The following is a 144,179-nucleotide window of genomic DNA, read 5'->3' as shown; positions in this document are numbered from 1 at the left end:
AGCTGTAAAATCACTTGGCTCAGAGGATGAAAAGGTGTTCTGTAATATTTGAGGTTGGCAAGGAGCAAGAGAGATTTTTAAAAAAGGTAGACGGAGTTTTCTCTGTATTTGCAATGATAAAGAGTTGTAAGAAAACATGGAGCTCTTTTGGGGTTGCTGTGCCAGCTGGTCCCACTAACATTTTGAGTAAGGGTTAAATAATGACCACCTCAGAAACATCAGGGAAGGTTATCCTCCTCCTTAGCTTGTAACACGGGGTGTAGTAGAGTTTATCCTTCTGTAGTAAAGTCTCAGGGTCCCCGAAGAGCTCTGTTAACCTTGAAATCTGTGTAGTAGGTTACTTTCTACCTGCAAAGCAGAAAGCACCACCTATTCACAGGCATGAATGACACCAAATCTAGCCCAGAGGTAGACTTGAAAGGACATTCATCTGATGTTTGTAGGAATTTAGCTGAGAAGAAGCTTCTGAAATACCGAAAGAGAGAATAGTACAATTACTCCCAAAGCTCTGCCTGCCTGCTAATTGCTGGCCATCCCCTTTTGTAAAAAGAAGAGAGATAAAGAGTTCACGCAGGCGAAAATGATTGCCGACTTCTGGGGAAAACTGTTCTCTTTCTTCTCTTGATTTTGGATGCTTAAAATGAGGAAAGCAACATAGAGAGAGAGGAAAAACAGTCTGTGTTACCTTGGTATCTGATGATCAAAGGTATGACCCCCCCCGCAGTGCCCTGAGAGTGGCAGCGCTTGGTCCCTGCGGGAACTGCTCTTAGTTCAGGACAGGCGATGTCCCTTGGCTCCCTGTGCTGCCACTCAGATCAGGAGCTGCCTGCCTGCCTGCCTTGGGAGAGCAGGGTATTTAGCTTTTCCCAATAGAAACAGGGCATCATAACCAGTTATCCTCTGCCAGTGAGAAGAAGCAGGAAGATAAGTGTCAGAGAGTGATTATTCCCTGGGTGGTGACATGGCTGACATGTATTTTCTTGTGAAGATCCAGTGAGCTACAGCTATTAAGTAGCAGGAATTTATGAAATTCGTGGCCAGCTTTCCTATTCAGCCTCCTTTTGTCATTTTAAAAGTCTGTGATTTTGTTCTGACTACCGTAGTTTAAACGCAGAAAATAATAGTAGCTAAGAGAAAAATGGTTTGTTCTTTACATTCGGTTACCACTTTACTGTGCATTTTAACACTCAAAATGCACTGGCTCTGGCTGACATTTCCATCGTGTTGGAGTGTCTCTATGCCCCTCATGTTTCTAATGAGGCACAAAGTATAGAGAACATAAATGACAGGAAACAGGCTGCAGTTTTTTTAATTACCAAAATCATATATATTTTAATGCTCTAGCTTAAGGTTACAGCACAACAAAGCAGGCAAAGTCTCTTTCATCTGCAGCTTACTTGAAAACTAGGACCAAATTTCAGTCTCCCCAGGTGACAGAAAACAGCAGAGAGTCCCCAGTACAAAAGCAGATCCAGTCATGCTCCATCCAGCCCTGTAGAGCCCATTCTCCAAGAAGGCAGTGACACCTTTCTTTGTAGAAGCAAAGCAGATGAGGGCAGGACAGTCAAAGAGCTAATGAGACAAAGGAAAATGGAGAAAAAAATAAAATCAGTCAACACTGTGAAGGCATTAGGTGATGTGTTACCGTGTTACTGTGTTACAGTACCTGATCCTTAATCGGGACACACACATTTTCCCCCAGGCAAAGGGTTGCAATGACTTTGCCATCAGAAATTATGAAAGCATCAGCTCATCTGAGTTCATAATATACATCACACCTTTTGTATGATTTTTTCCCAGAACCATGGGTCAATTTTCTGGGATGAGAATTATTTTTGTCACCTGTAAATTGCACTTTTGTGAGGAGCCGTACTGAGGAAAAGGTAGGTGAGATGTTAGTGGGGTGAGCTCGTGCACCAAGGCTTCATGGCTGAAAAATGAGATTTCTGACCAGGAGAGATGCAGAGGGGGAAAAAAAAAAAATAAGCAACCAAGTTCAATTCCTGGTGGTTTGAACAGACTGCTGAAATTGCAGGGTGTCATTGGAAAAATCCTTTTTTTCAGGCACCAATGCACAGTGCACATTGACACAAAAATGCCAGTGTGAGTCAGTCTCTGAATTATGTTTTTAGGTGTAAATAGTCTTTAACTGGGTCTTGGCAACAGGCTAAGGCAGGGTTTTAGCAAGCTCATGGTTACTTCTTGCATTACAAGGCATGATCAGGACCCAGAATTCCAAGTGCAGTTTTCACAAGTGCTATGCATTGAAACTGTTGTGTAAGTACACACAAATACATGTATGTGTGGTTGAGCCCCCTGAGAACCATTAAATCTGTTTGGAGAGATTAATAGCAATTAAAAAACTTGCTCATATTCCACCTGCAGAGTTGAACGTGGGGAGGAAATAAACAAAAATAAACACTATCTAAAGCTCCAGATTTTTCATTCCTTACTTCCATGTCCTTTGTATTTTACGAGAAGGTGTTATTTGAAATCTTCAGTGGCAAAGAATAGAGTCCGTAGAGTATCAAGATTCTTTTTTTCTTTTGTTCTTTCTGTTGCATGACAGAGTTGCTGTATGATGATGGGGCAGAAGCAGCCTAAAGGCTTTTTTGTATAGTGTGGACACATGGTGTTGGCATATTTATCTGTTCCTTGGGCTTGAACTTCCATTAAGTCAACTCATGCTGTAATACTAAAATTGCAACAAAATTGAATTTGGGGAAGACGAAACTGATAAGAGATTTTCTGCTACTGGGAGTGTGAATCAGACCTTTTCTGCAGCAAAGTTGCAAACATTATCTGAATGTCGAGTACACAGAGACAGTGACCTTCTTTTCTTGGTTATAGCTCTGATCTAATAGTGGGGAGCATCTTTTTGTTTCTGTACTTCAGTGATTGTCTGCAAACTAGCAACAAAAAGAACTATCCAAGATGCTTTTGATAACTTTCAGGCAGGACAGCACAAAGAGCATAGCAGCTACAGATGTTTGCTCTGATATGAAGCAGTGAGTGCTTTTTGAGATAGTGAGGTGGATTTTGTTCATATTTAAGCAATGCCTTGGACTATAATTTCTGAGACATTTTCATGTCTACCTTTGATCTGAAACGTGTTGATCTAATGAGTGGGTAGAGAAAATGAGTTACTATGGGAACAATGTCTTTCTCTAACTTACTGGCCCAGCTGGTTGCTCTGGCAATCCAAGCACGCAGTGAGATGGAGCGAGGCCACCAGAGACAAACGTGTATTTCAACCTTAAAGGGAGCATTTGGGGTTGGGCTTGGGGTGTGAAGGATAACAGCAGACCTCTGGGAGCTGCATCATGTGCTCGAAGCAAAGTGAGAGGAGGGGGAGTGCGCTGGGATCTGACTGTGACAAGGAAACAGAAACTTATCTGGTGGGAAGGAAACAAAGGCTCTGTTTCTGGGTTTCTTGGGGTGTAACTGATAAATGATAAGGACAGCTGTTGAAGTTTAAAGCTTTTTGAATCTGTTCTGGTGGTCATTAGTAAGGCATTTCACCATTAAACAGCTCTATGAGCTGCTTTTGCTTCCTATTTCTTTCTGTAGGCTCACAGAAGAAGCCATGGGTATGAAAAGCATAGGTGTGTCTTCCCCTGACCTGGGGAGCAGTGGTACCTGCAGTGGTGGCTCCTGACCTCTGTGAAGGGGTTGTTGGCTGGGAAGCAGCATCCTGTATTGGTATTAAATTTCCTCTGGTTGCATCTTCCCAAAAAAAAAAAAATGCATGAGGAGAGGGAAAAGCTGAATTTCTTATTACTGCTCATTAAGGGGAGACCTTTTCTCTGAGTGGGAAAATCTTGAGCTTCTCTTATTTGATTCCTGTCTTTGGCCTATTGCCTGAACAAGGCAAAGAGAAAAACCCGTGGGCATTCTGCCTCCCTTCAGCTCACTGCCTCTCAGAGCATGTGAGCATTGGGTGAGTGCTCACCCCAACTTCAACACCTCCAGGTGAACAGAAATCGTTCCTCTGGGCAGTCTTTTCAATACCTATATTCTTCACTGAGTAATCTGTGTCCTTTTTCTTTGCCTACTTTCTCAGGAAATGTATGTGGTTAAATCAAATCAGGATCTCAGCATTTTGATCTGCTTTTTTTAATGAAAAGTAATTGAAGGACAACAAATAAAACACATTCAGGATCAATATCAACTATGAAATACAATACTAGACATGCAAATAGTATCAAACACCTAGGACTTGCTGGATTTCTAACTGGGTTTTGATCACCACTCTCCTATTCCAATGTTTCTCTCCACAGTCACAAATTTTTGTATCTTTTTTTTTTCAAGTAGATTCTTGCCCTCAAGGTACTTAGCAGAGACCTTGCTTGCTGTGTAACCAGGCTGACAATCAACCTAAGGCAGATTAATCATTGGTAATTTCCTCCCAGCACTGTGAGCTTTTGGGTGATGCCTTCTCAGACAGCTGCAGGTCTTACACACTGCCCCAAGTTATGGCAATGTTGCTCTCCTCCTGGCTGCTGCTGCTCAGGAATCACTGTGGGTCTATGTGGATCCCCCACACCTGCCCTCAGACTGGTCCCTGCCCTATTTGTGTCACTGGGGCCACGCTGCTCTGCCAGTGCCCCTGGTGCTTGTATTCTTCTGATTTCTGTGTTTACTGTGTTACTGCAATTAGAACTTCATCTCTCTCTGGTGCTGTTTCTGAAGTTTAATGTTCTGCTCCTTGCTTGACTCATTTATTTGCTAATTTTTTGTGTATGCATCTCTACTGGAAACCTCAGGGACTTGCCTAGCTTTGAGCTCACCTGCCCAAGAGCTCCTAGCTGGGATGGGCTAGGCTGCTTTTTCATGGGGTACGTGGCAAGGGAAGCATCTCACTGTCTTTTGTGACACAGGAACATCCCCAGGCCAGGTAGGGTCACACTACGGATTTGGACACAACCGAGGCTGCCTTTTTCCCTGCTTGAGCCCCACTGATGAAAACAACAGCAATAACTCAAGCACCCTGAGCTCAGTGCTGCAACACCTGCATTCCCAGTCTGCAGAAGTGCAGCTGCAGCATCTCCCTCCCTGTCTTCAGCAACTGTGCCTCCCCACCTCTGACTTGTTCCCAAGCTCCTCTCCAGAGAGCTTTCTACGATGCAAATAGGTCAATAATACAAATAATTAATGTCAAGGGGCTGTCAATAGATGCTAGGTCTGAAAACATAGCACGTGCAAGCCCATATTAAGTAATTGCATCCCACTCTGAAATTCAAACGTTAAGCAAACTAGGAGGGATGGTGCGGTGATAATGATCAATGCTTATTTTTTTCCTGGGAGATGTTGAGAAGCAGAGCAGCTTTGACACAGATAAGTCCTTACTGAGTTGGTTTATCCCTCCCTCCTTCTGAAACTGAATTTTTAATTATTTGGTAGTTAATGGTGTAACGCTTACTTTACCGAAAGTTGAGGTGCACAGCAGTAATATTAAAAATTTCTTTAATGTATTTATTTAAAATACAAAAATAATTACACGGGAATGTAGCAAATGAGAAATTAAATTTTTATCTTGACACACAGACTGCTTTTTCATGTGATCTGGTCCATGCTCTTGCTATTTATATTTCATACTTAGTCATTGCATCTGGTGCATTTAGCTCAACCCAATTCCCTGCTCTCAGAAGTATTTCATCAAGGTGTAGGAGCAGGGTTCTCATCCTGGCACACACAGACCTTGAAGAGGGTAATAGCAAACAAGGCATGTCAGACCAACACCACCATGTTAAAAAGAGCCCCCGTAAAGATCTTTCCCATACAGATATATTGATGTTTATATTGATTTGTGGGGCGGGAGCCGTTGGATTTTTTCTCTGATATGTCTAAAGCAGATGCCTGATAATGTCAACTTTTCTATGTTGTAAAACTTTTTTTTTGCAAATAGGAGAGAATGACCAACAGGAATAAAATCAGAAGCTTTATAAAGCCCCTGATTTTTAATACGCAAAATAATCTCACTAGAATGAGCAGAAGGGGATACATGGGGGAACAGAGTAGCATGTTATGACCTTCAGAATAATACAGATCTTTACTCAGGTGTAGAAACATTTCAATGTGATTTTTTTTTTTTCCCTTGCACGGTCAGTATGACACAAATCCAGGCTGCTGCCCACACCAGTCCCTGTCCCTTTCCTGCCACTTCCCTGCTAGAAGGTCTAGGTCACAGTGAGAGTGCAGTGAGCAGAACTCCTCTCCCAGGGCAGTTCCCAGGGCAAGGAGCAGTCACCACGGGGTGGCTGCAGGGGAGTGGGGTGGCTGAGGGCAGGGACAGCCTGGAACAAATCTCCAAGTGGTTAAGAGTCAAGGAGCCTGCCTGTTAGGTGCCACTGAACTGATATTACTCTGCTGCTATGAAAATAAGAAAAGTTCCCCAAACCGAGACCTTAACTTTGGTCATGCTGGATATTCTTCCAGCCAAGCAGCTGGAACTGTTGAGCACATGTTGAGCACATCAGTTTCTCAGAAGTTTCCCTGTGGTGTCCCTTTGGATGCTGAGTAACTGAGCAGTTGTTCTTCAGTCTCTGGTGGAGTAGCAGTGTTATCAAAACATGGTGAATTGCAGTAATTCCTGCAATTACTCCTGACTGATTTATCACTTGATTGCAGGAATTCAGGTTAAATAGATTTTTCCCCCCATCTCCCTTGCTCCCTAATTGATTATTTTTTGAACGCTGAATCTTGGATTTTCTCTCATAAAGTAGATTAAAGTCATTATAGCTGTGTGCTTTTTAATCATTCTGCTGTATAATTACTGTTGCTGCCACCGTCTTCTGGTTTACACTGCTTCTTTATTAGCGACTCTTATTGCCAGAAGCTTTAAACATTTAATAATCTGTCAAGGTGGTAATTTGTTGCATTTTCTTCTTTTTTTTCTTTCTTTCTTTTTTTTTTTTTTTTTTTTTTTACTGAAGACCTTGTCAGTGATATCTTCAAGCACCTGCCCTTCCCAGATGCTTTAATATTCACTTATCTCTGTCTGGTTGACCTCATGTTATTTTTAATTGCCCTTCTTCTGGATAACCAAAGTTACCCATCCGTCATAGAGAGAATGTAAATAAGTCATATGTGACTGCATCAGGCAGTAGGAAAATACAGCATCCAGAAACAGCAATGAGGCTGATGGCCAGAGATGATGCATAGGCTGTCTGTAGGCATTAGCAAAAGAGCAACACTGGAGCCTGATACAGCATTCATAGTAAATGCAGGCTGTAATGGTTTCCATACTATGGAAGCATTATACCCCAATTTCTTCTTTTTAATGCTTTTTGGGGTTTACATTGAGGGCCTCTACAGGAATATAGCCACACTTCTCCCTGAGCTCCCAGAGGCTGTATGGTGTATTTCATATTTTCCTATATGGTGCATATCAGCTCTGGAGTAGCTTTCTTTTCTGAAAAGCCAGGAAAAGCCAAACACTTCCTAGGTGGTATTTTCTGGCTGTAAGAAAACCTTAGACTTCAATTCTGGCCATGAGCTGAGCAGAAGTGGCTGGGCTGTGGCTCCCTGAGGAGCCTGAGGAGCCCTGTTCCTTGGCAGCTGCTGTGAGTCCATCAGCCTTCACTCATCACTGAGGAGCAGCTCTGCTGAGTGATGGCATTCTGCAACATCTGGCAGCAGCGTCCTCCGGGGTCACAGCCATGAGCTGCAGCACTGCCCAGCTCACATGCAGTGCACAGCCAGGACACCCCACGTCCCACTGGGACACAGTTCTGCTGCAGCAGCTGCTCTTTACCCAAAACATCCACTGGAGCTGGCAGCCTGGTCCCACCACAGGGATGGGACCTCAGAGGTGGGGCAGCACTCTCCAGAGCAGCTTCTCCTGTGTCTGTAAATTATGAACATTTTTCATCACATGACAGGCAGGAATAATTTAACCATGCTCCGATCTCATTTGAGAGTGAATAAATTATAAAGATTCCAGTGCACAACAACCCAAAAAAGTGTCTGAAGACAGACTTAGGGTCTACATTAGAATAGTTAGTATTGGTCCACCTTAAAAGGTCTTTCAATTCATCATCCTGAATATTAATATGAGGTTTAGTAGTAACAATTGTCTTTAGCTGGTGATAAACATCCCATTTCTCAATAGACAAATCTTGTCCCATGATTTTGTTTCCAGAGAGCTCAACTTGACTCCCCACAAGGTGTCTTCTTCAACTCAATCCTAGGATGGGTGTCCAGCAGCCAGGAAGAGACAAGAATAATATCCATTTATAACCCAAAAGGATTATTCAGCAGGTATAACTATCTGGAGATTCCAAGAGTTGTTTCATAAAATGAAACAAGGCAGCATCACTGCTGGTTCTGGGATATTTTTTCTCTTATCTTTGCATGTATATCTATATATATACAAACAATGAGATGGGACTGGTGAAGCATTTGACTCGAAGCCTTATTCCATCACAATCAATTTCATTTTACAGAGCCAAGCACGGGAGATGGAATAGCTTCAGCTATTGGCACAGCAGATGAAGTTCTCCTTGTTACAAAGTCTTTGAACAATTTTCTAGCCAATGGCATAATATTAAGAGCTTACAAGAGTTTGCTCAGGCCAATTGATAAAGCTGCACATGCATCTTGCTTTGAACAATGTTTGTTTGTAATAGCTTAAAACAATGGATAAAGCTTCATTATTAAGCTTACGTATTTCTACTATCTTGCTTAACATATTTTCCTGAGGCCTATCTCTACACAGCTCATAGCCCTATTGTTTCTTGTCCTTGCATCTTCAGCATTCTTGTATTTCTCCATCCTGAGATTTGCTTTCACACAGCTTTCTGATTGTTTTACACCTTTTCTATTTCCCATTTGTGAGGTGCTCAGAGATGGAAGGGCTGGAAGAAGTGAAGAGTTCAGTGTAGATCACTGGAAGTGGGGACATGGTGACCTGTGGGTAAGTAAAGGGCTGTGGTGGTGGGGAAAGTGTTCAATTCTCCCCATCCTCAGGGACAGGACAAAATGAAGTGGGTTCCTCTGGGCTGTAAGTAAGAATAAAATTCTTGGTGAGGGAAGAAGGTGGAGCTTGGGAAAAGAGCACCTGAGGACCTGGTGGCATTTCAGCTGCTGGTGGTTTCAGAGGAGTGCCTGAAACACGAGTCTGTCGGATCTGACACACTTATGGTGGGCTCCTCCCTTCCAGCAGGCACATGGGTCAGACTGGCTCTTGAGAGGAGTGATGGATTTGTCTTTACAAACAATCCGTGGGTCTGCTGGTAGATAAAACTAGTACTGAGAGATAAAAGAAACAATGGGAATAATTCCACTGATACAAACAAACTGTAGGTTTGCTGATAAATGAAACTGGATATTGATATTGAAATGGGGAAAACCCATTAATTCTATAAGAATTAAAAATTAAAAGGGAGGGTTATACATTAGAGGGGAATCTTAGGTTAATCAGGCGTTCTGGGAAATCTGTACCTCACAAGCACCTCAGCCCATGGGGAAAGAGAGAGGGAAATTAGGATAAAAAGGAGGCTGTGTCCTCCAAAAATTTGAGACATCCCAGGGAAAATGCCCCATGGCCTCTCCCTTTATTCGAATAAAGTACAAGGACTCCTCCGTCTCCTTTTTGGACATAAACCTCTGGTGTTTGTGGACTAGTTTTCCTGACACTCTTAATTCTCTTTCCCCTATGCTCTCTGTGGAAGTACAAGCCAGAGAGAACAGAGATGCTGGGATTTGCACATACATCTCCCCTAAAGATCAAAAAAAAGTCCCACAGAGTAAAGGTTTTGACACACAGAGAAAAGAATAAAATCCAAAGACATCAATCATTTATGACTGAAAAGAAGAAACAGTCAGTAATTGCTTGTGGAAAATAAGATATTTACTTATATTTTAAATGACATCTTACAGATTTCTATTTTCTTTGCTTTAGAGTGTTTGTTGGGGAAATTGCTACTTTATTTTTTCCTAGCATTCCTTCAACCATTTTGGGATAAGCTTTTTCATTAATGGCAATGACTGTCTCCATTCCTTTTAGCACCTTGTCTGTGCCTTATTTTATCTTGTCAGAGGAAACTAACAGATAGATAGCAATTCTTAGGGTTTTTCTTGTCTGTATGATTATCCAGACAGGATTTTGACAATTTCAGTACAATAACCTCCTCTTTGGAAGTCTTTGCACTAAAGCATACTCTGAAGTGCTTATTTCCTAGCCTTCTAGAGTTCATTATTTGGACAGATAAAAACTGAGTTTAAAATGACCTAATAGGTCACCTTGCCAAGGTATAACCTAGTTAAAAATTCCTAAAATTGAATTAAGTGTGATGTATACCATGTATTGATTTTAAAAACCTTCTTAATGCAGTCATATTATAAGACTCCTGACATGATTTTTTTTTCTGCTTTGACAGAGCTGTTTTTTTTACAGAATCTTCAGCATTTTGTTCTATAAAACTGTCACCATCTTGATGGCTTCTCAGTTGTATAAGACTTTGGCCTCTGGACCAATCCTGTGTTTGGAGAAAACACAACCGCAAAATTATCTACTCCTTTGCCACTTGTGAGTAAGTTTCTCATATTACATTGACATGAAGAAGCTGAAGGTTGCTTTGGATTATCTTCTGAAGAACAGATGTTGGGGCCTTAATTCGAATGCATCCTTTGCACTTTCAACATAGAAATTTCTGTAAGTTCTGCTTTCAAATGTTCTTTTTCCCCTGATAATTATAATTGTTAGCTCAGTTCTTTTTTAGCCTGGAACAAAACCGAAGAAAGAAATAGTTAAATACATGAGGAGACAACTTCAGCTATGATTCATACTTCTGGGAGGTGGGCAGAACTTAGACAAGTTGAATTCAAGAGCTACTCTGTACTGTCAGATAAGGAGGAGGATCCAAATTTTATCACTACCTTATCCATTTCCATGTATGGCTTTCCTCTACAAAACCTTTGTTTTGTGGATTTGGGAACTCTACAGCCATAGCCTCCTTTGTGTCCTCAGGCCTTTATGTCCCTGAGCTGTTCAGTGATTTCTCGTGGGAGAATAAGTAAAGGTCTGATGCCTCAGATCAACTAATTGCCAAAACATGTGGCAAAAGAGAAGCAAAAGGAAAGTGGACTCTGGATGTCCCTGCAGGGACAGTGTTTTAAGTCCTCCTGTGGACCTTAAAAAGAAATTTGAATGTCCACAAGCCTGGTGAGTATTTGAGCTTTAACCTCCTCCAGTTGTTTTGCTTTGAAAGAAGGTAATTTCAATAGAGATACTGGTTTTCTGATACTGGCCTTTGACTTTTCTACAAAAACTGCTCATCTGAGTTTGTTGAGGAGGAAGGGACGAGGTTGTTTGGGGGGCAGGGAGGGCTATTAAAAACCACAAAATATTATTTGGTTTTATATCTTAAGTGTTGAAAATACCATACAAAAAGGCTTTTCTGGTAAGCAGATCCTGGTCTTTTAAACAAGACAATTATTTGGTTTCAAAAAAAATAATAAAAATAAATAAATAATAAATAAAATTCCAGTTGTCCTTTCTTTAGAAAACGATATTTTGCAACAAACCTGAAATTGGTAGTATATGTTCTATTCACTGCAATTACCATAAATGCTTCATCTATTCAAAAGTTTTCATTACACCCTCAGGAACTGTTAGGACTTAATATAAACTGGTTTTGTCTCTAATTTTTCTCTCAGATGATTTCCCCTTTTGTTTTTTTCAGCATGTCTAGATTTCGTTATTATAGTGTTAATTTTTTCACTTGAAAAGGTAACAGCAAAGCAGTGGTATTTCACATCGTTTATCTAAGTTCCTAGGGTCCAGTTCTTAGGTAAGCTAAGCTATTTCTTGCTAAAACAATGTTGCAGGTTTGCTAGCAAACAAGCTCATTCAATCAATAGTTCCTGTTTGATAGACTAAATAAATGATGCTGTGCTATGTGATAATCTCTGAGTTTTCCCACCACCTGACAGAAGGCTCATACCGAAGTGGGAGTGCAGAAATGGAGGAATTGACAGGTCCAGACAAATGAACAATTAAGTTGGTGTGCTGAGGTCTGTGGCAAGGCAATGGAATAAGATAGAATACGTGCCTGGAATATCAAAATCTCACATGCTAGTTGAAAGTGTCCCAGGAGAGGTGCTGGACGGATACTGCATGAAGAGTGGATGATATTCCTGTTACAGCAGATGAGGTGGTTTATCAGAAGCTTAAAACTTGGAAATGTGGGAAAATGAGGCCAGAACACTTTGGAAAAAGCAACCTATGTATATCTATTTCTAAAGTAATAATCTGCTTATTTTCAGCAAATATGTTTTGAAGCAACTTCTGGTCAAAGAGGAAAAGGCCCGAGGTGTTGCACGGAGTGAAACGTGGGAGTTTTCAGCAGCAGGTCCCTTGTTCCCAGGTTGCAGCCTGGTTGGTGGTGCCAGCAATTACACAAGTCACAGATTACAAATGTCACCATTATCCAGCCACATCTGCAGTGTCAAAAGTGGCAAAGTGACAATGAGAAGTGTATATATTCAAGGTATCATTTCCTTCTGTCTTACATCCATACTGTAAAATGCTTGATTTCCCACTTCAGAAAAAGAAAATGTGTTATCAATAAATGCGCTGCCTCACACCTTTAGCTGGGACAGAAGAGATGCATCAGCAAATGCTTGAGCAGATGTAAAAGCATTGCTAAAGAAATGGGCCCTTATGAGGATCTCGTTTCAATTTGGGGATAAGTAAATGTGTTTACTTTGGCATTACTTCTTTTTCTTCTGGATGTATTTTTTCCCGTAACTGCCAATAAACTGCAAATAGGATGATAGAAAAGAAACTGCATTGTGAGTCATAAATAGGATTATTGACTAAATAGCGGTTGTAGGATCTACATTGCCAATGTGTAAGCCAGAAAGCATATCTCGACTGTAAAATTTTATTTCTATTTTCATAGAAGCAGCAGTTAAAAAAATCATTATTGCATGCGTCTCAGCTAATCATGTTTGATTTGGATGTTACTGGGACGCAATAAACAAAAAGCCCCAGGGTGCCATTTTACTAAGACAGTTTTCAGAGAGGAACCACAGTTTCTGCAGCAAAGCACCACTGATTTACATGGATTTTCTTGTCACATGTTTTGGCAAAATGTATCAGCTTGTGCTTCTTAGCATCAACAAATAATACTTGACTTGCAAACGAGCTCCTTGGCAAGTACCCAGCCACAGGAGGCTTGGAGACTCGACTGTACAAAAAAGACTTTGATTTCACCAGTTTCTGAACTGGCACTCTCCCTGCCATGGTTGTCTGCAGCCACTTGCTGATCCCTGCTCTTGACTCTTGGATATTGAAGCTATTCAGCCTGTTAGCTTTTACCAAATTCCAAGCAATGAAAATTAAACATTATTCTTTCAATTTCCATGTAAATGCCTTAAAGGGCTCTCAAGCTCATTTATGCCCTCATGTTTGAAATTAATCTTTTCTACCATGTGACATTGGTATCTTTACCCTCACAATGTAGGCCTTTCAAAATATTCACCTTTTAAAGAAAAGAGGCAGCTGACTTTGTATTTTTCTTGTGCAGCCTTTTTGTTCATAATGAGCTTAAATATAAGGAGCATAAACCCATCTGGAAATAAAATTATGCACTAGGTTCACTAAAAAAAGTAATTACATTATAATCAAGCTGTCACTTTATGAGATAGTGGGAGATGAAATACACTACATGCTGACAAAAGAAGAGGATGGCTTGCTCTTTTAAACATCATCCATGGCACAAAGCAGTGAAGAAAATCTGAATTATGTACCATGTAACCAGGAAAGCACTTGGAGCCAGGCAGGAAAACCTCAGCAGTAGGACCAGGGAGGCAGATGTTCTTGCATGCAGCCCAGTGCATGTGCAGGTTACTCCTGTCAACAGAGGGTGTTTGGACATACAGTGGGAAACACGGACCTGTGATTAGGAAATGCACTCTATTCCTGTGACATGTTTTGCTGCTCTTGCATTACCTTCCTTGTTTGCCTCACCCGAAGCAGTTGTGCCCCACCAAGCAGCCTGTACCCAGCAGAGGCTGACCCCTGTCTCAGGTTAAACACCTGGGGGAATCTGGGCAATCTGAATGTGTGAGGAGTTGTCTTTGTTCACGTTTTTTTCTGTATCTTATGGCCCTCTCAACCTGCCCTACTGTGACTGGGAAAGCCTTGGTTTAGATGAAATCCAAGGTCCTGTGTAGCCCCTAGGCAGACATCAGCATTCAGGAGTGATTTTCTTCAGTCCTTCAGACCCTTGTCATATGAGCTGTTGTGGAATTAAGTTCTTTTTCCGTTCTGCCTTAATTTCTTTGAGATCTGGACCTGTTCCCTGCTTTCTGTTCCCTGTCAGCAATGGATCCTTTTCACGGGCAGACCCGTGCTCTGACTCTTGACAAGGGGTTGGTGACAAGAGGTGGGCATGAGAGTGGGGCACAGGGAGAGGGAGAGGAGCTGGTGATGGGGGCCTTGATGCCAGCCTTGTCCTTCCGTCAGGAACCAGGGAGGGGACAGGTGGGTGGCTGCAAGTTTGTCCTCCTGGATGGACCAAAGCTGGTGGAAGATTGGTGCCCAGGAGAACTGCTCTTGCTGACAGTAATGCATCTATCTAATGAAAGAGAAATTTGTTCTCAGATAGGGGCTTTCTTCTGGTAACTGGAAAAATGCTTCAGAAATTTGAACGGGTTGAAATTGGTGTTTTGTAGGCTGGGGTTTTTTTCTGTTCTAGAGATAGAAATGGTGACATACTGAGAGGTCTGTGCTGTGTAAGTGGCACAGCTGATACCTTTATTCAGTGTCTTGCTTGCTTTCCATGCTATGAATACAGTGACAGAGCAGCACAGCTTGCTGTGCTGGCTGAGTATGGGATCACTTTTTCTACACAGTGGATAAGACCCACTTTGTACATTCATGACACATCTATCTGGCAGGGTCCTGAGAGCCTCAGAAAAATAGAAGGTGGGGGTTCACTGGAGACTTCCTGATACCTACACCTTGCTTTTTCAAATTTAAATCTCTAAATTGTTTAAGTACAATTAATTTTAATTTCTTTTCTAAGAAAACTGAAAATATTTCAGTTCCAAGAACAGGAACATGAAATAAAGCTTCATCAAAGAGAAATAATAACAAAACCTTGTCCTCATGTCTATGTAAGTGTGTAGCCTACCTTTTGACAGAAATAGTAGCTTTTGTCAGAAACAGCTTTTGACAGCAGCTCTCCCCAGATAAAAGCAACCATTTTATAGCTACTGTTGTTGAACCAGGGCACCAAATCTCAGCACAGGCAGCCCCACTCACGATCTGCCAACAGTGGTTTACTGATAAGCTGCTAACTTGTGTGCTGAAGGCCTCATGGATTCAAATTTAGCATCCTCATTCCACATTTTGCTGCTGTTCCTGGCAAGAGACTTGGTTAAATTGCCATAGTCTTCATTAAATTAATGTTTGTATAGCCACCTTTATCATGCAAGACATGTAAGAGATTTTTAATTAGGAAAAAACAAAACAAAACAAAAAAAACCAAAAGAACTCTAACAAGCCTCAAACCAACCAAACAAAACAATCACTGTTCTCAAGACAGAAGACACGGGTAAAGTTTTCTCTGTCTGTGCAGATGCGTCCATCAGGCTACTGTGGCCCCTTGGGCTTAACAAGGCTTTTTGGAGCAGAAACTGCACTCATCCCAACCTCAACTTTCCTTGTTTCTTGTTTCTGTTCTGCTGCAAGGATGAAGGCAGGGATGCTGATTCATCCCTGCGCCCGTCTTGCTGCACACAGCAAGGCTCACTGTTCACCCCAAATTCACAAGAGAGCCAAGGGCGGAATTTGTGCTCTCTGGGGGATTTTAGTCCTTAAGAAAGTCAGAGGATTAACACACACCACACATATTCACTATCCTTGGGAGTCATTGCCTTTCTGGCTCTTTCTGCTCATATTTAAATTGATATCAAGTTGCAACAAATGCTGCTAAAAAGGCTTCCAAATAGATTAGATGGTGCTCTTATTTTGTTGTTGTTATTGTTGTTGTTATTTTGGGGATATTTAGTTGCTTGTTTGAGGTTTTTTTTTCTATAAAGCTCTTTAAACATATAGAAGCTGCATTAATAGCTGGGGCTTGAGTTAAGCTGTAGGGGTCTGTTTGTGGTACAGGTAAACCTCATTGCTTCTAAAGAGAAAGCTGAGTGGAAGAAGGGGTATAACGTTTTGGAAAACAAGCACAACCTCTGGATCTAATCTCACTTAGCTCTAGCACAGAAATATGTAAGGCTTTTCCTTTTGCTCCTAGTCAGACACAGAAGGTATGTTGTTCAAGGCTAACAAGCAGCCCGGGAAGAAGAATTAGCAATACACTGTACTCACTGGCCTTTGATTTAACCTGAACTGGTCATCCTTAGAGTCCCATTTCTGTTACTGGATCTCCTTACCCTGTGAAGATCATAGCAATGCAATAATTTAACTCAGGTAGATGTGACACTGTAAGGCTAAGCTCTTTGATCTACCTGCCTTCAGTAGCTTCTGCCTAGCAATGTAAACACCATGCATGATAAAGAAGAAAATTCAGTTTTAGTAAAAAATTAAGGCTTTGGGGTTTTTTGTAAGTGAAGGCAGGAAGGAAGACAAAATTAGCCATTTGGGCCTGGAGTGATGTTCTTGATCTGGATGATAACAGGTGACATTGCTGACTCTTCTTAGCCTGAAAAAATAGTGTCAAAATTGCTGCAGTAGGTTCATGACTCTGCTGGTATTTAAGGATTCTGTGCAAAAGTTATGAATTCAATGAGCTTGGTGTTAGATCTTGAAATTGTTATTAGTTTCTTTTCTTTCTCTTTTTGATCCCCCTCTGTGTTCCTTCCTTCAGCTACTTTTCTGAGTGTAAAATAGACACCTATGTATGAGCTGGTCTGTTAAGGTCTTTTCAGGGGCTGATGATTTTTCCTGATCCTGAAAGGACAAGAGATATTAGACCTATTTATTCCTTCTCTGCAGGGGCCAGGGCTCAAAGTCTCTGGCACAGCTTGGCCCTGAGGTATAGGGGACTAGACATGCTTAAAAGGTACTAACAGAGCAGGAGTTTCTTTCTAGTATCTGGGTGCATTTTATCCATATTTTTGTTGGAGGTGCTATAGGTCCCTCAACTGTCACCAAAGGTCTGTGCTTTTCCTTGTAACCAGGTTTTCATGCACTAGTCCTTTTAAGAGCTGAAACCTGCATCCTCATTGCTGAAATGGCTGAGCATCTCTCTCTCCTGAGATTATTTATGTTGCTCTTCCCTTCCCTCCCACCCCAGTGCTGAGGTGGCTCTTGTGGGCAGGTCAATATGGCTCTGAAACTGTTTCACCATTCTCTTTACCAGAGCCCATGTGAAGAGTGGTGATGCTGATAACTCACATCGCTTCTTTTTGGTTTTTCCTTCTTCAGGCATGCTGAGACTGAGGAAAATTAGTATCACACTTGTTATAAACCTGTGTTTGTGGCAGATGCAGACCCTCCTAAAAGCATGCCAAAACAACTTACTTAAGTGTGGCAATTTGCTAAAAAGTAATAGAATGGAAAACGGGACAAAATCACATGAGGACTTTGCAATTTCAAGATTTTAAATAGGATGTCAGCTCAGAGGTGTGTGATGAGTTTTGATTACAGAGAAAGCAAGGATGTAGGTTTTAGGAATCAATCCCTGATGCATTTTTAAAATCCATCTGTGCAGTGTCTGCCTGCAGGAAAGCAGCCTTCCATGTGTTCCCTGCTCTTCAAGAAAAGGCAGCAAGGATTGTTGACCTGGATGAAAGAAATCACTTGTCTTAGTACAATATTGGAATGAAACATCCTCTAAAATCTAACCTGCTTAGACCTAAAACTGCTTTCACTTGCTCAAGTGAGAAGTTGCTGACCTGCCTGCTTAGTTTTATACTGTAATTATCCTTGTCTTCGTAAAAATACTTTACTTCAGCTTTTACTCTGCAGACTGAAAAAAGAATTGCTAATTTTAGTAAGTCAGGATTTTATCCTGATTTCTGTCTCATTATAAAATGCACATGGCTTCATTAGAAACATTGTGGGCTGCTTACACTTCTGATCTGACTTAAAGTGTGTGTGAAGATAAACAAGAACAAGGGAAGGATTCTTCTCACTTAATGTGTTTAATAAAGAAGGAAAACTCCTTCTTTGTGGCACCTAATAATAAGTTCAAGCCTCTAAATAGAGGCTTGGAAAAAACCCTTCTTTACATGACTGCAAACTTTCTTGGTCCTTTGGGCCAGCATTGGCACCAAGTTCCCTCTAATCTAAATTCTGTAAATTACACAGCATTTCAGTTCTGGCCTTAGAGGTAAGTGGAAAGGTGACCTCAAAAACATTTAATCAAATTTGGTTGGTTGGTTGGTTGGTTGGTTGGTTGGTTGGTTTATGGGGGCTTTTTGTTAGGACTAAACATATTTTTCCAATGGAGATATTGCACTGCATGCAGGACCTAAATTCCCTAGTAGAAAGAGGCATTGTCCCAGAGTTTGGCTTATGTTTCCAACTCTATTCAGAGTCCCGTGTTTACCCTGTAGTTATTGCTGTGCAAACTTCAGTTCTTTGTCTCCACAACCATCTGACCAAGGTGTGCAATTAGTTATCCATAGCAATGCAAAGGTGAGAAATAAGTTCAAAATCAGAGATAGATGTAATGGCTATGTAGGTTGGGGGGGGGTGGGGGTGGAGAGGGGAGAGGGGAGTTGTTTCAGGTTTTCCTTCACTTCAGTGCTATTAATTTATTTGATTAGCCTCACTGCTCAGTCTTGCCAAACTTCTTATTTCAGTGCATGACACCCGCTTGTTACAAGCCTGATTTGCACTTGCACGTCCCAAGTGCAACCATCCCAAAAGGGGAAATAAGATAAATAGAAAGAGAAAATTCAGAAGTCAAAAATAAGAGTTTATTCAGAGGCTAAGCGTCCCAAGGGAAATTCTTTTGTACAGTACACAAATCTAGCAAGTCAAAGTTGCTAAGTCACATGGACATCAAGGCTCAGGAGCAGTGACTACCTAGGCCATTAATAACAGAAGTAAATTGCACCCAGATACGAAACTGTTACACAGTAAGTGTTTATCCCTTAAAAATGCTTTGCACATTAGCACCATAACCTTGAAATTAATCTGTCTTCCTTTAGCATTCCCTATTGCAAGTAAAGTAGCTATATCTGCTGAAGCCTCTTCATGCCAATGCTCTGTGGCAGCCATGCTGCAAAGATGCTGATGAAAGAAGAGAGTTCATTTTACGTGGAGCTGGTGTTCCACATGAGTCTTGCTCTTATCACATCCAAAGGCTTGGTTTTATGGAAGCTGCCAACAGACCTGGTTGGAAAAACACAGTGATCTGAAAGCCAGCCTCATCTTTCTCATGGTCTATCTAATTAAAAAGCTAATTGAGTATCAGCTCAGTAAGAGCTTTCTCCTTGCAGACATGATCTTTGCTCAGACATCAAGTGATGCTTTTGAAGCATCACTATATGTAGGCAGTGGTCAGGGACTAAGTCTGAGAACACACAGCACCCATTTGAAGCCTCAGCAGGACAGATTTGAGAATGAAAGCCTGGACTGATTCAGTCCTTATGTTTTCTAAAGGCAACTTGGAAACACAGAGCAGTTTATGGCTTTTCCATCACTGAGAGAGATCTGGAAGCCATTGATGTGGAAATGAAATTTCAGGTTACAATCATGAGACATATATCATGACGACATGGTAAGTACCTAGCAAAATTCATGAGCTTTTGAATGGGCCTCTGTAGGAAAGAAGCTGTTTTAAGCAAGCCATTGTGTCCTCAAGGCTCTGTACCAGTGAATGTTCAAACAGCAGCCAGAGAAAGGCGAGGTCAGATGGTACCGCCAACATTTTTTATTGTAAAAGAGTGACAGGAGACAACCTATAAGGAAAGCAGTGTGGCTGTTGTTGCACAGATTTCCAAATTAATAACTGTAATGAAAACCAACCAAAGCCATGTCAGGCCACTTTCTGAAAGTTTCCCCAGGTTAGCAGCCTGAAGTCTGCAGTATTTCCTATGAGCAATCTACTTTTTTTAGTCAGAGCTGCACCTACAGGCAAAGTCTGTTTCAGAGCCACAAAACGGGTTGGGTCAAGGGTGGGGTTGACCAAAATATCCATCTCTGTTAAAAGTTGTTGCCTATGCAGTAGGACCACGTATTTTTTCTCCCAGCACACAGCAGTGCTGCAGAATCTCCCTCACTTTTGTTCAGGATTTGAACCCTCCATGACAGACCCCACTTCAGGCAGGAGGCTGGACTGGAAACACCTGGGCTCCCCTCCAGCTTGAATTATCCTGTCTCTCTGTGTCAGATCCCACAGCCTGAAGCCTTTGGAATTGGCACTTTTACTTGGCGTAGCTTAAACATGAAGCTTGTGTGGGATATCAGTAGCTAGAATAACCCAGGCTTGGTGGGTAAGATGAAGGGATCCTGTCCTGAACGACAGTGGAGGGGAAATAGCAACTCAGTTTTATGTGTGGAAAGCTGAAGGATGAAGAGGCAAAGCTGGTTCACTAGGCTTACCAAGCCTGTAGGAGCTGAGAACAGAATTGGTGTGTTTGGAGTCTGAAAAGTATCTCTGTGTTTCTTCTTACATACACAGAAAACCAAACTTCTTTCAGGAGTACAAGCTCCCTGGCTTGCTTGTGACAGGACAAACTGTTTTCAGAAGAGTGGAAAATACAACAATGATTTGCAGCTGAACTTGTTAAAGACTGAGCTTGTTATTTGTTAGTTACCTAATTTAACATATTTTAGAAGTACTGTCGTAATATCTATGGAAGGAGTGATGCATAACAATCACTCTGATTTATGCAAATTAGACGTCGGAAAATGGGCTTAGGTAATGGGGATGTCATAAATGTCTCTGAGTTATGAAGTGGTGTGTTATCAGAAAGGTCAGGAGCAGGACACAGTGATTGCTCACGACCTCATATCCATCATAAGTCCCTTCAATATTACCTTTGCACTGTTCCTTTTGTACCTTTGAAAAATACACTGATAAGCAGATGGCAGGAAATGCTGTCTAGAGAGGATCACACCACAAGCTAAATTAGCTCCACCAGAGGTGGATAACCTCCAGTGGTAATTCTTCCCTATGTGCTGGTGTTGTGGTGTCAGGTACAGTGTACATTCAAATGCATTTCTCCAACGAGAAATGAGGCCAATGAGTGATTATTGTATCAGATAATCAAATAACTTATTTTTCAGCAAGCTGCAGATTGGTTGCCAGGGGGCACTTGCATAGGGAAAGCAGCAGTGTGTGCACGAGAACCACCACAGCAAACCTGAGAGCTTACCCCAGGGTGGGGGATAAGGAGGAGGGGCTCTGTGAGCAGCCCCAGCAATAACTTAGCACTGTAGCTTGCTTTAAAGGATTTTTGGGTTAGTCTTCTTGAGATGCTGGTCTGAGATCATGCTCTGCCTCTCTCAGGAAAGCCTGTGGTGATGGCTGTGCTCCCTTCACTGTGTTTGGGTTAAGGTGATGGCTCCAAGGAACCAGTTATTAAAGGAGTAATTCTCACTTAAGGTGTCCCTGTAGAGGGGGAGTTCAGATGGGGAAGGTAAAGGGCAGAGATTCTGGCTGCATTTCACAGAAGGGAAGCTGGGTCAGCAGAACCCATCAGGATGTGTGCTTGCACACATTCCTATCTTGAGAATGCATCTGGTATGTAAGTGCAATAGATTTAGATACTCATAATGCTTATCACAGATGTCCAGTGGTATCTGGCAAGTGTCTTGGAGTGAGTATACATTTCTAATGTTTACAGCACAGACTGCAGAACTGGGGGAAAAAAAATGAAATTATTACACACATTTAGAAGTAAAAATGGCATATGATGTTTAATTGCCAATTGCATTATCAGTTTTTCCTGCAATGTGTTAATTAGTAGAATCTTTAATTGGAAATTCTTATATGCAAAAAATATCTGTTTATTTCTTTTGAATTTTCCTTATTGGCTTTTCCCAATTATTTTACAGCATTAAGTACTCAGAGAACATCAAGTAAATAAAAAAAATTAAAACAGCATGTGGATGGGCACATATATAAATAGCTTGGTATTTGAGAATGCATTTTTTGGACAAAATTGTTGAACTATTTAACCATAATTTCTGAATAACTTTGTTGTATTTGTACTTTATTTTGCTCAGTTAAAATTTATCATAATTGAAAGTTGTGCCTCAGATCTCACTGAGGGGCATAATGTTAATTATTAACTTTGTCTCAATGAGAACTTAATCACTTCAGGAACCTTGAAGTTTATTTTAGTGTTAAGAAAGGTAACAGTGTTCAGCTCTACAGGGATCATTCTTTTCAATGTCAGTTATTAAACTGTTAGGAAAGTGTGGATTGTCTTTGAAAAGACTATTCTCTGGGCTTCTACTCAAGAAGCTGATCATGAAGATCTGGTGCCTAATGCTTAGCAGCTGATTCAATGTCAAGAGTCAATGATCAATTTTAGACTATGGAGATTTTGTTTTAAGTTTAAATTAATAGGAAAGATCAACTCTCCAGGAAAGTTTCTATTTGTGACTTTTGTCATTGCCATGTTGACCATAGCTTTCTCTGGAGTATGGTTTATGATATGTAGATGTTGAGGATACACAAGCCGTGAAATAAAGGACCTTTCTGGGATGTTCCACTCCAACAAGCACATTGCTTCACATTTCTCAGTTTTATTTTCTTAAAAAGCTCTGTTTTTCATGATCTGTTGACCTTGTCTGACAAATAGAAAACTCTGCTTGACATAAGAGTTGTAGCATATGCACAGGCTTTCTGATCCAGTGGAGGAGCCACCCAGAGGAGAGCAGTATGTTCAATCCATTTGCACTCAGGTGATGCATATGTGGACAGACTGCTTAAAAAAACAGATCAAAATGAAACTAATTTTGAGAACTTATCGCATTGATAGGTGTGAGTATCCTTTGAGTAAACGTAATGGCTGTGGGGGACTCAAATTTCGTGAACAGGATGGTTGTTTGTAGTCTGGATGGCAACAGGACTCTCCACTGGAGAGCCTTTGTATCAACATTTTATCCATTGCTATTGAGTATCGAAAGTACATTCAGAGCACCAAACTGTTTAAGCAATGGTGACCATTTCTGCACGAGCAGAAAATATTTCTGCTATATCCAAGAGTCTTGCCTATGGAGGAATTGTTCAATTATGCACCAGGAGCTGCCTGGGGAGTCCCTGGGACAGCCAGATTCCCACCTTGGGTGCTCATCAGCACACCCAAGCACAGACATTGCTCTACCCATACCCACAGCAGGGATCTTTCTGGGGAAATCTAACATTTTCCAAAATTCCATCCTGAATAGTTCCTGAGACAGTTAATTGTGTTGCTGTGATACAGACTATGAGCTCTGTCAACACCTTACCACAGATCCACTCTTCTTTTACCAGTCCACTGATTCTTCTTTGCAGAAACTAACCTGTTCTGTTAACCCAAATCTGTTAAAATCCTGAAACCCAAGGAATTATGGACATAAAGACACAGGATATACAATCAAGTACAGATTTGATTACACCACGGTTATAATTATAGAACAAACCTGAGTTTCTTTCTCATCACTCACAAATATTGCCACACAATACATATAACAGTAATTTTCAAGGTGTATTTCCATTCTTGCTGGTGCCCCAGGATGTGGTAGATACTTGCCTCCAAGCTCACACATCAGAGACTCCCTCATTTCTATCATCACTAGCTAAAATAAGTTATTTACACCACCAAACTGAAGCTCAGTCTATCTGCATGCAAAATATTGTTGCACAAAGCACTGGTTTCATACCCTTTGTAAATTCAAAAGACAGCTCCTTCTTAAGCTGTGGGTTGAATTTGAAGATGAATTAAGTAATAGCAGGAACATATTCCAGTTATAAGCTTATAAACTTAATAGTAGCTACTTCACCTTTCACATCTTTTTACTTGGGACAGGTGAACTTTTGAAACATTGGTAGTTGTTTATTATAGTTAGGTTGGCGTATAAAAATAAAGTTAATAGGGCTTTTTTCTGATAAGAAAACATCAGAAGAAATTATTGGAAATGCCGTGACAGTTAAAGCATCCAACTTAAGATGCTTTGTAAAATGTGAGCAATTGTTAAGTACTCTTGGTCTGCACCTTCATGTGGCAAAAGGAGTAAAAAGCCAAGCTAATGTTAAGCAGCCTTTGGCAAACATAAATGAATGCGTAGAAGCCACACAATTCAAACTGACATTTTCTACAAACAAAGGCAACTCTGCACTGTTCAATAATTGAAAAATCCCTGTGGCATGAACATACATAATGATGGGCAGCAAAAATGCTTCATCTTCCGTGCAGTGCTTGCTGTGGGTTTCATGGCTAGAGCTTGCTGAATTATTCATTGGAAATAGTTAATAGTTCTTATTGTGGATATGGCTCCTTTTTGCATTCAGGAGTCAGGGATGCTATGGTTCACTTAGAAGAGGATGTGATATGACACTCGCTGGGTCATCTCCAGTGCTCAGATGGATAACATGGGCATGAGAGAATGAAAATATCCTTTTGTGGAATCACAACTGAGCTTTTCAAAATCCTGTCTCCTCCCTGTTTGTATTTAGACAGTAGTTTATCACACAATTAGGTGCCATTCTTTTCATCCTGTGTACTGCACAGCTTCCTACCTGGATTTATTGCTCCCTGGACACGTGCTGTGTCTGGATACATACTCATGGATCTTCATGCGCACATTAGTGGTGTGAAAAGACAGAAAGGACTGAACCCAAGGTGTGAAACTTCATCATCATCACCGTGCTTTCCCAGGCATGCCCCTGACTGTCGGTGATTACCAGAGACCACCGGGTCTCCATGGCTTGCATACATGAAGCTGGTTTATTGATTCTACAAATCAGTTTCTGTACTCTTCCACCCATACCTAAAAATAGCAACAATCACACAATTGGGGTTTCTAAGTAACATTACTTAATCAGAGCCCTGCACAGAATTTTGCACAGACCTGCACAGGCACGTACAGTCTTGCATGATTTATCTTAAACAAAGCATACCTAGCACACCTTTTGCTTCCTCATTTAGGGTTCTGCCTTGACTTGCCAGGGCTTGTGGCCCACAGACTTAGACTTAGACTTAGCACATCCACTTCAGTCATGAGTTGAGCAGTGCTCTGAGTCTTGTTCTCCAGCTGTGTTCCCATACCTGACCAACTCAAGGCTTTCTTTGATAACCTGAAAGACAGTCAAATAGTTCTTTCAAGTGTATGAGAAACCTGGTCTCACATAACCAGTCTCTACCATGCCTGTTCCAGCTAGTCATTGAGGACTTTTGTTCTATCAGCTCACAGTTTTGCTCAGGTCAGCAGCTTTAGAGCTGTAGCATCACTGAGGATGGAAATGCCTCTACATCCCTCCAGTCCAACCAGTAACCCAGGGCTGTTCTGTTCACTACTAAAGCATGTCCCTGTGTGCCACGTCCTGACATTTTTCTGAATGCTTGCAGGGGTAGAAATTCCACCACATCCATGGACAGCTTATTCCAATGTCTCACCATATTTAAGTGAAGAAATTTTTCCTCCTATCCAATCTAAATCTTTCCTACCACAGCTTGAGTCCTTTTTCTACTGTTCTGTGACTTCATCCAGGAGAAGACACCCTCCTCCCAGGTAGTTGTAGAGAGTGATAAGGTCACCCCCAAACCTCCTTTTCTCCAAGCTGAACAAGCCCAGTTCTTTCGGATGGTCCTTACACAACCTGTGCTCCAGACCCTTCCCCAGCTCCATTGCCATTCTCTGGACTCACTCCAGCCCCTCAATGCCCTTCTTCTAGTGATGGACCCAGAGTTGGAGACAGCACACAAGATGTGGCCTCACCAGTGCCAAATGCAGGGGGCAATCACTGCCCTGGTCCTGCTGGCCACACTACTGATGATACAGGCCAGGTCCCATTTTCCTTCTTGGACACCTGGGCAGATGCAGGCTCACATTCAGCTGGATGTCAGCCAGCACCCCCAGGTCAGTGCTTTGGAGCACAAGTTCCTTGTGTCAAGGGAAAAGTTGTAGAAATTCCTTTAAAAAATATTGGCAGTGCTCTGCTGGTCATCAGGCAAAGTATCCATGTCAACTACTACACAGTCTCCAAAGCAAAAAATCATCCAAAAACCTAGTTCCTTGTGGCTGTCATCATCTTTGATGAAGTATGTCTACTTTGGGGCCATCTCATTTCTGAATAGCACATTCAGTCAGTCAGCATTGTTACAGGGAAGTGGAGGAAGGTCCATAATTTTTGGTTATGATGCCAGCAAAGAGCTTAAATATGTGCATCTCTTCCATTTTAATTTGTAAATAAATGGCCTACAAAAGCCAGATTCTTGTTCTGAGTAGGGTCTTGTAAATCATGATCAAACTTGACAGAGACAAGCTTACCCACTGCATTTTAATAATTCTTGTGTGTAACTACTTATCTTTTCCTAGCGAAACATTTCTAAAAAGCGCATAAAATCTTCTATCATTAAACTTCACCGATCCCTCTCTGCAACTTGTCTTTTTAAAATTGAAAATGCTTTTTTATTTTGACACATGATTGAAAGCAGGATTTTTATTTTTTTTTAGTACATGCTAGAGTGTCTTGAGAACTTCATGCTAAATTACAGCAGTCTGTAAGGTACCTGAATTTTCAGAAGGGTTTTTGTGTTATTCACACGGTGTCAATTATTGTTTTCAATTTTTTGGATGTGGGGAGGGAGAACTCTCCATTTCTTCCAATTCTTTTCTTACAGTTTGGTAAGCCATTTGAGGCTTGCTCTGTATTACAAGCAACAATGTTTGATAGTTAAGGAGGCAAAGGAAGGTCAACACTAACAAATCTATGTGCTTTAATTTTAAATGACAATTGTAAAAAATTATTTATATTCTCTAGAGGGGGAAGGAGACCACATCCTAGGAAAAAACATTCCCAGTCCAAGGTATCTCTTTTTAAGCCCCAAACATTCAAGTACATTCTTCACTGGTTGTCCTAAAATTTGTTGTGCTCGGTTTCTCAGCGCCCTGTGTTGTGGGCTATTATTTTCCTTTTGCCAAAAATCACAGCTAGCTGCTCTTGTACACATCGGTCAGTGAAGCTGGCAGGTACAAGATGTAAGGATTCAAAAGAGGATATCAAATAAGACATAGGAAAGGGAAGGAGATTTACAGCATTGGGACGTAAAAGAAATTTTTTTTAATCATTAAATGTTAGCAAAAAGATTAATGTGGAGTTTCAAATAAATGTTTGAATGGACCTAGTAATTTAAAGATGACCAAAGTAAATGAGAAATCCAGATTTTAGTTTGATGTGAGGAAGGGAAATATTTGTACAACAGAATGATACTTTTCAAGATATTAATAAGAAAATTACCATATACTAGTTCAAGCTCAAGCTTCTTTTAATATTTTAAACCATCCTAAATATAAAGTTTTCTTTACATGAAGCAAAATTAGTTCCTTTTTTCCCCGCCATGTGTGGTTGAGATGGATGAAAAGGGGAACCATTGTTTTCCAGACTTTACTAGCTAGCAAAAAAATGGTCTGACTCAGCCTCAGTTCTGACACCTCATGTACCAAATCCAACTGAAACATAACTCTAGTCATGGTGGAGCAAATCTATAGGTATTTGCTGGTGCTTGTGTCATCTTGTCACTGTGAGAGGAACCACCAGGGCACAGCTCTGTCCCTGAAAAATTGTTCTGTAGCATATTTTTAATTTTTCCATGTGGCCATCCCTTCAAGCTCCTTCTGTCATGACCCGTGACCAAGGAGTGGGGAGTGGCTGCTTGCTAGGGCTGCTTTTAAGAGCAGGTTATCCTGGATGCTGTCTTGTCTCTGGACTTTTTGTCTTGGCATCCAGCGCTCAAATGTCTGTGAACTTTCCCTGTCCTCAGAGTATCACTGCTGGCATGGAGGGATGTCCTGGGACCATCTTTCTGAAGTCAAAACACCACCAAAAACCCAGTAGGAAAGCCCATGAGAGAGACCTGGTATCTAAAAACAGTGGTGTGGTACCCTACTGCATCAATCAGACCCCCATGTACCTCCTAAATCTTTTGTTCATTGGCAAGAAATGAAAGGTAAATAAGCAAATAGCACAGTTCATATACACTTGTGAGTGTAGCAGCTGAAATTGCCTCATAGGGAACCATAAATCCAACGTTTACCACCGACATTTAAAAGAGCAAAATTAGCAAGTTCCATTTGAAATAGCACTGTGTGCCAATACCAATGACTCTATGTATGTCGAGAATGACATTTGAAAACCATAAATCAATCCTCTAGACTGCTAGAAGGAGAGGAGGCTTGGTCACAAGATGTCAAGAGATACCAGGCTGTGTCTTGGTTTAGTTTTTAGTTTGCTGGTTTGTTTCAGGGGAAATGCTTTCATTTGTTTTGTCCCCAAGGAGCAGTAAAAGAGAGATGCTGCCTCTCATGCTGCAGCCTGCTGTAAAGGCAAACGTTGGCATTCAGTGCTTCAAACACTTCTGAGCAGTAAGTTTAGTTGCTACGAAAAGGAGAATCTCCTCTCCTCTCCCTCCACTACCACCACCACCCCAGGAATTGTGGGCACTCAGTAATCAAAAAGACTTTCTTTACCATGCCCTTGCAGCACGTTTCAGCACAGGTTTTAGGCACCAAAGGCATCAGTTCCCATCAGAGTCATTTATCAAGAGGCAGAATACATGGAAAGGTGTCAATGCAGATTCCAGTGTTAGGACACAGTGCAGGGGGTTGCCAAGCTTAAATGCTGGCCTTAGGCATCTCCAAAAGAGTTCCAGTTGAAGCCAAGGAGTAAAAAGTGATAAACTGTCTTTTCCACCACAGATTAAAACCTACTGACACCTTCATGTGGTAAATCAAGGATCTGGTGCAGTAAAATGCCACATTTTCAAAAGCAGGGCTTCGAAAGTACCCAGCACAATTCAGACCTAAATTAAAGTGATGACCTTTCAGTGACTTAGATTTGGCTGTTATGAAATAAGTTTTTTTGGAGACAGGCACATCCCTTATATAAAGAGACGTGTTATTGGATTCTCATTGTACAGGAAATTCTATTGATCCTTTCAAGCACTCCCAGAGAGGTGTCATGAACTGGAGCAGGCTCTCGAGACTGTGTGTGCTCTGAACAGTCTGCAGAAGCAGTTCATTCAGGGTTAGGATGAAGGCACGTTATTCCTTTTTTCCTGGTTTCTTGTAGGATAAAGAATACTTCTTCACTTCAAAGCTGTCAATCTAATGACCCCCGCCAGAATGAATACATCTTTTATGGAAAATATGATTTTGTTTAATTGCATCATGAGGAAAATGGGACAATAGAGAAAAGCAGAATGGTAAAATGATGCCTTCAGAAATAAAAATATAACACATAGCATTTCTAGAAAAAAAAGGGGGGGTGGGGGAAGCACATGAAATTTTTGCTGACATTAGGATTAAAACACCTGATTACATTTGTGCAAGAGGCAGTTGTGGTTTGTCGAGTGAGGCTTCAATTATTTTTAAAAAGTTCATACAGGAAATGTCTCAGAAAAATGATATTTCAATGTTCTTTTCCCTGATAGGGTGAAAATTTACCATCAGAAAAATGGTTGGAGATGCTTTCCTGCTGTGGGAGAAAGCAGGCTGTCTGAAACATCAGGTCAGCTGTTGAATTTACTTACTACTCAGATTTTTCATGCGTATTAATTCAAGTCTTGAAATCTTCACTTTTTACCACAGCCTTTTTTTTTTTTTTTTTTTTTGGTAAGATTAATGGTGCTTTATAGGGACATTTTGGGCCTTAAAGCAGAAGGTGGTGGGAATAAACAGGTTTTACATAGATCTACAAATTTCAACCATGGAAAGCATACATGGAACAAGAAAATGAAGGTAGCATGTTTCTTTTTCCCAACACTGCTGCAAATAAAATGATGGTTTATCAATAAATACATAAAGTGCTTTATGACTGCATTACAAACAGTGGGAGATGAATGAATTTCAATTACGCAGACCAACGATATTGTGCCATTCATTACATAAATCAAACCTAGGCAGGGGCCTATGAGCTTTTGCTGCTTCACTGATTTTTACTGCCATACAAAATGATAACTGGAAACCGTATAGAACAAGGCAAATTAAGAATCTATTGGGGGGAAAATGCAATTGGAAATTAACATCTTCCTGGAAGCTACATTCACGAGTCAAATTCCTCATGAGGTTTTATTGTCCATGCAAAATGTGATGATATTCCTGGGCATATATGGTTAAATTAATTTTCCATTATCAGCATAAAAATGTAGCTGGGCAAAATAGATTAGAACTGCGTAATATGTTGGATCACATTTTATTTAGGTGGAGAAGAAAAAAATATTTAATTTCAGCCTGGAATGAGATTGAGCAGAATAAATGATTGAGTTCAAACAAAGAGATCATGCTTCCCGGGTATTTTTTCTTTTGTTGCATGAATGAAATGATCAGTAAATTCATGACAAGATGATGATTTTCTCAGTTGTAGAATATTGACAAGAAAATAAAATTATTTCTCTGTGGTCAAACAGAAACTTCTGAACCTGCTGCAGTCTAATCTCACTCTTTGAACAATTATTCAGTTAGTTCAGGAATTATTATTCAGGAATTCAGGGTTTCAGGCAGTCAGGTTGTGCATTTTTAGGCTAAGCTGGGATGAGGTGACCTGTGAACTGTGTCCTGCAGGATTTTCCTGTAAATGAGCTCATCTTCTAAGCAGCTCACCTGTAACCAGTCTGATCAAGTGGCATCAGGGCCATTGGCCCAGGGGTGTCAGGTTTGTCCCTCTGCTAAACACATCCAGCAGCCCCTGAGGCTGCCCTTGCACACAACCCCACATAATCCTGAAATGGAAGACCATGTTGTTACAAGTTAGAAAAAAGTGTAGGAGGAGGGTGGTATTTTGGAGTGGGGGGTCGTGGTTTTTTTTTTTTTTCCTTATTCTACTGTTTTACTTCTCCTTGCCATCTAAATGTTTCTTGACTTTGGTCAGGGGATTTTTTTTGTGTGTGTGCGTGTGGTTTGGTTTTTTGGGTTTTTTTTTCCACAGACACAATGCTGTGGAGAATTATTCAGCCTTCAGCTATTTTTTATAAACTTTTGAAGAAGATATCTAGCACGTCTTAGATTCACGTTTCAATGACAAAAGCACCTTCAAACACAACAGGCAAATACCTGCCCTAGAAGATTTATTTTGATGGCTACTTCATGTTTCAGCCACATAGATATTATTTAATCCTGTATTCACACATTATTGAACTGGTGATTGCTTAACCCTAAGATGAGATTTAATTGCTTTTTTAAAAATGTTTTTGAATGTAATTTCTGGTTTTTGGTGTTAGATGTTTACACCTCAACTCTTCAGTAGGCCAGATTTAATTTATACCTCTTTCTATTCAATCACTGAGTAGACAATGCTTTGTCTGCTTTGGCCAATTTGCCCTTCTGTGGCCACAACTGAGTTTTCTCTCTATCCTGTGTGGAGGAAACATCCCAACATCATTCTGCATTTAGTCCCTCAGAGGCTGATGGCACAGCCCCCATGTGCCTGGCTTCCCACAGACTAGAATAGATAGCTGAGGGAGCCTGGGAGCCAATTCCTGCTCACACTACCTCATGAGGATGGAAAATAACCTTTTGAAACTGCACTTAATAAGACAGGTTTAGCCTGAAAGTGCATTGAATAACTCCTGTTCATTGTGCAGGAGTTCATGTAGTGAGTACTTGGAGTGAGTGGAGCCTCCTGAAGAAATGCACACCCCACCATAAACATGATGAAAAAGAGAGGCATTTTCTCAAGATGCTTCATCTCTGTGCAAGACCATCAAAGCAGTGGCAAGAAGGTTTCTGAGCCGTGAAAGGGCTGCCATGCCTGTTGATATGCAGGGAGATGGATGTCAAATGGCTTAACAAAAGAAAAATTATTCCTTCCGATTAATGGGATTTTGCTGAAACCATAGAGAGAATAGATACTGCCTTGTTAGACTAGACTGTGTTTGTTAAACAACAGATCAATTTGGCTGAATAAAATAAACTAAGAATTATGAAACAGTGGCTTGTCCACTGTAATTTCATTCTGAGGTGTTTTGTTCATCATCATAATTAAAGCTTTTTGTGCTCCATACCACTCGTCTCAGGTGCTGAGCTGTGTGCCTGGTTCTTGTGGGGTTTTTTATTGTTTTATCATCTGTTTTTGTGAAAGAGATTCCTTTTCCTTGCAGGTCTCACTTATATCTATGGAACACAGTGCTTCTAAGAAACAGTAGTGCCTTCCTAATTCATCCTGTTTAGGTACATCCTATTTGGGCAACCAGATGCAACAAGAGACATTGGAACAGAGAGTAAACAATAGTAGTTCACCTAATTTTGCCAGTAACAGCAATGTCTTAGGGTAAGTTTAGTAAGTTAAATCTGGTCAAAATCATTGACAAAATAAGTTTTTCAGTTTGAGTTCTTTGTGATATAAAGCAGGTACTTAAACAGCCAATGCTTATTTTAGCAAAATTCTAAATGTCAGTTTAAAGTGCACGATTCCTGTATTTGAGGGACAAAAACAAAAAAACTCTTCAGAGCAGTAAGGATGTAGTATATAAAAGTAGAATTAATTTGAAAATTAAATTAAAAATTCATGGACAAAATCCCCACTGTTCTCCCTTCAGCCCCCCATCTTATGCTCAAGTGGAAAGTGGAGGTGGCAGCTATTGTGGTAAAACATTTCTTGGTCCATCTATGTTGGAGTAAATGAAAAACCATTAAATGGATAATAGAAAAACAGTGCAACGAGATGCTCTGAGAATCCATCAATAAAAGGATGGCAAGCAATTGCTAAAGACAGCCCTTTCTAAATGTAGCTTTATTGCCAGAGGATGGAAAATTGAGAGAGAATGTGCGAACAATTGAATTTATGGTAATGGCATATCAGCACATTGTGTCACCAAAGCAAAGCTCAGAGCAAACGTAAAAGACAAAATACACCAATGTCTTATGGAAACCCTGTGCTTCCCCCATTATCTCTTGGTGCTGTTAAACTGTAATATTCTGATATTAAAACCTAGTTCATTGCAAAGTGCTTTAGGAGGCAGTGAGGGTGATATTCTGCTCTGTGCCTGCTTTAAGGTGAATTGTTTGACTAAAAGCGATCCAAAGCATGAGCTACGAACAGCTCCTATGCACTCAAAACAGCTTTATTCCTTTAGCTTCAGTGATACCTGGACAGTCTGATGCTCTTACCTTGGCAGTTTATGGGTAAATTACGTTGAGATAATCTGAGTCCGTTTGAATTTTAAGCCTGTTTGAAAATGCGCTGTCACTGTTGAACCAGCAGATGTGACTGCTAGATGACAGGCAGGAAGAAAACAATTCACTGGCGGGCTCAGAGATGGAGCCTCCCAACAGCCAGATAAACTGGAAAGGGGAAAACCAACTTCTGCTGCAGGTCACAGATACTTTCTCTGGACAAAACCCCAGACAAAGACTGAATAAGCTAACCCTGTGGCTGGAAAACCACAGGCACCAGCAAACTTTAGCTTTGAGACAGACTGCACTCAGCAGCCGGGCCGGCGTTGAGGGAGGGGTAGGGAAGGCTTTCCCGTAAGGCTGTATTTTGATTTTTATGTGCAAAGAAATTACTGGCGCATTTCCAGAGGTTATTTATGTTTGAGTTTTGGTTTCTTTTACTCCACGTCCCCACCTCGTGGTGCCAACAGACTGTTTCAGGAGCTACGCCTCCCTGGATGGCCAAGAGAGTTCCAGCTGTCCCTGCTTCTGCCCTCTCCACCCTGCTGCTCCCATACAACACTCCAACCGTGCACAGTACTGCTGGCTGGACCAGAGAAATGCCCCAGCATTAAAGGAAGTCTCGGATTTTTTTTAATATATATATATATATATTTTAATGTGTAGAGAACAATCACAGTGTGTTTGAATGTACTCTGGAGAGAGCAGTGAGCATGGATGGGGTTACCTGACAGAGTTCCTACTAATCCTTGATGAGTTGAAAGTCTAAAGATAACTCTCTGCAAAGCACTGAGGGTAATGCAGCATTTGCTAGGTTTATCTTCTGTAGATTTTGGGTCAAGAATAGTGCTTGGAAACAGAACAAATGGGAATAAAATATCCCAGGTCAGTACAGGTTATTCAGGAGCACCTGCTCTCCCTAAATGGGCGCAGGCACTGCTGAGCCAAAGTTCAGCTAAACTGTTTGCTGTATAAGACTCCGTGCAAAGACTGAACCTGCAGACAAGTTTCCTATACTAAAAAGTCCTAGATTAGATGAACAGAGCAAATCCATCTTTCTAAAATAATAATAAAAAAACTAATTTCTGGGGGTTACTCCCCAGATTTCAATAGCAAACACTAAGAATGGAAGATGGAGAGCTTTGAAAATGGTAGAAGGTTGCTATGAGGTAACCAGCAGTGAGAAAATTGCGATTTCAAAGCAGTATGGGCCCAAGGAGACCCCAAAGATCTTTACTGGAGAAATGAAAGTAAGAAGCAGCAGCTGGTCTCAGCCTAGATTCATGAAGAGCTGAGCTCAGAGAATGTCGCAAAGTGCAAACAAAAATCCAAGAGTGTCCAGCTGATGGCCCTGCTGAGGTGGTGGGAGAAATTACCGCCAGGCAAAATAGCTGTAAACCAAGCCTCTGTTTCAAAGGTAAAACCTTGAATGTTAGTGGCTTGCCTCATGTCACTTTCCTGGAAAACATTCACTAAACATGTCATTAGCAAATATTACAGGGTTGCTGCTATTAATGACTCTACTCTTCTTGAAGGAAAATACTTCTGATTTATGAATAAGTTAGGTTTTTGTTTTTCATGGCTTTGCCCGAAGCATAAAAATTACTATATCTCTGAAAAGCCCATAAATGACAGAGGCACAGCAACATGATCTCTCCTGAAAGATTTAAGCCTGTCATTCAAAGAAGTGTAGTTGTCTTGGCAGCAAACAAGGATTTAAGTAGCTTTGAGACATTTGCCTTTAATCGTAGAGGAATGGCATCGCCAGCTGCAAAAATGTTTAACCTTCAGAATTGCTTGTCTTACTCATCAGCATCTTGTTGAGGCACTGATTGCAAATATGAGGGCTGGGAGAGAGACCTGTAGGATTGCTGCCTTGGCTGGGGGGCAGGCAGATCCATGGGGTTCAGCTGATTCTGGCCTCAGGGGACCTCCAAGGAGTCGATTTCTTTGAATAGCCAAAAGTCTGAGCATGATAGCATAATGTTATAGGCAGCAGATACTTGTACCTTCAGCTGAGATGGGGAAAAGTCACAAGTCTGATAAAGCTGGGGAGCGCCTGTGGGGATGTTGAGGTCTGGGATGGTGTCTGGTCACATCCCTTTTTAGGGCACAATGTGACTGAGTCACGTTGGTTGCTCCATCTTCACCTTGGGCATGCAGGAGTTGGATGCGTCTGATGCCTCAGGTAAATATGTCAGAGCCCGTGGGGAGGAGGCACTTTGGTTTCAGCCAGAGCAGCTCAAGATCCTTCTGTACCCTTTTTCTGTACCACCAGAACTCTTGTGATAAAAGGTATATTCCTGGAAATTATTTTTTTTTATTTTAAATTCCGTTTTCCCAGACTATTTTCTATACTAAGAGCAAAAGATTGGGTAGCCTGTCTACATTTTTTTTAAATCACCAACAGAAATTAAAGTGGATAAAAGCTTTATGATGCCACAGCCTCTGTAATAATGAATGCTTCAAACCTTGCTTGTCAGGAAGCTGTGCTGGACTTTGCAAGTGCTGCTATGCAGCCTCAGCTGCTGTTTCTCCCCAGAAGCCACCTCCCCACAGTCACCACCAGCGGGGTGGTGATTTGATGAGCTCTGCCAGGCTGCCTATGTGAAGTCACAGGCTGGTCATAAGGAGTGCTCAGCAGGCTGTCCTTGCCCCTTCTGCCCCCTCCAGTTCCCCAGCCAGGATTCCTAATTTACTCAGCTGTCTTTTAGCACAGGTCTGATTCAGTATTGTATTTGTCATCCCCAGCTTTCTTGATTCACTGGCTGCAAAGCAGCAAACACAACACTGCACCTGGCGGGGTCCAACACTGTAGAAATGCCTGTCTAAAGACTGGAGCTGGGCTTCCCTTTTATATAAATTGAGTAAGTTACTTACAGGGAATCTCTTCTTACAAAGAACACACAGAGTGTGTCTTGTGTGACAAGAACACACATTCTGTTTCCTCATCAATCCCTGACTTCTGCTGAGTGCTCAGCTTTCATTCCAGGCCTGTTCACCATCAGCCCTGTCTTCAACTTATTCCATGTGAGTTGAGATGCTGTAATTGGACTTCTCCAAGTCTACACAGCCTTGTCTTAAAGTACACCAAATCAAAGTCTTATCCAGGCTTTGATTACATTTCTGATGGACTACAGGCATCCTGTTTCCTTGTTTGTTTATTAGGCAGCTTCTTATCTCCATTGTATTCTTAGGAAACTCCATCATTTCAGTTGCACAGCTCCAGCAATTAGGGTTCCTGATTTTCTGGTCTGGCTGGTGCTACCTTACCCTGCAAAAAGATCAGAAGAAAGAGGTGTAAAAAAGAAAGCCTCGCTACTGGAGCAGTCAGCAGTGTAAGGTAAGAACCCTGGTCATACACAACCTGTGCTGAGTCCTATCAAGCTGGGGTGTTAAGCAGAACAGAAAGGTGCTAACAAAAGGCCAGCAAACAAAATGATCAATAACATAGATTACCATTTCACACATTAAAAAAAAAATAGAAAGAAAAGAAAATTGTAAATTAGAATGAAAGACCTTTTCCAGATTTTTTTTTCTTTTTCCTAGCAAGACAGGCTGAAGAGTAGCAGAATGCCCCATTTCCTGGGAAGTAAGTCTGGTCAGGTGGGGCTTTGAACAACCTGGCCTAGTAAAAAAATGTCCCTGCCCATGGCAGGGGTTTTGACTAGATGATCTTTGAAGGTCTCTCTCAACCCAGACCAGCCTGTGATTCTGTAAAAACTGCTCATTGCCTTTTCCCATTTTCAACCCATACCAATTACATATTCACTGGAAGATGAGTTTGGCCTGGGGTTGCAGATGTACATCTGAGTCTTCATCAAATGGCAACGTACACCTAACAGGCTGCTAAAGTACAAATATCCTGATTTTTCACCTGCAATGATACCAGAACTTAGAAAAATATTGAGGATTTATAAACGCCATTTATCCCCTGGAGAAGGGAGCCTGACTTGAATGCATTTGAAGGCACTGCAAATTAGAAATGTTTTAATCATGTATTCCCATTGGTGAGCACACTTAACATCAGCAAATATTTATCCAGATGGATGAATGCAAGAATCAGTGTTGGCCTCAAGCTGTCACTGCTCATAGCCAGTCACATATGTCACTGGTGGCTCTTCTGACATGTCATCTTCCTTGCTGAGAGCATCTGGGTGTCTTCAGCTGCTTGCCAGCCTTTCCTTCCCCTCACTGGGCTGCTCCCAGTCACTCTTCAGGCTGCGCCAAGTACATCAGCCACTGGAGAAGGTCCATCTGCCAGCCTTTCACAGGGGAATTATTTGGGGCTCTTTTTCTGGAGGTCAGCAGTACTGCCAGGATCTTGTATGATTTTAACAGGCTACAGGAACCTGACAAAAAGGTTAAATCAGACACTTGCCTGGCACAGTTTTAATCACCCAACTGGACAGTGCAGGGTACTGCCTGCCAGTGCTGCTGTTCATTTAGCTGTCCTTAAATGTTTTTCAGGCAGTAAGGAGTTTTAATAAATTATTGCTGAGCAAGGAGCATGGATATAGTGCTGTATCATAGAAAAAGACTTTTTTTTTAATCAATGTCAGCCTTTCTGGGCCACAGTTCAGCTTCTCTCCTTTGAACTCTTGAAGGTGAATCCAATCTACACCCAGTGTTAAGTACTCAGTTTTCTGAGCCCATCTGACAGAGCCATGAATGCCTTAATTTTTCATATAGAGAGCCTGATCCCATGAAGATCAAATGAGGAAGCTACCTCTTAGGCATGGCATGAATCAGCAGGGGAAACTGGCCTTTATGTGCAGTGTCTGAGATCCAAAGAGTGTGACTTCCATATGTGACTTCCATCCTCTTGGTAAGTTTCTGTAGTAAGATTAACGATAGCTGATATAATTATAAGACTAAATCCTGAAGAATTCTGGAACAAGGCAGGTAAAGTTCTATTGTTAAAATTGCAACAGGCTATTATGGAAGGACATTTTGAGAATGATGATCATAATGGCAGCAAAAATGCACCAGGACTAAGATGTCAGACCAATTTCAGGGCAAGTTTTGTTCCTGTTTCCAGTAGAAAAAAAATTCCTGTGTTCTGGCAAGCTTAGTCAGGCCAGAAAACTGGGCATTTAAAATTCCTTGCGAGCTATGTAGTTATGGATTAAACTACACAGGCACAAAATGTTTCCTTCAGCTGATGCTCCATGCAGAGGGTGGGAGCTTTCTCACTTGAGATTTGAGTAACCAGCCCTTCTCCCCACACCACAGCAGGAACACAGCTGTGGCATGAAACGCAGTCACTGTAAAACCCCCCGCCAACACCAGCTGCCTAAGTCAGAATTCTCTCCAAAAATGACATCTCTTTAATGCACTCAGGAAAGATAGGCAGGGCACAGAGTCCCAAATGCATGGGAACCAAGGAGACTGGGAGAAGCCCTGGTGTTGCTGGCCAGAGCAGGTGGCTGTTTGCACATGGCAGGGGCCAAATGTGCTCCTGCAAAGCTTGCTCCCAGTGACCTGGCAGGCAGGGCAGTGGCCCTGCTTCTTAGCCTTTCTTTCCAGGTTTGCTGCTTTGGGCTTGAAATTAATATAAGTTGTCATAAAAAATATGCACACTGACCATGCGTGGTAATAATTGACTTAATGAGGATCTAACCGCCTCTAGCCCATCCCAGAGAAGTTAATTGAGGGGATTGTGTTTATAATCTGCCTTGAGAGTCCTAATCTTCTCTTCCGAGTCCGCCAAGTCACGGATTGATTGATTGATTGATTGATTGATTGATTGATTTTGGTCTCTTGGAGCAAAATAACAACCTCCTGAGAGAGACTTTGGCAGTTTCCCAAAAAGAAAGTACACAGCATGGGGAACCAGGAAAAAAAAATACAGGCTTCTCTGTGGTGTTTAAATGAGGGTTGCTAAATCCTGCTTCCTCGAAAATGCAGAGCAGTAAATGTCAAGCTTTTAGGTGCACTTCAGTCCTATGGAAAAGTTGTTGCCTTTGGCAAGGAACTTGTGTTGTTTTGTACAGGTTCTGGATGGTGACTTTTTTTCCTGAGAATTGATGTGGGGGATTAAATAAAACAAAACAGAAGGTCATCCCTGCATGTTGGGGGATGGTGGGTAAGGTCTTGCAGAGGGTAGCTCCTAAGCCTGGGAACCTCCTCTCCAGAGGAATGGCCTGGCTGCTGGAGCTGCTCTACACAGAGCAAGTCAGGGGCTGACAAAACATGATTCTGGTGAGGGAAGGAAAGGTCATCCATAGAGAAGTACTGCTGAAAATGACAACTGAAAATGCAACATTGCAGGAAAATATGCTGAAGAGCCTGTCAAGAGATCTAGTTCTTCATGCTTTGCCAAATTCAGGCTCACGGCACCTAAGCTATTTTTGGTCAATATTTGTTAGAGGTAATAATTCTGATAATAAGATAGCTAATATACTTGCTCTGTTCAATATTTTGTCCTTTTTGAAACAGCTGATTACTTCCCTGAAAAAAAAAAAATCCTAGGTCTTTCCTGTGGACAAGCGGTGTACCAATGCCATAAAGCTAAGCATGTACTTTTTCTGCTCAGGAAAAGTAAGCAATCCTCCCCAGGATCCCAAGGCATACACTTGTTGCACCCAGTGTTTTCAGATCTAGGCAGCATCCACACCAGTATAATAAAACTTCCCTTCTGGGTGAACGGACCACATTCATAGACTGCTTCTTTCCCTTTTTGTTTCGTATATGGGTTGTTAAAGGCTTCTATTGTACAAGCCACTGAACCATATATGAATTTTCTTTGAACTTACATTTCTTTCATTATTCACTTCACTCTCTTCAGCTTCTTGGGAATGAGAGCCAGTGCAAAGCAGGAAGCCTGTCAGGGAAGTCCAATATCTGAGGATGTTATGAGATTACAGTCCCAATCTAATAAGGATAGATTAGTTTTATTTCCAATTTAGCCACGAGCATTTCTGTTTGAAGCAGATATTAAATCAGACTTCTAAAATTGTACCTGTACTCAGAGCAACTGGTCAGGTGTACTGATCTCCAGGCTCAGTACTTGCTCTTGCATCTTGAAAGACCACAGCCAAGACGTGGCAGAAGCACTGCGAGCCAAATGTGTCTCTGGTGTTTTCAGGTAAATCACCAAAAGGAGCCTCAAGCAATTTTGACCCAGCCTCCTGCAAACAGATCTATGGCTTCTAAACTTGTGTTTTTCATGCAATTCTGGGATGGCTGGTTTTTTATTCCTCCTTGGCATGCTCTTTTCTTCACCACGTGAGTCAGTGCAATTTTATAGGGAGAAAGGATGACCAGTAATGACCACAGCTACCATAGTTTGAATGATGTTTGGTGCTGCAGCTGCCATGCAGCTAAGCAGTGGACAGGGGAGGAAAGAGTTCTCTAGAGAGTCTGATTCACACAAGTCAACTTTGTTTAGTTTTGTAATGAATTAATTTTTTTCTTTTTTTGCAATTAAAATGTCAAACAGACTATTTGATTTGTGCTCAGTCACAGTGCAATTCTCCAGCTTACTGATGCTCTTAAGTCTTGCAAGATGCTGCTTTATTTTTTTTTTTTAATCTAATTACAGTAACAGACTGAAATTCATTTACTGAAATCATTGATTTTCCAAGTGGCAAAAGGTGGCTTCAGCCTTTTGGGGAAGAAGGCTTGGGTAACATGAATGGCTTTCCTTGCCTTCACAGTTGTGCTCTTTTTGGGATACAGTCTGGAAGCACCCAGGAACCACCCATCAACTTGGGCAGTTAAACCCACCGAGCCACTACATATTCATTTTGAAAATTGAGGCAATCATGCAAAATAGAAGTTAACTGCTCTGCTTGAGGTCTCAAATGATTCCATTGCCATTAGCAGCATGGCTAAGCTTAATCAGCTGTGGAGAAGTTAAAGCATAACCTCATTTCAGGCAGAGGAAGAGCGGCGTTCAGTCAAGTGGTGCCTGTGTGTCAGTGGGTCACAAGCAGGCTCCTGGGAATGGTTAGGTAACACATCAGTGACTGGGATGGAAATTGTATTGAGGACAAGGGGTCAGACTGGGAGCAGGGCTCGAGGAGATGACTACTAACCTATTCTTTGTTCACAACCAAAACTCCAGTTCAGGTGGCACTCAGGGATGATTTTCATTACTCGGTTGTCCTTTCTCTGTTTTATGAAAAAAAAAAATGTGTGAACAGTGGCTATTAAAATTCCCATTAGCTGAGATATGAAGTATCATTGAAAGAAGCAGTAGCAGTGCAGACCTTGGCTATTATTGTTTTGGGAGGTGACAGATTGAGCTAGAAACTGAACATGTATTTTATATGGACAATGACCCTTACAAATCAACCTAAAAGTGTAAGTCTTTCTTAGTTTGTGTTGAAACTTTAGTAAGTCATATCAAATGTTGAAGGAAGGGGTTACAGTTAAAAACCATCTTAATTCTCCATCCTTTTCTTCAGCTACTTGGCCAGGAGCACTCTGGAAGGACTCTGGTGTTCAGTGCACGTTGCCACACTAAAAACTCCTCAGGGTACATTCACGTTATGCCTTTGAGCACAGAGTGAACCAAAAGGATTCACATCTGCAGTAGCTACATGTTACTTTGCTTCTGGTGTGGAAAATAACATTATGCAGAAATATCCAAGAAGCTTCCTACTCTCCATTTTGCCTTCTATCCGCTGCTGTGCTGTGTTTATCCTGCCTGATTGCAGGCTGCTAACTCTGTTGAGATACCAGGATTCAGGAATGCTTGGTCCCACTTTGTGCTCATACAAGGAGCACTCAGCTCTGCACTGCCTCCTGGAGATGACCCTGTGCTTCCCAGGACCTGGGTGAGGTGTCCTGCTATGCAAGGCTCCAGGCTAAGGCACCTCAAGAATCCAAACACAGGCTCCACCGAGATGCACTTTCCTCTCTGCAGAGTCAGGCTCAACCTCTGCTTTGTTATTTTGGTTGTACTCCACCACGTTTTCTAAAGAGACAAGGAATTATGGTTTAGTGGACAATTTAATAGATGATGGATGTGATGGGAGTAATACCTCATTTTCCTGTGGTTGCTTCTGACATGCTGATAATGTGAAAGGTATTTATAGGCTACAAAGATACTGCATGCAAATTCATTAACATCTGATGCTTTCAAAATATTCTGTCAAAAAAAAAATCCAAGTTATGGTTCTCAGTGTCACTGTAAACTTGGCCTTTTATTGTTGTAAATTATTTTATTTCTTTTCTAATAAAGACAGCTGTGCTGCCCTCAGATTGTCACTGCCACTGTGTCTGAAGTTAACTTTCACACCTTTAATCTTTCTATTTGTTCACAGCTTTAATCTTTTCTATTTGGTGTGTTTCCTCTGTGGTGAATTCTAACCAATGTGCCACATTGTACCCTGGCCAGGTGGCTGTGTGCCTTCAAGAAGGTATTTGCATACAGTAGTATGGATGAATTTAAATTAGTTGTGGAACACCATCCACTGGAGACAGTCTGCATGGTAAAATGAGCTGTACAGCCCATCTAGGTTTATGCCACTTCAGGAGTGAACTTAAACTTTTCAGTTCTGACCAAGGTGTCAGAACTCCCTCTGTCATGCACCACCCAAAAGAAAGCCCCACAAGCTGTGTCTGAGAAAAGTTCTTTTACAAGCAGACTCCTCTTGCTGGAGTGATTCACAAAAGCTGCTCCAAGTCTCTGAAGCTGCTGCCAAAGTGACCAGGGGATGACATGGCCCTTCTGGGAGGCTTCAGTGGAATCTTAACCTTGTAGTCTCACACGAGCAGCTGTTTCCCAGCGCTGGCTGTGAGTTATCCTTTCCAAACAAATGCCTTTTTCAAAGCTATGGGTGCCATTACATTTTGTTGCACAGTTCTTAATTTCTTTGAAACATTTTCTTACAAACATTTTTCTTACAAAACCTGGAAGACAAGATGTGCAAGAGAAAAGCCTTTAGCTGATATTGTTGAAGACGGTGGGGAAGCACTAGCTAGAAAAGAGAAAATACCAAAGAAACCAGGGCTGGTCTCATGTGTGCCTTCCTTACCATTTTAAAAGTAATGCCTGTGTAGGGTTTTTAATTTTGATGGAAATACCCGGCTGGTTTGCACACGGTGGTATTTAATTCGTGTTGAATTGTTGGGTCAATAATGTGCCTGTCATTTGTTTTGTTTTGCTCATTGGTTGCATTTTTTATACTCTGCTTCTTCAGCGGCTTGCACTTTGCACAACAAAATGCTCAACAGCTTACCCCAACAAAATATCCATAGTCAGAAATGGCATTAAACGGGAGCAAAGGACCACTGGGACCTGTAGCTGGAATGGCAGAGAAGGTGAGGGATCTCATTCTCTTCCATTTGTCCCCAAATAAATGCTCTCTTTCTCTGAAACATGACCTGTAAGTTAGCCCTTCTAATTAGAAAAAGTAATTAGAAAGTTGAAGCAGGAAGGCACCTAGGGCTGAGCTGTTCTTGGTCTTCTCCCCCACTCTGACCTGTCATTGAGGTACAAAAAGGAACAAAAAATTCACAAAAAATTCAGAGTATTAAACATCTTTCAGATGGAGAAACTGCTGGTGAGAGAGAAGCGCGTGTGCCTCGCCAGGCTGCCTCCAGACCCTGGTGGAACTGGGGCTGGATTGTGTGCACAAGGTGTGGGCGTGCACATGCAGCTGTGAGGGAGGAGGAGGAGTACAAGGAGGAAGCAGAGGAAGAAACCCTCTTCCCTCTTGTCCCCCACATGCATAAGAGGCAGTGCTGCGAGCAGGAGAGAGGCAGCAGAGCTAGGGGTGGGAAGGGGCGACAGGAAAAGCGGGGGGGTGGTGTCCACTGGAAAAGCCCAGTGGATGTCCCACTGCCAATTCAGTGCCCTGTCCCCTGCAAAGCTGCCCCCCCAGCCCATGCCACCCACCCATCTGACCCCCTGTGAGGTGCTGTGGTCAAAGGGGCCCACTGGCTGTGGAGTCATTAGTGCAGGTTTCAAAGAAGTTCAAAACCAAAGCACAGTGATGAAGTGGGAGTTTCTGTGCCAAGCGCCAAGCGAACCTGAAAGGTTAGGTTAGTCTTTAATGAAATTCCTGCTTCAAAGTCTCCCTCTCTTTTCCACTGGGGACCTGTGCTTTCTTTAAGCAATGTTTAGAGGACACCAGTCTGCAAGGGTAATCATCCTCGCCTCCGGCAGGAACGGCTCATGCACTAGCATTTCTAAAAAGGCTCTCTTTGTGAATAATTGAATTTGTCTCCAGAGTTCAAGATTTCTTTTTCTGTGGGACTGACTGTAGCTGTGCTTCCTTCTTAGGTACAGCTGACTGTAATTGAGGCAGAAGAAATGTATTCCAGTGGAGGGTTTTTTGAGCATGACACGTAATAGGGTGATTGCCGTGGAAAGTCATTTGTAGCATTTAAAATACTTCCTCCAGTGGTGAACAGATCTACAGAAAATAAAGGATCTCCAATCACTATCCTCTACTCCCACAGAAATGGAAAAAAAAATAGCACTCTATGAGATGTCCCTGTGCAGTGGGCACAGCCCCTTGCTGCAGTGCACTGTCAAGGACCCATCCTCGATGATATTCAGATCCCATCTATTCCTGGGTCACCAGGGACTAACAAGCAGATCAAATACTTGTCCAGCCTAAAAGAAAACACTGTGGTTCACACATCTACTGACAAGCTGTGTCACTTTCTTGGGCACAGTTCATTTTCCTCAGAAACCTCCCAGCCTTGCAGCGATTTCTGGGTGTCTCTGGAATGGCAGGAAAAACCTGTGCATCCCAGCTCTGAGACAATCATCCCTGTAGCTTCCCCACAAAGGAAAATCCAAATACAGGTGAGTCCTCCCTCCAGCTACCGATGAGGTCCACAGTCCCTGGACATGTTTCAGGACCTCCTCGCATCCTCACCGTCCGTAACCTGCTGCGTAACATCCAACCGTGGCGTTTGCAAAGCTGCCTGTAAGTAACTTTCCAGGGAAGGGGCAGTGGGGGAAGAAACTCTTCAAGTAATTTGCTGTGAGCAGGACCACAAGTCTGGCTCCAGGGAAGAGAGGACTCCCTGCCAGTAGGTGAGATATGCGGCGTGTCTCAGGATGGGGTTTGCTGTCATTTGCAGAGCCAGGACTATGCTGCTCACACACATGAATGTCAGCAGCAGAGTGACTATTTCAGGACCGGAGTTTAAGGTAGGAATTGGGGCAAAAACACAGCTCTGAATGGAACAAAACTCCATCATGCTGGGAGGTTTCTTTCTTGTCTGCCTTTAATCACCAAGCACAGCAACAGAGCTGGGTGGCTGCATTCAGCCAATACAATGAAACATGGCAGCAGTTTATTTTTAGGATGTTATTTTAGAGGGGGAAACAAATTCTAAGGACAAGATACAGTGATCTAGTAACTCAAACAAGCTGCTCAGGGATTTCTTTGTCTCTTGAATATGCCACACAGCACTTGGGCTGTCTTGTCAATTTGTGATGAGTGTTTCAGATCAATAAAAAAGCTCATTTATGACAAAATGGTACATTCTCTCATGGTACAAAACTTACATGACCTGATCAGCAAGAGAAGCTAAAGTAACTGCAATCATAAATGAAAATCCAAATTTTAGACTGAAGTCAGATTTTCTTGGACTCTAGTATCTGCAGGTAATCTCTGTGTTCTTTGTGGTCTTTGCTCTGAAGTGAAATCCAGAACATATCTCTTTAGTATTTTTACTCCCTCCTGTGACTGTCAATTATGATGGCTTGAATCCTCAGCTTCAGGACTTCTTGATCCTCTGGGACAGATCCTTCTCCGTCAGGTTTCTGAATGACAAGCAGAGATTTCATCCCCAGGGAAAATTCCTTTAGCAGTAACCTCGGCATCCAGTGCATTCCCTACAAGTGCTCTTAGTGCATTTCCTCAGGTAGAAGAGCAATGATAAAAAAAAAAAAGAAAACCAAAAAAAAACCAAACAAAACAAAAAATAAAAGTGTGGAGCCCTGAAGTGGCCCAGCCAGCACAAGTAGCTCCAGCTGGAACCTTTTTAAATGTGACACCAAAAGTTTGCATATGCACGAATTAGGGAAGTTGTAGAGATGTTGTTAACACCTGGCAGGTCACAAAATAGGAAAATGATCAGAGAGTCTTTCTTTTTCACCTTTAATTTGTACCTTGCATGCTGGAGGTATGGGGAGCTCCATGGTTAGCAAAAGTTGGCAGTCAGGGAAAGACACATCAGGACTCAGCTCAGTCAAGGACTCCCTCCTGAGGGAGGACACTGCTGGGAGAGAGAGGTGCCTGTTGGAGGGTCTGTGGCACTTGCTTTCTCTTCCCTGAGGAATGGGCTGTAATAGGCTCTGTCCCAAAGTCCAAATGGTGGGTTGTTGTCCTTGGGCCCCCAAGGATGGAGATATCAGGGCAACAATTGTCCTGCCTGTCAGTACTGCCAAACATCCACACTGTGAAGAGCCAGCACGTGGCACATATCCAGGCTGTGTATGTGAGGTGTCCTGCCCTGCTCCTTTTGCCTTGGGGGAAAGAAGCATGATAAGCAAGACCTCAAACCTGTTTCTTTCTGAGAAGCTGCCAACAGCAGCAAATTTGCGTGGCTTGCCTGCAATGAGATGCTTTGCTGGCAAGTGTGTGCCTAGCTCATGGAAATGCAGGGTGCTTCCAGGACGGCTGGGAAGGATGTACAGGTGACCTGCAACAAGGACAGATGGCAGGACTGCCAGGAACCACTGTCCTCCACCTGAGGGTGCTGCCATTAAAAAAAATTAACAGCTGAAGCATAGAGATTAATCACACCAAGGGATATTGTCACATGTGATACTGGAATTCATGAAACTGTGCAAAATAATTATGTTCTTCTTAGGAAGAAAAAGGAGGGGGGAAAGTGAATGTAGAAACTCTTAGTTCAATCTTTTTAATTTCTGGAGATTGTTTTTGATGTTTTGCTGTGTTTTTTAAAGATACTGAGTAGAGAGTACAGAAATAGTACATGTGAGACTAGCGCAGGAAGGAAACGAAGGAATAAGAAAATCAGCTTTTTTCTATGCTATCTACCATATAGTACACAGAACACACAGAATCATCAGGGCTGAAAGAGACCTTCGAGAACAATTCCAACAGCTAATCTGGCACCACTATAATCACCCTTAAACCATATCCCCAAAAATCATATATTCAAACTTAGGTACTTGTCATGTTTTTGCAAGTGTATAAACCAGTAAACTGCTTACTCTGAGTTAATCTGAAAACACAAAGGAAAAATAATTGGTCTTCAACGTGGGCTAAAATGTAGGTAATGGTTTTGTCTTAAAGCTTTCACAAGATGTGCTTATTTTATCACTCTGACAGGAAACTGATGCTTTCAGTTTAATGAAGCATTTCTTTGAAGTGATGCTGAGTGACTTTGCTGCACATCTGCCTGTCTGCATAGGGCAGGCCACTTCAACTTCCTTTTCTGAGGGAGCACCAAGAGAGCTACATATTCACCAGAACTTCATCAGGTGAAGATGGAAGCAAGGTGGCTCTTCTCTCTCTTTTTTTTGCTCTCAGTGCCCAGTGTCACAGGTAAGAGTGTCAGGGGGACACCTTGACTCAGTTTATGGTGGAGGGTGGTGAGGGGCAGGCTGGGATTGGTGGGTCTCACTCGGATGAGCTGTAGCTACTGGCAGTGATTTTCTATTTCCTGACAACTTTGTAATAACTTTAGTTAGTTAGAATGTGCAGCTAGTGAGAAGTAAATGGCTTGTGCTGAGTAGCAGACTACTTATTTCAATAAGCCTAACCTGCCAGAATAATCACTGAGATGAGCTCACTTGAAGTTAGGGCAATGTGTGGGCCAAAAGGAGAACTGCTTTCAGTGGGAAAATAAAAAATACCTCTCTGTCATACATACCCGTGTATGCAGAGAGAGGAAGAATTGAAACACTTCAAGGCAAGAGCAAATTGTGAGGGGTGCAAACCCTTAAACAAAATCTTCCCTCCCTCTTCACCTAACCTCATGTGCTAATATCTGGAGAAACAAGTTTGTTATTCAAGTAAAACACTCAGAAAAGTTGACTAAGGAGGGTTGCATCTTTGTCAGAGGGAATTTAAGACAAAAGCAATCTGAGGAAAACCAAGAAAAAGTATGATGTTCACAAGCCCCCGCTGCCACCCCTCCAAAATTCCGACCATGATAAATGTAGGAATAATTATTACCAGCTAGGAAGAACAATATTGTAGGGTATGCAATTTTCCAGTTAAGAAGGGGAAAAAATCTATGTATTTGACTAGCATGGAAGGATGGATCTCACAATCTGCAATAGGCTGTTCTTTTTTTTACATCACTGAGGCAAACTGGTTCTTAAAATAAAAATAATTCATATGTGTATTCATAGAAAATAGGAAATCTTAAGTGCAAAGAAAGGAAGAGAAGCTTCAAAACATGCACATGTAAGAAATAAATAGCAATTACAGAAAAATAGGAACTTGAGGTTTTTTTTAACCCTGAGGATGAAATCCTCTCTGAAGTCACTCAAAGGTGAAAGTGGAGGCCTCTGTGCCCTTTGTGAAGATCAGACACCTAAATGTCTGAGAGTTACTCTAAGAAATTTCAGTTGGAGCACAGGTATGCACTAATGGACACTATTTGATTTTGAAAACGAAGTTGACATAAAATGAGATTACTTATATTGAGATGCTAGCAAAAAGAACACTTTTGCACAAAATGTTTTCAGTTAAAATAATCTAATGTGCTATGCTACTAAGAAATAATGCTAATTAAAATGTTGTTTCTACATATATATTTTAACTCAATATAAATCATTCAAGTGATTCTTCATAGGCATTCTCTATATGATCCTTAGACCTAAGGCAGCAACAGCGTGAATATAAGAGAAAAAATGCTGTGTCTTTAGCTTGATAGTCTTGATTGCAAGATTCCTAATTGCTTTTTCCCTAACTTTTACTGGTGCAAAACTTGTGATGAAATCAGAGAGCATTTCCTATAATAAGCTCCTTAGACTGACAAAAATAGTTTTAGTAATTTTTCTTTCAGCACAAGGCTGTGAGACTTGTCATTCAGGCTTATTTTTATTTACCCTCTTACATCATCACATCTTTTAGAATAAAAGTAAAAAGATGAGCAGAACACACGCAACAATGAAACAGCAGAGGTTAATGTTGGCCGTGGCCATTCAGTAGCTTTGTTCTCCACACATCTAGTCTCCAAGTGTCCATGTCACCCTTCAATGGACAGGTACCAAATAGGAGATGTGGGGATGTGTCACTCTGCCCTAGTGCCTTTTCCCCATCAAGCCACAGCTGAGGGGGCACATGGTCCCTGCCTGGCTCCTTCCTGGCTGAGCTGGAGGAGTGTGGGGCACACTGCAGCACAACTGAGGATGCCTGAGCCCTGGCAGGGCTCCTCCTGGTCCAGGAGCCCCAGAGCCATGTACCACCCAGCAGAGCAAATGTCAAAGCAAAGGAATTGGTACCAAGTAAACTTCCAAGTAAAGAAGGTGAGCAGTGGGCGCTTGCAGCTGGCAGGACTTCAGGTCAAATTCCCAAAGCAAATATACAGGGATGTTATGATACACAGGGAGGATAAGATGGAATGTAAATGGGGGGCAACAAGTTGTCAACCTAAGGACAATTGCACAACTCGTATTTTTTCTGTGGACCTGCATGTCCTTTTGGAAAAGGGACTTTTTGTGTATAGCTCTCTGGGAGTGATTGATTACTCTTCTCACTGCAACAACCCCCTCCATAAATTCTTCATCTCCTTGAGTTTGTCAGTGCGTTGCATTCAGGGGTTTGGGGACTACAAGGCTCTTACTCATAGGAGGGAGAAAAGGATATAAATCAATTCTACTACAACAGCAGCTAAACCAAGTGGTACAGGCTCCTGCTGAAAGCCCCTTCATTTCATCGATCCATTACTCCTTTATATAGCACACTAAGGACTGCCACCTGCTTTATGAAATTAATTGAGGAAGAAGCCACACACACCAGAGCAGCTCTCTCTGACACTGAGACAGACACTCCTTTAGGACATGCAGGAGCTGTTAAGTAACATGGAGAATGGCTTTCTCTGCTGAAGCCACAAAGGCAATGGACTGGGGGATGGTGCAGGGAATTAGCCAGCAGGGATAGCTCATTTGTTCTTGCAAAAAGAACTGGGGAATAACTTCACCCAGCTTCTGCTTTATTTATATTACTTGAAAGATTTTCATTTTCACAGAGGCCCTCAGAGCTCTCATTTCTTTCCCACAAATGTGACAGGACCTCCCTGGCCTCTTCCAAACACACATGCATTTGCCCTCCCAGTTTCTCTTTGCAGTCTGTACTGGTGGAGATTTGCTGCAAAGCTTCTTGCTGGCCAAGGCACCAAATCATGTCAAAGATGGACTAGGAAAAGCTTTGTTTAAACATTACTTGCACCGAAAATGATCCTGTTTGTTTTTAAGGCCAGACTGCAGATGTCATTACCCAGACAGAAGCGGTCCATGCGCTGCCAGGTACTGACGTGACCTTGACATGCATGTTGCCAAAACTGCACACCACCCACGTCATCCAGACACAGTGGTCCAAGACTGATGGCAGCCCGTCTACCAAAATAGCTGTACATCACTCCACCTATGGCACCCATTACTTCACATTTTCTGAGGCTCCTTACAACTTCTCAGTGTCCTTCAGCACAAGGAGGTGCTGCGGTGGGGATGACACAGGGTCCTTGTGTTCCACCAATCCAAATGCCACGTCTGAATGCAGCTGGTGGGCTCTGCATCTGGAAAATGTTACCGTGTCCCTTACTGGGCAGTACGAATGCATTTTTGCTACTTACCCATACGGGACAAAGGCTGCGAAAATTCAACTTACTGTCAAGGCAGAAGGTAAGAGATTGTGAATGAGAATTTGGGGTGGGGGGAAATATCAGGACAGATTAACATTTCTTCGTCATGGTGACTTGTTTGGGATTTACAGTGGTGCCACTGAATGTTGTTCATACAGCTTCCTATTTACCAGGAACTCTTTAGCTGTTTTATCCAACTCGTGATTAAGAAACCTTATATGTTTGGTGGAATAAAAAGTTAGACAGTGAAGCAAAAAAAAGCTGGTGAGGTGGGCAGTTGCTGCATTTTCATTTTGGAGAAACCTTGTGGAGGAGACTGGGTGAGCAGCTCAGGATATGGTGGGACGTTGGATATAAGGATGGTATAAGGATGTTGGATCTTCAAACCATGTTGTGCTGCTGCTGTGGGTGTGCAGCACTGGGCACCAGAAAGAGAAAACCCCCTTGTCTGATGGAGGCTGAGGCCTGGCATCTGCAGGGCATGCTGGGTGCTAGCCTCATGGAAGGATGTGTATCTCCACCACCAAAAACACACTGGAGCAAAGCAGGTAATTGCTTAGGAGAATCACAGGAATGGAGATTTGGCTGCTTCTGTCAGGCAAAAGAAAGCTGGAGAGCAGCATGACTGCTCTTGGTAAGTAAGCCTCAGGGGAGAGTGTGAACTTCAGGGAGGATATTTAAATTATCCTGGTAAAGGAACAAATTTATTTAAATCAGATGAGAATGGATTTGACAACAAATTAAACAACAGTGGCAACTGTCAGCGTGGGAGCTTTGGGAACAGCTATTTAGTGTCAGCAGTGAGGGGGAAAGCCCAAGCTGCTGTGAGGATGGAACTTGGCAGGGGTGTTGAGCAAGCTTCTTGTTGTGCACATGGGGAACTGGATTTGATGACCCCAGAAACATCTTTCTGACTCAGGTTTCTGCTAACAGCTCAAGGAGGAGTAAAGTAAATGCAACAAACCTGGCACTGTGTCAGTTCAGAGCTGCAAGGCCAACCTGTTCACTCTGCTTGTGCCCAGGGCTGTAGACACAGCAGACATTCAAGAGTCAGGAGCAGGGTGGGTGCAGGTTATTTTGGGGGTATTTGGGTGTGCTCCCACTGCCCTTTTCCCTCCATCACAAGGCCAGACTGGTAGTCCCCTCGCTGGAGCATGCTGCTCCTGCAGCAAGAGGAGGTCCTGTGCAAGACTCATACTCAGGGATGTTTAACACTGATGGCCCCTGCACGGCAGTGGCTCCAAGCATTTTGGTGCTGTTACCCTGGAGACGCATCTGGGGCAACCCTGCAGCACCTGCCTGCCCTGGTGAACTCACAGAGGCAGAGTGAGAGTGGGCACCTCTGCCCAACTCCCAGAGGATGGGTGTGTTTAAACAGTGCACACTGAATAATTGTGCCAAAGCTGAAGCTGCCACTCCACCCACTGTATGGGAGTGTGTTGTGGTAGGCTACCCTTTTGGAATTTCTCTGTGCTCCTCAGGGCAGAGGGATCAAAGGGAGTGCAGTGAGGTACAAACCGTGCTGGTAACCCTGTGAAACCCTCCCGCATTTTCTGCTCTTCATGCAAAGTGTCTCTGTCTCTTCCTTAGTACAGTAACTGTGCTAATCAGGCATTGCTTCTTTTCTCTGGCCTTGGTTGATACAGACAGGTTTCAATTCTGTTATTGCTGTCTACAGTGTAAGCAGTCCTTGTTCATATCAGCGTAATTGTGTTTTTTTCAGTAACTACAAGATATAGCAAAGCTGTGCTACTGATGACTGCTTGGTAGAGAGAACTAAAAAATTGACTTTGCTACCTTTAGCAGGTTTGTATTTTAAGGTAACCAGATCTTTTGCAATGAACCACTTTGACTCAAAAGAAGGTAAAAAACCTTAGTCCAGACTATGAGTGGGATGGATAAAGGTGATAGTCTATAATGAAATACAGTTTTCATTTACATTTCAGATGCACTCAACTTGTAAAAAGCTCACAGAGCAGCAGGCCTTCATAGGACAGACAGACAGACACAGAGAACTTTAGCCAACAGGCTGTTAATGGAGATGGGAGTCAGAGATGGGAGGAGGAAGCAAGCAGCTGGGACATGTGACTGTGAGAGTCGGCAGAAGAGGTTTCCAGGCTGAACTCCTGGGGTGACTACTTATCTCCACACTTGTATTCTGCACAACATTTTTGCATGGTGGTTTGTCCCAGCAACATCTTCTGTACAGTTTTGTTCTTGGAGAAACTATAGATTTACTTGCTTTATCCTTTCATTATCCTCTCTGCGCTGTCCAGTCCTGTCAGGGGTTCTGCACTCTGTGTCCTTCTGCAAGAGCTGGCTTCTGAAGTTCTTCACTCTCAGGGACACTGGAGGGAAGCTGCTTCTGCTGCTGGCTCTCCCGGGCACAGCTCAGGGCACTGCCTTTCTTCCCATCTCTGTGCCACAGGCTGAGTGCTGGCACCATTGCTCTGTGCTCAGGTGCCAGGTACAAAGGAAGTTACAGTCACCAGAAAGTCCCCACTGACAAATAACATGGCAGTCTGGGACTGCTGGATATTCTCACTCCCCTCAAGATAAGAAATAAATGAAATACATATCTGTTCTAGCTCAACATGCAAGCCAGAGCTACCAGGGGAGCAGGGCTGAGGGGTGTCCCTGTGGTGTGTGCTGGTGCCTTGCCTCCAGGGAAGAGGGAAGGCAGGTCTGAGGGCAGGGAGGATGGCAGGACGTGCCCCACCCCGGCCTGCCCCGTGGCCAGGGATCAGGGAGGTCAGTGCTGAGCATGGCGCTCACAGCATCTCCCACCCACCACCACTGCTCTTCCTGCTCAAATACAAACGTGCACACTCACAGACCCAACATCTGGGCCGCAGAAGTGCACTGTTCACTGCACCACTCTGCCCATCCTCCACAGCTGGATGGAGCCCTGGATTGACAATGGGTAGGGTAGGAGGTGGTGAAATGGCTTTTGAGATGGATGAGAAAGGAAAGAGTGACAAGTTTTGTGGCAGTGGGAAGGTTGGAAAATAACAAAAGAAGCACTTACACTGAAAAACAGGGTTAATCTTACCCTAACTGACGTGCTGAATAGCTTGCTTAGTGAAAAGGTCTGCAGATATCTTCAGAGAAAAGGAAATAGAGGTTTCTAAAATTGATGTGAAGGTTTATTGCCACAGAAAAAAAAAATTGTAAGATAAAAATTGAAGCTTGAAATTATTCTCAGCTCCAAAAGCAGACATCGTGATCCTTCAGTTAAGAAAATCAAAAAATTCAGGTAATTCTGTGAATTGAGTCATGAAACTGCAACTAGAATCAGATGCAGGACTTTCACTTTAAAAATGTGTCTAGGGCTAATGGTCAAAAAATTACAGTTACCTTCTAAACCAAAAAAGTGCCTGTTCCTTGAATAGAAGACTAGTCAGCATTGGTTTTCAAAGCACAGTGAACATCATGTTTCTGATTTTCCCTCTTGGGTTTTGTTGTTGGTGTCGTTCCAATGGTAAAAGAGGAGAGGCACTACCTGAAGAAAGTGTGGTTAAAGCAGACTTTAGAAATTCCATGCCTTGAGGACGCGACCTCAGAAAATTTGTCCACTTATCCTTTGAAATGGCTAGTGGTAAGTATTTTTCATCTCAGATAGAAAGTTCAGAAAGAACTATAGAGTATTTCTGCGGATTGAAATGAAAATGTTCTACTCTACTGTGTCCTGCCTGCAGAATCTGCTAAAAAACTTATCAGTCATATGAGACTGTAATAATAAAGGGGAAAAGTACAACCATAAGGTTGCAAAATAAATAATAGCTGTTAAGGAAACAAAGAGGAAAAATGCCATCTTAATTGCTTTGAATTTTTCAGGGGCACATACAGAGGGGGTCTAGGGAAAGTGGCTCATATAACAAAACTAAAATATTTCTTGTGTTGGATTTCCAGTGAGTTTTTCTGTAGTGAAGCTTTAGTATGTGAAAAATACATGGCAACTGTGAAGGATAGTGAGATATCAGGCTGCTTTGACATAGAAAAGAAAGGTACTGGCTAATGTTTTTGGTTTTGTGACCCTCTGCATCACAGACGCCACTGAAGATGTGCAAACCCAGTTATCAAACTAACCACATGAAAAAACTATTTTTAAGCAGTTTTCTGTCAGATATGAAGCTTCCTGTATTTTTGTACTTTATCTGACTTTCTGTATAAATATTTATATGCATGTTTTAATGTAACCTTTTAGCATTAATTTCAGTGTGTACAGATAAGTATCAGTGAGCAGTGTCCTTGAGCTTTGCCTGGTCATTTATATATGTTGCCACTGTGAATCTGTAACTGTTGAGAATTTCCTTAAAGGTGACTTCAAATAGTTTAGGTTTTTCAACCTTCTCTCCTGGTTCATTATCCATTTAGATCTCCCTTATGCAGGTCATTCTTAACATTAAAATTTTAAATACTTTTGTAGGGAACGCCCTTCTTTTACTTTGCAAGTTCTCTCTACAAAGTAGCCGAGGAAAGAGAAAAAAAACAGAGGTCAGCACAATGATAAATGTGGGTTGCCATGCATCATACAAAGCTTGCAAATAGGTACTGAGGCACAGATGTCCAGGACATGCTGGCTGTACTTATAGCCAAGGCTGGCTGCCACACACACAATAAGAGAGACAAATTTTAGTTGTTATTATTATCAGGCTTCTTTCTACTTAACATTCTAAAAGAGCAAAGTCTTCCTTGAAAATTCAGCAGTATTTAATATGTATGGGATGTTCAGCATAACTTAAAGACTGGTACAGTGAGAAGGCACCTCTGTTGCTCTCTCTGCAGGCTACAGAGATCAGGACTCACAAGACACAGCTATTTATTCCATATTTTATTGTCAAGATGATGACTGCTCTTGGTACTGAAGTTCTGACAGAGAATATATTTGGAAAAAAAAATACCAGATGTTGCAAATGTCCACTTACTACAAAATGTGCAAGGGAAGATTTTCATAGTGGGAATAGAGCTAGCTAACAAAGATATTTCTGTGTGTGTGTGTCCAGACTTCACAACTTTGTGGATTTTTCTGTACACAGGGTGAAAATGGAAGGAAAGAGGAACTTGTGACCAAGGAGCCCTCCTGTCCTGCTGTGTACAGGAACAGCAGCTTGCTATATGGGCAAAGAGTCCTCCTAGGTTTCAACTACACCCTAAAGGTTTTCCCCACCAAAATCACTGATGATGGCAGAGTCTTTTCCTGCCACGTGCTGTACCACCCAGAGAGAGTCCAGAAGAGCAGCACCACTGTGAGAGTATTTGGTAAGGGGTTGGCTTATGCCAACTGCCTGCTGCCTTGCACTTGGAAAGGAGACACTCCTGTCTCATTCTGAAACCAATAACTTTTGACAGATACTGGGTTGGTTGTTTTTTTTAAAATAGAAACATATTTACCTTGTCATTTTTTTATCTGCAATGACATAAAATGTTAGTAAATAACCCTGGAGTTCTTAGAAGAATTTGAGCTCATTCCTTCAATTTCTGGCAGGAAAAAAATAGCAGATTCATTGCACATATATCAGTCTTACTGTCATGCACATGACAAGAATCTCACCCTGATGTGTAGGTTTGTGTTGGGAAGTTCTGGGTTACAGGGAACCATACTGGTCATCAAGATCTCTGTGTCCCAATGACCATGCTGTCTGCCATTAGGAAATCATGGCCAAAATTTAGTAAGCAGTTTGGGACTGCAGCTGTAGCAAAATCACATCCTCAAAGGCATGTGACATTCAACTGCTGCCAAAGGCTCTGGCTCTGGGAATGAGGGTCCTGGTGGGGGTTTCAAATTGGTGGTCTGGCATTTTATTTTGTAAGCCTTCTCCATCTTTTGTTACTTGCTTTGTTCCATTTCAAGTGGCTGAGAAACTGCTCTACTATCACTAAGGTACAACTGAATCAGAAAATTGCTACCCACTTGAAAGCCAGGCTTTATTTTCTCTTTAGAGATCTGTTGGTCTGGAAAACATATTTCCAAAGCTCTGAAAGTAAATAAGTATTAAATACTGGGATTGTCAAAAGCCCCTTGACTGTAGCTGACCTGTCCAAGGAAGCCCACATCTTGAGGGTGGCATGGCCATTCAAGGCTGATGCTGCAAATTCAAAGAAAGGTTCAACAGGGAGCTGAAAAAAAAGCTGAAAAAAAAGCAAAATGTGTCTGGGGGCTGTTGGTCACTGATGTAAAAGAAATAAAAATAGAAGTTAATGATCTGAAACCTCCTCTTGCGTTTGCATGATTCAGACACTTTTTCAAATCAACATTTCTCAAATAGCAATAGTGTTACCTGGGTAATCATTCAAGGATACCAATGTACTTGAATTCTCTCCCTTTCATCACTGCTGATGCTCTTGCCTAGATTTGCGTGTCTCTTACTAAGAGGATGCTTTATTTGGCTTTTTCTCTGAATTACTGCGAGATGTGTGCTTAGCTGTGCATAAACCCACATCAGAATATCAGTACAGCAAGGTAGAGAGGCAAACCAGAGAGAGCAGCTGTGTCCCTTGGTGGTGAACAGTCTGCATTTCCCAGTAAGTGCTGGCTGGCTTTGGACCAGGGTGTTGTGCCACCAGCCTCTCTCACAGGGGTCCCAAGGGCAGAGCTGGGTGCAGGGGCACCCTGAGAGCCCCGAGGTTTGCAGTAGGTGCTGAGGAAACTCTCTCAGACCTCAGGTAAGTTAAGTCCACCACTCGGAGAAAGTGTGCTTTTCTGCTCCTAGCCCTTTCATGTCTGAATTTCACAAGTGAAATAACTCTTTTGCACCCTGTCTCTCTTTCCTGTTACCATTTGCTGACGTCATGCCATGTATGATTGCACTACCCCAGCCTTTCTCCATTTACTCTCTTGTGCTGCAGCAGCAGGAGAGATCAAGAGCAGAGGGCTTAGAGCCTGCCCTGAGCCAGCCCACATCCCTGTGCAGCACTGGTACAGACACTGCCCAGAATAATCCAGCCCTCTCTTGGTGACATCTGGGGGACAAAGAACCCTTTCAGATGGCAGCACCTGTCTTGTTCCTTGTGCTGACCAGAGAATAAAGAAATGAGAATTTGTGTTCTGGTAGTAAGACCCAGCCTCAAATGGGTGGAACAGAACCTGAAAGTGGTATATGCCTACAAAGTCAGCAGCACCTTATGGTGGTTGTATCTGTCATCCACTAGCAAGGACACAGCAGGGAAAAAAGGCCAGTTAAAACCTGGGGAGGTTTTACCATCTTGGCAAGCCAGTATCTCCCCTGTCACCCAAACACTTATGCAATCAAACCCCTCAGGCTGGGTGGCTTTAAAGTAGGGCAGGGAGGGCAGGCAGCTCCTGCAGCACAGAGCTGTGTAGGACAGGAGAGGGAAACTCCTCGTGCAGGATCCCTCTGAAAAATACTTCAGGCAGGGCTAAATACCACAGGGTCAGGCCAAGTCTGAGGAGTTCCAAGTAGTGTTCCCTCAGTCTCTTGAGGTGACCCAAGTGGGGCTGAGAATTGGACCAGAGAGGATGGAGAAGGCATGGAAAGATCTCTCAAGGAAGCTGAGAGTCTTGGTACATTGGGTTAAAACAGACATTCAATCAAGATAGCCTTTTTTAAGAGGGTGTTTTTGGATTAAAATACTTTAAAGTATTTCTCTTCCAGAGCAGAGTTCTTTTAGATACAAACTTCTGTGAAAAGGTATGGCCTTTTCATGTCTAACTCTGCCAAATAGTGATTTCCCCTTTTTGTAAGAGTAAAGCTCAGCAGCATAAACTACTGAACTAAATATTGAATTTCTGCTAGATCCAAAACATTGGTAAATATCCTAGCAAGATGAATGAATGTCAAAGTGTTAACAGGGGCTGAGATGTTAATTGGAAAAGATCTATTACAGCTATGCATGAGAGCTGCCTGCCAGAACAGCTGCCCAGCAAACACATCTTCTGAGAAAGCAGAGGACAGCGCTCAATACAGGTGTGGAAAACATACCCATTCCCATTAAAAAAAAAAACCAAAAAAACAAAAGGAAGAGCATGCACTAGATCACACATCATTTAACCTCCCTGCCAACTTCTGCAGTGATTAGAGGATACTAGACTTTCCCCTGTATCTGAAAAAGTCTGCCTGTCTTCTGCCAGCTTCACTGCCATCTGTATAGTTTTGGCAGAGAAGAAAGAATGAAGTCTTAGGACACTCATTTCCTGATAGGAAGAATCTATAACCCCCACCCCAGTCCACCCTCAAAAAAAGCAAAAAAAAACCCTCCAAAACCCAAAAGAGATTTTTAAAAAAGAGGAAATTCCACTAAAAAAAAAAAAAGTATCGTAAGTCCAGAAAACCATAAGCCCATGATAATTAAATGTAAGTCATGCCTAGACAGAATCCATTAGTAACATCAGGCAGAAAAAAATGGAAATTAAAAATAAAGTCAGGAGAGTCCTTGGTGGATTAGCTGTATAAAACAACAGGAAAACCTGAATAGTTCACCTCAGGGGAGAATATAATTAACTGAGGTGGTCCTATATCAATTAACACGGTAAGAAAAAGAGAAAATTATATTAATGGTAGAGATTAAAGTTCAGTTTATGTTGGAAAGACGAATATTTTTGGGTCTCCTAAGTAATTCAGGGAGAGCACTTGTTTCCAGTCCAGTTTCAGGGCTCAGAAAGAGCCAGGAGCCAATTTATCTGAGGCTTTTGAGACTTGTTATATATTAACTGTTTCAATAGTCCTTACTTAACAAGTCAGTCAATATTGCTCCAAACCAGTCATCCCAATGGCCAGTTTAGAAACGTAGTTTAGAGAGGCTTAAGGTACCTTACAGCTTTAATTTATACAACTATAAATATAAATATACAGCTGTACCCAGAACCAGAATGCTGCAATACCAGAAGAAAACAGTTTTTTGCTTCATATGGTTGTGGTCAGCAGTGCCCTGCTGCTCTGCTATGGGGGCAGGCTCTGGGCTTCCTGGCAAGGCACGAAGCATCTGTGGGGGACACTGTCACAGGTCTGCCCAGGCAACAGCATGTGGGTAGCTGGCACCCAAAATCCATCAACATTTTGGGGGATGGCTAAAGCCTTTGGAGACACCTTTGGAAGGCACACAGAGGAGCCAGCAGCTGGGCTGTGTTCGATTTTGTGGGAAGGGTGGCTCTGCTGCTGGAGCTGTGTCTGCAGGATGGTTTCAGACTGTTTCCCCAGCAAAGCCACCCAAGCCTAGCTGGGGTAGATGGTGTAATGCATCCTGGATTCTGTGGCAACAGCTGCTGATACATTCTTGTAAACCACTTCCTTCACCTCTAATTGCAGCTGTGCACGCTTTTATCTTGCTTGATGTGTGGCTGGAGGTAGGATTTAATTTCCACTCTTCTTATGAAACAAGGCTGTTAAGTGCTTTTAGAAGCTGTTACTGTGATTTGCAGTGTCCATTTCACTAATACATTTATGTTTGCTTTCCAGCTCATCCCGAGATCTTCATTAGCCTGCAGGAGGGCTCAGCCAACACCTCGCAGAAGGTGAGCAATTTTGGAGCAAAGAGTGAAGCCTGTGACTGCCACCATGCCACCCCAGCAGGGCCAGGCAAGCTGAGTTGAACGAGGCACAGGAGGGACTTCTGAAGTGACTTGGCTCACTGGGCAGCAGGCAAGGCACGGAGTTAACAGGAGGTGCTTAAGCCCTCTCCTGAGCCACTCCCAGCCCCACAGCAGTGAGCACAAACCAGAGCTAGCTAAGGACTTCTTTGTTGTGCAGGCCTCTGTTTTAGTTTTGGTAATGGCAAAACCTAAAAGACTGCTGAGTTGCACTGGTCATGCTTGGCATAAAACCTTTCTGTGTCTCAAATGACTGACTAGCAAGCATCTCTGGCTATTAGCAATGGTGCTCTGCTTCCTGTTCCATCTCTCCAAGTCAAAGCTTCTGATCTGCAAGTATCTCAGATCAAACAGGCTTTCCTTGGGAACAGAGCTCATGGGCAGGCAGAACCTTGTACTATCCATAACCACCCACTTCACACAATCCATGAGTCAGTGGGTTCTGCAAACTGGTGTAACTTTCCTGGCGACCTATTTCTGGGGGTGGTGTTGGACATTGCAGGCTTTTGTCTGCACTGGACTACAGGACTGGGAAATAGAAACTCCCCCAAGAGCCTCTGTCTGTTCCTCACCTCCAAACAAATGCCGACTTCTTTACTTCTCCTTTCTGCTTTCTTTTTCTTTTTTTTTCTTTTTCTTTTTCTTTTTCTTTTTCTTTTTCTTTTTCTTTTTCTTTTTCTTTTTCTTTTTCTTGCAGGGGTTGAATCTAGGGAGGATGTCAGATTTTCATTTCTTCATAGGAAGAATTTAGAAAGTATTATGACCTAAAAGTGCCTGAAAAGTAAGGGAATAATGAAGACGAAAATAGGAGAAAGCAATTACACTACAAGCTCAGGTGCTGTTTACCATGGCAAGCAAAGAGTTTCAGCTGGATACTTTCAGTCTTTCTACTGAATGATTGACTTCTGCTGCCTTCAATATATCAAGCTTGCTTTCAACTAAATGTGGGAACCACTTTCTTTGAATGAGGGAGCAAGAGAGGTTTGTGTTGCATGAGTAGCATATGCCTTTTTCTTTTGCTGAAAAGAACAAGGCCATTTCTCTTAAAACAATGTTTAGTACTTAGCAGTGTCATAACCTGCTAAATAAACATACTTGGGGACGTCTGGGCAGCATGAGGATGAAACCTCTCACCCTGCTAGTGTTCAACCCTTCATCTAGCCTTGATTTTGAGGTCCTGCCCATCTATTGTTTGCTGAGAAATCAAACTGAGCACAAACACACAAATTATTGTTCTTTGGAACAATTGGCATAGAACCAGGACTACTGCGTCTAAAGTATCCAATTCCTTGCGACTTCTGGAAATCTCTCACATACTGTGTCTGCTAGAAAGGTATCCAGTTTTGTATATTCAACATATCATTGGGTTAGGCAGTCTTTTTGATGGGAAATGACTCTTCATCTGCCTAATGAAGAAAGGATTTACACGGCAATCAGAAAGTGTCTCGTTCTCCTCACACACACTGTGCCCATTACCAGTTCAGTGTTTTTCCATGTGAGTGTTTGCCACTGGGAGCAGGAGAGTGGGAGGGGTCACTCTACATCTCTCCAGCCACAGCACAGGACTGCAGGGGTTTGGAGTCCTGACACCCAAGGAAACGGGGGTGTCCCTGGGCTCTCATTCAACAGTGTCTGCAATCAGAAAAATGAGGAGAGTGTGTGAGCAACACAATAAAGAGGAAGCAAGTGCTTCCTTCCAGAGTAGGACTGTGAGTAAGCAAGCACTGTCCATACAGGAGTTTGGCAGCCAGGAGGGAAATGTCAGGAGCACACCTAAGATACATACATGTATGTGCGTGTGTGTTTGTGTATAAATATATGTATATATGTAACCTAACAAGTGCCTTGTGCTGCCCCACAGCCTAATGTGAGCTGTGTCGTGAGGAAGGCATTTCCCAAGCCAAGGCTCCTGTGGTACATGGACAGAGCGAGCCTGACGGAGCAGCCTGGAGGTAAAACAACCTGTCCACAGGGAAACAGCACAGCTGCAGGAGTGGTTCCCGGGGAAAGTCATGACTGCTACCCACTCCTGCCCCAGGGAACCTGCAGGTGTCTGGCTGGCTGAAGGGGAGAGCACCAGGCCTCCTCAAAGGAAAGAGCTGGCAGATGGCTGTGACCAGAGCCCCCTGCCAGGGATGGGAACTCTGGTTTGGCATGACCCCACCATTCTTGCCAAATTTTTCACAGTGTCTCAGCAAAGAAACCTGCAGCTATATGAGCCTGCTTTCCAGTACCAGTATTTTGCACAGCTCTGACTTATAGTTTGGAGTGTAACAAGAGGGTCTTTTTTTTTTCTCTCCCCAAGAAATTTCTGTGGTACAAGAAGACTTGCAAGACAGTGAAGGTTTCTATGAGTTGAAATCAACACTGATGTTGCAAAGGACCCATGAGACACATAAGGCATTCTCATGTGTGTGTCTGTTTCCCTTCCTGGGAAATGAAACAAGGAATATTTCATCAGAAGAAATATTTGTTTCCTTCGGTAGGTTTTTCATAGATAAGACACATCTAGAAGGTTAAGAACACCAAACACTCTCTAACATTCTCTTGTTATTTAAAATACTGAAGAAATAACAGCAGCATAGAAGCTTTTTTGTACAAGTTCATCATGCAGCTTGAACTGTCTGGCAGGTTTTTGGTTCAAATCTTTGCTCAAGCCTCTGAATGAGCTAAGAAACTCCTGCACAAACAGAAGACACAGTTTGTTTGGGCAGAATCCTCCTGTACTTCCCATACCCAAAAATACTCTAGCATAGCCACATAGCACCAGTGAACTATTATAATCCTGTGTTTCTCACGGAGCACTTGTGGTTCCCTGGGAAATCAAGTCCTCAGACTCAGGGCTATGTTAACACACCTTCAATAAAACATGCAAAAGGCTGCACCTCTGTGGATAGTGGAGAAACTCCCCTATAACCTGTGCTGTAGGAATTAGCCACATGATTAGGTAAGTGGGGAGAAATACTGTCCTGCTTTTTTGGTGAAAGCAGGAGACTTGGCAGTGCAGCACCTCTGAGGATGCAGGGTGACTGATGACAAGGGCACGCAGATTTCCTTTAACACCCTCTTGTGCATGTCTCCTCTTCAGGTGCAAATGCATATTTATACCTTTCTAAATTTTTTAAATTATGTATGCTCCCTGCTGACAGACAATACAGCTGAGCTGCTGACCCCTTAGCAGCATCTAGGGGCACATCACCTACCGTGGCAACTACTTGCAGCTTAGCTGGGTTCTCCTGTGGCTCTGTATATTCCTATTGATATGTTTTTCCACAAAGTAAGACTGCAGAAGCCACAGCTTACTCCTCTGGAAACGCAGCTTCAGAGGGGAGGGAGATAAATCATAATTTTTTCTCTAAAATTACTAATTTCCCCCAATTTGCAGTTTTCTAGAAATGTATTCACATCGAAGAGCTGTCAGTTAAAGCAGTCTGTTTTCTTGCCTGCGGACTATGCTAATGCTAAGATACATCCACTCTGTGTAAAAATTGTGAAGTATTTAGATGTGACAGAAAGGAAAGAATTACATTAACTCTCAGCCATATCTTCTGCAAAGTTTCACAGTATGACACAAGCCCAAACTAAATTTTCAACCTTTAAAACAACTTTCAAGAACTGCTTTTATCTTTCTCTTTTTTTTTTTTTTCTTTTCCTTTATGGACAATAAGTCTAATGAAGCCTCAGCTGAAGTTTTTACTACCACAGTTTCAGATGGTAGGATAAATTAGAAAATAAAATAACTTGGGTTATGTTTGAGGTGTGTTTATAATGTCCTAAAGCTGTTGTAGTATTTACTACTCTAAATGGGTAATAATGAACCCATTTCTGCAGTTTTGACTTCAGAGAAAATACGATAAAACAATATTTTGGTGATGTAATCTATTCTAATTAAAATCAAGCATAATTAAACTCTAGCCTTGAGGGGCACTTAATGTTATTTCTAATGTTTCAGCTGGCATTTGAATATAGCTCTTTCAGTACTGAACCAATAATTAAAAATAACAGCCCTTATAAAGGTTCTACCTTTTGCTTAAATACAAAGCCAAGACCCTCAACAGTTTTGCCATGGTAAAGAACTGAAAGGATGTTTCTTAATTTATGTAAACTTGGTAAATCCCTGCTCTTCCCCTGCAAGTTTGTCTTATTATTAGCTTACTGCAGATGGTTAAATGGTCTCTCCACACCTCTGCTGAAGCCCTATGGAAACATCTCTCCTGGAGCAGTTTGCTTTGCTCTGCCCTGCATGGGAGGCAGCTGCACTTTAGCAGGGGGTTACACGAGTGTGTCAGAGAAATGCTGTAAGTAGATGGCATGAAAAAGTATGGGTTTTGTGGGAAAATATTCTGCAAGTGCAGGTTGAGGCAGGCCCTGGGGGCTCAGCCAATACCCCACTAGGCACCAGAAAATCATCCCAGATACTGGGGGGCCCTGAGAGAGGGACACTTTTCCTCTGGTGGCCTCTGCAAGGTGCACTCTCAAGGGAAACCTAGCAGCTTGCATCAGTTCACCACCCTGCTTCACCTTGCACTCTCTGCAGAGCCCTCTGGGAGCCAGGCACATCTCAAAGAGCCTCACTGCTCTGGTTTTCAGACCTGTTGCATCTTTGGTAAGGAGCCCTTTATGTCAGCCAGCTACTGTGAAATCCCTGTTAGTGCAGGCAAGGCTGAGCTGAAATGCAAATGGAAGAACAGCAGCCAAAGGAGGTGCAAGGAAAGCACAGGAAAGCAGCTGCAGAGTGGATGATTACCTGTCTGTGCTAAGATCCAGTACCACCCAGTGCCCTCCACACATGCCTGACCAGACAGAGGTACTTTCTGGCTGCCTTCCCAGATATGTTTTTCTAATGCAGTTTATGAGGTTAGTAGATCACTTGCATCATGGACCTCTTTGGGGAGATAGAATCCATCCTCATGGCCTACTCAGGGAGTACTTTGCCTCTCCTGCGGGGGAAAAAAAAAGGAAAAGAAAAAAAAAAAGGAAAGAAAACAGACATCTCAGGACATATATGCTGCTTGGGCAGGATGGTGTCTCTGCTGAGCTTGCCTGTGTGGTTAACAGTTTTTAATAAGCAGGAGTAATTCCCCCTCCTCTTCTCTGAGGACTCAGTAAGCATTTTTCAGTGCAGTGTCTCTGAAATTTCCTCTCAGAGTTGCAGCCTCTGAAGTGCCTTATGGATGAAACTGTGCAGGTGCCACCACCAGGTCATAATTGTTATCTCAGCATCTGTGCTAATATGGTGCACCTCTTTGCATGGAATAAACCCATGTGATTCATTTCTGTTTTTTAAGCTGAGGTGCCAGGGACTCCAAAGTTTTTTCCCCAAAACTTTTGTTTCCCTAGGGATTTCTCAGTACAGTTACCTTAGGTGCTTCATGTTTCCTTCTGGACTACTTGGCTGAGTTGTGTATGGAAAACTTATTTGGAAATTAGGTGTGATACACTTTCTTGCCCCTGAATCTTTCAACCACCCATTTTCCTAAAGCAGAATAAACACCTTTCTCATGCTGAATGTTTGCTTTGATTTCTTATAGACTTTGGTAACTCAACACTTACATCAGCTGTCATGACAGCCTCAGGTAAGGGGGAAAAATACTTTATTACTTAATATATGTAGGATCTCTACTTGACCACTGCCCAAATGTCATGCACACAGAATCAGAGCTGTAACAGGCAAAGGTCAGTGTGCTCTGGCACAGACAGCACCAATGTGATGATGCTTGGGAATTTGTGAGCCAAGAAGAGATCTGACAGAAATCTTGCTGACACTGCCATGTTAGGACAGCACATAAAATGGCATGCTGAATATTAGAGATCATTCTTACGTATTTGTATAAAATTGAATCATATGCCTATAAAACTGTAAATAAATCTGTCCTGTGGTGACAGTGAGGTGCATGTGATAGAAAAGCCATCACTTTCCCTCGACCCAACAGCAGGGCATCATTCCCGTTCATTAATTACATAACTAACTCTGTTTTACCAGAGCATGGATATGGATAATTGCATAAAACTATTTTCAGCAATTGAGAGGAAAACTCTCAAGAGCAGGTGATCTTCTGGGCTGATACAGTTGTGGCCCCTTGTCAAGGACTATTTCTGGCAAGGCCCTGGCTTAACTGGGGAGCACCACATTCAAGTGCACAATCCACCCCACAGCAGTCAAAATTAACCCTGTGCATAAAAGCACAAATAAGCAATGCCTGCAGTCAGCCAGCAGGAAAGAGTCAGCACTGATAATATCAGCTGCCTACAAGTGCCCGCTGGAGTTGTGAAATGCATTTTGAGCATTTAGCCTTAACTCCCACAGCAGGATTTCTGCTGCACAGTCTGCATTTACCCAGCAGCTACTGCAAGCTCTTTGATCTAGGTTGTTTTGTGATTTATTAACATTATTTTCTAGAGAACCTATCGACTAAATGTGATACCATGTAAACTGTCTTTAGAGCACCAGTCAACATCTGTGGCCTCTCTGGATTTCACAAGTCAAGCAAATATGGCTCCTGCTTCCACAACACAAGGTAATCAATTGAATTAAACTGTTTCCTCTATTGCTTCAACAATGTACAAGAAAGACGTGTAAACACAATAACCATCTTATTTTTTTTGAAGCAAGAAATTTAATGTCCATTGAAGTTCTTTTCCTAGTGCTATATGCACGAGGAAGTACACTAACCCCTGTCAGCATAACCACAGTTCAGGAAGAAATATATGAGAAAATACTGTCTTGATTTTATCTTTTTTTAATGCTCTGTTTAGGGCACAGTCATTAATTTTGGCAACCAAACAGACATTGAGTGTTATCAGTGTTTACAAAGTGTTATTATAGTGTTTATGAAGAATACCTATTGTCTTTGGTTAAATATCATACCTAAATAGAGTACTGGAGGCAGATGCTAAACACAAGGCTTTGGCCTGCCCCAAAAGAGCTCTCCTTGGGAGCTGAATCACTCAACATAAAGCCCAGGGGCTTGCAGAGGCTTGACTGAGATATACCAAGGCAGGAACACAGATTGAAATGAAAGTTTGCTGCTTCTCACGCTGCCTTTTCCATCCCAAAAACAGAGACACTTGCCTGGCTGACAGCAGAACAGCAGAGTTGCTTGTCCAAGTGGACTGAAAGCCCTTCTGTCTCAACAAAAAAATTCACAACAAACGCCATAAATATTCAATATGAAGAGAGAGGACTCTCCTCACTGAATCATACATATTCCCTGGCTCAGGTGGTATGAGGTCAAACTCATAATGTAAGATGGATCTGAGCCATTTTTCTTCTGCAAGTATCCCAGGAAGCAATTTTCTTTTAACCACTGGTCCCAACGTGTGCCAGTCATGGCATGACAGCCCTGGGTTAGTGCTTATCCTCTCCGGCTCACTGCTGGTCCTCACACTGGTGCCCCCATCAGCTCTTGAGCAAATCCTCTGGGCTACAGCCAAGACTTGACACCAAGCCCAAGCCTTCTGTTTTAGTCTACTGGTTTGGATTAGTTCCTGTTATTTTACAAGTTTTCAATGAAAATCTAAAAGACATGAGAATGGATATGAGAGAAGAGTTCATTTTTTATAGGCAAGAGGAGGAAGAGGGGAAGCAAAACCAAGGCTGCTAAAACTGTATCCTGGTCTTGCTTAGCTTCCACAACCACTCCATCACTGAGCCAGAGATGTTTTAGGCTTTGAGTGATCAGTTACACCTGCAGTTCACCTTTGCAAGTTTGTTCAGATAGCTTGATATTTTTCCAAAAAAGTTGTTAAGAAATATGGACTCATTTTAGTAAATGTGAAATAGTTCTCTTGGGAAAATGAAGGTCTATGTGCAACACACCATCTCTCTATGTTTGAATACCAGATAAATAGCTAGCTGAGCTCTAGAAATCTTAGCACATAAAAAAATGCTTAAAGGAAAATATTAAATAAGCTGCGTTTTGGCATCAAACATTGCAGGTGTGACTCCTGTATTCTTTTTCAAAACTTCGTTTTGTTAGTTTGGAAACCAGTTTTGTTTCACTGGAGCTGGTCTAAATTCTTATTTATGTATGTTCATTGCTCTACTGGTTTCAGGTAGAAACAAGCCAGTGCACTCAAGCTCCTGACGTTCACCTGAAACTAAGCTGAAATATAAAAATGCTTCAAATGTTTTGTCTATTTACCTACGCCAGCAAAACTCCTCTTGAGTTTCTAGCTTGTGATAGGCTTTCAAACCAGACACAACATTGTGTAGTGCCTGTCTGAGGGTAGACAGCATCTCGAGTAGTGGGCTACACCCACTTGACCTCATTAGCCGGAAAACAGGGAAGAAAGAGGGGGGAGGGGAATGAAAAACAAGTGATACAGTTCCCTAAAGCAGTTTTTACAAATTGTGTGGTTTTCTAGCAGGAGCACTGACTTCTACCACAGATGCAAAAGTCTATACAAGTGCCACAGCATTCAGTGAGATTTTGGCAACAAGCACAAGAGGAGACAGCACGTCTCCTGTGCTTCACAGGACTGCAACAGAGGAGTTACGAAGCCAGAGTGGAAATGTTGCACCAGTTTAGTGAATGATGGGTTGCAAAGCTACAGTAATCTGGAGCATCTTGCAAAAAACACAGCAGCAGGTCCTCGGGTCCTCAATTTTGATGGGTTTTCTCAGAGCATTAGCTCTGTCATGTTTATTTTCAGCTGCTAGTTGAGAGTCACCACATTTCCATGCAAAAATTATTACTAAGCATGGAAAAGTTGTGTCTGAGCAGAGGCCAAAGTCATGTGGAGTAATGTGTACCAGATTTTTCAATACTTCACAGGAGCAATTTCCCTGTTGAGTCCCACTGAGTTAGAAGATAAAGGCTTGGGTCTCCAAGCTGTCAAGGATTTGCAGTGGCAAAAGAGGAATGAAAAAAATATTTGAGTATCTCGGTTTCATTAGACATATTTATTTTAATAATATTACAATTGAGATAGTTGCTAGGCAAATGCAGTGAGTGCTGAAGGTAGTTTATAGATGAAATAAATTGCTGGAGAAGCTAAATAAAATCACAGAGCAGCAGTGAAATAATGAGATAATGTGGAGTAATAAAGGCTGGCTAATAGAACATTGAAAGACAGCCTCATTAAAGATCAATAAATCAATAATAAAAAAGAAACCCTAGGGTGAATATTTTTTCACTAGTCTTTCTCTTTAGAAAAATCTCTGCTCAGCAGTATAAAGCCCAAAGTGACCTTCTTTTTTAACATCTTGGTTTGCCTTTGTGCTTTTGGAACAGGCAGGACCTGTCAATGTGCTTTTGTATTTGCATGGGAGCTGTCTTTTGGCTGCAGCACAAATCTATCAGCTGCTTTCCAAGTTGTGAATGTATTTTTGGTAGCAGTCTGGTGCTCATCTAGCCTCGTACAACCCAGAGCCATGCATTTATGCCACAACCTTGTGACAGCTTATAATGCTTCACAGTTCTCCTCTTGCACAGCTTTCTGGTTGGGATTTTTGCTAAAAACCTGCTGAATTACTCTGCTATTTGCAGGGGATACCATGTGTTGCTCCACTCATCCCCACATCCCTGCCACTGCTTCCCTACATCTGTGCCTGCCTGAACACCAGATAAGAGATAATGGCCCCGAAGGGTCCTCGGTGCAGCAGCTGTAATTGAGGGCAGTTTCAGACCACACAGGCACCACGGAGCCTGCTGAGGCACACACATCTATCCATGTGGCTTCCTGGGGCCACTGGGCTCCTACAACAGTGACTGCCATTATTTTGGTCCTGGGATGCTCTAGCACAAGCCATTATGTAAATAAGAATAAGTAGTGCTCATCAATGTGCTGTATAGAACACAGTGCTATCAGATCTCTAAGTGTATGTCCTTTTTATTTTTTTGTATATAACTTTGTAAAATGCCATGCATTTTACAAAGGTGAGATGTGTCATGCCTGTTCACATAAAATCAAACTCCTAATAAGCAAGTAGAAAAGAACTGAATTAATATCCAAAAATTTCAGTGAATTTTTAGAGTGCCCTAAAATTGGACTGATTTTCATACATCTTTTTAGTACTCACATACATACATACACACACACACAAACACACACACACTCTTGAACTCTCAATTTCAGTCAAAGTCAGTAAGCATCCACAATAAAGAGATTTTCTTGGTTCTGCCTGGTTAGTCATTAACATCATTTAAAGCTGGGTTTTTGTCTTGGATTTATAAATCAGCAGTTATATCAGGGACTGTCAGGTTCCTCTGTTTCCATCTGTTGTTTGTATCAGAGAAAGTCAAGGATTACACAATAGCCACAGTAGAGCCTAATGAAGTAGATATGTTCAGGCTTGTAAGATAATTGAAGGTCATTATTTCTTTTTGTACAAAGTTGAATTATTCCACCACTGAATCCCCACATCAGAAGTGCCATGGGAGCTCTGGAAATGTTGTGACATTGTCTAGTTGAGTATTTTAGCTATTATTTCAGAAGCTGTGAATGTGGAGGTGGCTAGGAAAAACAGAAAGGTATCCTTATGGAGCACTGATCTTAAACATCAGTAGCTTAACTGTATTGGAGAGGGGAAAAAACCTGTCTATAGACAGATGATAGATCATTTTCATGGTTCAGACAGTACTTGACAGAGGAGACTGAGGTTTTGCTCAGTCATGACAAAGGCAGACTCTTTATGTTGCTGCTAAGCCACTTAATATCTTTATGTTTCTCATTACCATCAAAGAGGTAGAAAGCTTATCATTCTCCCAGACAATAGCTGTGCAGCTCAAAGCCAGCTCAATGCTGTCTTACTGGAACATCTAAACAGGTTTTCTTTTCTTTCTTTCTTTCTTTCTTTCTTTCTTTCTTTCTTTCTTTCTTTCTTTCTTTCTTTCTTTCTTTCTTTCTTTCTTTCTTTCTTTCTTTCTTTCTTTCTTTCTTTCTTCTCTCTCTTTTCCTTTTTTTTTCCCTTCCCTTCCCTTCCCTTCCCTTCCCTTCCCTTCCCTTCCCTTCCCTTCCCTTCCCTTCCCTTCCCTTCCCTTCCCTTCCCTTCCCTTCCCTTCCCTTCCCTTCCCTTCTTATAATATTTAATTTGATAAAAGCACATTTTTTTATCCAACACCAGGTTGTAGGTACCTTGCCAAGTGAATTTGTACACCCTGATCCTGGAATTTGATTTCCTGTTTTCAGTGGGGTGAATAACAGAGGGTTCAAAAGACAACCTTCATTCTTTAAAAGCAAGTAACTTACTAAAAATGTTCTGTGCCCATATCTTTGTAGGTAACCTGTCCTACAGCATCACAGACCAGACAATTTCAGTTTCCAGAGAAAAAGATTTCTTTCCTACCAGCAGCCTGCCGAACAGTACTGGTGAGACATTAGCCTACAAGTCCTCTTCTTTTAGCATGCCACTGCAGAAGCACAAAACCTGGAGCATCATGTCCATTTGACCAGGGGATTTCAAAAAAAGGGACAAGAGATGAAAGGAGTCACAGCTGTTGTGTCCTCATACCACAGGCTGTCACGGGCTTTTGGCATTCCAGCCTTCTCCCTCCATCTGAAAGCAAAGCTCCAGTGCATGCTTTCTTCCAGCAGCAAAATTTGGCCAGTGACCCTCTTGCTCCCCAGGGAAATCTCACGGCTCATGCAGCGTGGTGGACTGGCCACAGTGCTGGTTGCCACGGTGGGATAGACCCAGCCTGGGTGACACACCAGTGTGGCCAGCCTTGCACAGGGTGCTGATGCCAGCACAGCGGGAGGTGACAGTGAGGCACATCACCCATGGAAGTCTCTGGCACCCTCTGGCAGCTGGAGGAGGACTGTGCTCCACCTTTTCTGCTCCATACCCCTGACCTGAGGGCACCTCTGTCAGCACCCCCAAGGATGGCTGCACAGAAGGGGGAAGGGGAGGGAATCCCAGCACTGCAGTGGGGAGGGGCAGCTGGAATGGGACTGGGATGCTGTGCTGCTGACAAGAGCTCACCTCAAAAGGCAGCTGAGCCCTTGGCCAGACGTTCTGGCAGCGTCTGGTATCAGTGGTGTGAAAAATGAACCACTGGGAAGGAGCGCTGGGGTGGGCAGATGTACCCGTCTGCACTGTGACTTGCAGCTTCTCAAAGAGCAGCTCACAGGGGAACAGAGAAAGCCCACGGGTTTTGGACAAAATGCTCTCTGGGCTGTGCCTAAATAATCTTGTCGAGCGAACCAGTGGGTGGCTGAAATCAGCTCACACACCCAGTCAGAACAAAAGTGGGCTAAGTTCATAAACCAGAGCCGCAATGCTCCGAGTTTGGGATCCTCAGCCTGGGGACGAGGGGCTGCACCAACACCAGCACTGGGCAGGGCAGGGAGCAGCGAGCCACAGGCAGCAAGCCTGGATCTCCCTCTTCTCTCAGGAAACAGGTGAGCTCTGTGTGTCCCTTACAGGTGACAGGAGGAACACCAAAGCCAGTCACTTCCCCTGGCCAACAGTGGTGGCTGTCCTGCTCCTCTTCTGCAGCTTTCTGGTAGCTTTAGGCATCAGGAAATGGTGTCAGTACCAAAAAGAGATGTAAGTACCAGTCAATGGAGCCACAGGGGTGGGAGGGGTGGCACAGAGGGCAGAGCCAACCCAGCTGTTAGGGTTTGCACCTCTTCATTTGAGACAACGGTCAGCACACAAGGCCTTTAAGTACATGGATCACTAATGCTATTTTTTTTTTTCATACAGCACTATGTAAAGTGGAGTGTTCTCAGTCCTTTCATCTGTTTTGTGGGTTATATTTAAAATAAACTATAAGAAAAGAGCTGCAGTGCAGCTTCAGGTTGTCAGGGAAGAATAACAGTCAATTTTTGTCCCCAGAGCCCCCCCTTTCTATTAGCCTCCCTGCCAGCTGCTTTTTGCTCTCTCATTTTCTATGGTTACTTGGGGACATGTTTTAATGAAATTGTACTTCTAGGGCAGCTCTATTTGAGTTTTGAATAATATATGTGAAAGTAGGCTACCCAAAACTGAATCCCAGTCAAAGAAGCATTGAGTTTATAATTATTACCAAAGTTAGATTCCCTATTAAAGCACTCCAAGATCTACTGGTGAAAGCAATATCTAAGAGACAATTATTTTAAATCTTACTAACATTACTAAAATACTCCAAAAATCATAGTTATAATTAATCACCTATGATTCTAGAAAACCCTCTGAAAACACAACTGCAAATCCTGTATATCAAAGGTAAAAACAAGATTTATTTTTTTTAACTGATTTGAGATGGGACTTTTATTTATAAATTGACCCTCAAAAATGTGCAAGTCTTTAAATATACTTTCAGAGATCAGTGTGAGCAAAAGGCCTGTGCAAGGGTTTTGAATGGTTCATCAGGACCATGTTCTATTCTTTTAAAACATGAATGAAGTAAAACGGTGAGGTGGGAGCTAAGAAAGCCAAATTAATAGCAGGACGTGTGTTGGAGTTTTGAAACACTCAGGGAAGTCACAGTATGTAAGAGCTAATGTCAGGTGAGTTTATAATGACTTAGTACCAATTCACCTCCTCCTTTGAACATTTTACAACTATCTTTTATGCTACTTTTGTGTGATAGAGCATTTTCTCTCTTCTATTTCAGTATGAACAGACCTCCATCTTTCAAGCCACCACCACCTCCAATAAAGTACACGTCCATGGTAGAGTCTGATGGGACTCCTCCATCCTGCCACGAACTGGAAAACCTGTAACATCACCTGCACCCCTTGTGTAGCACACAGAAGACTGACACATAAAAAGGCTCTGCCTTTAGAACAGGAGCTTGGTGTTTATGACCCATATTAAAATTCAGAGCTCCTACATGACATTAATTTTGGAAGCTGAGCACTCCTTGGGACACTCCTTTCATCCTGTCTATCTCTATGTATGCACCACGTTACCAGCACAGTGAGTGTCACTGTGAGATTACATGTGCTTAATTTGAATTGGGTGATCCGCTGGGGAATTGCCATCTTGTCCATGGTAGCAGATTAACACATCACTCTGCCAGCCTGACTGAAGAGTGTTGAAGCTTGTCCATCTATTAAATGTATAGAGATGACAGCTCTGCCATACGGACACCACAGTTACACAGGAAATGGTGGATGAACACAAGATTTTGAGACCTACATGAGTTGTTCTTGCAATTTTATTTTTTTTTTACTGTGAACTAACATAACCCAGCATATCATTTTCTATCACTGTGAAATCAAAAGAAAAAATCAGCACCATACACAGAAAGAAAATAGCCTGCTCTTGGCATGGGATTGCAGTACTGGATCATGGAGGGTGGTTGGTGAGGTGAAAGATCATGGTGCAGGCCTGGTGCAAGTGTATGCAAAAAAAGTCCCAGTTTTCATTGGTGAAGTCACAAGAAAGTCAGTTTTGGGCCAGAGGCTTAAGGAATGATGCAAGCCTAAAGATTATGGAAAATAATAGTCCTTTTGGAAGTGCTATGCTTTTGAAATAATACTTACTTTAAAGTCTGCTTTTCAGGAATTATATTTACAGTATACATGAAAAAAAAAGTAAAAATTTTCATTTTCTTTGGACTTAATGAGCTTCTGTCATTTGCTATCTCCACATTTTTCAAGACCTCAGGGGTAGTTTCTCAGGTGGCTTTAGCCTGTGAAGGAGATCATCCAGTCTTCCCCCTGTCTTGCTCAAGCTACAGATTTCCTTATACTGACACTAATCAATAAATGATGGTGCAGAGGGTGGGCTGGGTTTGGCCCCCTGGACAGTTCTCAGCTGGGTCAGCAGCTGTGTGATCACCAATGCAAGGCACCAGAGCTGCAGGAGGAGCACTGCTTTTGGCAGCAATTACAGTACCTTCAGGCAGCCAAGAAACCATCCCTCTAAACTCGTTTGGAAATGTATTGTTACCACAATGGTATTTCCGTAATTAATGCAAATCAGCTAAAATTCGATCATGTCAGGCTTAAAATTGATATTCTGATTTAGGAATGGGATTTACTTTATTTACTGCTAAACACTAGTCGATGAGTGTCAGGGTTCAGAGCACTGTATTTCCCAGGACTTTAGATTAAATGAATGGCTTACTGGAAAGAATGATGTAACAGACCTTTTTAGAGTATTTTGTTGTATTATTTATGTTATAGCACAAGCAGTTCTAAATCCATCATCTGTGCTGACCAGAAAACACTTTGTTTCCTACAAAACTATACCGACCTTCAGTGCATGGAAGGGTCAATGTTAATTTGAGCCTTTCTTGTCTGTGTTGTAGAAGCACAGTAGTTTAACTTCTGTCATACTATCCATCGCTGCAAAAAAAAAAAAAAAAAAAAAAAAAAAAAGACAGATTGTCGTCTTTAAAAAGTAAATTTAAAAGCCCACAAACAAACAAACAACAAAAAACCAAACAGACGGATAACAATATTCCAAGGGGTGTGGAGGTATTCTACAATAATACGCACCAAGGAGTGCGGATTATTCTACCATCCAGACCTTCTCCTTGTCATTAGACGAGGATGATTGTCCGTAGCATGCATGCCGAAGGGGGCTATTTTATTATCTCGGGTATCCTGGTCCCCACGGCTGGTTCTGGCTGGAGATGTTCCCTCTGACCGTGAGCAGCGCTCACGGGTGTCCCCGCTTCCAGCTGGGAACGCCGCTCCCCGACCGCTCATCCCCGAATAGCTGCTGCCGCTGCTGTCTCAGCAAGAGCTGCTCCGCAGGACAGCGATGCCCAGAAGAGTCCTCCTGGCTGGGCGCTTCCAGCCTCTCCCGAGGGTTTTCCTCTCGCATCCCTGCGCCGGGACCCAGAGGCGGGCACAGCGCCCGCGCTCCCGCCGCTCCCCAGCAGATGGCGCCGCAGCACCGCGAGCGGGACCGCTCCCGCCTCTCGTCCCGCCCCGTCCCTTCCCCCTTCCCGCCCGTCCCTTCCCCCTTCCCGCCCCGTCCCTTCCCCCTTCCCGCCCCGTCCCTTCCCCCTTCCCCCTTCCCGCCCCGTCCCTTCCCCCTTCCCCCTTCCCGCCCGGCCCCTTCCCCCTTCCCCCTTCCCGCCCCGTCCCTTCCCCCTTCCCCCTTCCCCCTTCCCGCCCCGTCCCTTCCCCCTTCCCGCCCCGTCCCTTCCCCCTTCCCCCTTCCCGCCCGGCCCCTTCCCCCTTCCCGCCCCGTCCCTTCCCCCTTCCCCCTTCCCGCCCGGCCCCTTCCCCCTTCCCGCCCCGTCCCTTCCCCCTTCCCGCCCAGTCCCTTCCCCCTTCCCACTCAACTGCAGCAACTTCAGCTGCCCCATCCCTGGAAGTGCTCAGGGCCAGACTGGATGAAGCATTGAGCAGCCTTGCCTAGTGGAAGGTGTCCGTGCCCGTGGCAAAGGGGTCGGAGCTGGATGATAAGTTCGAGATTTCTTTAAATCCAAACCATTCAGTAATTCAGAGATTATTTTTGGCAGCTGCTGTTGCCCCACTATGTAAACTGGAATCATTGGCTTGGACTTGGGTTCTGTCAGTTCTGGAATTATTTGGCCCAGATCAAGTTACCAGATGCTTGAAGGTGGCTATGGGAATATTAGATAAAAGCTTTTCTGTAAGTGGAAAATGTTCAAAGGTTGCTGTGTGAGTATAGTAAAGATTTTTTTTTAAGAGACTCTTAAATGTTTATTGTGGTTTAACCCCAGCTGGCAGATCACTTCCGCCAGCAGGATGGAGAGAGAACTGGGAGAGTAATAGTGAGAAAAATCATGGGCTGAGATAAAGACAGTCTAATGGGAAAAGCAAAAGCTGCACACTGTCAGAGAAACAAGGAATTTTTTCACTGCTTCCTATGGGCAGGCATGTGTTCAGTCAATGTCAGGAAAGGCAGATTCCATCAAGTGTAATGGTGAATTGGGAAGGCAAAACACCATTGCTCTGAACATCCCCCTCTTCCTTCTTCTTCCCCAGCTTTATGTGCTGAACATGCTGAACATACTGAATATGGTGTGGGACAGCACTGTGGTCATTTGGGGCCAGCTGTCCTAGCTGTGTCCCCTCACAATTCCTTGTGCAAACACTCAGTGGTGCAGTGAGAGGCAGAAAAGGCTTTGACATTGTGTAAGCACTGCTCAACAGTAATGGAAATATCTCTGCATTATCAACATTTTCTATCACAAATCCAAAACACCAGCTCATAAATCCTCATACCAGATACTATGAAGAGAATGAACTCTACCCCAGCCAAAACCACATTGCTAAATGCAAATCCATGACACATTAAAACCTGTAACACAGACTCAAGTCAGAATCTGAGGTCACATACTAACACATAATGTCATATTGTGAAATTAGCTGGGCCTACTGTATATGGTCTTTAAAGCCTGCATTACACAGCTGTAAAAGCAACACACTGGAAAGCTAAGCAGCTAGGTGGTTTTATGCACAAGTGGTTTTCATCTGCTCCTGAAAAGATAGTGAATGCTGCAGGGTGAGAGAAAAAAAAAATGACAGAAGGAATTTGTTCTCAGTATTTGTTTGCAGTTGCTAATGTGCCTTGTGAAGTCAGTGGCAAGGCCTGGGGATTTCAGTGGAGTGAGTGACCCTTCCCAGCACTCTGTGGTTTGTATTCCTGCCTGTTGCATCCAGGTGGTGCTGGGCCCTGCTGATGTAGGACCAGGAAAGGCTGCCAGCCCCAAGACTGTAGGGTGTGTGGAGCAGACAGGTGTCCTCAGCCTGAGAAAGGACATCTCTGACCTTAGAGGATACCCTGCTCCTAGCACACCTGACAGCCATCCCAAGCCTTAATCCTCCTGAATTACCTTTTGCCTCACTCTGAATCACACATCCTTTTTAAGCAGTATTGCAGCGGCTTCTCTTACAAGGCACCTTTTGGTCCTGTAAATTAATTAAGCTTGGCTTGTTTATTTAAGAAGCACCTCCGTAGTTTGCACTGTGTGCTTCAGAAATTGGAATGCAGTCAGAGGTGTGGCAGTGCCTGGGAGCAGGCTGTGGGAGAGTACAGGCTCCCTGGCTATCCCAGTGCCAGACTTATTAGATAACAGCGGCTGATAATAGACTTTGCACTTGGCATTTCCTGGCATGATGGGCTGTTTCACCCATCTTAATACAAATGTATGGAGTTTTTTCAGGAATGTTCTCCTCCTTGCAGCTCTGTTGAAAGCCTTGAGAAGTGCTCCAGCTTAATTTCAGTGACTACGTTTGCTTTACAAAGCTGTGCCCACAAATTATACCAGTTAACCAGCACAGGATACTGGTTACTTTGCATGGTCTTTGCTGGATTTAAAGCCATTGTGTGTTAGAAGTGGCAAACATTAGAAAGATCTGTGTATACTTTGACTCCAGAAGAAGCAGGATACAAAGGAGAAATTCTGTTTTATTTATTGTTTACGTTAGTAAGCAATTCTTCCTGATTTTGCAATTAACGTTTGAGCAATAAATCAATGGAAAGCTCCTGAAAAGCTCTGTAGCGGAATAATGATTGCTTAAACTTGTCTAAGGAGATTTTAATAGAAATAATATGAAATCATATTATATTTGAAATTATTCATTAAGGACAAGACAAAGCTCAGGGAAGTCCATAGTAAAGAATATTTTATTTCAGGGACCATCTGATTATGTCTTTAAAATTCCTCTTCTATCTGTTTTCTAGTTTATGATGTTTCATCTTTTTCCTTTCAAAGTCTCCTGTACCAGTTTGCTCTGATAAAACTTTTAGTAAGTGGAAAAATAATGTATGCTTGCCCCTTGATTCCTTTCCAAACGGGACGACTTCCAGATTGATTCTGGCTTCCTGCACAGCCTGAAACACCCTCGTGTGGTGTAAACGAGGAATTGAATAGTTCGCTCTTGTCAAACATATGGATCGCAGATGCCAGGGCTTGGCTTACAGCAAACAAAGGGAAAGAGAGAAGCAGGCAATATATTGACAGAACTGACACTGAGGCTATGAGTGGTGGGCAGAAAAGGGAGGAGAAGTCACTATGACACAGGGTATATTGTATGATAGAAATGTAAATGTTTGCAATGGGCTTAGGAAGTGCAAAAACTGCCGTGATAGTAGTAAACGGTGGATTTCTGACTTGATGTAAAATGGAAAATGAGCACCACTACTTGTGGTGCACTTGAAAGAAATGGTGTTTTAAATGCAGTAATGTCTGCAGAGCTTTGTGATTGAGTGTGTCTGATGGTTAGAAATGTTAAATCATTCAATTGCAGTCAGGGTAAAAATGGTAATGAACAGCTTGAAAGAGCCTGAGTATACTTACATGAAATGTTGAGTAATTAGCTTCTCTCTCTGCGAATGAATCCTGCAGTTTTCTCCTCATCAGCAGCAAAGTGACCTTTCAAATACAGGGAAGACACAGAAACCGTTCCAATAACTTATTTGATCTCTTGCCCTCTGATAAATTCCATTATAAGGATCTGGAATTTACATGGCACTGTAGTCTTTGGGCTGAAAAGGAAGATTTTTAAAACATTAACAGAAAGCTTTCTAACAGAGGAAATGCAGCCTGTTTAAGAATGGGATGTGTTATCAGGGTATTCGATGTGGTAAGAAGAAAGAGGCTAAGCTGCTCCGTATAGCACCTGATATTATCAGCTTTTTTTCAGTTCCTTTAAAGCTCTTTAAAAAGTTCATTGTTCTGGATTTATATTCTGTATGTGGCAGCCCACGTGTTAAAATTGAAATAAACCACATTTTTGTGTTTGGCGTGGGCTAACAGTGAAAACCATATGCCTCTTGGTGCTTAAATAGCATCCGCCTGATCTGCACAGCTAATCTTTTTACTATGCATTTGAAATAGGGTGGTTAGGAGGATGGAAATGGGATTTGAGCTGCTAGATTGTCTGGGCTGCCTGTGACATTGGCTTGTACTCTGCACCTAGGCAAAAAGGGATAGCTGAGCTTTCAGTAAATCCACATAAGGCATAAATGTGACTATATAAACTGTGAGGAAAAATTGATAGTAAAGTTTTAGTCAGGCTATCCTCATTGCTGAATGTGATTCATATGGGAATGTTCCAGCAACATGGAAAAATACAACAACCTACTGACCTTGATACAGAATTTAAAATGTCAATAATGTGACATTATTTTCTCTGTCTGCTTAGGCATTCATTTTTGCAGGCACTTAAATGCTTGCTTGAAGTGGAGCATTTGAATGGTCTCAAGCGACAAGACCCTACATAATTTGTGAGTCTAGTCTGTGGAAAATAAAACTGTATTATTAATGCAATTTGTTCCCTCTGGCTATCTCAATTAATGATCATGACTGCAAGGTTTGATACTGATTACAGAAAAAAAATTACAAAGTTTTGTGTCAGTGGAAAGAGGTTGAAGTTTTGTGGAGGCAACAGGTAGTTTAATACTCTTTTTTCTTAGAAAAGGAAGGATATTTTTGGACCACAAGAAAGTTTTGCTAGTGGTTACTGCTGGCGAGTGTCTGTATATCCCATCTGATGCTCACAGCTGAAGTCTCACCCCCACAGTGCTGAATGGATGTATGTCCTCCTTCCCTTACCATTCTGGCTGTGAGCTGGTGGTGTCCCATGCAGTCTAAATGTCCTTTGCAGGTTGGAGATCAAGCCACCATCTTAACCACAAGAGCCAGGGTGTGCTCATCCTGCACATCATAGCCCAGGGGTGCTGAAACTACCTGTGCGCAAGGGAGAAAGTCAATGTGCTCTGGAAGCACGAAGTACTCAATACTTTCACATTCTCCAGTACCATGAAAGAGCAATGGCAAATGCCCAGAGGTTTTGGGGAGGCTGTGAAGGGAGAGGGTTTGAGACTCTTCTTGCTTCAGCTGTAGCCCCCTCTTTTCTGGCTGATCTGATGGCAGAGGACAGCTAAAACCTGCTCTCATGGTAGATGTGATTAGATTCCTTCTCCCATGTCAGAGCACACCCTACTGTTCTTCTTCAGACTCTGTTGCCTGTCATACACACCCCACCTTTATGTCCTTTGAGAGACTGGAAATGCAGGATGGGGGCCTGGCAAGGACACCCAGCAGTTCTGTGTCAGTAGTCAGCATTAATAGTTTTGGTTCCAGACTTCAGTGTTTACAGTTTCCCTGCCCAAAGGCACAAAGATGTCCCTGGGAACATACCAACCTCTGTGAAGTGGCTACTTCTGAACTGCAAGGCTTTCTCATTCTGGAAAGCTACACTTGGCACAGCCATGGTTGCCAGCTGCATTCAAGGTGTTCACAAGTGCTCTTTTCCTGGAGAGCCACAAGTTGCAAAGGTGGGAGCATGAGAGATTGAATAACAGATATTTAAAGGAGATAAACTTGCAAGGGTAGGGATTGTTTGGAGCTCCTACATAACATAATATAACCGCTCTCTTAGTTGAAGACACAAATTTATTTAGAAGAGAAGGTGTTCATGTTCTCACACACATGGCTTTGAAGAGCGTATCCTGCTGTCTCCTATATCCAGGCAAGTGTGGAAGGGGAAGCAGGGCTGCAGGACGATGGAATGCATGTCAAACCTACCCACCATGTTTCTTCCTCAAGTGTGAGCGTCAGGAGTGCCTTGTGAAAATTTATAATACAAATTACACTGGGTTTAAGATTCTTCAATATCAAAGATCTGAAAGCAAAATGTCTTTGTTGGCTTCCTTGAGAAGGAAAATGCTGACCCATGGAAGGAGATAGATCTGGTTGTATTCTATGAAAATATAGTTAATGTGCATTTATAAATATGTTAAGTTTACGTATACTTTAAATAGACACTTCAATCAGCAGTTTCACTGTATATCAGTTAAGGCTTTCTGTGACTAATGTGCAAACTGTAATACACTAAATGAAACATTCCCACTTAATTAAAAGATTCTTCCTTAACTGAAAAAAAGACAGGACTTCCAAAATACATACTTTTGGTATTTTTGTATTCAGCCTTTAGTAATTTGACAGTGAAAAAATCTTTCAGAATTATATTTGTGGGTTTGGCTTTTTTTTTTTTCCACTAACGTAATGGAGTAGGTCTCAGTGTTGTATACCTGGTCATCTCTATATCCTATGGGAAGAGAATGGAAATAGTATGTGTATATTTTTAGGGAACAGTTAAGAGAACTTGCTCACAAAGCATTATCCTTCAAAGACACATAATAACACAAGGGAGGAAAAGTGTACCTTAGAGGATCAATTTTGTGTGTCGTAGAAAATCCAGAAATTATTTTGGAGACAATTCTTTCCCCAACAACCAAATGCAGTGAAAGGTCAAGTGTGAGACTGTCATGGAAAGGGACTTGTGGAAGAGCAGGTGGGGGGGATTGAGCCTGTGCTGTCTTGCTCCCTAAACCTTCTGCTGCCGTGTTGGCTCTTGCCTGGCACAGCGTGTAAATCCCTCCAGACAATACACTTAACTCACCAGCCAGCACCAAAACAAGGAGCTGGCCCTCTGCCGGGAGTGCTTCTCTGGTGCTATGGTAGAAGGAATGGAGGAATTTTAGGGGACTGGAGTCTCTGATGTGGGACGGTGGAAGGAGCTGGGCCTGTTTGGTCTGGAGAAGCCTGAGGGGACTCGTCTATGTCCATCAGGATCTGAGGGAAGGGGTCACCAGGATGGAGCCAGGTTCTGCTCCGTGGTGCCCAGCAATGGGACAAGAGGCAGAAACTGAGTCCCAGGAAGTTCCACGTGAACATGAGGAAGAAGTTCTTTCCTGTGCAGTGACCGGGCACTGGAACACTGGAACCCCCGCGCACACGCGGTGTGGGGTCTCCCCCGCTGGAGGCATACCAGACCCGTGCGGACGCAATTCTGTGCCAAGTGCCGCGGGCTGACCCTGCTGGAGCGGGGCGATGGCCGCAGGGCCCGTAGTGCCCTCACGGCCGCCATGTCCCGCTGGGATCCGGGGACCCCCGCAATCCCGGGGACCCCGCAATCCCAGCCCGCCGACCCCACCGGGGGTGCGCGGGGCTGGGGCGGGGCCCGGAGAGGCGGCCAATGGTGAGCCGCCGTGCCCCGTGACGTCACGCCGGTTACATAAGGGTCGGCGGGTGCCAGCGCCGGCCCGGCGGTGCCGGCCCGGCAGCCCGCCCGCCATGAGGGAGCGACGGCGCGGCGGCGCCGTGGGCGCCATGGCCGACGGCAACGCCGACTGGATGGGCTCGCTGCCCCCCGCACTGCGCTCCCTGCCGCTCTCCAACCTCGCCATCCCGGGTAGGGCGGCGGGACGGGGTGTGCGGGGCCGGGGCTGCCCGGGCGGTGGTGGGGGAGCCGCCTCGGCGTCGCGTCCCCGGTAGCGAAGTGCTGAGGCGGGTGCTGGGGCTGAGAGGAGCCCCTGTCCATGGCAGCAGAGAATGGAGGGCTTAATCTCCCGTAAATACCCCTGTAAGACTCCAACCACTGACCTGTTGCTTTCCCTGCCTGTAGAAAAGGTCGCTGTGACCGCTGGCGGCCCTCCGGGGCGTTTGCAGGTACTTCAGGCAAGGCTGAAGTCGGGTAGGGAGGAAGGCTCAGGGCTGCGCGGTCCCAGCAGCTGGAGGTTTGTCTGGAAGGGGAAGGTCTGCCGAGATGGGGCTCTGAGCGGCCTCCTCTGCTGAAAAGTGTTCTGCTCACGTCAGGGGCCTTGGAACTCGGTGATCTTCAGGCTCCCTGCCAACCCAGACCATTATATCGTATGTCTTTTATAGCCTGGTTTACGGATTGATAAACTTATGACGACAGTAGATGACCTGAAATTTACTTAGGCTGATTTTCTGTCTGTAAAGGGCGAAAAATACTCTTCTTGCAAATGTCAATAGAGAAGGATTTAGGGGTGGTTTCTGTAGCTCCTTCTGATGCTGGATGTTACGCTCTGGTAGAGGCTTGGTTCCCATTTCGGTGCTTTGGCTTGTCGCTAGAGTTTTGGATATGTGTTGTAGCACACATACGGTCTCAAGCCGTGCCTGGGGAGGTTCAGGATGGGCTTTAGGAGGAGTTTCTTCACAGGAAGGGTGGTTGGACATTGTATGGGGCTGCCCAGGGAGGTGGTGGAGTCACGGTCCCTGGAGATCTTTAGGGAAAGACTGGATGTAGTGCTCAGTGCCGCTGTCCAGCTGGCAAGGGGGTGTTAGGGCTTTGGTTGGACTCTGTGATTTCAGCGGAGTCTTCCAAGCTAATTGAGTCTGGTTCTATATAGCAGACGTTCAGAGATACTTTCCTAGTAACAGAGTAAGTTTTTGTGTCTGAGGCAACATTGCCGCTTCTCTACCTGCTCAAATGTCCGTGAAGCATGTAGAGAAAGGGCTGTGCACCTCCCATGCACTGCCTGCTGTGTTACTTGAATCAGAACAGTTAAAATGCCAGGTTTCAATCAAAAATGGTGCCCTTTCCTGTCCTGACAGTAGCAGAAACGTTTTATGTGACCCTAATCTATTGAACAGGGAAGTGAGACAGAAAGGAAATTTCATGTTCGCATAAAACTCAAATTCCAGCAGACTTCTGATAAAGAAGGGCTTCTCAGTTTTAGTGAACTCATAAATCAACTTCTTATTGTTGTACCGACTAAAAGGCTGTGAAACCATGCAGAATGTTATGATTTAGATTGCATTAGGTGCAATGCTGCTGTCACTTGCCAACATCGTGCAACCAGTGTTGCAGCAGAGAAACCAAGTAAGAGAGTGGTTGTTTCAGTAATGCCATGGTTGGTTTTTAAAAAAAATGCTTGCACTACGTGTTTATTTGTGATCAAGACTGGTGTATCTCACCACCACTTCCCTGTAGATACATATTTCATTCAACCTGCATGCAGGCAAAATATATTTTGGGTAGATTTTGGTCATTTTTTATTATTGTTGTTTTAGTCCAGTGATTATTTTGCTGAAGTCGGGTTTTGGTGTTGTGCTTGACAGAGAGACCTTTTTGAGAGCCAGGGGTTTGTTCCTAGCATCGTGCAATACAGGTTGCAGTTGAGGAATCTTTGCAGATGCTGAATAGCAATGGAGACCACTGTTACCTTCGAAACAGAGATGAAAGGATGGATGAAAAGCAGTTTTGTCTGTGCTTAATGCCTGTGTGTGGCCTGCTTTTGTCCATCTTGGGATGCATTTGTTTTCTCCCCTGGAATGATGGACTCGACTGGTTTTGATCTGGGGAGTTTGTTTTACCCCCACACTCCTTGTCATCCTTTGTACATAGGAACAGAGGTGGAGCTTCTTAAGTTTTTTTTTTTAACTTGAAATAAAATCAGCACTCAAAATCATGAAATTGTTGTTTTGTATGTTTTGTACTTTGAAGAATTGCAGCATTTAAATAATTTTACCTTTTTTTAAGAAAAGAACAAAATGATGGTATCGTGCGGCTACTTAAAGTGAAAGAATTGAGAGTGTACACACAAAAGAAACTTCTTGGATTTAATTTATTATGTACTGCTGTGAGTGCAAAACTCCCTTGTATACTGCCCAAGATGTCTTCTTAGAATTTGGAGCTGCTTGTTTTCACTGGCTTTAGAAAAGGTATGTGTGACTTCTGTGGGGTCCTTTTAAAATTGCTTTATTCTATGAATCCATGAGTTATTAAATAATGGTGTGAAACATCTTACCTGATGGTAGAGAATGTAATTCTTTCCTCAGGCCTTAGAACCAATTGGTAGCAAGCAAATAATGTTGAAGATGGGTGTTCATGAGGTATATGGGGTTTTTACATTATTATTTAACTCTGCTTAAAATCAATAGAAACTTAGAAAAAGTTAAAGCCCTTCTCCAAAGCTTGCATGTGATCAGTTCCCACGTTTGGGCTTTTCTGTTACTTCTGTTGGGAAAAACTCTAGCTAAAATGCTAAACCAATATAGTCATATGCAAGGAAAAGATGAGGTGTCCTGTGCAGTGACATGAGAGGAGGGATCTTTTGCAATGAAAAATTGCCAAATATCCAGTAACTAAAATGTCATCAACTTTAGAAGCATGCAATACAGTCAGCAAAAATAACTACCCTCAACAAGTAGTGACCTTGTGTGAAAGTCTAGAGGGTTTTCTCTTAATTATATTCCAGTAATCCTCTTTGGATGTGGGTTTTAAAAAGAACCCTTAAACATTTTGATTGTGGACGTGACCCTTGGTAGGGTATTGTAATAGTGCTTGTTTAATCTCAAGCTGGTTTACATTAAAGAATTTTAATGAAATCACAACTGTGATATTCACTGCTTTCCTTGGTCATCTTTTGATCTGTATCTGTTACTTTTCTTATTTCACCATGTAGAAATGGAACACAAAAATCTGAAATGTTCTCACTGATCAGCTTTCAAAGTAAATCAGCTATTTAGAGAATTAGCTGGAGAGCCTAGTTGTTCCTTGCTTGTACTTGAATCCTGGTAGTTGATAGCACCATGGTATGTCCAGTCTGTAATGCTACAGAAATTTTTAGAAAGGCAAGTATCTTGATTACCTTGGTGCTAGAGTCTGAAGTCTCTGCATCTAAAGGTATGGCACCATTTTCCTGTTTCATCAAACTTTTACATGAATATTTGTATTAGAACAGGTGAAACTCTTAGTCTCCACTGTGGGAGGTAGTGATAAGCTCATGCCTTTTGGTTTGAGACAGCAAGGCAGTCTAGCAGATGTTCATTGTCAGCTATCAGTGCTTGTTTGTTGAGTGTTTCATTACTGCAGCCTCCAAGGTGCTAGATAAATGTCATGAGGAGAAGAGCAGGCTGTTCTGTTTTCCTTTGGGTCTTGGTAATAATCCATTTACTTAATCCTGTCTGGACTATTCCAACTTGGAGTATGTAAGAGCCATGATGTAACAGGTATACTTGGAGTTTTGGATCAATCCGTATCCCTTCATTGCTTCCCAGTTTTTGGTTAGGATAGCTAGCTGTGAGTTTTGCCATGCTGCTAATTTTCTTTCTTTGTCTTCCCGAGAAAACACATGATGGCTTAGGTAGAGATCCACTGCTGCTTGCAGGAGCACCCAGAGGAGTTATGGGTGCCCTTTTGTAAATAAAGTAGGGTAATCAAGTCTTTTGTCCCCTGCCTTTCATTCTCTCCCTCTCCAAATACAAATGAGTGTGTTCCCCAAGCTAACTTAGTGGGAAGGTTTTTGTGGTGATGATGGTTTAGAGGGATTTTTTTATTTTTGAAAAGTGGTTCTTGTCAGAAAAGCTGCTTGCAACAGCTGCTCACAGGGTTGGGCAAGCCCTAGCGTGGGTGCTGGACTGTGTAGGTGTCCCAGGGGAACACAAAGGTAAACCTGATGTGTCATGGCACTGTAGATACAGACAGGAAAGAACAACAGGTGGAAGGGCTGTTATGTAGACTAAATGGGTGATTGTTTTTACTAATAGCCTTTGTTTCAGCCAAACTATGTGAAAGAAAACAAAGCTTAGTTGGGAAACAATTAGTTTGAATCTGAACTAAGTTGTTTGATAGGAGTCACTGGAGAAGAGAGTTAAAAGAAGGAAAAGTCAGGAAAAGTAAAATGTTTTACTTTAGCACTTTGAAGTATTACACTGGGGGGGGGGGGGGAGGAAACTAACTTACACCAGTGATTTTCTCCTAAAGTGTAAGATTTCGTTTTTAAAATTTTGAAGTAAAGGTGTTTGTGTTGTAGGTCAAACTTGGTATATTGAAGGGTGATTTGAAATAGTAAGGAAGCTTTGTCCCCCAGAAGTCAGTTTTTCAGCCACTGGTACATCTAGAGCCAAGTGTCACACACAGCAGAGTGCTCTGCTGCTGTGAAATGTGCAGGCTGGGCAGGCTGCCCTTCCAGGGAGAGGTGGAACAGCTCTCCACCTCTGGCTTCTGGTGGTGTACCTGTACACCTCTTCTGTCATCTTCTAGTGATCCCAGCTGCTGTGTTCCTGCTTCCTCTGAAAGCATGTGGAAGGCTAGAATCTCATTTCTGAGTCATGCAGAGCATTTGGAATGTGAAGCCATTCCTGTCAGCATCAGGTGGGACAGCTGCTGAGGAGTTTCCTGTGGGATGCTGGGTTGTAGGTAGGCAGGGCTGACAGGAAAAAAAATGGGGTTTTCAGTTCCAGAAACATTGGGTTTTTTTAACAGAGAAAATCATATTGACCTGAATATGGCCAGAACAAGACCATACTGGAGACTCAGAGCAGTAGGTAAAGTGTCTTCAACTTGACTGATCCCTGAGGAGAGATGTGTCCTTGCTCTCCTAAAATAGTAAATCTTTGCTGCTCTGACCTATAGCATAGTCAAGCTGCCTAATTCCCCTCTATGACACACACTTGACTTCCAATTTTTAATATAATTACTTTCCATAGTTTATTCATGGTAGTGTCAGAGTGACTAGCCCAAAACTTGCCACAGTACAGTGTGCCACTGTTTCTGCCCTTCTTTGAGAAGTTCATCTCGAGAGCCTCAGTAAGAAGCCTCCTGATTTTGATTTAAATGATCAAAGTACTAGGGAATCATCATTCCTGGAAAACAAAGCTTTGCAAATATAGCTAGAAGCAGTCTTATCAAGGAGCAGCCTTGCTGACCAAGCCCATGGTTCAGCTTAAAGGGGGGACAGAAGGCATGGAGAGGTGTTTCCTGTGTTGATAACCTGCTGTGAGTGACTGAGTTGGTACAGTAGGGTGACTGTCCTCATGTGCCTGGTTCATGAGGAACCCCTGCAGGTGGTGGGGCACTGAGCATCTTCTGTACAGGATCCCATCTTCCCATCCACTAACTGGCCAGCTCTGCTATCCTGACAGTGCAACTGTTCCCCAAAAGCCCCATGAGCTTGCCTTGGAGTTGGACAAGCAGAACCAGAATGGTTCTGAAAAGAAGCAGCAGCAGCGCTGTCCAGTTGAGAGCTGGCCACTAGGCTCTGACTGGATTGGGTGGTTTTTCTTTGTTTGCATCACCCTGAGGTGAGCTGCTGAGCTTGCTAATGCTGTTATTTTCTTGTTTATTTGTTCTTGTGCTGATGTGGGCTATGGACGTGAGTACTGTGAGGAGTGGTAGTGACCTTGAGGCTGCGTCCTCGTCCTGAACAGTATTCCTTTGGAGTTGTAATTAAAAGGATCATTGAATCAGCTGAACTGGCCATCTGTTGGGTTGAAGCTCAAAGGGAAGAAATAAGGTTTGTTTTGATTCACCAAGCTTTATTTTCCTTCTCAAGTTAGTTTCCATCTACCAATGAATCAGGTGGTAACCACTAGAAGAAAGTACCTACATAAGTATAGTGATGTTGAGTGTGACTTGTAAATGTAGAATTTTCTGAAAAGACAAGTTATTATGTTGGTAGGCTATTTGATTGTAACAGCAACTCTCAAATACTTTTAGAGGCTATTAAACTATTTGGACTGTTATACTGTTGAGAGCATTTGATGGATTTGTTCCACGATTCCTAAGTAACCAAGTATTCCTTTTGTGTGTCCCTCTGTGAGGAACTGGCCTGGCAGACAGTGGGTCTGTGCAGGAGTTCCCCGAAAAAGCCAGTCCCTAGGGCTTCTCTTTTTAAAGAGCTGTCATCTGTTTAGTCAAAACCTAATTACTCTTGAAATGGTACAAAATTTTCTTCAGACAATATATGAAGGTCCTATTTTTTTTTAATCTGGAAAAATGTTCTTCCTGTTACTTATTAAAATCTGTACCCTAGAGTACCTGACTACTTTAAGTATCTGTACCCTACCAGACCTAAGTGTCTCTGGTATATGAGTCTGGTAAAGTGTCTTCAGCTTGTCTGTTCATTAATTTCTAGGGAGAGATGTAAATGATGAGTGCAGAACATGCCAAAGTTTTACTTCAAATGACGAAAACTAGTCATAACGTTGACATAAATGGTTGTTGCTCTCCTCCCATGTTGTGAAAGTTTGCCTGCTTTTCCAGCAAAGTTGCTAAAAGAGAAAAAGTGCCATGTAATAAAAATTTCTCTAGAGCCTTCTCAGACGAGCATGTACCCTTGGTCCACTCAGTTCTGAGTGGTCACAAAAGAGGAGTTTAGGACTCTAAGCTGAAGGGTTTTTTCCTTTTTGAGTGTGTGGATCCAGTCAGGCTTTGAAATAGTAGAGGCATTGTGTCTTCCTTGCGTTTCCATTGCAGACAACTGAAATTGTTGACAAATGGGAAATCATTGTTAGATGACCTTGAACTTCAATGGCAACTCCAGCCAGTGCCAAAAGAATGTCTTCTGGCTGGAAAGAAAAGCAAGCTACTGTGACATTGTGTCTGACATTTTTAGGTTGTCTTTAAGCTCTTGCAGCCCATTGCACTGCCTGAAAGGGGCAATGAGGGACATAAGAGTAGTTCTTGGACAGAGAGAGGGAGTTTTCCTAAGAGGATTTGGTCTGTACTAGGGTTTCTCTTGCTTAGTGGGACTGCATTAAGAATATCTAAAGGATTCTTGTAGGTTTCTTAAAATATACTAATCTCTATAGTTTTAGATAACTGATTGTCAATAGGATGTTTATTTCTGCCTCATGTCCTTTTGCTGGACAAGCTAGTATGAGCTATTTGAATTGCTTGTCATTAGTGATGAACTTTTAAGATGTTAATCTTCTAATAAGAAAATCTGGGTTGTTAATGACCTGAATCCTGAGGACTTCTAGACTTTGAGAGGCACTTTTGCTTATCCTGTTTTTCCCTCAGTTTTGGCCCACACAGGACATCCGGTTTAAAAGAACACTAGTGGGATGGCCTTGGCTCAATAGCACTTACATCCTGTGTTTTTGGAACTTGGTTACTGTTCTTCTGCCCATTTTAGCTGCGTAATTCCTGCTGTGCTGTGTCATGTGCAGTGGTTTGTGATGGGTGGGGAATGTACTTTGTCTAAAGAGCAAAGCTGGTGCTAAGAAGTTTAGTGCCACTGCAGTTGGGATGGTTCTTGGGTCATAAAGCATGACCCTGTAATGTTTTTAAGGGAGATGTATGGGTTTTTTTTTTTTTTTACCTTGCCTCTTACTTTCATGTTATGTTAAACATTTTTTTTCTTGCAATTTTCGTCCTGTTAGTGTTCTATTCATGTAAAGGTCAGTCCAGTTTATTCAGATATATTTAGGCTTAACTGACAGCACTCTCATCTGCCCTTGTGCTTTCATGTATTGCTTCTTGGTTGGCTAAATGTTTGCAGAAAGTGTCTTGGGCTGCTGCTTCTTGACTAGTCCACAGCCTTGGAACCAGGAAGGCTTGCAATATGCTAGGAGACATACTTATATCCAGAAAAACCCAAGAGTTTGTCCTGCTTTCAAGTGATTGGCAGTGCACAGGTAGTGTTCTGTGTTGGAAGATCTCTGTGCTTTGCATGCTGTATAGTCATATGTTCAGTGTTCCATGAAGATAAATTTACAAGGGGCTGGTGGCATGTTGCTAATCCCTGTCCCTTTGCTGCAACTGTATTCGCAGGAAGAATTATATGGAAACAAAAGATACTACCAAATTATATAGAATCATAGAGTATGCTGAGTTGGAAGGGGCCCACAGGATAATCAAGTCCGACTCCTGGCCCTGCACAGGAGACCCCCAGGAGTCACACCCTGTGCCTGAGAGCATTGTCCAAACGCTCCTTGAACTTGGATGGGCTTGGTGCTGTGACCACTTCCCTATCCCAGTGTTCAACCACCATATGGGTGAAGAGCCTTTTCCCAAGATCCAATGTAAGCCTCAGATTTGTGCTGTTTCCTTGAGTCCTGTCACTGGTCATGAGAATGAAGAGCTATTGCTGGTATTTGTTGACATTGGAGGCTTGATAACATTCTGTTAAGTGTCATTTGTTTCAGTTCCACCATGGGTTACTTTGACTATCTGTGAGTAAGTAGCATTACAAATAAACACACTGGGTAGTTAGGTTTTACTGCAGATGTGATGATTAAAGGCTGCTGTTTAACAGTTAGCACAAGGGCTTCACCAAAATGTCATCCTGAACAGTGCAATACAGTCTTTTTAATATATAAATAGAATTGAAAAGTGAACTGTTTAATGTAAATTAACTCAGGGAATTAGTATAAGCAGAAAAAAAGGATGTTTAAAGATATGAATGAAATTTAGTCCACAGTTGCAATTACTGGGATAAAATTAGGAGGTCTATCCATAATTTTAAGTCTGGCATCTGGAAGGTACCAAAGTAATACTATCTTAACTATAACACAGCCTTTGATAGTTAAATATCTGAGCATTTGATGGCATGTCTTTCCTTGAAGCTGCCAGTCTTTGTCAGATGAAAGAAATGAAACTGAAATAAAGCTGCCAGCTGATTAGTAGTTCCCTAATTTTTGTCTTTGAGTATGCGGCCTCTTTCATGATAAAATTTAATACTTCTTTTTTCTTGCTGCACATCTTTACTCCATTGGACGCAATTGTCAAATCATCATCTCTTCATTGTATTTTCTGTGCCTGACTTGGTTTTGGGGAGGGCTGAACACCAGGCTGATGCCATGTCACTAGAGCAGCTCAGTAAGGTTTGCAGTCTGAACGCTAATCCAGTCTCATCTACAGTAAATCCATGTCCTGCACGTGCAGGAGCATGCTGTTGAGGCACTTCAGGCTGGGGTTCTGGTTTCTCCTTACCTAAAGGACAATGAAGACACAATTTCTTAGCTTTTCTCTGCCTTTTGACTTCAGCGGGAGGTGGATGTTGTAAATAACTAATTTTGTTGCTTGCTCCACAATCAGCAGGTTTAAGGAATAGCTTTACTGAATAGGGTATTATTTATATGTAAGTTGTTAATTATCATGTGAAATGTCTTGCTTCAATAATTGAGGGGTTTTTTTCCCAAGAAAAGTACTCAGCATAATTTGAGGCAATGCACATTATTTGTGTGGTGAACAACAGATGGTGAGGGATTTTTTACACATGGAAAAGACTTCATAGCGTATGTTGCTATGAGAGTTTTGTGGTTCTTGCTCTGTCCAGGAACTGCCAGCTTTGCTGCTGTCACTGGGCAGTGCACACATCCTTGTGTTAGACATGAATTGAGAATCTGCTTAGCAGCTCTTACACTGAGCTCCTGACAAAATGGGGCTGGTCCACTCCATTCTTGCGGTGTAGCCTCTGCCCTTTGCCTTCGAAGTTTTACGGATTTGGTTGGTTTAGGCTATGCTTTTTCAAAAAGAAATCATGCTGTATTACATATATTAGCAACCAGCTTGGCTCCTGCCATAGCAACAGAATGGCAAGACTTTGTATGAGTTTAGGGATAGAGCAAAGGAGAGCAGGGATTATTTTGACATTCTGATGCAATCAGCTTAGCATGTACTTAACGTTGCAGCTAAGCTATATTAAAAGGCAGTGCCTGAGCTGGTAGTATATCACAGTGATCTTAAATTAAAGAAGGGCCTAGTGGATTATGTGGTCTTTACCTTGCTGTTACCCCCACAGCCCCACAAGTATTCAGTGCTGTTGCTGCAGGGTTTCAGTTTAGGTTTTTTTCTTCTAATCAGATTCAAGATACTGTGGGCCTAGATATTGATGGCTGGCCTCTTTAAATGACCACTGAAGATCTAATTGAACTTTGGCTGTCTTTCCAGCCTCAGTATCTATCAGAATGATGACAGAATTGGTGATGCTCCCCTGCCCTCCTAGCATGTGATGTGTTACCAACGGTGAAAAGGAGGATATATTTTTGCACATGCTCCAACTCGTGTACTGCTTGGTTATATCTAGGTACACATGTTGTTTTTGATGTAGAAGGGAAGCTAAATTTCCTAGGCTTTTAGTAGAACCATGGAGCAGGAGTTAATGGGATCTTTCCTAACTATAGAAGAATGTCACACATAGTTCAGCTTGCTGTTAAGGAGTGCAGTTTTTAAACTATATGTTGAAAAAGTTGCAATGTGCTGACTTTTTTAATATATTGCTTCATAGTGCTGGGCTATAAATAGAACTTGATTTGTGATAGTGCAGGGAGACAATTTGCTCTTTGTATCCTTAAAAGCACCTTGTAAGTGACAAACTGCAAAGGAAAGACTTTTATAGCTATAAAGTGAATGATCAGAATTAGGAAAACAAGTTGTTTTTTGGTTGAGATTTACTTAGACAACTCTGAGGTGGCAACAATGTATTAGTGGCCAGATAAAATGCTCATTCCTTTGTAAGGCAGGTTTATCAGTCTGAGGGATCACAATGGTGCAAGTGACTCCTATAGGTCTCAAAGCTTCTGTACTGTCTTAGTTAAAATGAAAATATTTGTGTCATTATTCTGTGATGTTACACAGTCTTCTATTGTGACCTAAACAGAAGAAAAAATAAAAATTGATAGAATTAAGAACTAGGCAAAAACTGAATGAAAACCACAACCAAATGAAAAATTTCTTCATTCAGAGCTATTAATTCCAATGTAGAAGACAAGCATCTTGTGATTAAAGTCTACTTTCCAAATATTGCAGAAACATGAATGACTCTTTCTGCTGTACAGGGAGCTAGATGAAACTCAAATATCTGTAAACTGTAGTTTGAAGCATCATATGGCTTCTGATATGTCTTCACTAGATGTTTGTTCCAGGGTTATGTTTGGAGATGCGGGGAAAAAGAAAATCTGGGTGTCGCTCCACAACTGACAGCCACTGTGATGTGGTTTACTGGGACAGGTACTAAAAAGCTGCTGAAGCTGGCATCTTTGGCACTTCTCACTTCTGTCTGGAAAGCCATAACAGAGACCCTCTTATACGTATGCTGTAAAGAATTCATGGAGAGTTGATAAAATTAGTTTTTTAGTGTTCATCTGTAAAGCTTGAAAACTAACCTTCACACGACCTGTTCACTGGTTTTGAGCTATTTGAAATCCTTGGAAGCGGAGTGCATTTGAGGTTATTGAGAAGTGATGTTTAGTTTATGCACTGTCTGTTCTTTCATCTGGATTAAAAATGCCGACAAGATAATCCATTTGAGATCATAATCTTGTTTGTAGCTCTGATCTTGCATCACAGGAAATGTGTCAGTGTTCGAGTGAGCACTGGTACACAAATAAAAGGTTTGGATAAAGGAGACTGTGAATGCCTCAAATGCTATCTTGAGATTATGACAAATTGGTATTTTAAAGAGTTGCACACTGAGGTAGAGGAAGAAATTTGAGAAAAGCATAGTCCTAGAAGCAGGGACAGGCATGCAGGAATGTAAAACATGGGTGCCAGCAGGATGGTGCAGGGTCACTGTACCCTGGGGCAGCTGGAAAATGAGCTGCTTGGGTGAAGATGCTTTCTCTGGGCTTCAGCACATGGGTCCACAGGTAGCAGGTGGGGTTTGGCTTAATGGGCAAACTCTCTTCTCCTATCCTGAAAGGGTATCAAGGTATACAAAGGGTATCAAGGGCTATTAGAGCTCCTAGTAGTGTTTTTGCTGGCTGGAACTTCACAAGGAAGGTGAGCCTGGAGCAGCTGCAACTTCATGGCTAGGTTGCTGGTGCCTGGTGGAAATGATTAGAAATCCCTGGTAAACCTCGGTCTGTGGTGAAACAGCTTCTGCCTTTGCTTTGTGCTGTTCTGGTACAGTGCAGACCAAGTTACACTGCCTTTTCACTCTTTGTTCTGTTACTGACTTGGCTAAGATAGGGATAGTTAATTGACTCTGAAACTTTTATTTTGGAGTTATCTCGAGGCTAATGTGAGGAGGTGTGCTGGTAAGGCATGTGCAGGTGCAGATCCTCCAGTCCATTACATGAATAAAGATACCTGGTCCGAGATGTTTGGTGCATAAGGTTAGGGTTGGATTTACCAGGTAGAAATAAAGTCTCAGATTCTTAAAATGAATCTGGAGTCTCATCCTAGATCAGTCATGTACCAGGTTCTGGGGAAGCTTTGGGGGTTGATTTGTAGTTCATAAAGGAAGGAATGAAAGAAGGTTAAAAGGAAGTTTCCCTTTACCACAAATGTTTTTGTGGTGTTCAGAGAGCCTTGAAATTGGGAGCTCATGCAAGAAAGCCGTTCAAACTAAGAACCTTAATCTTAACTCTTGTTAAACTGTCAGGGAGAAGTAAGGTGTAAAGGATAGTTTGAAAGACTCACATGTGAGCATAACACTTCTCCACCCCTGTCATACATGTAGTACTTCATTCAGTTTTCAGGGCACAGGGGTATATGTGTTTTGGGAGAGTCACTTTTCCTAAAATTAATTTTTCTTGTTTTTTTTTCTAGGATCACATGATTCTTTCAGCTACTGGGTTGATGACAAATCTCCTGTGGGACCAGACCAAGCAACAGCCATCAAACGTTTGGCCAGAATTCCCTTGGTTAGAAAGATCATGAAGAAATGGTCAGTGACTCAAAATTTGACTTTCAAAGAGCAGCTGGAAGGTGGGATCCGCTACTTTGATCTTCGTGTATCTTCCAAACCTGGGGAAATAGGAAAAGAGACTTACTTCATACATGGCTTGTTTGGCATCAAAGTATGGGATGGGCTGAAGGAGATGAATAGTTTTCTTGAGCAGCACCCTAAGGAAGTAATCTTCTTGGATTTCAATCATTTCTATGCCATGGATGACAGCCATCACCACTTCTTGATCAACAGGATCCACTCAGCATTTGAATCCAAACTTTGTTGTGTTGAATGTGTAGAATACGTGACATTACTGTACATGTGGGAGAAGAAACACCAGGTAGGGAAAGGATGTTTAATGTTTTTCAAACCCAAAATGTTAAGATTTTAAAGGGACAAGCTGGGTGTAGCTCCCACTCACAGGTATTGGACCAAGGATGCTGCTGATGGTCAAGTTAAAGCCTACTAGGGCCTCCTCTATGTAGTGTGCATGTTTTCCTCCATTTACATGCAGCTGTATATCTGCTCATCCATGGTGTGACCAGTCTGTCCTGCTCCCAAAACCGTTTGTTAAATAATTAAACTATAGCGTCCTTGGAGCTTTGTGCTCCTCACAAAGGGTTTTCTCTTCTGGAAGGGCATGTAGAGCAGACTTGTGTTGGTGAGGATTTGATGAACTGTTGTCTTTCTTGACAGTGAGAAGCATATAAGCTTTAGCATGGCTAAGGTATGGACTGAATTTCTTACCTCCTCTGCAGCCCTCCAGATCTGCAGAGGTGAGGTTAATGCCTCTTCTCTGTGGTAACTGCTCCCATCGGTATACAAAAACTGAGAACAGAAAAGAGTTTCAGCAGCAGCAAATAATTACTAAACTGGAAATGAGGCTTTGAAGAATTGTTCTGAACTGATGCTGCCAATGCTAGGGTTCAAGATGAATCTCGTGTAAATATGGGTGGTAGTAAAAAGCCTCTGAGCTGTAGAGAATCACCTTACAAGGTATAAAATATTAACTTTGGACTTGACAGTTTTGCTGACAGCAGGACTGGCTTTGATTTCTCATGCAGCAAGTGTGAGCATGATGCCAGTATGTCAGTTGTGCCAATCAGCCCAGCACACTTTACTCTCTTAGCAGGAGGTATTCAGAAGATGGCAAGACTGCCAAAATCCTTAACCTCAATTACAGTTATAGGTATATTCTGGCAGTAAGAAATTGCAATGTATTTAAGGTGAGCTCTTTAAATGACAGAGGCAACTTTGTAATTTTAAACTGGTGACCCATAAAGCCTGAAGCAATCCTGTTCTCCAAGCTGAACAAAATGATCTCCATCTCCTTTGGCACTAGTGCAACAAATATACCGACACTCATGACTCACGAGCAACATTTTTGGTTGGTCCTCTTCACTGCTATGCTAGCTACAACAGTACTGTATGAACATAAACCAATGCAGCAGCCTGTTCAAATAAAAATATAGTAATAGTGTTTTTTGTTTTGTTTTTTTAATGTTGGGTTGTTTTTCTTGTTTGTTCTGTTAGGTTCTCATATTTTACCACCACCCTTTGTATCAGGAATATCCCTTCCTGTGGCCAGGTTATAAAATTCCAGCACCATGGGCTAATACAACTAATGTGCACAAACTGCTACAGTTTCTGGAGACCACACTTGGGGAACGAAGTCGTTATGGGACTTTCCATGTGTCTCAAGCAATTCTCACACCTCGAGTGAAAACGATTGCACGGCATCTAATCCGTGGTCTAAAGAACACACTTGTTCATAGGTAAGGACTTGTCTCGATTTTCTCTGTTCTTGACTTGACATGTCTCGTGTTGAAAGAGGCACTGAGCAAGCAAGAAACTAGGAAATGTTTGCTTAGGCTTGCTGAAAGCATGAAGTTTTGCTCAGTACTGTTGTTCACGGGAGAGATTTGCAGTCATTAAAAATAAAGAATTAGTGCAAATAATGAAGTAACAGGGTATATGTGTGTTTCCTGGTAACTGGAACTTTTTCTGAAAGTGGTATGGTTTTGTAAAATGTAGGATGGATGTGTGGCTTCACACTAATAATTCATTTCAAGCTGGCTGAAGTTGAATTTAGGGGGGAGGTGAAAGAAATCTTGTGCCACAGAGGAAAATTGCTTATTTCTGGACCAAGTTTTACATTTGTTCATACAAATATCTCAGTAATTTCAGTAATGTCCTAGGTCATAAATCTCTGGCCAGTATTTTACCTTGTATTTTTTTTTTTTTTTTTTGGGGGGGGGGTGTGTGTGCTGGTTTCCAAAAATTAGATTATTCACCATTTGGCTTTAATACTACTGTGCAATCAATTTTCCTATAAGAGGGTTTTGTTTTGATTAGCACAGAGTGCCACTGATTTTTGATAGCTTTAGCAGCATGACCAGGATAGTTCCATATGGTGTATTTTATGTATACCTTGTCTCCCGTTCGTTAAAAATTGCCAGTACTGTAGAAGTCCTCTTGGATATTAGAAGGGAGTTCTTTACTGTGAGAGTGGTGGGGCCCTGGTACAGGTTGCCTGGAGAAGTTGTGGATGCCCCATCACCTGGAAGTGTTCAAGGCCAGGTTGGGTCGGGTTCTGACCAACCTGGTCTAGTGGAAGGTGTCCCTGCAAACGGCAGGCGCTGTTGGAAAGCGATGCGGTATTTAAGGTCCTTTCCAACCAAGACCGTTCAGTGTTTCCGTGAGTAAGGAAATCGCAGGTGAGGTGTAAATCCCGGAGTTCTCAGTCCCGTTCCTGTAGGGAGGTGTTAGCCCGGCACAGCCCGGTCAAACGCCGCTGCTGTCGGCGCCGGGCTCGGCACCAGGGGGCGCTGCGGGCCCGCGAGCGCCAAGGCCGGGCGGAATTCCTGGGCCGAAACTGCCGAGGGATCCTCGCCTTTCCTGGGACGGGCGAGCAGCTCTTCCCCCTGGCGCAGATCTGTGCTCCAAGCCCCTGCGAGCGGGAAGCCTGCCCGCAGTCCATCGCTTTCCCTCATCCTTTACCTCTTGTTTGCAGCTAAACCGAAAGTTGCACGTAGGTGCTGCTGTTTGCATAAGCATGAGGGCTTGTGTGTATTTGCACCAACTAGCTGATATGCAAAGCTGTCTTTGCAATTTTATGTAGATGCCTGCCTGCTTTGTATGGAAATTTTTCCCTGAATTTGATTATTTAAGTGTTCTCAAGCTCTTGCTAAAGACTTGCAACGAGTCACACTTAGCTGGCTGAAGTCTGTGTCCCCTGGCAGTAATTCTTCCTTCACTCATAGTTCTTGATAAGTGGTTTTTTTATTTTACTGATATATCAGGAGTAGAGTGGTTTTTAGGTTTTTGGGTTTGCTTTTTTCTCTTCATCCTGTTAGCTAATTTGCTAGCCTACAATCTTCTCAAATAATGTATACATGTTACAGCACTAATTTAAATAATGCTAGCATATTTAGCCATGTGTCTAACTGCTGAAAAGCGTGGTGTTTCATGTTAGAGTGCAATAAGGCTGGTGCAGACTCCTGATTTGCACTGTGTCCAAGAAATTACTTGAAGTTTCTCTCCATGGTAGAATTTCTAACTCAATTTAATTCAGTTCATGACACACCTCTCCTTTATCCAGTTATAGTGATGTATATAGCAGGATGTTCAACCCCTGTAGAGCTGAAAACTTCGTTCTAGGTTTGGTTTCCCTGACCCCATTGCTCTCAGTGAGTCAGGAACCTGGTTCAGGAGAAATGCAATGCACTGCCTCCAACAACTTATTTGCTGCCCACCCTGAGGCAGAGAGGGGCAATGGAGCATCTTGGGCCAGGTATAGCCTTGCTTTGTGTCACACTAGTCTGCTGTGAAATTGAGTGTTTCACTTGAAAGTGTGCTTGGGTGAAAACAAACCACAGTGGAGAAAATTGTAGTGCAGTGTTAAATCCTGAAGCACAGACTGCCCAGTGAATATAGAGGAGTTTTGTATGCCTGCTAGTTTGGATTGATGACTGACCAATATGTTTGTTTGATAGCTAATGACCATGTGCTGTGTTAAGCATTCATCTCATCAGCCAGTTGCATCTAGGGTGACAGCCAGGCTCTGATCACAAATATGAGATAATATATTTTGTAAACAGCATGTGTTGTGTTTAAAATGAGTAGAGTATGTAGAGAAAAGTGCCTCTTTTAAAGTGTTTAATTTCCTTTATTTCAATTTCTTTAGGAACCTGCCGATGATTTTGAATTGGGTGAAAGCACAGAAGCCTGGTGTTATGGGTGTTAACATAATTACATCTGACTTTGTGGAGCTGGTTGACTTTGCTGCTACAGTTATTGCACTGAACGACCTCCTTTTGGAAGAGGATGAATCTGCAACTTAAATCCTGATTGCTGTGTCCCACTTGTGCTCTTTAGTGGACATCATTGAACGATGCTAAATGTTTTACTTGTCAAGTGAAACCTATTGTAATCTCTCTTTATGAAAAATGTTTCCTAGAGGGAACGTGGTTAAACATCTGTACATCCAGGTCCCTTCTCCTGGAGTCGTGTGGACCTGAGTGAGCTGAGTGCTGTGTGAGTGCTGCTGGTCGGTCTGTCTGTGTGTGCTCTGTCTGGCTGAGCTGTGCACACATCTGCTGCCGACAGGGGATGGCTTTTGGAGCAGATGTACCCCTTTGTGGTGCACATTTCCCTGGTGACCGTGCTGCCAGCGCCCCTGTGTGTGCATCCTGCCCCCTTCCCATGGCCAGGGCTTGATGCTGATCCCATGGCAGTGTGACCAGGCTGGCTGGGGTGGCACTGTTTTTGGGCCATCTCTGGCATAGCTGGGCTCAGCTGGAGGCTGCTGCTGTGTTCATTATGCTGTTTTAGACACTACCTCTGACTTACTTGAAGAGACTATTGCTGTTGTTTTGGGGGAAGATGTTAACAGTGTGTTAAATATCCAAACTGTCCTGTGGGCCTGAGAGGTGAAGACTTGGCACAATCTTTCTTCTTGACCTCTTTATTTTACTTTATTGTTTCAATACATTAATTGCAACTGTGTTTAAGTGTCTATCTTTTTGCATTAATTTGGAGACTATTTCAGTCTTCAAATTCTGAGGATTTTAACTCAAGTCTGAATTCCTGTTTCCTGTGATGTAAGGGAAACATTTGTTTTCCTGAATTCCTGGACATTTAGGAAACTACAGCATAACTTTTCTCTTTTCCCTGTTGGTCACTTGGGGGTTTTTAAACCATCAGATTTTCTTTGGGGAAAGTCTCTCACCCAGGCAGCCTTTTCTGGAAGGAGGTGAGCCAAGTGGGGGCTTGCTTGACACTCAGAGCTGGAGCTGACAGGAAGTGCTCAAAGCCCAGATATTGAATCACTGTGATTTGTGATGGGACAGTGAATTCTGCAGTCAGACCTGAAAGCTGTGCTTGTAGACAGAGAGCCACACCTGTTAAGGGAGAAATTTCTCCAGGCTTCACCTGATTGTGACAGAGTAAGCAATAATCCCACAAGCACAGATGGGTGTTACTGTCTCTTTCTTTGGTCATACTAATTTTTGTGCTGGTTCACAATGAAATGTGACTGTATATGTTTAAACCAATGCAATCATGTGTTGGTACTTACCAGCATTTAATTTGCTAGCTGATAATATCCTATGGTCTGACTTATCTCAATTGTTTAATTTTTTTAAAAAAAGCACAAAAGGGACTGATTAGCAGATATTTCCCTGCTCAATAGTCTTCCTGAAACAACTGTTAGTGCACTAATTTTTCACTGATCATGAATTTGTATTTATCTCCAAGATTATTTGTTATAGAATTATTGTATTTATATGTATTTAATTCAAAGGAAAATTAATCTCCAGATTTATTATTTATTTTGTTTTGTCCTGTATCTGCCATCATGGTCTGACAGCTGTGAAAAATCCCAGCCTTCTTTGTTTGCTTGTCACAACTCAGGAGAAATGTAAAGGTTTTCAAACCTTCCATGTGAACCTTGGCCGAGTTCAGAGCAGACTGTAATCTGATTTATCTGTTGTTTGCATGGCTTTCATTAGAGTTCTTTGAATTTTTTTAACTGAATCATTTCTTGAAAGGAGTTGGGGGTGGGGGAAGTGCCTATCACTCACTGTGTTTTTCCTTTCCACTTGTGTATCAGTGACAGGGGACAACTCATAAAAATTAGTTTGGGAACTGTGTTCAAATTTCTAGTTTAATACTTCCTTTGAAAACCACAGCAGAAGGTTTTTATTTGATTTGGTATTCTTGTTGATGAAACTGTCAGCACCTATTTTGAACAGTTCTGTTCAGTCTGCAAGTTTATTTAAAATACCTGGATTTTCCTTAACTGAATTTTGTTTGCTTTACTCATGGCACCAACTGAAACTCCATGTGGATTTGGTTTCAGTGGTTTTCTTGTGCAAATTGTCTTGGTGCTCAGAGCTCTGTTGGGTGTTAACACCATGGTTGGGGCTTTGATCCCTGTATGGGCCATTCATTTAAGAGCTGGATTCACAGTCCTTCTGGGTTCCTTCCAGCCCAGAATATTCTGTGATTCTTTAATGTGGCTTGAATGCCAGTGAGGCAGAAATAATACATTTGCAAGGTACCCTGCAGAACCAGAAGACAAAGCAAGGTGAAGTATGATACTTGTATTTGACCCTTAATATGTTTTGTATTATATATATGTATCTGCCTCAAAGGAGATTTATTTGGTTTAACCAATACTTGTATTGTGTGTGCACAGTAATTACTGTTATTAGTCTTTCTGCTGTATTTATTTGAATAGTGATGGGATGGACTCAGGGCTTTGGTTAGACATTCTAAGTGCAAACTCAGAAGTCTCTCTAACATTTGCTGTTAGTTCTTGCCTCTTTAAACATGCTGGATATTAAGAGTGTTAGCAGAGGAAAAAGAAATGGAAAATAAATTTGGTATTAATAAGTATTAAGTATGTGTGTTGGGGAAAACATTTCTGTAAGTTTGGTCTGTCAGAAGAGACTTTTGTGTCATTTCAGAGCAGTGCTTGGTGCTATGCTTCCAATGTGGGGAACCTGACAGTCTTAAATGGTGAGTTGGGCAATTGGCAGGTAACACTCGGCTGTGACATATTTCCCTTGGTTACTCTGGGCAGTGTTCATGCTGCTGTTTAGAATTGGCCTTAAGGTTGTCTGAAACCATCCTAAGCAACATGAACTACCTTTCATCTACTCTGTTACACAGAGAAAAACTATCCATATAATGGGCTTATCTTGCTTACTCAACACCAGAATATATTCAGACTTCCCTCATGCTTTGCAAAATGGAGCTCATCGAGGCTTGGACTTTAGGCTCTGGATTTATTTTCCAGCACTACAAAATTAAAGGGTGAGCTGGGCAGGAAGGGAGGATCAAGGAAGTGGGGCAGTAGTTTGTATCCAGTGCTCACATGGAAGGTGTGGCAGTGCTTAGCCCAGTTCTGGGCAGCAGAGTGGAGCAGGTCTGGCAGGTGAGTGACAGTGCTGCAGCGCACACTGGGGCGCTTGGCCAAGTCTGACCCCTGAGCAGTTTGCCCCCGAGATCTGCAAATAACAGCCTGCAAGTCAGGATGTGTGATTAAAGATAGGTATGGGCACAGGAGAAGGCAGAGGGTTCTTACTGTTGATGGAGATGCACATCTGGCGAACACAGTGGTTTTAGTCTTGCTTGTGTATCCCCAAAGCTGGTGAGTTCACTTTTAAACAGGCTGGGAAGAAAACCTCCCCAGAAGAATTGTTGTGGCCTCTTGACCATTTGGTAGGTGCTAGGAGAGGAGAAGCCAGAAAACAAGCAGCTACTTGAGGCAAAGTACTTAAACTGCGTGTTCTTGAATAATTGCACATATGGTTTGTTATTACAGATTCAGGTTAGTTATACACTGTTTTATGGCTGTTGTTTCTCTTCCTGATGTGCATTTTCTGAATGCCAAGTGCACTGGTGGCATTCTTCTCACACTGATTGCTGCTATGTGCAGTTTAAGGGCATATTTGAGGCACAGTAGACCTCTGTGTGTCCCTGATGGGAAGTAGTAGATGTTTGTTAATGGAGCATCTTAGAGTTTTTAGCCTCTTATTGTGTCCTGCATGTGGGGAAAAAAAAAAAAGTTAGTACTATATTTTGCAGACTGACAATCTGTTGGCTTTTACTTGAGGACTACTGTCATCATATATTGAACTGCATAGGGGAATAGCAGAGTCACCATATCTGTAAGTGTTCAGAAATGTGTGGCTATGGCACTTGAGGATATAATGTAGTAAGGAAAACAGCAGTGATGGACTTGATGTTCATGTCCAAGCTTAACAATTCTGTGATTCAGAGTAGAGATGCTGACTGCAAGAAAGCCTCTTTTCTGTTAAACAGCCACTTTGGAAGAAAGAATAAGAGGGAAATGGTGTCTTCGCTCCTAACACATGCTGGGTTTTGCTGTTGTTGGTACTGACTTAACTGAATGTTGGCGTTCAAAAAGAACTGTAAGGTCAAAAAACACTTTTGAGCAGGGATTTTTGGCTTCTGCCAGGATGCTCATCTGTTCTCATCTGGCTAAGCCTTTGGAAATACTTTCTTTGCGTGCTTGTCTCAGGTGTCAGATCATTGAGGCATTATTTAGAAGACTAGGGTTTAGGTAGGGGACATGGATATTTTGATGTAGAATTGGGTTGCCTATGGAAGTCTGACTGAGTGTGTGTGACTTGAGTTTTATTTGAATATGCAGTATTTAATATGACATCCATATGCTGTTTTCATAAGACTTTCATCTTGACCTGAACACACAGTTGCCAGTCTCTAATAAGCTAATTTTTTGGTCAGAGGACCACTGTTTGGGACAAAACTTCAGGCAAATTTCAGTGCTTTTTAAAGCACAGAAATCATCTAATGTGGGAAGCAGAACTGACTAAAAAATTATTTGAAGTCTAGATAGGTCTGAATGCAGTCCTTTTGGCAGGGAAAAAGATGGTTGTTTTTTTTTTTTCTTCTTTGACAAGTTCTTATTCCAGTGTTGTTTTTTAGCTCTACAGATGGGTAGAAGAGCCAAAGCATATGGTGAAGAGCAAATAAATTTTATGCTAAGGACATGTATGTAGGACTAACTGTGGTAAGAGTATGGTGATTTACTTAATGGCACCTTTACTGGTTATCCTATCAGCTCTTTGGTTTAGGTTGTTAAATCAGTCTATTTTGCATTAAAAATAATCAGTCCCACTAATTCAATACATTTGTTCTGTTGAAGTGTGTTTACTTCTATATGCATATTTATTTCTCTACAAGTCTCACCAAGTAAACTGTTAATTGTAGGAACTGGAATAGGAATGTCAACTTTAGAACTGTGCACTGAATCTGCTTATATTTTATATCCCTGAAGATTTATGCATTGTGTGTTGTCCATTTAAACAGTACTTCTCTTACCCTTTGTTAGACCTGTCATACCATCTGCATTGAACTCTTAATTTTAAAAGACGTGTTGATCAGCACATCCTATATAAAAATAATTTAGATGGTTCTTTGATTTTTTTTTCAATGTCAAATGTATTTTCCAGATGGATATTTTTTTATTTATACTGTGGAAGGGTGCAGAAGAGACCAGGTGAAGAGAAGTTACCAATTCTCAGTATTTATTTTGTGCAGTTTGTCTTCTTTTTGCAGTTTGTGCTTATCCACTTGTCTGAATCAGTTTTGTGAAACCAGGATGCCTCATCTGAACTGCAGATAAATTTGGAGTTTACATCTGTTTCTTCTGCTTTATATCATTGGGGGTTTTAATCCTGAAAATAAAAAGGACAACTTGAGCCAATCATCTTTGCTGTGTGTTCTGTACTGCTGACTGTTTTGATACATGGTTATTGTTGAGAGTCAGCTAACATCACTTGAACTCAGTAACTTCTCTTGATGCAGAATGGTGTCACTGAAGGTTGGTTTGGGATTCTTTTGAGGTGCTACATCTTGTTGCACTTGTGTCCCCTGGGTCTGCAGCCCCCCAGACAACATCCTCATTTTTAGGATGTGCTGGCAATTCTCAGTGCAAGTAGTAGTGCAAAGTGATTAGAAATTAGTGTGTGCTTGCACTTGTGTATACATAGCTAACATCTTTGCCTGACTGCACTGGGACAAAAGCTTGCTACTCCATGGATCCAGTTCTGTCCTGGAAGGCAAGTACAACTTCTATGTAGTCTCATTACTGCTGTAATAGAGGTGGTGAAACTTCATTGTAATACTTGATCAGGAAACAAAGCACTGATAATGTTTCCTGGAGCCTGGGCTCATGTCAAATGCTTGTAACCCAGTGAGATTAGACACACACTTCTTTTGGGTTACTTTGAGCATCCCCATCTTGAAGATGTGGGAGTACTGGGAATGGGGAGAGGGAGAAAATGGATGGCCCTAATTCCCTCATGTTCTCAGACACTGGTGACTGAGGGGGAGCTATCCGTAGATATTTATTTTTTAAATCCCAAAGTTAAGGCTGGAAGTTCTGAGCTTAATTACTACCTGTTGTCTCAGACCTCGAAGTAGGTGTTTGCAAACTAGCCTTCATTAGCAGTGACTCACACAAACCTAACCATTGGTGTCAGTAATGTTTGCAATGGGCTGTAGGCAGGGAGTGTGCCACTAGTTCTATCACCATATACCTATGCAGCACGAATCTAAAGTGACAGGAATAAGAAGCCAGTGTGTAAAAAGTTGATGGTTAAATAGCTTGGAGTGGCACTGTGGCTTCTACCTCCTACCCCCATATACTGTCTCCCCAGGCCAGGAAAATTATGTACCTTAGAGGGGTCTTCAGGTGCACAAGTGAGCAGGATTTCATCATATTGCATCCCCAGGGGATTTTATGGATTTGGGGTTTTTTTTCAGTCTGTGTGCCTTTAGCAATGCTGGACAAAGTCACACATGTATATACATGCACATATATGCATGAAGTAAATTGTTATTTTGAAGTATGCAATGAGACTGTAAAAACTAGAAGCATGTTCTGTGACAAATTTATGCATGCCCTTTTTACTGAGTTTCGCTGTTGCCACAAACCTGTGATTAGCTGTTCAAATAGAATCATTCCTGAATTGCATGTGTTTTACTATTTACCTCTTAGGGGATGCTGCTGAACCTGCCTGCAGGTTTTTTTAGCTGTGGAGGATAAACTCCTCCATGCTGTCTGAAGGATAGCCAGTTTCGAGCCGGGTGTATGCTGCCAGCAGCTCTTGTTCCACATCTAGCTGGAAGGTGAGCAAAATGCTGGCAGGCTCTGGAGCTGAGTAATGGTAATGTCACTGATTCTTCTCATCAGTTAGGTGACACACCAGGCACTTGCATTAGACTAGAAGAGCATTTGACCAAAAAGCCTCTCTCCAATTTAAATGTACTAAGGGGGTGGGGGGGGGGGGGGGGGAGTCTGTTTGTCATGCTCTTGGATGAGCAGATGCTGGGAAAAGGAACCAAGTGATTTTTGAGCTACTGCTGGTTCATGAGCCCAGCTGCTCTTTGGGATCAGGGTTTGATCCTCTCAGTTGATTGTGGTACTGCCCGAAATCAAGACCAAGTGGATTCTTCTGGAAAAGATGGTGAGTGTGACCAGGATCATTAACAGGTAAGTTGTTGTCTGGATAAGCTATTAAGTTGATTTTCAGTGTGATTGTATTTCCTTCAGTTTGGGGATTTGTTTAAATTAAAAGCAAAATTTGCTTAGATAGAAAAAGGCTTGTTTTTTTTTTTTTTTTTTTTTTGTTCTTTAATGTAGATCTCTTATCTGCAGTAGAAATAAAAATACGTTGGGGGAAGAACTTTGGAATTGTGCAGAGTCTGCTCAAGGGAGAAGCTACTGTTGTACACATAGCTGTGTGGATTTATATCTGCAGGTTCAACAAAAATTTGGCCTCGGAGTTACTACTCTTCCTTTCAGCAACCAGTGCGAATGCGTGCCCATGGCAGAACTGCTTACATGGCCAAAATTGTGAATTAAAGTTTCCAACGTAATCTGTGGGCTTAAATTGCAAGTGGCTGTAAATTGAGAGGTGAATTCATCTCAGAGAGGTGAATGCTTCTCATGTCTGCTTTGAGATTTTTTTTGTTGTTGTTCTCTATAATTAAAAAGTAGGACACAACCCCATTTGTTGCAAGATACGATTTCTTAGCCTGCTTCTAACCTAAAATTGGTGCAAGGGTAACTTTCTGCTGCCTTATCTGTAGTGGGCATTTTCTTGGTGAAAGAACAAAAGAAACTTGGGCAGTACCTTAGGCCCTAGAGCATCAAGGGATCTTAGTTGGTAGCTGCATAAAGCAGCAAACGTGTGGTACAATGCCAACACAGACTGTCCTTTTGTGATTGAGGCAGATGGATGAACCTTTAAAAGGGTTCTGGTGGCTCAGGAGATGCTGGGCAATGTGTTTGTCTTCATGCAAAGGCTTGCAAGTTTCAGTGAAATGGCATAAAAGCTTGGCTGGTGTGTGCAAAGCCTAGGTGGTATCTCATGCTTGGTTTTGAAGGGGTATTTTCTGTTTGATCAGAGTTGCAGGTACCATTGTTGTTTCATCTGTTACATTCATGAGGATGTTTTGATATGGTTTGTGCAGATGCTGTTTGGGTGGCTCAGCAGAGGGCTGAGGCAAAGGGCTGGCCCAGCCATGTCCCCCCAGCCCCTCACTTTATGCTGTGGGACTTCAGGTATGTTTGCAACTCTAATACTAAATTCCTCTTGGACTCAATATTTGTGAATGCGAAATACAGAAGAAATTGAAAGCTGAGTTATTTCTATCATGTTGCTTCTTGCAAATATTCTCTAAGAAAGGGAGAACAAAGCACTGCCTAGGAGGTGTTTCTCCCTGTATCAAAGTCATCCTTTGGCAGATTAGGTGGAGAAGAACACGTTGTTTATTTGGTGAGGCTTGTGTAAATGAGAATTCAAGGTGGTAAAAATAGATTTTTTTTTTTTCTACTGAACATTCACTTTTTTTTTATAGCAACTGAGAAAAGGGTTGGGTTTTGGTATTCCTGGGTTTTCTTCCAGCTTGAAATTGCAAAACCTAAAATCATGAATGCAGGAAAGAAACAAAAACCATCCAGAGAGGCTGGAGCAGTGGAAAGGGAGGAGGAAAGGTATGCAGCAGTGATAGTGCTGTAACTTGCCCTTTGGAACAGAAAATAAAGCTCTTGGTTTGGAACACTTTTTTGAGACAGAACAAATTATTACATGGAGTTCACTCTTTGAACCACATCCAGTACAAAGTTCATTTGATACATTAAATGCAGTTCCATACTTGCAAATATGCTCAATATGTTTCGAGATTGCATCTTTTGAAAGGCTACGGTGGCAGCAAGTAAAATATGTGCCAGGCATGTCTCCTGAGAAAAATAACGACTGGTAGTATTTTAGCCTAAATATCTCACAGGCCAGCAGTTTTGGTTCTTTATTTCTGCTTTTCTTGAAGAATCATGACTTGAACTCTGAAGCATTAGAAGCAGCCAACTCATCCTGTGTGATAGTGGATAATGCTGGAAAATGTGCTTTGGTCATTGCCAAAACAAAAAATAAAAAAGTGTGTAGTGCAAAGATAATCCCCTTCTGGGCCTCCATCAATCTGTCTTGACAATTGCCCTTACTAACAAGGTTGTCTGAGGATCAGTGACACAGGCGGTCTCACCAGGCTGTCTCACCTCCTTTGCTGCACACCCCAACCATGTATAGGGAGGGATGAACTCATATTTCTCAAGGCTGGTTTTCCCCCCATCTGCTGGGTATGTTCACTGGGCAGGCATGCGCAATGCTGGCAAAAACCCTTGAAGCCAGACATGTCCTTCCAGGCATTTAGATCCAGAATGAATCCAAAACTTAGTGTAGGTTTCCTGAAATATGTCAACAAAGGAAGAGCAAGGCTGCTAGTTTACACTAGCAGAGTCTATGTAATTTGGAGGGTCCTAGAAATTCCTACCAGGTAATTACTTGTTTACACAGTACTGGTTTTGGAAAGAGTTCTGGTAGTGTGAGATGGGGAGAGAGAATTGGGGTTGTTCAGCCTGGAAACAAGAAGGTTTGGGGTGGCCTAATTGTGGTCTTCCAGTACTTGTAGGGAATCTACAAGAGATGGGGAGGGACTTTCTACAAGAACATGTAGTGACAGGACAAGGGGATAATGACTTGAAATTGCTAGCAAGTTTGCCTTAGATGCTAGGAAGAAATTCTGTAGTGGGAGGGTGGTGAGGCTCTGGCTCCTGGGAGAATCTGTGGCTGTCCCAGTCCTGGAAGTGTTCAAGGCCAGGTTCAATGAGGCTTTGAGCAGCCTGGTCTAGTGGAAGATGTCCCTGCCTGTGGCAGGGGGACTTGGAACTAAGTGTGCTTTAAGGTCCCTTCTACCCCAAGCCATTCTATGATCTTCACAGTTCACCTGGATTTTGTGCACCAAGGAGATTGCTTTCTCAGATGACTATTTGACTGTCATCTTCTGGATTTATTCACTAAAAGCTAAGCTACTAAAAAAGAAGTGCTTGTATGGCAATAAACTAGATAATTACAATCTTGGCTTCTTGCATTTATTGCCAAGAACTCTTAAGTAGCTTAATTTCCTTTCCACATGTTCCTTCCTCCTGTCTTGAGGCTAAGTTTGTCCCCTTTCCAAGGCTGAAGGATAATGTAGGCAGCATTAATAAATGTACCAGGGAACTGGCTTTTCAAGATCAGGATTATAGTGCAATTCTGAAATTAGAGACGTGGCCAGTGAATCTGTTCTCTGCTCTGTTATGATCCTGTGACTCTTGGAGCAGAAGAGGCTGTTAGAGCAAGGTTTTTAGCCAAGACTGAGGAAAACAGCTGGAAATCAAGCTTCCAGAGAACATTGGAGTACCCAGTAAACCTCTGTGCTTTTGTAGATGGATAACAAGCAATCACTTTGAAATCCTTGTTTTCATGCCCCACTAGCTCTGAGTGGTTGGTTAGAGTATTTTAGAAGATGAGAAGTAAAATCTTTCTCACTGTCCTTATACCTACTGAAATGTAATATTTATTGAATATTGAAATGCACAGATCTGTGCTACTGTCCCCCCCCTGCTTTCCAGAGGGTGTGGGCTGGCAGGTGCCCAGGCTCATCCATGTGTCCCAGGTGTCTACCATGTTCTGTTGTTGATGTGCAGTTGCCCTGCCCTGTTCCTGGGACCTTGCTTTGGGGGCTGGTATGGCTTTAGTGGTTGTCACACACCCTTTGTGCCTGTGGAATGGATAGGCAGGATTTCCTTCATGGGTCTCAAGCTTTGCCAAAACAACAAAAAGTTTTGGAAGTGGCAAACTGAAAAACCTGTGTTCTTATGTTTATTTAGAAGAAACCAGTGACTGCCTTCTCGTATGCTGCAAAGGACAGTGGTGATCATTATACCTGCTGAGATGACATAATTGTTGCACTGAATTCATTAAAGCCTGAGGAACACTCCTGCTCTAGTGCTGAGGACTGCGAAGCCACAGCCTGACACAGGCACTAGTCTGAGCAGACTGAAACCCAGCTCCCATATACATACTCAAGAACACCCACTGAGCTGCTGGGGTGCTGTCTCACCTGGCTCTTCCTGTGACACACCTCCCTTGGGAATTTGGATCTCCAGGGTCAAACTTGGGCTCAAGCATGTGTTTTGTGATACTATCTCTAACATGTAAGGGCACCACACCTTATTCTTCTTTTCTTTAAGACTCCTAGATGTGGTAGGACAGGAGAAGAATGAGCAGACACTACCTGCTGGCCTATCTCAAGCTCATGCTTAGACTCTGTCTTGTTTCTATCAGAGTCAATCTACTCTGTCCAGCAAGTCTCATCATTAATGCTGGTACATTAATGAGTTCCTTTCCCAACTCAAAGGTAGCTGGCATGTGTAGCTGTGTCCTGCAACAGAGTTTAACAAGGTACGGCTTTCTGGCTCCAAGCTAAGACAGTATTCGCACTGATGGGTTGCTTTCCAGATCTGGTTGGTCTAGGAATAGTTTTGAAAGCTGCTTTTTAGTTTCAAAATACTTAACCATCCTACTGAATTATTAGCATTGGCAAGATGCCACCAAGTGGGATAGAGTCCAGTTCCAGTGAGGTGGTAGAGCTGCTCTTACTTAAGTGGTTTTTACTGAGTAACAGCCACAAAATACCACCTAATACTCTTCCAAGTTTTTCCTCCTGATCCGATGGGAGCAGGATGTATAAATAGCATTGAGTCTGAGGGAAAGATGGGCTCTTCTCTCCCATGATTTTTGTGTGCGCTAAGTTAAGGAAGAGGAGAATTCAGAAAATGCAAAGAATTCTCATTTCACTGTTCTCCTTGCTTGTTTTAAAGTGTCAGAGTGAGAAGCCAGTACCTTAACGTGTCTTCTATTTATTACCCTATGACATACTTCTTAGTGATTTTGATACCTGGAGAGGGAACATCCTCCCCCAGGGGTATTTTGGACTCCTGTTATTGTATTTGCTGATGTTTGTAAAACTCCATTTGCTGTCCTGTGTTAGTTGTTCTGTTTCAACACACCTTTAGCTGACCTATGCTCCAGAGAACTGTTAAACATTGCAGGCGTGCTTGAGGAAGGAAACTAATCTTTCTTTCAACTTGGAGTGCAGCATTTAAACTCACTGGTGTGGCAGAAGGAGCAGTAGATGTGCTGTGGGTGGTGCTAAACTGGTTTGGAGAGAGCTGGAAATGGAATGAAGTGTGGAACAAGAAACTTTATGCTGTGATGGGATGGATAAGTTAGCATCTATGTGCTGGTAGATGGCAGACTTCGTTGTGTGGGGGTGTTAGAGCTTTAAAAGCATCATGGACTATAGAAGGAGCATTTTGGAAAGTCTTTGAGCCCTGGCAATGCCTTTGCCTTGGAGAAGGCAAAGGAGAAGGTCACCAGAGATGGTTAATAAAGCTTTAGCTGCTGAGCTCACTAAACATTCTTCCAGTTCAATGGCCTATGCAGAATGATGTGTTTAGTCAATGTTTAATTCCTAAGCAACAAATGGTGATTGTCATACTAGAAGGCACTTGTGGTGTTGACTGAAGCAATGGAGGCCAGGGATTAAAAAGGTCATGCAGGGAGATCACTTTGGCAGGCTCAAAGCTCTCACCTCTAGGTCAGGTCCCTTCTCGGCAGGAGAAAACAAGGAGAAGTTCATGCTGCCTTAAGGCCAAGAAAGGTTTTCCAGTAAGAAAACAAGCCAGCCATTTAAAAAAAAAATAATTGGCTGTAGGAAGCAAAACAAAGGGAAATGTGAACGTAGATAGCTGAGGGAAGGCAGGGGAAGGCAGGAAATTAAGAGGCATTTACTCTTTCCCTGGTGGTGGGAGAGCAGGAGTGGAGCGTGTAGCTGGTCAGCAGAGACAGGCTGTGAGTGACAGCAGGAGGGGAAAAGGGCAGCAGCTGCTGAGGAGGTCGAGGGCTGCTTGAACAGCTCAGATCTGAAGAGATGAGAGAGGACTGCGAACAATGCCTCCACGGAGCAGGAGAAGACCTGGATGGGATGTCAGGCAGGAAACTCAAGAAACTTTCTTGTTGAATGAGTCAGAAATGAGAAGAGCCCTCTCAGCTGAGAGCCTCTAACCCCATTTCACCTTCAGCCTTCTCCAAGATCTGATTGTCAAAATCAGAGCAGAGCTCTGAGCAGCCACCAGGGCTGCTTGTCTCCAAGCCTGGCCTGGTTTTGTCTGAAGCTGCTTTATCCAAGGATTCTGTCAGCTCCAGCTCGAAGGAGAGGTTGGGGGGATAGGCATGTGACATTCCTGACTCCTATGAAACTAACTCAAAGCACGTGAAGTTTACAAGTCTGCTTACACAGTTCAACCCAGGTCAATGGGACTGGCTTGGCTGTTTCCTACATATAGCAGTCCATTTCTGTATCAGTGCTAGGAGTATTGGGATGATTTATCCTTTTTTGTTATTTATTTTCCATGTTTTATAAATCAACATGCATAAATAGTAATTATTTTGTGCTTTTCCAATTCTGCTGGGTAAAGTACATGGGGATTTTGTGATACAGACAGACAAAGTGCTGATCAAACCACTGTGCTTTCCAGGTTGTGACTCAGTCTTTGGGATTGCTTTGTCTTAAAGACAGAGCTATAACCAGTTTGGGTTTTCTGTTTGGCTTTTTTTGTTGTGTTTTTTTTGTGGGGTTTTTTGCTGTTGTTTTTTGTAGTTTTGTTTTTTGGGGTTTCTTTTTATTTTTGGCGGGTTTGGTTTGGTTTCTTTAGGCTGTTACTGAGCCTGAACATGTGTAATGCAGACCAGAGTTCTGCTTCAGTTTTAGAAGATTAGGGCAAGATTGAGTAGATTATCTTTGATTTACCAAGACTTCCACTGCTGATCTACTAAGAGAGGGCAACACTGCAAGCTAATATAAGGGCTTACTTGTGGCCAGGACACACTACTTCTTCCATTCTGGATATTGACTCCAGCACTTATTTACTGGGCACCAGGAATCCAGCTGCAAGATGGGTTTAGTTCTAAATTACTGATCATGATGATTTCAGTCATGGCAATGACTAATTTTGCTGATGAGTTGATGGTTTGGTAAACATGTAGGGCAGCTCTGCAAAAGTAATTTTTATGAGATACTTGCTGCTTTTCCTTTTCAAATTTCATGCTGTTTACCTTGAGAATGAAGAATGAATCCTGTATAAAAGGGGCATGTTCTATTACCCAGTGTTGCTTTGCTCGGAGTGTTAGCAGGGCTGAGCTGTTCCAGCAGTAAGGGTGCACATTCCAAAGCAATTAGAACAGTTTCATAAGTAAATACTGCTCAGCAGCTGATAAAATGCCTTTCAAATGTCTTAGTAAAAAACAGATTCAGGTGGTCAGTAAAGACCTGCTTTCTTTAATCTTTGCAGTCAAATGTGAAAATACTTATTTTGATTCTTAACAGCTTTTTCATTTAAAAATTGCTGGGAATTGAAAGTAGCTCATTTGTCTTGTTGAAATAGCCTGCAACTGAGTCACAGGGAAAAGAAATGGTGACAATCATGGATTCCCCACCCTGTGTGCTTCATCAGGGTCTCTGCCCTCTGTGTGCGTAACCACACATTGAAATAATTTGATGCTTGGCTTACTGTGAGTATAAAAACTTCTAGGGAGGAGGAAGAACAAGTGGGAGGTGGGAGGGTAGAAACAAAAAAAAAAAAAAGGATTTCCTCTGCCTATAAACTGGTGTGCAAAATTGCAATTCATCTGGGAAGCTCTGCAAACTGAAGCATGCCTGTTTTCTGCTCAGAACGAGCACGGCGCCAAGCTGCAGCACTGATTCCCGAACTTCTTGGACCAGCTATTACCCATATTGTCCCTTGTCGCAGAGCTTTGAATTCCCAGCCTCAGAACAGAGGTGTGATGTCCAGGCCCCTTTGCAGGCCCACCAGCTATCTGTATTCCCAGCTGTGAGAACCTCTGTCCTAGGGCACTCTTGGGGTAGGTGCACAGGTGTTGGCTGTTATGTACTCCAAGACCAAAGCTAAAGATTTTTTCCCAAAAGCAGTCTTTCGGAAACTAAACAAAGCAGTCTTTTAGTTGTGGGTTTGCGTTTTTCTTTTGTTACCCCTGTTTTCCTGATTTTCTTTCTTCACTATCTTTTATAACTCTTGGTTAGTGTTGCTTTCTAGGGATTGTTTCATTTCATTGAATCATAAAATAATGTGAGTTGGAGGGGCCCTTTAAAGGCCATCTAGTCAAAAACCCCTGGAATAAGCAGGGACAATCTCAACCAGACCAGGTTGCTTAGAGACCTGTCTAGCCTAACTTTGAATGTTTCCAAGAATGAGGCATCCACCACCTTTCTGGGCATCTTAATCCAGTGTTTTATCACACTTGTTATCAGTCTTCATCTCATTTAAAACCATCACCCCTTGTCCTATCACAACAGGCCCTGTCCTTATCTTTCTTTTAATCAGAGAAACATCAAGGCTGGAAGAGACCTCTAAGATGATCAAGTCCAACCATTAACCCAGCACTGCAAAGACCCCTTTGAGTACTGGAAGGCTGCTCTAAGGCTTCCCCAGAGCCTTCTTCTCCCAGGAAGAACCATGACTCTTTGCTTATCCTCACAGGAGAGATGCTCCAGCCCTTAGATCATCTTCATGGCTCCTCTGGATCTACTCCAAAAGGTCCATGTTGTTTTGTGCTGAAGTCCACATGGCTGCTTTGTGAAGGATGGCTGGAACCCTGTGGAGGGATAGGTTTCTTCAAACACTTTTGTGTCTGGAGAGGGCTGCTGTGGTGAGTTGCACAAGAAGGCAGGCAGGACACTCAGTGGAAATTCCAGCTGCAAGGATGGAGAAGGTCAAACATGAAAGGTGAGTAGGGCTGAGTGCTGAGCCCAAGGAGCTGTAGAGAGTGGAGCCTCAAGCAAAGACAGCTGAAGTTCAGCCTGGATAGTGCATGAGCCAAACCCTAAATCTGTTTGCTTTGACTGGGTTACTTAAGACCTGCACTTGGACACTGTGGTCCAGGCCCTAGCCAAGCTTATGGAGCATTAGCCTGTGTGAGTATGAGGAAGAAATAATCTGCTTTGGCAGTCCAAGTCCCAAGCCTGTCATATAAGCACACCCTGAACTTTAAGCATATCTGTATCCCTATTTCCAGTACAGCATTTGAAAATATGTCCTCACTCCAATCCTTCACCCTGATGAAGAAAACAGCATTTATAAAGAAGTTTTTAAGCATACAGCTGCCTTTTCTTCTGTCTTGTACTGGAGCACACATATAGTAATTGTACACAAAGACCTATCTAATTTCATTAACTCCAGTTAGCAGAAGTAGGAGTAGCATAGGCTTGGATTTTTTTTTTTTATGGTTGGTTTTTTGTGTGTGTGTGTTGTGTTTGTGTGTCAGTCTTGTTCTGTTTTGATGTGGTTTTCCTGGATGTTTGTATGTGATGTGGCAGCATGAGAATTGTCTGTCAAAGAACTGGCTTGGCAGTTTTCTGTGGATATCCAGGAGGTTCTAATGGCATGTATCTGGCGAGGTTCCAGATGTGATCAACTGTCAGAAGTTATTCCTCCTGACTCTTGCCCAGTTTCCTCCCCTTGCTACCCCTTCAAGCTTTCCTCCAGAATAGCACCTCATACTTGTACTTGGTAAAGCCCATTTCTGCTGGAAACCTTGGCTAGCTCTGTAGAATACCTGCAGCCTGATGTGATATCCAGGTAAGTCAAATCCATTTTTAATCTTCCTGCCTCCCAAGTGTAAATATAAAAATCTGTGTTTCCTTATGGTCTTTCTTTTATAATTCCAAGTTAAACTAAACAGGGAATCCTGTTGATTATGCTATGCAATGGTATTTATGGCATGATTGTCTTCCTCAGCTAGACTCAGCTTTTTAAAAATAAAATACAACAAACCAAATATTTCCAGAATGGGGTGACTAAAGCTTCCCAACACCGCTGGGACCTTCAGTTCACAAGAAGTGTCCTGATCCTGGTTTGTTGTGAGTCAAAACCTAAACAAAATCACGAGGTCAACCTTACTTCCAGCACTGATCTCCGCTACATTAGAGTCAAGGGTAAAATTTTGCCTGGATTATTTACCTGGAAGAGCTTTAAAGGATCTTTCTCAGTTTGGAAACCTTGTGGAAAATGTAAATAGGAAGCTTCTATAATTTTGCATTCAGTTTCAAGCTGGATTCAGAGCCTTCACAGTATTTTCTGGCTTTGGATTGGAAAGGGAGCTGCTTTGGCCATCGGCCAGCTGGCACGGGGTAGCTTTCAGCCCTCCCCATGGAGCTCTGATCTCTGCAGGTCAGCAGCTGAGCCACAGAGTCTGGCCACAGGCAGGAGAATTGGGTCCTGGCCAACTTGGCAAGCTACAGCCCTGCTGGGTAGGGATGCAGCAGGCCAAGAACTGAACCTCTGGAAATCAGGGAGAGGGCCTGTAAGGAGCCTATCTCTGCCTCCCTTGGGAGGGTGCTGCTGCTTCATAGCAGCATTGGCGTGGCAGGAGGGAGGTGTCTCCATCATTCAGGTGGGAGGATTTTTATGTCTCCGTTTCCTAATCCCACACTAAGCAGAACAGGTTTGAAATCTGCAGCAAGATTAGCTCCGAGTCCTAAAACTCTAAGTGATATTCAGACTGCTAAAAAAAAAAAAGTGAAGGTCCTGTCATGGTTCTTAAATTCCCTGTGTTCTTATCTACTTCAAAGCTCTTGTGCTGGCATGACCAGCAGAAGTTCTATATGTGGTCCCATGTGATGAGCAATGTGATTTGCCCACAGAGGAGGAACCTCCAAAATGCTCTTATGTTATAGAAACATATAATCATAGAATGGCTCAGGTTGGAAGGGACCTTAAAGATAATTTAGTTTCAACACCTGTGCTATGAGCAGGGATGCTGCCTGCTAGACCTTGTTGCTCAGGACCCCATCCAAGGTGGCCTTGAGCACTTCAGTAGATGGGACAATTTCCCTAGGCAGCCTGTTCCAGTGCCTCACCACTCTCACAGGAAACAATTTTCTCTTCATGTCTAATCTAATCCTTCCCTCTTTCAATTTAAACCACTGCCCCTTGTCCTGTCACTATCTGCCTATATAAAAACTCCCTCTTTTTAATAAGCCTCCATAAGGTACCGGAATGCTTCAATGAGGTGTTCCTTAAGGCCTCCTTTACTCCAGGCAAAACAGCTCCAGCTCTGTCTGATTTTTGTAGGAGAGATGCCCCATCCTTCTGATCATCTTCATGACCCTCCTCTGGATTTGTTCCAACAGGCTAATGCTGGGGACCCCAGAGCTGGATGCTCCCACCCCAGGTGGGGTCTCAAAGGGGGAGAATTCTCTCCCTTGACCCACTGGCCAGGCTGCTTTGGATGCAGCCCAGGATGTGTTTGGCTTTCTGGGCTGTGAGAGCACATCACTGGGTCACATCTGGATTTTTATCTGTGAGAACCCCCAAGTCCTTCTCCACAGGGCTTCTCTCAATGATTGCTTCTTCCAGTATGTGCTTTTGTCTGGGATTGCCCAATATTTTATCACTTGAAACCTGGATGGTCCTGCTGGATCAATGTTGCTGTTTTGTTCTTTGCTATGGGCCACAGTCTTGACCTCAGGTAGAAAAGTGTGTGGTGAGATCTGCAGTTTTGGAAGTCTGAATGTGGTCCCCTGGGCTAAACCTGGCCTGAGTTCTTTGTGCCTTGAATGCAAAAGGTAAATCTTTCTCACTTTTAAATTTGTTGGTTTTCTGCTTTGGTATGTTTCTGTTTGAATTGTTTCCTGGGAAAGAGAATGTCAAAAGCTGCTCTTTCACCTTTAATTTGGTAAAGTAGGCTGAGAGCTGCTAATATGACAATACTTAAAGGGATTAGTTAGCACATTAACAGTTTCAGTTGCTAATCTCCTGTAGAACAGAGAAGTTTGGAAGGGAATAACTGCTTCTCCCTAGTGACTTTCAATTGCTTGTTCTGCATGGATAGAGGTATTTCCTCAGTCTCTGCAGAAGGCTAGCAAAGCAGTGTGCTGAGGTAACAAATAGTGTGATGCTTCCACAAAAATTGGTAGTTGGCTGAGGTGCTGAGTTAGCATTGAAATCATCATGGAAGACCACTGGTCATGATGAAAAATATAAAATGCTTCAGGACATGACAATGTCTTCACTTCTCAGGGAAGCCAAGAGCAGCTTGTCATTCACAGAAGGCCTATGATGCCTAATCACTTCTCATGACTAAGTTAGAACAAATAGCAAAAATCAATTTCTTCTGAGTTTCTGCTTTCAATTCCAGCTTGTTGAAAAATCTGTGCTTCCCACACCCCCTTGAATTTGGTCCATGCATGTGTGATCTACATGGTGTTACTTTGCACTTGCTCTATGTAAAGGTACATAACTTCTGCATACACGTTTTTTCAGCTGAGATGGTAGCAAACTGCTCACTTTTCCCCTTGTCCCAGATGCTTCTAGTTTCAATGCACAATGATAATGGGGATCTTGAATGTCTGGGTTCCTGTGGAACAGCTGCCTGCTGCTCAGATGTGGTAGGTCACAAAGCAGAGTGCTGGAGGGCAGGATACATTTGTGGTGGAAGATGGACAGAGGAAAATGGAGTCCAAGTTCCCTCCTGAAGGAAGCCTTTGCAAAGGCATGTAGACAGAAATTATTCAGCATATCTCTTCTGCCTAAAATGTATAATATTTTTTTCTGTTAGGGAAACAGAGATCTCTGGCTGCTCCTTCAGAAGGAAGGCAGTGAAGTTCAGTGGGAAGCCAGAATTAAAATCTCCTTGAGACATGCAGTGTGTTATGTAACCTACTGGATTCCCTTGCACGTTCATTTCAGAAGAGTGTAAGCCAGAGAATGTCCTATCAGTATCTCCTAGTGAATTGCGCCATCCTTATTCTGGGTGAAGCTTCAACACTTTTTTTCTTCAGTATTGTTTCCTGTTGCTGCTCTCAGCCATGGTCTCCTGCTACTTCATCTCCTTAAAGCTCAGTTGCACTCCAGAACACTCCATTGGAAATTAAGTGTTCAAGAAAAAGTGATAAAATAAAGGCCCTGCAGCACCTTCTGATGTTTAACAAAAGGTTAACAAATGGAAAAATGGCTCCTGAAAGCTGTTGGCAAATTCAGGCCAGGTTTGCATTTTTCAGATTCTTGCTTTACCTTATTTGGCCATGCAAAATGGGATCCAGCGGTCCCCAGGGATTTGGCTGTGCAGAGATCAGCCTTTGTTAAGAAGAAAGTATGTGTTTTTTCCTTGGGAGACACATGGCTAAATATGGGCTGTGTTAATAACAAATGAGTCTGTTTGCTGGCAGAGTTACAGATTCCCAATGTCCTCCAAGTTAAAAAGGCAAGCACGCAGCAGCCCTCTAGCATCAAGCTTTGACTTTGACTGTGGCTGTATTGAAGGGTGGGGGGAGTGGAGGGATGTGCCAGCATCAGCAGTCATGGACCTTGGAACGTGGTTTGGGAACAAGAAAACTATAGTTGTCTAAAACAACTTGAAATGAAACCAAACAGGTCAGAGAATCAGAGTTGAGTGATTATTGTGAGCTGAGACTATATGTCATCTTTTCTTCTTTCTTGCAAAATTTTTCTTTTATTTTCATAGTCTTTCCTGTAAACAACAATTCATCTGAAAAATAAAAGTAGGTAAAACAATCTGGCCAAATAATATGCATAGTTTTAGGGAATAAATATTGACTTAGTATCTGATATTGGTCAAGTGATATGTTTGAGGTGTGCCCTACAAAAATGTAGCTCTTGGGACAGGAGTGGTATCAGCTCAAAAACCTCTGCTGACTGCAGGTTTTATTTACCTATTCACAGGGGTTCACCTCAGTGCTTTGTTAGGCATGAAACCTGTTGATGCTTGGGCTGAGATGTATTGGTGTATTAAAGTATGCGTCACATAAAGCAGTAATTCTACAGCCACTTTTTAAAAATCTCACACAAGGTTGAAGAACTCTTGCAGGAACAGGGGGAGCCGTAGGCAGTCAGGGAGCTATCAGGAGGACTAAGGCAGATGTTAGGACAAAGGTCTAAGTAGTTAAAAAGCTCCTACTGCTTACTTGGGCAGCGCTCATGGGACAATATGAGCTAGATCCTCCCGCTAGTTGAGCAGTTTTAGCTCTTCAGAAATTATTACAGGCCAAAATCCTTGTAGATTATTCTCTGCTCGCAAAAACAAAGGCCAGACCAACCCAACTTAGCGGGGGAAAAAAAGGCTGAAAAGACTGAAAGTTTAACTTTTCTACTAAGGGCAACTTGAGGTGAATCATGGAGGAAAGGCAGAGAGGGTGGATCCCACTGAGACTTTGATTAGGAACACACTACATTTCAAGCTCAGTAGCTTCACAAGCTGAGGGGATAAAAACATGAATTATCTAAAATGCTCTTTGAAGATGTTAGCAACAGGACAGCCCTCTCTTGATATCTGTTCTTGGTAAAGACAGTCTCCTCATGTGTTTATATATTACTGCCTGGATTGTTTTTACTACAGCTTGTTGAAATTTTCTTGTAGGAAGAGCCTTGCAGAAAGGCATTTTACTGAAAAATAAAAATTTCACAGGGAAAAGGAAAACTCTTCCTGGGACATTGCTTTGGACTGTTATTGCTATCTCCATTCAAAATGCTTTTTTTGTGAAAAGAGAGGATTTTAAGCAATCTAGCTTTCAGACTTCCTGTGAATATTTGTGGTAGGATGAAGTGTTGTGTGGTTTAAGGACTTGGCAGACCTTTGAACATATGAATTATTACAAAACTTATTTTATTTTTGATGTGAATGACATTCTCAGTTGTCTTGCAAATTATTTGAAAGCCAGAGAGCAAAGGAATCCAGAAAATCCAAGTGTATTTGCATGTCCAGGGGCAACATAACTACTGACCACTGATTGGTTTGTTTGTTTGTTTTTTGGTGCTCAGGTCTGTACCTGAATATTTGCGAATGACTCGTTGGAATTGAAGGTGGCTCAGGATTATCTCAGGCTGTGCTTGAGGCATCTCAGGCTCCACACCAGGATTAGGGATATTGCCCTGGAAATTTTGCTGCAGTTTTTCCTTATAACTGGTACTGTCTTTTTACATCACTGTTGCATGATGGTGAGCTGATATTTGGAGATGACTGTGTCTGCTGAGGACTGATTTCACTTGGCTGTATGAGTGTTATAATTTGGAATTGTGTGACCAGTTCAGGAGTCTGCTCTGGACTGAGGTCCTGAAGTAGCTGGAGAATGGGTGAATGAAGGACTGAGCTGAAGGCAGTCAAAGTCCTCTTAAAATGGTGGCTTGCTTTACTCCCTATGGCCTGTACCCAAGGCTAATGAATTTGACAATTTCTTTTGCATCCTTTCTATGGACAAGGTATAGGATTTTGATAAGCTCTATCTTCTCGTGCTCTTGGAGACTGTCAAGAAACTAAGTACCTGTGCAAAAGTGGGGATGCAGCAAGCTTGTGGCTTTTCACGAGAGCCAATCTATCCCTCTAGCTCAGGCAAGATGCGCTACAGGAAGGAACCCACTCCCACAGCCCCTGTGGGTTTTTTAGTAAGATTCAGGCAGGCAATTATCAGATTTCTGTAAGACTGATGTTATCGCTGTTGGCGCTGCCTCTGTTTTAATTCTGAGCACCACCCACGTTTCCAGAGATGGTTTGGGAGGTTTTCACTGCTAGCTGCCTGTGCCCACATTCTGGGGTGCGCTGGGACAAGGCTGGGACTCATGCCTGAAATGCCTGGTGCATACCAACAAACCCACTCCCACTGCCTGTCTCTTTGGAGGAGGCACTGGCAGACCAAAGGGCTCTCGTGGCCTCTGATAAGTTAATTAGTGGTGGCTTAAATGTTTATGGGGTGGAATGTGCCTCCCATTCAGCATCTGACCCGTGCTGAGGAGCTGCCTTTGACACGTTGTTTTGTGGGTGAATGGTTTAAAGTGTCTGTGCAAAGTTGAGAGTTATTTGAATGATGTATTATCAGTGCCCCTTTATAACACTGAAGCTTCTTTGCTGTCTGATGTAAAATATGAATAAGTCCAGTACACTGGAGCTGGGGATGTAAGCTCGTCTGGCACAAGGGTTTCTCTGAAGCAGTCGTGTAGCCCCTTCAAACGCAGTATCTTTTGTGTGTAATTTGTTTTGTTGCTAATTACAAGATAGTCATTGTTTATATCCTCATCTACCCTTCTGGCTTCCTCCTGGAAGAGCAGGCACAGCTCCAATCTCCCTGAGGCAACTGGAGGCTGTGGCTGGTGGTGGTTGGCAGCACCATCTAAAGCGTGATGCTCACGAGGGGAATGTCTGAGCTGGGACCCAGCAGTTGCCCTCCAGATCATCCTAACCCAGAGCAGGACACAGAGGAACAGCCCCTCACAGAAGGGGAGGCTTCCAGTAGCCTTAGGGAATGAGATCTTGCACAATGTACAAAAACCTCCTTTTTCTGCAGTAAAGTAGAATATGAACGCCATCAGAACTGTTATTTGAGACAACTCTGTGGATAATTGACTTGAATTCTTAAACCAGGGAATGGTTTAGATTTTAGTTTTCCTAAAAAAAAAAAATTAAAATAATTGTTTTTAAGGAAATGAGAAGAAAGAAGGGAAGCATCCTTTTCCTTTGGAAACAATAATGAGAGATTTGGATTATCAAATAGCAGCTGTGTTGATGCAAACACAATAGCTGTCTGTCAAGAGCATGCAGACAGCTTACAGATGAAATTGCTGTGCTTCCAGCTCCCAGCAAACACTGATATCCACTGTGGGAGAGACTGATGATGCCATGCATGAGGCACTTCCTTAGTAGGTTTCTCCAGCATTATTGGAGAAAGAAGCATGCTGCAAAAAAATTCAATGAAAAGATTTTCTGTAGCATAGAGAATGCAGTTTTATCAAAACTAAATCACCTTCTATGACACTGTGGATCCTGGAAAAAAATTATTTGGGGGTTAAAATAGTGGTTAGTTTCCTCTGTTTGGTGGAAGTGAAATGTCTATACCTAATCAACTGTGTTTTGGGAAAGAAGTGTGTTTTATATGGTCTGTTGAAGAGTATACTCAACCCAAACTGCATCAGGTATCTTAAGGTGGATTTGAAAGTGAAGAAAGAATGTTTGCCACAAGGTTTCACTTGACAAGATCAAACCCACCCCCTGTGCTAGTGTGATTTGGGCTGCCTTTTAGTAGGATCCTGCAACACAAGGGAACTTAAAAATCATCACATTTGTGGGCACCGCTTTGTATACTTGATATGTTCATTGTCCTCAGAAACATAGGAAAGAGAACATGGATGCAGGTCTTCTGCTGTGCTGCACTGGTCCTGGAGAATGCCACAGTCAGGTGGAAAAGCCATGGGAAGAAAAGATTCAAAGTATGTTTGTGATGGGGGAATGAAGTGTGAGAGACAAAGAAGTCCCTGACCAGCATACATTGCTTTAGAAGGAGCCAGTAGAGGCTCCCTGGCAGCAGGACCACTGGCTTCCAGCAGATTGGAAAATGATTATGGACTGAGCAAAACACAGGGCCTGGGAAAGGGCATATTCTTCAGTAGGGTTTGGGACAGTTATTTGCCTCTGTCTATTCCTGTCTTGCATAAATACTTTAAACTGGCACCAGACAGTTGCAGCTGATGTTGCATATTTTTCATGTACCACATTTTGAAAATGTGACTCAGAACTGCCTCGATCTGAAATCAAAGTTTAATTTTAAAACTGGGAGGAATGGCTTATAAGCCTTTGTGTAAAAGGAAATGTTGTAGCACACTGTTATTTTTAAACATGTTATGGCCTTGCAAAGTAGTGAGAATCAAGTGCTGATTCTCATGTTGTACCTAGAAATAGGAAAGTCCGTATTGAAGAGTCAAATAACACTTTAATTTAGAAGGTTAAACTGGGACCAAAAAAGGGGGTTAATGCAAGTTTAAAATTAACATGATTTCTAAGGATGCAGAGCTGTTTAATCAGACCTGGTACTGTATCTGCATGTCTTTGTCTGCCTGAAAACTCTTTATCTATGGTCCAGCTGTTAGGTGTGACAGTGCGAGGAAGGTATTCAAAGATTAATTTTTGTCAATGAAATGCAGTGAAAGGGTGGAGAAGATACTGCTGTCCCCCAGAGAGAATTTAGAGGTGATTGCAATCTTACATAGACACTAGAGAACCCATGCAGAGGAGCCCTTGTGGCAGGTAAGGCCACCTTGGGAGTTTTCAGAGGTTCCATGGATTCCACCTTTGTACTGGGCTGGGCTGTACTCTTTTAGCATTTTTGTGGGAATAGTTTTAGTAGGACAGTCACACAGTGATGTGGGCTCAGCAAAAGCCCTGTTTGTTGGAGAATGGGCATGGTAAAGTGTAGGAATGGTGATGGGCACTGGCATTTGCATGCAAGCCCACAGGTACTACAAACCCAAAGTACCGTAAACACAGAGCTGAGATTGCTCTGTTGTCTGAGCAAGGGGCAGCATGGGAATGGGGGAAGAATTGCACCTCTAGCAATAAATGTGAAGTCAAGATGTGCAAATTCCCACCCTGGGAATTGCTGTTTTACAGTATGGAGTGGCTATTAAATTGCAGAGATTAAAGGATTCCTCTGTGTTTAAAAGTTGTGTAAACATGTAAAAACTGAAAATGATGGTGCAAAAGTGTGTGGCTTTTATAAGGCCGCATTCCATAGATGCAAAATCTAACACGTTTTTGCAGGTTTTTCCTAGTACTACTTTCCCATTTCTAGATGGTGCAGCTGTTCACTGGGCCTGCTAAGGAAAGGTGCAGTTTAAATAAAAAATAAAGTTCTGCATAAGTTGATTCTCAAGCATCACATTGTCAGGCTCAGTTCAGAGCACTGAATTCTTCTTGTCTTGGGGATTGGCCGTGGCTGCTTTCAGGTGACATGTGTGACAGCAGTGTGGCGTGCTGGGTGATGAGCCTGGTGTTGATACTGAGTTTTCCTTAGAGCTGGTCTGAGCCTCATCTTTGTGCTTACAGGGAAGAAACCTGCTCCAAAGTGTCCTACAGACTGTGTGAGGGCAGGATGTGACACTGCTGGGACAATGCTGAACAAGACTGATCTTCAGGTATTCCATTGATAATGAAATGGCATAAAGCCTGTTCTTCAACCAACAGAGCTCACCTATTGCTGGGGATGGCCAAAATAGGAGTATTTGGCAATGGCAGGAAATCCTGCTGAAGCAATGGTACAGTATAAATGGTAGTGTTGCTGCTGGCACTTCTCACTGTGGAAAAGCTGTGCTCTCTTTAGATTCTCAAACAGACCAAGCTACTACTTTATTGTCTATTTCCTGTGGAAGTGGTGTGCTCACCATATTATTTTATGGAGTAATATGTAATGATGTTAAACATTTGACTTTAGCAGAATCATAAGATTTATGAAGCACTGAAATTTACATGTGAAAGGAAAAATGTCAGGGAACTGCAGCAGGCAGCTTTTAAATCTTTGAAACTGTAAGGTTCTAGAATTTTTTGTTATGATGAAGTGTCTCTTGATTTCCAGCTTTAAATGCCTTTTGCAGTCAAAGATAATTGTTTTCTCATGCAAATCAGAGGACCATGCTTTCTTTGGTCCTCAAAGTGAAAGATCCAATGACTAGTGTTTATGAGAAATGATGCTGTGAGAGTCAACAAGGAATAGTTTCTGTAATGCCATGCTTGACTGTGGAAGAGAATAGTACAACTGTGAACAGTAAAATTAAAAATTGCTGCAAAAGAGTTTAACTTAGCAGTGCTGGAAATCTGGAGACTGAGTTTCTGTGAGACTCAGGTGATGCAATGTTTTGTGTGCGTCAAGTAATACTTTTAGATCCAGACCTCTTAGAACTCCGGGTTTATCGTGCTATTATATTTCCCTTGGAAGTAAATGGGAAATAAAACCAAGCATGCGCAGACCACGTTGATCACGGGCACTATCAGGTGATGTTTTTCAACTGGAGCTGCGCTGTGGTTTTGGTACTGTTCCTTTCTTATTCTTTTTATGTTCTCTTTGGATCCTGGCTTTGTTGAAACTGGTCAGACCTTAAGCTTTTGCCCTGGTGAATGCAATTCTTACATTCTGACTTTTGCATGGTGCAGCAAGCAAAAATGTTTTTGTTCCACCCAGCACAAACACCAGACACAGCCTGGCTGTGCATCTGGGGAGGGGAGCAGGATCTTGTGTACCAAGGAGCAGTGACTGCCTGCGAGGTGGGTTTGGTCCTTGTGAGCACTGCAGATGTATTCTTGCCCTGCAGTTACTGTGGGCTGGGCTGTCAGCCAAAATTCCTTGAACTGGAAGGAAAAAAAGCATTTTGCATGATGCACTACAAGCAGTAAGTGATACCTCTGTGGTCCTCTTGAAGAATGACAATTATGATGAGGGTGGTGAGACACCAGCACAGGGTCCCTCAAGATGTTGTGGATGCCTCATCACTGAAAGTGTTCAAGGCCAAGTTGGATGGGGGTTTGAGAAACCTTGTCTTGTGAGAGGTGTCCCTGCTCATGGCAGAGGAGTTGGAACTAGACGATTTTTTAAAATTCCTTTCAATTCAAACCATTCTATAATCCTGTAAAGAACATCTTGGGACCTGTCTTTCAGGGGAACAGTGGAAACAGATGAGCAATGGCTAACCCCATCTGCTGCAGAGAGGCCTCAGCAAGAGATATTGGGAGATCAGCTTATGGAAGAAAGGGCAAAAGGCATCAGTGTCTTCTGGGAGGGAATGTGGGATACTTGTCACTTCCTCTTCTGCTTGGTAAATTCATGCTTGCTGAAATTGTTTTAATCTGCAAGTTTTCTGTCAGAACTCTGCAGGAAAAAGGATTTTGATTGCCCCTTTTCAACACCACAGTAGTTTACATTAGTCTTTAAAAGATGATGCAGCTGAATGAGGATGTGTCCTTTGTTAATCAATCATTCCAACTAAATGTTGGTATTGTCTTGTTTGATAAGTCTAGGGAATTATGATCTAATCAAACAGCAGATCAGAGAAGAGCTCTTCAAGTACTAGCTGGGATCATCATCCAAATGTAAATATTCATCAGAGAGGCCCGAATTCAGTATTTTCCCTAACAATGTGGATGATGGAACTGTGATTTATGATTAAATATATTTGATAAAGTAATAGTTGGGCTGCAAGTGGGGTTCAGGATTTCTAGGCAATGAGTTTCTGGTTCAAAATAACTGAAAGAATTTAAAAAAAAAAAAATTGAAAACAGATTATGTAGGCCAGGGAAGAGAAATGTTCATTTCTTCACTGTAACAAGCAATAATTGGTCAGTTGGTCACAAGGTGGGAAACAAATTAATGGCTTGCAGTTCTGCAGAAAAAGATCTTCAAATGTCGCTGACTGAGATTTTTTTTCTCAATGATATATTTATCAGTAATATATATTGTCAGTTATTCCACAAGGTTAAAATGACAGAGGTGATAATACATGCAAAGGGATCCTACTCCCTCTAAAACCAACTGGAGAGGCTTGAGAGGAATAAGAAGAAAGACTGGGGCCCTACACAGTGAAGAGAAAGACATGGGTAGTGGAATTCAAGGAAAGTAAGGCTGAAAGAAACCAAATGAGTTGTTTGCAAAGCAAAAGCAATGCTCTGTTTCTGGTCCATGGTGCCCAAAATTGGCAATAAGGTGGCCTTGCTCAAAGTAGCAGAGGCTGGAATGGGCAAGTTGCAGATTCTCTGTTCAAACCATGTAGGTGACATCTGTCAGGGGTGTACTCAGCTGATTCTGCCTGAGAACTGTGTGGTGTGAACTCAAGGTCCTGCTTGGTCTTGTGCTTCTGATCATGCTGGGAGGTGGTGGGGGAGGGAGGAACCCTTAACCTGTGGCAGTCTAACTTTTTGGCCAGTGTTTGCTTCTGCTTTTCTTCAACCTCATGCTTCTAATTGCTGAACTCAGACTCTGCTTTGCCTGCTTGTTGACATAAACTATACAGCCAGTCCTTTCAGGCAGGGGCTGTATTTACCTGCCTGTTTATCTGCCATCTGTGGGGCTCCAGTGTTGATTGGTGCTCCAAGCATAAACAATAACCATTGTCAGAACAGATTATTCAGAGCAGAGCAATCTGAAGTCATTTGGTTATGAAAAGCTCCCCAGAGCACGACTGCTCGCTGTGACCCAGAAATGTTGGCACGAAAATCGATTACATGGTAGGATTTATGTGGCAAACTTGTGGCTCTTCCTTGTGCAGACAGCACATGGTGTCATGGAGATGGCACCTATTGTGTGAAATGTATGTGCAGCCTTCCTGAAGGGAACAAACTCCAGCCATGGGAAAGATGGCTGAAAGAGCCCATTTGTTTGGAAAGGGGGTGATGAAAAGAGTCTTTGGAGTTTCCAAAGTGAGATGTTATGAACAATAGTTGCTGGGGAGGGAGTGAGATATAGGGTCCAAAGATGCAGGGTATGAAGCCAAGTGACTCCCGTTGGACGTGGTCTCTGAAGGAATGGCAGCTCTGCTGCTTGAGAGCTGATTACATAAAGCACTGAAGAATCCAGAGCTGTTTGAAATGGGCCAGAAGCCCTTTTCTTTTTCCATTTCTCTGCCCTGCTGCTTTCTGCCTCTGATGAATGTTCCTGCCATATTCTGCTTGCTTTTTGGTTGGTGGGGAACAACTGGGAAAAATGACTCCTGTCACCTGCCATGTTTCAGAGAGCTTTGCTGCTAAAGGTACAACATCTTTTGAATAGGGGATTCAGGCCCTGGAAACTGCTGCTATATTCCCCACCAAAACTGTGGAAACTGCTAAGGTCCTCAGCTGTGGGTTTTTTTGGAGCTGTAAAAGACAGTCACCCGGGCAGGCAGACTGTAGTTGCAATATGCCTAAAAAAAGTTTATATATATATATATATAATTTGGATTTCTCTAAACAGCTTTAAAATGCAAAATCTGTGCCTTTTAGTGCCAAACAAACCCCCCCAAAAAACAAGACACCCCAAAATGGCTGAAGGTCTTTATGGACATTATGTTAAATCTTAATCTGAAATTATGAATCTGCCCCAAGGACTGAATTCATCTGAAGATGATCAAAGCCATTCTTCCAGTACATTCTAGCTAGCAGAGCAAGGGAATTTCCTAGCAAGTTACTATTGGTATGTGACAGTGCAATGTGTTAAATATCTAAAAGGTATGCTCAGCTCAGAGCAATGAAACTTGTCTTAATTTCTGCTCTGGACAAGTTTCAGAAGCACAGAGACACAGAGCTAGAAAAGTAAACCAGCAAGGAGATATGCATGTCCAGTATTCACATCTCCCTCTGGGGTAAATACCCAAATCTTGAGCCTACAGCAAATCAGCCACTTACAGAGCTATGAACTTGTGTGATAGTTTCATATGCAGTGAGACACAGTTTCTTTCCTAATCCATATGGTGATCAGTTTAAACCATGAAGTGTGAAATGTGATTACCCTTGTCCAGAGTTTGAATTAGGGGGCTGCAAGGAAAGTCTTATTGTTCCAGATTGCTTGAAGGAGGAGGGAACAGGCACAGAGACTGAGCTGCTTCTGCATGTCTCTGTGAGGCAGGGCAGAAATATTCCTCTTCCATTTATTCCTTGAGATTCAAGGTATGATCAAATAGACAAATTCCCTCAGGAGGGCTTTAACACAGATCTGCCATCCAGATGCAATGTACTCACTTGGAGCCCTTTCTCCTACCCTGTCCTGAAAGGTTTTCTAATAGAAAAGCTAGTGTGCTTTGCTGTTGATCTAACTCTGGTACTTTTCACACCAAAAGGCTGAGAAATTCACTTTAGGGCTGCATAAGCTTTCTTTTGAATCTGTGCTGCCATTGGAGCTGTCAGCTTCAGAGAGAAAACACCACTAAACTGTATGTAAATCTAGAATGAGTAAATGAAAACAGCTGAAAAACAGTGGTGTTTTTTATTGAAACACCTCCAGTAATTTTCTGTTGCTTCTTCACTTGCTTTGCTTTTGTAGACTGAATTTCCTTTTTTTATTTTATTTTATTTAAGCTAGTTCTGGTAGCCTTCTAGAATCAGAAGTCACTGCCCTGCTCTGGAAGCAGCTGTGTGAAATGTTTTGGTTTTAAGTGTGGTTCCATCTTGGTGCACTGGCATCCCATGATTTCTTTTAGAGAGACACCCCATTGTAGCTCTGTGCTGTAATCACCTGCTTGCAAGTATTTTACTCTGCAGTTGCTTGGACTTGGGCATGTTATAATATTCATGAAATATTGATGGTCTGTATCAAAGGAAAAGAATTCATTCTGCTAGCCAAGTCTGGAAGCTAGACTTAAAGAAATCTACATAGTACAAAAATCTCAGTTTCAGTTTGGTGGGCTGCTAAAATGTGACTGGTTTATCTGAGAACAGAATGGTGTTCTTCACCTGCCTATAAAATGCAACACAGCAAAAAAATTAGAACAGTAAAGATTAGTAATCATCACACTTTATTCTCTCTTAGAGGCTTTCTGCTGGCCTCTGAAAACAAGCTTATTTTCAATATTTCAGTATTCGCTCCATGCAAGCTATTGTGTAGACTATTGGCAAGCTACCTACAAAGAAATTCCAGTCTGGTTGCCTGTTGCCTTTTTCTGTCATATTATTGATGTATTGATATCTTTTCAAGCATAAGTCTGTGCACTGACATTTTTTTTTCACTCAAGACATTTTTTCCCCCAGTCTGCTTTGTCGTTGAGGAAATTCCAGAGGGATGCTGGAGAGCTTTTGTCATGCTGGGTGAATCTCACTGCTGAGTGCAGGGACTGAGATGGAGCCTCAGACCTGCCTCCTTGACCCAGTTCTGTGACTTTGCTGCTCAATAAGAAAAGATGTTGAGAGAAAACAGAGTGGCTTTGGGTGGGAGCCAGGAAAGGTGGGGAGATCCCTGTGGTTGGCCTGCTGGGGATTTGGCTGGGATTTTGGGATGTCTTTTAGTGAGCCTCCCTATTCAGCAGCAACAGTGTTTTCTTCATTCATGCCCTGTCCTAGGCTTGAACGGCCAGCATGTGGCCCAGACTGTGGATCCCATGCTAATTAGAATATAAAAGATCCATTGTTTATTATGAAATAAGCAAGGACAGATAGGAATGATATAGCTTGAGCTGTGAATCACGCCTGACTCATATAAAGGTTACAAGTCCAATTCTACTTTCATCTGTATCAAGTGCTGTTCTGCTGTTGGTGCTAATACATGCAAAAACAGGCGTTAGTACAAGAAAGCACTTAATGTGAGGTATTCATCTTATCTTGTTTCAGACTAGGTATTTCGACTGTGTCATCACTTGTATTTAACAGTTGTCAAAACAGTTGAATATGGCAGAGGGGTTGTTTCTCACCAGCAGACTTTGTAGCCTGCCTGACTTCAGATAATAAATCCCTTCATAGCATAAAATATTTTCCTGTGGAGAAACCAGTTATTAACTTTTGCCTTCCTCAAAGTTTTAATAATATGCTGCGTACAGGAGATAACTGTGGTTTGGATAGGATAGGGATGAGAAGAAATATAGCAATTTATTTTTACATATTAGGCAATATGTCTGGATGATGGGGGATGTGATAGAATTAATTATGTAGAACTGCAGTGACAGCTGAAAAATGGAGCATACAAATATGGATGTATCTTTTGACTATTGCTAGTTCTAGCCACCACAAATAATAGAGACTATAAAGCTGGCCTTGCTTGGTTTGTTCATTATTTCCAATTAGTTCTAATTTCTTCCAGATGTATGTGACATTAGTCATTTTTGTATGGTGTATATATGGTTTGCTTCATTTTTTTCAGATTATTTGCTGTTTGTACTCTGGGCTTGGTTTAGTAATTCTGATTATGCTATTTCTGTTTCCTCACTACATGACTGAAATACACTGGCAGAAGAACATTAAAAAAGGAAAGGAAATGCACTTGGATGTCCTAAATTTCATAATCTTGCTAATATTGATCAGTGTTTTAGGAGCCATGGATAGTTTTGCAAATACTTGATAATCTCCAAATATTTTCAAGCCTTTAATATTCTGGACTGGTAAATGAACAGAAATTGAACTACAGGTTTAATTTCTTTTTAAGGCCCTGCTTTATTTTAAGCTTTCTTTTTCCATGCTACAGTATTTGATGGAATTGCTGCTAGCCACAGGGGTCTGTGTTTGTCACAGGCTATAATTTTCCACAGGCAGCTAGGACCCTTGGGGTTCCTGAGGCCAGGAGCTCTCTTGCTACATTGCTGTGCTCTGTTCCTGGGGTCTCTGCTGTACGCATGGCCCCGCTCACCACTACTGCCCTGGCTGCTTTTCCCTTTCCTTGCTGTGGCAGGAACTCCACTCTATTGGGTTTGCATGGCAAGGGTTTGGTAGTGGGAGGGCTACAGGGGGTGCTTCTCTGAGAAGCTGCCAGAAGCCTCCCCTGTGTCCCAAGGAGCCAATGCCACGGGGCCCCAGGATGGACCTGCCATGAATCGAGGCTGAACCCATCAGTGGCAATCGTAAAGTCTGTGTTACAACATGTGTAAGGAGGGGAAAAACTTATTGTGCAGAAGCAAATTGCAGCCAGAGAAAGGCAGAGTGAGAACATGTGAAAGACATCTCTGCAGACACCAAGGTCAGTGAGAAGGAGGGGCAGGAGGTGCACCAGGCACTAGAGCAGAGGTTCCTCTGCAGACCATGGCAAGGCTGGTTGTGCCCCTGCAGTCCGTGGAGGTCCATGGTGGAGCAGATATTCACCTGCAGCCCATGGAGCAGGCCATGCCAGAGTGGGTGGATGCCCAAAGCAGGCGGTCACCCTATGGCAAGCCTGTACCTTTTGCTGTATTTTCTCTCCCCTGCCCAGCAGAGGAGGGGAGTGATAGTACAGCTTTAATGGACACCTAGTTTCCATCCAGGATTCAACCCACCACACCAACATAGTCCAAGAAATACATTTCTTGGCACTGGCAGTCACTCTTATGCTCCTCGTGCCAACTGGCTGGTGCACAAAGCACAGAAAGCTCCTGACCTGTGCCTCCAGGCAGCTCTCATGACTGGTAACAGCAAGTACCACCTTCCCACATAAATCCTTATCTCCTTCTGCCCTCCACCATCTCCTAATTGCTTGCTGGTACATCTTCATTTAGAAGCATGGTTCCTAAAATTAGTTTATACCACTACTGAGGTAACAGCAGCAGCTCTGGACTCTGTGCTCTGTGCCTGAGCAGTAAGAGATGGTTGTTGGTTCAGGCAGAGCTTCTGTGACATCTGACATGCAGCTTGTCTGGAAAACCCTAATGAAGACCATTGTTCATCTACGGCTGGATGTAGAAATGAGGAGATGTCATGGACTTACCTGGAGCCTCAGCTGTGAGCTCCTCATTTTTGGTACCAGAATTCCATTTACAGCTTTTCTTGAGTCCATGAAAGAAAGTTAAAATACAACTGACATCTGTCCTGCACATCTCTTCACATGTGAGTAGTGGATCTAATGACTACCAAAGGAGACCTTGAGTGGAACAGGCAATAGAGGGACACAGGATCAAAACTTTGTAAAGATTTTAACTGTCAAGCTCCTTGGGATGATAGTTTTGTGTGGCTCCTAAATTTTAGGGTTAATTATTTTAAATACAAGCTAAGCAGGATAGGTAATTATGTGAATCCCTTAGCATCCTTTGGAAATAAAAAGAATTTTGCTGCTAGATCCCACAGACTTCAGGAGGAAAATAGAGCTTTATAATATCAGGCAATAAAATTAAGCTTTACCCTAGAGGAGACTTCTTTGGATATTTCTATAACTTTGCATGATGTCTTAGAAATGTCTGATGTATGCATCAGACAATAAACCTCCTGCAGTGTCTCAGCTGTAGGCAAATGGCTCTGTCTCTGAATGGTCCATGCAAGTGGTTTTCTATACTTGAGGACCAAATTGTATGTTTAGGCAATTGACAGCAAATTGACATTTGCTCTTCTCCAATGGAGTGCAGAAATATTCAGCTGAATGTGTTGCTCGTTTGTTCCTGTAGTTAGTTTTTCCTTCATAAACGGTCAGCACTGGTTGAGTAATCATTTTTTCATATGAGAAAAACAGCCCTGATTGCAGAGTCACCCCTTTCTGTAGCCCTGTAGTGAACACATCTCGCATTCATTCCTCCTTTTGAACCTACCTGTAGAGGAGTCATCCATGCAAGATACTTGCAATTACCTCTTCTTGTTCAGAGAAGGCAACTAAGCATGTGATTCTTCACCTTGTAAAGTGATGCTTTTGTCTTAATGGGCCATTATGCAAACAAATTCTGGTGATCCATTGAGCACACAGGTTCACATGCTGCAGTCTCATGCAAATACTGCTGCAGCCATAGGTGGTAAATAGGTCAATGGGATATATGGGCAGTAGCAGTCTTTCCATAAGGGCATATGATGTTGCTGAAGGAGAAAATATTAGCAATGAATAAAAAAGTACTCTTCCATTTCTCACTGAGTCGCTGATATCCAGAAGTAGTTCACTGTCTCAGTCTTTCCAGTGTCATCACTTTTGATAATACAGGCCTGTCTGTAAGAAGCAGTAGAATTTGCCTAAACAGACTATGGTTTTGGCAAGCCATTTCTCCTTAGAAAGGATTATATGTATTTGCTGACTTATTTGGCATAGAAACTTGATTTTACTTGGTTAGACAATATTTTCAGATGGTTTTTTGAGACTATTTGTTTTGTGAGTTTAAATATTCCATTCACTGGTGAAGGGAATAAATAATCTGGAGGAAGATGTTTTTAATCTGTCATCATTCTCCATTAATAAAGCAAAATCTAAAGAAGAGTGAGAATGGACTTTAGTATGGCTACATTTGATCTGGTCCTGTGAGGTATTGCCTGCTTAGGCTATCTAGCTTAGGTTTCTCTTGCAAGCAGAAGCCCTGCCCAGTGCCTCCCAGCCTCTAGGGATGGCTGCTTCTGATCAACTAAAAAATATGTTTTTGTAATAATTAAAGAGTCAGTCAGAAAACCAGTCTTTTCAATTTTATAAGAACTGGAGATAGACCTGCATAAAGCCTGCAGACAACTTAGGGTTTGAGACTATAGGAATATTTCTTAGGCTATTTCTATTGATAGATTATTTTTGTATAGGAACTTCTTAACTTACAGAAGATTGTTTTTCAGTTTTGCATATTTAATTTTTAGCCAGCTTCAAACACTGACACTTCTATCAAATTTATCTTCTTAATATGAGTCTTCTCACTCCACCTCCTTTTCTCTGCACCACTAGAAGACATTCCAACATGTCTGACTATATTATTTGGATTCGTGACTGATGTCAGTGAACACAGGCAGCTCTGGTACATGAGGGAAATAGAAAAGGGAGGTGGTTGAACACCCCTTTCACAGGAGTTGAGAGGAGAGGGATGGCCTGAAGCTGGGAGAAGGCAGCACATGTATGTGCACACCCATCGCTTTTCCTGGGTTCTCTGTAGTCCCTCTGTCACTTTTAGGGATATGAGCATGCAAGAGCTGGATGTGAGGACAGAAAGGCAAAAGAGACATGAGGGGTGGTGGGAGAGGCTGAGGCACATTGTAAACCTCTGTCTACTTTGGATGCTGTCAAGGTCAGTGACTACACTAAGGTGAATGTCATCTGCCAAAACATCCAGGGGTCGGGCAGGATGTCTGCAGATGTTTTGTATCTCCCCAGTAAGTGCCATGGGCACTTGGTCCACTTAAGTAGAGGGGCAAGGCTGAGAGTGCCTTCCTCAGGCAGGCAGCTTGGAGCAGGAGCATTGCTTCAGAGCAGCACTTGGCCATTCCTTACATCCGAGATGTCAGGGGCCATCAGTGGGTGCTGTACTGCAGAGCAGGGCCGTGTTTGCCCATGGCAACCAGCAGCCCCGTGGGGTTCACACACAGGGTTCATTGCTGCCCCAAGCAGCCTGTGCCACGAGTGATCTGCAGAAGCTGCTACTTCGCACTGTCACTTCCCCCAGGGAATTAAAATTCCCCTTCGACCAAAGTTATTCCATGACATGGGAAGGGCACCCGGCAGTTCACAAAGAAAACAAAAAGGGGCTCTCCTGACACGGCTCCTGCGCACTGTATTGTCTCTTCTTCGAAGATGTATTAGTGTCACTGGTTGCTAATATATCCTGGATAAAAGATCAAAGATAAAGGGGGGGCTCATGAGGAGACTGGTCCCAGACAGTGAAATTACCCTATCCTTCCCTTGGCAATGAAAATAGCTGCTTGCAATTTACTTTGAGTATTGTGACTGAAAGCTGCATGTGGATCATGTGTAATCCACAATGAAGTCACTGCTGCAGGCACAGGTGAAAATTGCATGGTGTAATTTTCTGGAGTGGCAACTGGTGGTGTCTCCTTAAAATGCATTCTAGGATCTGGGTTCTCAGAGGGAGAGTTTTCAATGCTGTCTGAGAAACAAAACCATCTGAGCAGTTCTGTGTGCTGTATATGGCAAATCAGAGATCTAAACTCACAGGTACTCTAGAAAACGTGGATTAAAATATTAGAAAATTTCTTCTTCATAATTTTACTTCCAGGGTTAATTCTCTTGAGATCACCACCTCCACAGCCATTGTCAGTCTATCAATTTCATTCCTGTTGCTGTGGGTACCTAAGCAATGGGAGTAAGACTTCGAATTCTTGTAGCACAAAGAAAATCCCAGCCTTTTTAATAAGATTTGTTTGTTCTGACTGAATTCAGAGAAAAAATTGTAACCTTTGGTTTAAAAGTTTGGTTACATGGTGACTTTTGGCAGTCTTTTTCACTGAATCAGTCACAGAACCAATTAGGTTGGAAAAGACCTGTGAGAATGAGTCCAACCTTTGGCTGAGCACCACCATGTGAAGATCACGGCACTAAATTTTTTTTAGATTTTTCTTGACTCTTTTTTCCAAATCTAGATTCTCTTCTATATCACAAATCAAAACCTAAGTGAAGTGTAGCAAGGCTTCAAAAATATTCGTTTTTCCAGGTGTGACACTTGAAGACCAGATGTTCAAAGAAAAAGCCTTTGGTTTTCTACCAAAATGTCAATGACATTTGTGACAAATTAAAATGAATTTTGTTAGCTGCCAAAAACTAATGGGAAAAATAAAGCATTTGCAGCTATAGAAAAATCATTCTGGCTCCTTTCCATTACACTGGATGATAAGGTCTAAATTCCCTACTCAGACTGATGCAGATCTACAATAATTATTTCAAAATCAATACCTAGCTCAAATTTACATATTTACAGGCAGGTGAACAGAATATAGCTCAGGTAATTTCTGCTACTTTGATAAAGATTCCAGTTTTCTCAAATGAATCACCTCAGATTAAACTTTAAAGATATTTACATGGCTCTTAAAATGTATATTTGTATTTTCATCATTTCAAATTGAAAGTACAAAGCATTCTGTTTGTGGAATATAAAGCCATGGTATAAGTGATACTGGTTACATCCTGTTAAAATATTTTCTGAAATGTAATAATAAGTGGAACTATATACTGCTCTATACTATATACTAAATAAGCTGCTTATTTAGAGTTACATGGATGTATAATATACTGTGAATTAAATTTTAACAGCCTGGTTGCAGACATTGAGCATTAGGAGTAGTAACCAACAAAGAGGCAGATCTTAAAATGGTAATAGTAAAATTTTATTTTAGATTCATCTCTGAAAGGACAACTCACTAGTTAAAAAACAGAATGCCAGATGTCTGCCCCCTTAGAAGCCTTACAATGGTTCCTAGAAAATGTGAGTTATTTGCTTTAAATACCCATATTAATACTTTACCAAACTTCCCAGGCCCAGCAGGATACACCTCGAGCTCACCTGCTGAGATAAAAGCTGGCATTTGAAATTCCCCTAGACCATGTCACTCGGCCAAACTGCAGCTCCTGTGTCCAAGACAGTTTTCCTGGGGCCCGTCCTTCCCTGCAGCATCACCTTTGTGAGCAGCAGTGGCACAGCTGCCTGGGTGCCCTGTGACAGTGCTCCTGTCCAAATGGCTCCTGCTCAGAGAGAACAAAAACCACGGAGGCTGGCTGCTGGAGATATTGATGGAGAACTGCATCCTTCTGAAATGTGACAGTAACGGGCTCTGAATGAGCTCGGCAGTAAAAACCTCATTAATTTGCCTTCTAAAAAATTTCAGTGGTTTGATTTTTTTTTTTTTTTTTTTTTTTTTTTTCCCCCCCAACAGGATGCATTTGGAGTCCACCAAGAAGAGCACACAAAGCCAACTTGCTGGTCCTTGTGCTCTTTTGTATTTGGTCTAAAATAGTTTAGCAAATTTGATCTGAATTTGTACTTTTGGTTTGAATAAATTTCTCACTATATTTTGCTAATACTTATTTCTCTTGCTAATATTGAATAAGAAAAGAATTTTATTTATGCATCAAATTTCATGAAGGAGAACTATGGAGCATGGCATTAAATTATTAAATATAAGGTATAAGTGACAGAACTAGCAGAGAATATATATTTATGTATAGCATTTATTGTATACTAAACAAGAAAAAAAAAGCACTTCAGCCATTACTAGAGAATAAAAGCAGAAGAAAAAGGGACAGAGGCCTAGGTTTTTAAATATTAGTTTGAGTTAATGATTAAACACCCAAATAGCTGTAGGATAGGTTATGGTGGGAGAAGAAACCATGTGATGACAAATCAGTGGGTGATGTAGTCTTAAGACTAAGAATTTATGGCTCCTGACTCCCAAAACTTTGGAAGGAACAAGTAGAGCCCTTCACTGAAGCTGTGCTGGTTTCACAGGGTCCTACTGGCTTGAGGCCTTCTGGAAATGTTTCCTGCTCTGGTGCCATTTGGGTGCCTCTCACTCTTAATTAGGTTTCCAGACCACTCTGGTGTTTTGCAGAAATTTTAGAATAAAAAGCAAATACCTCATCTTTTGGAGGTTTTTTTCCACTTGATTTTTTTTTTAATAGAAATCAAAAGAGCCTGCTCTTCAGTTTTAGCTATGGAAGGAACTGGACTTCTCTAAGGGACAAAGCAGGGAAATGGCATGTTTTAGTATTTGTGTTTTGCACTAGATGAAGATAGCAGATATTACCTGTTTTCATTTAGAAGCTTCTTCTAGTTAGAGCTGCCCTTCTTTCAGTGTGGGCTTTTACCCTTATGCAGCAACTTACTGAGTAAAATTAATTAATTAATTAAAAACATATGCTTTGTATTAAGGCCACAGAGGACAGTTTTTAATCTGAATCTTCAAAGAGTCTTTGACCTGAGCAATCTCTCTCTTTTTTCTCCTTTATATTCAATCCTGTGTTCATTCCATTTACCTCATTGCCTCATTCAGATACAGAAAGAGATACAGAAATTACAGCCCAAGATAAACAAGAATAGTATCTCTGCAGGGTTTTTTTTTCCCCGCCCAGCCAGGAAACAAAAGACAGGGTGTGCTTTTAAGGGCAGGAAAGTAGCTTTAAATATCCTGATAGAAGGGCTGTGAGATTTTTTTTTTTTAAGTATCATTTTCTTGAAGACTTCAAATTTGTGCCTTTGCGACACATTTATTTTTGAGTCTCTTTCTGAGTCTAGAATTGAAGCTTCTTCTAACAACATAAGCAGGACTTCCTTTTCTCCTCTCATCCCCCTGCTTTCCTGGGGCCTTTAAAAGAGCATTTTTCCTGTAGAATAAATAACTTCACCAAAATAGATATATAAACCCACTGTAGAACTCAGTCTGTTTATAGCTGAAACCCAAATGTTATTTTGCAGCTGGTCTCTGTAGTTTATGTTGAACCTCACAGAAAGTTGTCAGCTTCTCTGAGATCTTTGTTTTACATGTTAGTTCCTTTAAAATGAGAAAACAACCTTTGTCCTGACCTTTCTTAATGCTAAGTTCTACAAGCAGTAGGTGCAGGATGGCTCAATACTTTGTGAATACTTAAAATGTGTTCACTGTGTACACTTTCCTAATTGGAAGTTGCACCAGAGGCAGAAGCTGGTGTCAGAGCTGGATGCAGCTTTGGCAACCATCAAGGCAAGTAGAGGAAGGTCACCAATGTGATTGTGTGCTAAAATAATACAGACAAAGTTCCACATAATTGTCATTATTCCTGTTATACTGAGCTATGCTGCTTTGCTTTCTTGCGTTTTTGAGATGGGGGAGGAGAGACAGAGACAAGATTTATGAATTAATCGGTGCCTTTTGTGGGTGAATTCAGGACAGAGCTAGCATCTTCATTTTGTAACAGACTGTAGTTTCTAAGCTAGAGGTCATGGCCATAAAAGGTTCATGATCCTGGAGGTGATGTTATGTGCCTAGAAGCATGAATAAGAAATGTATTTACAGAGCAGAATTTTTTTGAAGCAGACCTCTTTTTTTTTCTTTTTTTTTTTTTTTTTCCTTCTGATTTTGCCAGAGCTACTTTTAGGCTCCTGACCACAAGAAAGCAAAGTGTGGAGACAAGTGGAAAATTATGTTGCTGTTCCAGTTCAGGTGGTGTTGTCAGAATATACAAGACCTAACAAGATTAGAGTAGTTTTGCCCTTTAATTTGAACAGATGCAAATTGAAGTTACTAGTAGATCTACATCATCACTCTGGTTCTACCCTGAGTCATGGGATTATTTCATTCTGCTATGCTCATTTTTGAGGAACCACTTTGCTCCCTTTTTTTTTTTTTTTTTGTTTTGTTTTGTTTTGTGAGGGTGGGTTAAACAAATGCTAATTCCTCAGCAAAATATTTCTCCCCTGTTGCAACTTGAATGGGATATTGCAGAGTGCAAGATCAGAAACCACCCTTCATGCAGTAGCTGTGCCAGAAGTGGCTCAGCAGGAAAGCAGATTGCCAAAGGGTAGGTAATGTGAATGAGAGGGACAAGGGGGGACTTTTCAAGGGGTACTTATATTTTTATGTTTCTTGTCTTGTGATTTAATCTAACTTTTTTTTTTAACTGAGTCAAGTTGGATGTCACATATTTCTTTAATCCGAGTTGTTAAAATTCCCAGCTCTTGCTCAAGCATGCTGTCATTTCTGCTTCTTATTAAGGTTGTTTGACTATTTCATGCCATGGGAAAAGAGGTTATTCACATCAGAGCTTTCCTGGTTGGGAGGAGCAGATGGGACCATATCTACCTGACTGCTAGAACAAGTCCAGGACTAGGTCATGACTCTGGATTTTTACAGGAACCCACATATTCCAGTGCCTACAAGGCCAAATGGGTAGGAGTGCAGAAGCACAGCACCCACCTCACCTCACTGAGGAGGAGGCCCAGGGGCATTTGCAAAGTGTGAATCATCTGTGCAGCTCTGGAGTGCAGCTGCTACAGCATCATAGGAAAGCACTAAACTGAAGCTTGGAAACAAGGGTAAGGGACAAAGTCAGTGGAGAAAGAAACTGTAAGTGAGTTAAAGGGTGCCAAGAGGATTTTAATAGAGCTTTCTAAGAGTTTCTTGTAACTTCTACCCTTTAATGAAGAGAAGCATTTTTTCCAGGATAGGGAACAAAATGCAGCTATGTGTATAGTCAGAGTGGTCTTGACCATAGTTGCTAATGCAAATGGAGAATGGATTATTTTTTTTTTTCAAGGCACTATATTTAAAACAGAGTTTAAAGTATGATGAGAAATACCATTCTTGCCCAGTGCTGATCTTTCCTTTGCATTTTACCTACATTTAAATCTATTTTGCTTTCTCTCCTAGAAATCCAATTCTCTCCATGCAGACTATGTAGTTATAAGAGTAAGACTGCACTACTCTTGGAAAAATCTGCATACCTTTGTACTTAGATTCCCCTGCTTCTGCATCTGAGTTGAGCCTCTGATAACTGAAAATATTTGAAGAAGAAAAACTAAACCCTAATGCACGTGAAAGGCATTTGCACAAAAAACAAGCCTTCTTTCTTCTGTCTCAATTGAAATACATTTAAAGGCTTGTGTAGGCTATAAAAGTAAACATGGCTACTCATTCCCTCTGTGCTGCTGTGCACCAGTTTTGAAGGTCTTTGATACTGTTCTTGTATCCTTATTCTTTACCTCATAAAGATCCCTAAGTAAAATTTCTGTCTGTGTCTAAGCTCAGCAGTTACGTGGTCACATCTCTCTGTATCATATTTCCTGTGAACTTTCCATTCCTTCTCCTTTACTTGGAGTAAATTCAAGCATTCTGTTAATGGCCAGAAGCCTGCAGCGGCAGGGCCATACCACAGCTCATCTGGGCCTGTGGATGCAATAGGTGAAATGCTACCAGTCTTCTGGAACAGCGATGAGTATCTTTAAAGTCACTTCCCTATAACAGAATCTTAGTTTAAGGGCAGGAAAAGCATTGGTCTCCTTCATGACTTCTCAAGACCTGTTTTTGCCACGT

At 42.4% G+C, this 144,179-nt stretch overlaps 2 protein-coding genes across 2 annotated transcripts; both read left to right on the top strand.

The window, feature by feature from the left end:
- The first annotated feature begins 47,681 nt into the window (after positions 1-47,681).
- Positions 47,682-74,207, top strand: CD96 (CD96 molecule). Its single transcript, XM_062512017.1, has 13 exons — positions 47,682-47,739; positions 50,622-51,047; positions 54,496-54,605; positions 56,047-56,269; positions 60,424-60,479; positions 62,416-62,506; positions 62,860-63,035; positions 64,214-64,268; positions 66,998-67,072; positions 68,922-68,996; positions 71,778-71,867; positions 72,924-73,047; positions 74,099-74,207. Exons 1-13 carry the CDS (start codon positions 47,682-47,684, stop codon positions 74,205-74,207), a joined length of 1,668 nt encoding a protein of 555 aa, XP_062368001.1.
- Positions 74,208-83,494: 9,287 nt separating this feature from the next.
- PLCXD2 (phosphatidylinositol specific phospholipase C X domain containing 2) lies at positions 83,495-100,916 on the top strand. The gene is made up of 4 exons (XM_062512006.1): positions 83,495-83,618; positions 96,453-96,913; positions 98,107-98,348; positions 100,760-100,916. Exons 1-4 carry the CDS (start codon positions 83,501-83,503, stop codon positions 100,914-100,916), a joined length of 978 nt encoding a protein of 325 aa, XP_062367990.1. The 5' UTR covers positions 83,495-83,500.
- The last annotated feature ends 43,263 nt before the right edge of the window (positions 100,917-144,179 follow it).

This window comes from Cinclus cinclus, chromosome 2 (assembly GCF_963662255.1).
Source record: "Cinclus cinclus chromosome 2, bCinCin1.1, whole genome shotgun sequence".
NCBI classification, from domain to species: Eukaryota; Metazoa; Chordata; class Aves; order Passeriformes; family Cinclidae; genus Cinclus; species Cinclus cinclus.
The sequence above is the reverse complement of the archived record's forward strand: the minus strand, read 5'-3'. Positions and strand labels throughout refer to the sequence as shown.

Excerpts from the sequence above, each read along its gene's own strand:
- CD96 (XM_062512017.1), top strand. The coding sequence starts at position 47,682 with ATGGAAGCAAGGTGGCTCTTCTCTCTCTTTTTTTTGCTCTCAGTGCCC. Across the intron at positions 51,048-54,495 it reads ACTTACTGTCAAGGCAGAAG|AGGAGAGGCACTACCTGAAG; the intron begins GTAAGAGATTGT and ends CAATGGTAAAAG. Across the intron at positions 62,507-62,859 it reads CCTGACGGAGCAGCCTGGAG|AAATTTCTGTGGTACAAGAA; the intron begins GTAAAACAACCT and ends TCTCTCCCCAAG.
- PLCXD2 (XM_062512006.1), top strand. The coding sequence starts at position 83,501 with ATGAGGGAGCGACGGCGCGGCGGCGCCGTGGGCGCCATGGCCGACGGC. Across the intron at positions 83,619-96,452 it reads CTCCAACCTCGCCATCCCGG|GATCACATGATTCTTTCAGC; the intron begins GTAGGGCGGCGG and ends TTTTTTTTCTAG. Across the intron at positions 96,914-98,106 it reads TGTGGGAGAAGAAACACCAG|GTTCTCATATTTTACCACCA; the intron begins GTAGGGAAAGGA and ends TTGTTCTGTTAG.